The 144179-nt window shown below is 40.4% G+C and overlaps 3 protein-coding genes, 2 non-coding genes and 3 pseudogenes across 8 annotated transcripts in view; 4 read left to right on the top strand and 4 right to left on the bottom strand.

Annotated features, from left to right (window-relative positions):
* The window catches only part of ATAD2 (ATPase family AAA domain containing 2), a 69585-nt gene extending 10786 nt beyond the window's left edge, over positions 1–58799 (top strand). The window contains exons 2-28 of the mRNA XM_003933091.4: positions 1312–1460; positions 8383–8432; positions 9227–9395; positions 9713–9815; positions 10084–10171; positions 10987–11157; positions 11806–11923; positions 18306–18413; positions 20655–20763; positions 21013–21128; positions 22518–22692; positions 23696–23784; positions 29332–29491; positions 30513–30603; positions 31389–31703; positions 32033–32165; positions 32828–33014; positions 33692–33877; positions 40529–40664; positions 41770–41966; positions 43015–43174; positions 45339–45461; positions 45583–45726; positions 50976–51368; positions 53607–53740; positions 56709–56837; positions 58629–58799. Of these exons, the coding sequence (XP_003933140.1) occupies positions 1312–1460; positions 8383–8432; positions 9227–9395; positions 9713–9815; positions 10084–10171; positions 10987–11157; positions 11806–11923; positions 18306–18413; positions 20655–20763; positions 21013–21128; positions 22518–22692; positions 23696–23784; positions 29332–29491; positions 30513–30603; positions 31389–31703; positions 32033–32165; positions 32828–33014; positions 33692–33877; positions 40529–40664; positions 41770–41966; positions 43015–43174; positions 45339–45461; positions 45583–45726; positions 50976–51368; positions 53607–53740; positions 56709–56837; positions 58629–58673 (3978 nt within the window). The 3' untranslated portion in view covers positions 58674–58799. The remainder of the gene's footprint in view (positions 1–1311; positions 1461–8382; positions 8433–9226; positions 9396–9712; positions 9816–10083; positions 10172–10986; positions 11158–11805; positions 11924–18305; positions 18414–20654; positions 20764–21012; positions 21129–22517; positions 22693–23695; positions 23785–29331; positions 29492–30512; positions 30604–31388; positions 31704–32032; positions 32166–32827; positions 33015–33691; positions 33878–40528; positions 40665–41769; positions 41967–43014; positions 43175–45338; positions 45462–45582; positions 45727–50975; positions 51369–53606; positions 53741–56708; positions 56838–58628) is intronic.
* Positions 50358–50874, bottom strand: LOC120362160 (ubiquitin-ribosomal protein eS31 fusion protein-like; annotated as a pseudogene).
* A 4275-nt stretch (positions 58800–63074) lies between the features above and the next one.
* Positions 63075–66194, bottom strand: LOC101041755 (peroxisomal multifunctional enzyme type 2 pseudogene; annotated as a pseudogene).
* Positions 66195–81220: 15026 nt separating this feature from the next.
* On the top strand, positions 81221–112893 carry ZHX1 (zinc fingers and homeoboxes 1). Of its 3 annotated transcripts, none has more exons than XM_074387102.1 (4): positions 81221–81932; positions 90074–90187; positions 103911–106764; positions 111017–112893. In XM_074387102.1, the coding sequence occupies exon 3, from the start codon at positions 104136–104138 to the stop codon at positions 106755–106757; it is 2622 nt and encodes an 873-aa protein (XP_074243203.1). In that variant the 5' UTR covers positions 81221–81932; positions 90074–90187; positions 103911–104135; the 3' UTR covers positions 106758–106764; positions 111017–112893. The 3 variants fall into 3 exon arrangements, with proteins under 3 accessions (XP_074243203.1, XP_039320347.1, XP_039320346.1); XM_039464413.2 differs by having other exon boundaries at positions 81222–81837; positions 103911–106760; XM_039464412.2 differs by having other exon boundaries at positions 81222–81932; positions 103911–106760.
* Positions 90723–90826, top strand: LOC120362444 (small nucleolar RNA U13). Its single transcript, XR_005578351.1, has one exon. It is a non-coding gene; the product is annotated as a small nucleolar RNA U13 (small nucleolar RNA).
* LOC120362401 (U6 spliceosomal RNA) lies at positions 95793–95885 on the bottom strand (annotated as a pseudogene).
* Positions 112894–117632: 4739 nt separating the features above from the next.
* C15H8orf76 (chromosome 15 C8orf76 homolog) lies at positions 117633–140981 on the top strand. Of its 2 annotated transcripts, XM_003933093.4 has the most exons (6): positions 117633–117797; positions 121828–121923; positions 123051–123194; positions 129159–129616; positions 134001–134133; positions 140665–140981. In XM_003933093.4, exons 1-6 carry the CDS (start codon positions 117681–117683, stop codon positions 140857–140859), a joined length of 1143 nt encoding a protein of 380 aa, XP_003933142.1. In that variant the 5' UTR covers positions 117633–117680; the 3' UTR covers positions 140860–140981. The 2 variants fall into 2 exon arrangements, with proteins under 2 accessions (XP_003933142.1, XP_010341979.1); XM_010343677.2 differs by lacking the exon at positions 123051–123194.
* Positions 129703–129809, bottom strand: LOC120362382 (U6 spliceosomal RNA). The gene has a single exon (XR_005578299.1). It is a non-coding gene; the product is annotated as a U6 spliceosomal RNA (small nuclear RNA).
* Positions 140982–144179: the final 3198 nt, after the last annotated feature.

The raw sequence follows: 144179 nt of genomic DNA, 5'->3' as shown, positions 1-144179 counted from the left end.
GATTCTCCTGCCTCAGCCACCCCAGTAGCTGAGATTACAGGCATGTGCCACCACGCCCAGCTCATTTTTATATTTTATTAGAGGCAGGGTTTCACCATGTTGGCCATGGCTAGACTGGTATCAAAGTCCTGACCTCAAGTGATCCACCCACTTTGAACTCCAAAAGTGCTGGGATTACATGCATGAGCCACCATGCCTGGCCCTACCTTTGCTTTTTGTTTGTTTGCTTGTTTTCTTTTGTTTGTATTTTAGGTACCTTTGACTTCTAATGTGAAAATACACTGTATGATTTCAGAACAGTGTATAAACTTTGGAATACTTTTTGATAGAACTACTAGCTCATAAAGCAGCCCATTAACTTAGCCTCTAGTCTATTTATTTTACTAAAATTAAGTTACATAAAGCTGTATGGTTTTTACAACAGATTAACATACCTAAACAGTTTTGTTTTGGTTTGGTTTGTTTTGAGGCAGGGTCTCACTCTGTTGCCCCGGCTGTAGTGTAGTGGCATGATAACGGGTCACTGCAACGTCCACCTCCCAGGCTCAAATTATCCTCCCACCTCAGCCTCCCAAGTAGCTGGGACCACAGGTGTGCTCCACCATACCTGGCTAATTTTTTTGCAATTTTAGTAGATATGGGGGGATGGGGTTTTGCCGTGTTGCCCACGTTGGTCTTGAACTTGGTCTCAAACTTGTGAGCTCAAAGCGATCTGCCCGCCTAAGTCTCCCAAAGTGCTGGGATTAAGGCATGAGCCACCATGCCCTGCCCCTAAACAGTTTTTTAATTCAGCTATTGCATTATCTGGGTTAAATTGGGCAAAATATATAGTAATAACTCTTTTTCATTGTCCAAGCCAAAATTATAATTCTGATTGTTTAGTTATTTTGAGGTTGCTGCTGGTGATTAGATGACAGTATTTTGATGTGTCTGTATCTTTCTTAGGTCTTTCTAATTTCTATAGCCTTAAAATAAATGAATACTAGTCTATAATAAACTATTACAACTTTTTGTAGTTGATGGAAAACTTCACTGTCTAGACTACTTTTTACAAAGTGGTTATGAACTACTTGTTATGAACTTCAGTAAATCTTATATTAGCTGCTTCATAGACATTGCTGATACTTGTTTATCATGAAATGGTTATTCTAGATACTAACTTGTGGTTTCTTGGGGAGATGCAAAATGATTCTACACAAAAAGCAGTTGTTACTAACTTGTAATGAGAGAAAACTCTTTGAAAGAATTTAAATTGGGAGTTTTGTAAAGAAAAACTTAGAACTTAGATGACTTTCTTAATTTTTCTTAAAGGATGGGTCATCAGTTAAGGAAGTTGAAAACTACCACCGAACACGTGCTTTAAGATCTTTGAGAAAAGATGCACAGAATTCTTCAGATTCTAGTTTTGAGAAGAACGTGGACATAACGGAGAAACTTGCTAACGGCAGGCATTTTACAAGGTAATACAAGATGGTTGAACACTAATTCAAAATAGTTTTAAAGTAGTAATTTAGGATTTGCATTTAATTTTTAAAGTGTATTTTTGACTGGTTATCAAGATTCCAGGGCTATAAGATATAATTTATTTGAAAAGAAATGATCACAAGTGATATTAACAAATTAAAAATTAGTATATACAATTCAAGTTTTTATTCAAAGATGATATCTGTAATATGTATAAGTACAGCTGACAAGGTTGGCTGATGTAGGATCAGTTCTCAGGTATCTGAGAATCTCAAGAGACTTTTTGTGACTATAACTTGCCTGTGATGTGTGTGTGGCTCTGCTTCGTAGTCTATACAGAGCCTTCATTCATAATTGTAGTTCTGTTTCTGATTGCTTGCTATAAGATTTTCCATCAATTCTGAGTCATTTAGTATATGAATTTCTATGTGTTGGTGTTATTTCTAAAGCAGTCTGTACAAAGGAAGCAGAACATACGGTTTTTTGGTTTTGTTTTTAGTGTAATGGAGGTGGCATGAAACCCATTTTAAACTCAAGGAATCAATTTTAATGGATTAAGTAGTTTGGCTAAATTTATGGAACTGGAATATCTTTGGTTCAGGGCGAAAAGCCCCAATTAGAATAAAACTTGTTTGATGAAATAATTATCTTTGCCTGGCACCATGGCTCAGGCCTGAGCACTTTGGAAGGCCAAGGCAGAAGGATTACTTCAATCCACTATCTGAAGAAACGAAAAACATTTTAGGCCCCTAAATTGTTGCCTTATAGAGAATTGCCATAAAATTTGAGGCCATATATCGTGTTTACAGTTGAATTCGCATCAAGTAGTACTACTTCAGTTATCTTAGGTTAATGAGATAAGACCAGAATCAGACCTTAATACATAAATGATTCATCTGCTTCTGTAAGAAAGGCAATATGATGTGATATCATGACATACTATTTAAATGAATGTTTGGAACATTTCCAATAAAGAGAAGTAGATGAGTTGACTCTTCATGATACACAGCAGTAAATACCCCCATATGATACACAACATGCCAAACTCGAGAGAAACTGATAGCAGTCAATACCACATTCATACACCAAATGGTTATTTCATTTTAACAAAAGCCCTTATTATTTTAATATGTTTGGTTGATGGTTGGTTTTTAAATTTTATTTGTATAAAACTTATAAGTGAACTTGTATGTAGTTTGGTTTACATAGTCATACAAAAAAATTAATGTTAGAAGTTCTGTTTTTACCTTTAAAAGGATCTCTACAGTATTCAAGTTTATAAAACATTGTGTTTGGCTTTATGTTAGAAAGGTATTAAGGGGGCATAATAAAATAAATGCTTTTCTATCTGGATTTAAAGAGGAATGACTTGGTGTTTTTTGTTTTGTTTTGTTTTTGAGACAGAGTCTTGCTCTGTTGCCCAGGCTGGAATACAGTAGCTCGATCTCAGCTCACTTCAACCTCCACCCCCTGGGTTCAAGCAATTCTTCTGCCTCAGTCTCCTGAGTAGTTGGGGTTACAGGAGCGCACCACCACACCCTGCTAATTTTTGTGTTTTTAGTAGAGACAGGGTTTCACCATGTTGGTCAGGCTGGTCTTGAACTCCTGACCTTGTGATCTACCTGCCTCAGCCTCCGAAAGTGCTAGGATTATAGGTGTGAGACACCGTGCCCCGCCAACTTGGTATTTTTAATTAGATTACTTCTAAAATATATTGGATTTCTATCCTTTTTATTCATTCTTTTTTTTTCCTTTTGAGAAAATTGCCTTGCTTTGTTCCCCAGGCTGGAGTGCAGTGGCATGATCCTGGCTCACTGTGGCCTCAACCTGCCAAGCTCAAGTGATCCAGTGATCCACCTCAGCCTCCCAAGTAGTGAGGACTACAAGTTTGCACCACACCTGGCTCTTTTTTTTTTTTTTTTTTAATCGAGTCTCACTCTTTTTTCCCAGGCTGGAGTTCAGTGGTACAATCTCGGCTCACTGCAACTTCTGTCCTCCTTCAAACTATTCTCCTGCCTCAGCCTGTGAGTAGCTGGGATTACAGGCATGCACTACATGCCTGGCTAATTTTTGTGTTTTTTTTTTCTTTGGAGACGGAGTCTTGCTCTGTCACCCAGGCTAGAGTACAATGACGCAGTCTTGGCTCATTGCAACCTCTGCCTACTGGGCTCAAGTGACTCTCCTGCCTCAGCCTCACAAGTAGCTGGGATTATAGACACATGCCACTGTGCCCAGCTAATGTTTGTAGTTTTAGTAAAGACGGTTTCACCATGTTGCCCAGGCTGGTCTTGAACTCCTGACCTCATATAATTGACTCTTTTTCTGGGCCTCAGTCTCCCAGAGTTTGGGATTACAGGCGTGAGCCATCACGCCCAGCCTAATTTTTATATTTTTAGGAGAGACAGGGTTTCACCATGTTGGCCAGGCTGGTCTAGAACTCCTGACCTCAGGTGATCTGCCAGCCTTGGCCTCCCAAAGTGCTGGGATTACAGGTGTGAGCCACCAAGCCCTGCCTCATTTTTAAATTTTTTACAGACATGGAATCTCATCTTGTTAACCAGGCTTGTCTTGAACTTTTTTGGACTCAAGCAACACCCACCCCCCGCCCCCACGACCCTGCTGCTTCAGCCTACCAAAGCGCTGGGATTATAGGCGATAGCCACCGTGCCTGGCCATGTTATTTTTTAATAACAGCCTTATTGAGATATATTCATATACCATAAAATTCACAATTCTAAAATGTACAATTCCATGGGTTTTAGTATATATATTTATATGTGTATTCCTTTGAGACAGAGTCTTGCTGTGTTATGCAGACTGGGGTGCAGTGGTGCAATCTTGGCTCACTGTAACCTCTGCTTCCCAGGTTCAAGTGATTCTCCTGCCTCAGCCTCCTGAGTAGCTGGAATTATAGACATATGCCACCATGCCCAACTAATTTTTTTTTTTTTTTTTTTTTTTTGGTGAAATGGAGTTTTGCTTTTGTCACTCAGGCTGGGTTCAAGCAATTCTCCTGCCCCAGCCTTCCCATGCCCATCTAATTTTTGTATTTTTAGTAGAGACTGGGTTTCACTATGTTGGCTGGGCTGGTCTTGAACTCCTGATCTCGGGCAATTCACCCATCTCGGCCTCCCAAAGTGCTGGGATTACAGGCATGAGCCACCACTCCTTGCCCAGTACTTATTGCTGAGTAAGAGTCAATTGTATGGATATAACATTTTGTTTACTCATTCATTAGTTGGTGAGCATTTGGATTGTCTTCACTTTTTGGCTATTATGAATAATGATATGAATATAGGTATACACATTCGTGTGTGGAGGTAGGTATCAGTTCTTCTGGGTATACACCTGGGAGTAGAATTGCTGAGTCAAATAGTAACACTAACATTTTGAGGAAGTAGCAAACTTTTGCAAAGCAGTTGCGCCATTTTCTGTTCCCACCACCAATGTATGAGGGTCTCTATATCCTCACCAACACTTGTCATAGTCTGCCTTTTTGTTGTTAGCCATTTTAATGGATGTGAGGTATCTCATTGTGGTTCCAATTTACCTTTGCTTGATGGCTAATAATGTTGAGTATCATTTTATGTGCTTATTGGCCATTTGTATGTCTTCTGTGAAGATTTCCTATACAAAAATCCTCTCCCTGCATTCAGGTCATTATTACAAATAGTGATTATTATTTTATGTAATGGTAACATCAGGATCTGTTTGCATAAGGCTTATATAAAAGAGCCTACAGTATTTTTGAGTCCTTTTTTATATACTTTCTTGTTTCTTACCTTTGTCACTGTTGTCAGCATGCCTGACTATAGAAATCTCATTTCCTTCCTATTTACCCTTTGTTTTCAATCTATTTGAGGTTCAATGACCAGAAGATCAAGATTGTTAGAAAAAGGCAGGAAGATACGAGTAACTGTGTCATGAGGGCAGGATCTACATACTTACTTGATCCTGGGGTTCTTAACTAGGGTCCAGTGATTGTATATAGTCTTCACAGAGGGTACACAAAGCCTCTGAAATAATGTTGAAGTTTGTGTATACTCATAGCTTTCATCAGATTTGCAGCGGTTGACAAAGTCCAGCTGCCTATTTTTGTAGATAGTTTCTTTGAAACACTGCCATGCCCATTCATTTTGTGTGTAGCTCTTTTCACCCTGTAATGCTGGGTAACTGTGACAGAGGAGACTGTATGGCTCACAAGCTTAAAATATTTACTGCCTAGCAGTTGCCCTTGGAAGGTTGCTTTCCTCCTGCAGGCAAAAAGAAGGCAGTGGGGTGGGTGGTTGAGAAAAGTAATGCTTTAGTCATTCTGTTTCTAGCATCTGAAAGGGGACTGGTTTATAAAATGTATAGAACTACATAATGTGAAGGGAGGGTCTCCTTTATGAGAAAAGTCTATGAGCCTATGAAGAAACTAAGCCTTTCCCTATAGATTGACTACTCAAAAGTTTATTTTTGAGATGGAGCCATGTTCTGTTGCCCAGACTGGAATGTAGTGGTGCAGTCTTGGCTCACTGCAGCCTCTTCCTCCCAGGTTCAAGTGATTCTCCTGCCTCAGCCTCCTGAGTAGTTGGGACTACAGGCACCTGGCTAGCTAATCTGTCTATCTTCCCTTCCTTCCTTCCTTCCTTCCTTCCTTCCTTCCTTCCTTCCTTCCTTCCCTCCCTCCCTCCTTCCCTCCTTCCTTCCTTCCCTCCCTCCCTCCCTCCCTCCTTCCTTCCTTCCTTCCCTCCCTCCCTCCCTCCTTCCTTCCTTCCCTCCTTCCCTCCTTCCCTCCTTCCCTCCTTCCTTCCCTCCCTCCCTCCTTCCCTCCCTCCCTCCCTCCTTCCCTCCTTCCCTCATTCCCTCCCTCCCTCCTTCCCTCCCTCTTTCTTCTTTCTTTTTGGCTGGCTAATTTTTTTTTTTAATAACGAATGTGATCGCTAAATTGTTTTAATTTTTATTTTTAGCAGAGATGGTTTCACTGTGTTGGCCAGGATGGTGTTGAATTCCTGACTTTAGGTGATCCGCCTGTCTTTGCCTTCCAGAGTGCTGGGATTACAGGTGTGAGCTACTGTGCCCAGCCAAAAGTTTTATTTTCTTCTTAATTCTTACCTGTCTTCCAAGAGAGATGAAGAACTAATGATGATTTACTTTGTTACGAGAATATATGAGTTAATTCATCTGGGGAAGATGGTTTTATTTTACTTTAAATTGTAATATTTGAAATTCCACGTATAAGCGAGCCCACTTGCAAAAATAGCTTAATACATAGGTTGATTAACAGATGCAGCCTAAGTATGGAAAATTGAGTCACTAAAAATAAATTAATGGCACATACTGTTTTTCTCAGTGAATTTTTAGAAAAAAGATGAGGAAGATACTTTTTTGGGACTTGAAAGATGTTTCCAATTCACAAGATTATGTTTGCCAGTTTGTAGATGGAATAGATCATTCACAAATGGGGCTATTTCTACATGTGAATGAAAATCATGTCATGTAAAGATTGTAGCCAGCAGATGTTTTTAAAAGACATAAAAACAAATAAATAATGCTTGCAAAAATGCTGACAGGAGATTTAAAAAAACAAATTTTAAAAAATTGATGTATCACTAAGAGGCATTATTTCTGTTTATAGTAATACATTCCTCAAGGATATGGGACCACTATATCCTTGTGTCATAAAACATGTCTTGATTTTGCTCAGTTTAGTTTGATTATACTTAAATAGTTAAGCTAAGGTTTTCTTTTTTTTTTTTTTTTTTTTTTTTTTTTTTTTTTTTTTTTTTTTTTTTTTTTTTTTGAGACGGAGTTTCGCTCTTGTTACCCAGGCTGGAGTGCAATGGCGCAATCTTGGCTCACCGCAACCTCCGCCTCCTGGGTTCAGGCAATTCTCCTGCCTCAGCCTCCTGAGTAGCTAGGATTACAGGCACACGCCACCATGCCCAGCTAATTTTTTGTATTTTTGGTAGAGACGGGGTTTCACCATGTTGACCAGGATGGTCTCGATCTCTTGACCTCGTGCCTCGGCCTCCCAAAGTGCTGGGATTACAGGCTTGAGCCACCGAGCCCGGCCTAAGCTAAGGTTTTCATTTCTTGTTTCAAGATGCTTTTGATATATTCTCTTTAAGAGTTAATGCATATATCACTGAACTTCACATCAGAGTTCTTAGACTTTGTTTAACCATAACCCATAACTTATATATGTATTCCCAAGCTTTTTGTTTGTTCATTTTTGAAATAGTCTCTTTCTGTCGCTCAGGCTGGAGTGCAATAGCGTGATCTTGGCTCACTGCAACCTCTGCCTCCCAGGTTCAAGCAGTTCTACTTCAGTCTCCCGAGTAGCTGGAATTGCAGGCACTGGCCACCACCCCCAGCTAATTTTTGTTTTTTAGTAGAGACAGAGTTTCACCGTGTTGGCCATGGTGGTCTCAAGCTCTTGACCTCAGATGATCCACCTGCTTTGACCTCCCAAAGTGCTGGGATTACAGGCGTGAGCCACCATACCTGGCCTGATTTTTTTCAGTATATTTTAGCTTTTTTTAGGTATCTCAGTAGAATGTAAGAATTAAAGTTATATCAGTTATAGCCAGCTATGGTGGCTCATGCCTATAATCCCAGCAGTATGGGAGGCTAAGCTGGGAGAATTACTTGAGGCCAGGAGTTCAAGACCAACTTGGACCAAAAAACGAGACCTCCCATCTCTATAAAAAATGTTAAAAATTAGCTGATATAGTGAGACATGCCTATAGTCCTACCTACTAGGGAGGCTGAGGTGGGAGGATTGCTTGAGCCCAGCAGTTTGAGGCTGCAGTAAGTCATGATCATGCCACTGCAGTTCTGTTGGGCAACAGAGTAAGATCCCATCTAAATAAATTTTTTAAAAATACAGTTATGTCAATTGTTTTGAATTATCTAATTGTTTTTGAAATATAGGCAGTTGGCCAGACAGCAAGCTGATAAAAAAAAGGAAGAGCGCAAAGAAGGTAAGTAATGTTCAAGGCATTTCAGATTTTAAAATGTGTAATTAATATTCTGTTTACATGTTTCTTGAGGTACATACAATAAATTTTACATGTTTAAAGTGTATAATTTGTTAGGTTTTAACAGAAGTATATGCCATGAAGCCACCCTTACTAGATAGCGAAGGTATTTATTACCCCCTAAAAACTTCCCCAGACCCCTTTATAATTCCTCCCGGCTCTTCTAGCTTCTCTCCTTATTCTTTGATGTTGCCTACCTCCCAGATTCCTGAGCAAGTAGTTTCATTGAAACATAGCTGTGACCATTCATTTCGGAACCCATTCTCTGTTATTATAGCTTAGTTTGTATTATCTAGAGTTTTATATAAATGGAATCATACAGTATTTATTATTTGTTTGCCTTCTTTCACTCATCATAATTACTTTGAGAATCTATGTGGTCACTTTTTTGTTGCTCAGTAGTGTTCCGTTATATGGATATACAAAAATTTATCTCCTCATCTTTTGATGGACTCGGATTGTTTCTGGCTTGAGGCTATCACAAAACTGCTTTAAACATTCACATACGAGTCTTTGTGTTGCATATCTTTCCTCTTGGAATTAGAAGGGCTAGATTGTATGGTAGGTGTGTGTTTTAACTTTAATTTTGTTTTCTAACGTTTTTAAGAAAGATAAGTTTAAGATACTGTAATTTTTTACATGCAAGTGTAGCTTTTCAATTGTTCATATTTAGAATTGTCTTATAAATACTATTACTTCAAATGTTTCTGTTTATTTTTATATATGCATTTGTGAAGACAAAGTGATTCCAGTTACTCGGTCATTGAGGACTAGAAACATCGTTCAAAGTACAAAAGAACACTTACATGAAGAGAATGGCGATGTTGAAGTGCGTCGAAGTTGTAGGATTAGAAGTCGTTATAGTGGTGTAAACCAGTCCATGCTGTTTGACAAACTTATAACAAAGTAAGTAAAAATTCCTCCGATCAAAAGGAATTATCTGTCAGAAACCTTTTGTTGGGGAAGGATCATGGATTTCAACATTTAATCATTCCACTTATGTAAAGCATAGAGGAGAATGATTAGGTCTTTGTGACAATTCTATATATGTCTCTATTCTTGGAAATAAATTTTAAAATATTTTTATACAAGTAAATCAATGCTTCTTATAAAACATTAAAACCCTAGTAGTGCCAAAAGATTGCAATGGAAGAAAAATAAAGTTTTTAAAATTCTGCTACTCTTTTACAATTTTGGATTATATTTATATCTTTTTTTTTAAGCACTGCTGAAGCTGTACTTCAAAAAATGGATGACATGAAAAAGATGCGTAGACAGCGAATGAGAGAACTTGAAGACTTGGGAGTGTTTAATGAAACAGAACAAGTAAATATATTCTTCCATTAAGGAAATTATTTAATAATATCCAGTTTAATTTTTTTTTAATTTTTTTTTTTTTTTTTTTTGGTACCTAATCCATTTTTGGTTAAACATCACTTTTCCAGCATTTATTTGATCAGTCATTAGTTACTGCTGGAATTGTAAGAGTTTATGGCTGTAAATATCTTTATTTTAAACAAGATTGGAGGATCCAACTTGATTTTTTTAATAAATAGATTCCCCATGTTAACGACTTTTATTTAAACATTTTTAGAGCAATCTTAATATGTACACAAGAGGAAAACAGAAAGCTATTCAAAGAACTGATGAAGAAACAACTGATAATCAAGAAGGCAGTGTGGGTTAGTCTCTTCTCTTGTTCTGTCTCCTGGGATTTAATTTAAGAACTTTTTACTAAGTAGAAAATAGCCTTTTTATTTAGAAGGTGTGACAGTTTGTGAGAGAGCAGAGGATTAGTAACTTTAAAAAATGGGGACGGGAGAGCTTAAAAGGATAGTATATTTTGTTTGGAAAAGTAACCGAAATCAGCAATCTGAAGCTAATATTATTGGTTTGCCTATATAATACATCTGGTATAAAAAACACACTATATATCTCTTTTAGTTGAAAGATGACTCGAATTACATTTTGCTATTCCATTTAGGACTTATTACCATAGTCTGTTAGAACTTACCTTGAGTGAAAATCAGTTTTCTGAAATGCATTTTAAATGTTTGATGAGCATGTTTTACCATTATCATAAGTAGACTGAGTTTTGCAACATGTAACTCCATGACAGCCAGATAGGCTGGATGAAATGTCAAACTTAAGTTTAGAAAGCAAAAGCTTAGTGAGGAGATTTGAAAACTTGTCAAAAAGGTACGTTAACTTGGAAGCTTAAGTTTAGTCACCTATATCAATGAAATTCACAGAAAGACTAAAAACTTTAGTTTGTTACTTGCTTAACAGTAGTAACCTTCAAACTTTTTTTTTTTTCCATCCTCCTGTTTTTACAGTTTTTTAATGTTGGAAAATAATTACAAGTTCTTCCTATGAACAATCTAGGAGTGTAGATAAGTGTTTAAAGGGTGGGTCTTTCTCTTCCAACTCATCTATGTTAAAAATTGTTAACATTTTGCTGAGTATCCTTCTGGAAGTAAGTATCCCTTAATTGTAGAATCATCTGAAGAGGGTGAAGACCAAGAAGATGAAGATGATGGTGAAGATGAAGATGAAGATGATGATGATGATGATGATGATGATGAAGAAGATGGAGAAGAAGATAATCAGAAACGTTATTATCTTAGACAGAGAAAAGCTACTGTTTACTATCAGGCTCCATTGGAAAGTAAGTGCTATATATATTCTTTCCAGGAAATGTAATTATATTAGCTTTGTATTTGCTGTTTCTCCTCTGTTATTCTTGTATTTTTTTTGTATTTTTTTGTTTTTTTCATATTTTCATTTTGTTGTATACTCATGACTGTTGTCTTTACCTATCCTAAATTTGTAACAAATAATTTCTCTGAAAAAAGTTAAAGTTAGCCTTGACCAAAGCAAATAATAGTAAAATAAAGCAAAAAGTTGGGCTGTTTTTGAATTTTGTATCTGTCTTTATTTTAGATTGCACAGCTTTCTACTTAATTTGTCAGTTTGTATAGATAGGACTTCTTTTGATTTATGTTAATATTATGTACCTCAATACTTGTGTGAGCGTTAACATACAAGGCTGATAATCACCTGCTATACATCTCTACAGTCACAATGGTTGTTTATGACTAATGTGTGTTTTGGTTGGTTGGTATCTGTGCTGTACATGTTAGCAGCTGCAACCCTCTGGACATAAATGATTTAAAACATGAACAGCAAAATATTCCATAGTAGATATTTACTAGTACTTCATGGAAGGCAGTAAGCACCTTTGTAAATATTTAGATGAAGAGCAAAATTATTTTCATACATATTTATATGCCATATATTTATTTCTTTTTTTTAGAACCTCGTCACCAGAGAAAGCCCAACATATTTTATAGTGGCCCAGCTTCTCCTGCAAGACCAAGATACCGCTTATCTTCCGCAGGACCGAGAAGTCCTTACTGTAAACGAATGAACAGGTTTGGTTCTGAAATACTGATTAATTTATGACAACATAATTGTAGTTATGTTAGGGCTGGACTCTGGAATTTTAGGATTGGGTGTATTAGGATAAAATTCTAGAATTGTGTATTTGGGAGAGCTTAGTTTCTATGCCTTTAGTAATCTAATCCCAGTACCATTGACTAGTTTTTGTTTTTGCTTCCACTAATAGGAAGTGTTAGTAACTACCTTAGTAAAGTAGTTTATTCTATGGTTCCACACTTTAATAGTAGAGCTACTATTGACTCAGGGTTTACTGTAGTCCTGGCTCTGTGTTAAGCATTTTACATAGATTGTTTTATTTAATCTTCACATTAAGTTAGAGTATAGGTTTAGTCTTTGCATACCGTCACAGATGATTTTCCTACTATGTTAGATGTTCTAAGCTACATGGCCTCTAGACCTCTCATGACTCCTGGTTATCTTTTTCTGGATCTGTTTTATAATTTGTTCCTCTTCTGTTGTAGGAACCATTCATTTCCTTTGACTGTTCAGTATGTGTTGATTTCTTTTCCTTCTACATCCCAACAGTTGTTGTTGGTCAGATTTAAGTCCAAAGAGATAATTCTTTTATTTTATTTTATTTATTTTGGGATGGAATCTTGCTCTGTTGCCCAGGCTGCAGTGCCGTGGCACAGTCTTGGCTCACTGCAACCTCTGCCTCCTGGGTTCAAGTGATTTTCCTGCCTCAGCCTCCCAAAGTGCTGGGATTACTGGCATGAGCCACCAGACCTCTTCAAAGGGATAGTTTTGATACTTCCTCATCAATGCGTTAGGACAATCAGGGTAATAGTAGCATTTTGGTAGTTCATGAATGAGAGAGAAGACTAAAAAAGGAAAAAAATTATATTCATATGGGTAATGGTACTTTTTCCCCTTAATATTAGAATTTTCTCAGAAGTAAGACCAAAGCCTCAGGATATTTCAATTATTTGAACAGTTTTTGGAAAAGTTTTCTTCTAGAAACAAACCATTTAATCATGTTTTGGTCATGGAAGGCAGCACCTTTATAAGTGCTGAAGGTTAATTTCTTTTAGGAAAAATAAGAAATACTATATGTCTCTAGATCTTTTCATTTCATTGTAAGAATCACAAGTGTACATCTAGATTTCATGTTTCATCATCCTATTTCACATGACCAGGGTCCAGAAGGATCGAGAATCAGGAAGATAAATTCAACTTCTAAGGGCTTCTCAAGATTAACTGCACTTGAAAGGAAGCTGCATGTCCGTATTCTCATGGGCCCCTTAGTGTAAAGACCTCTATTTTGGTGGTGAAATGTAATGATCTTCAGGAAAGGAAAGGAAGATATAGTGTTCCCTAGAACAGAATCCCTGCCACCACCAGGCACAAGACCAAGGCACTGTTATGGTTACCTAACCCAAAGGGTAGATGTCTATTTGATCCAGCAGAACTAAGAGGTGATAGCTACCCTGGGATTTTATTTCTTTTCACATCCACCCTCACATCCCCCTGCCACCCCGACAAAGTCTCACTCTGCTGCCCAGGCTGGAGTGCAGTGGCACAATCTCAGCACACTGCAACGCCCACCTCCTGGGTTCAAGCGATTCTCCTGCCTCAGCCTCCTGAGTAGGTAGGATTACAAGTCCCTGACTAACTTTTTTGTGTTTTTAGTAGAAATGGGGTTTCACCACGTTGGCCAGACTGGTCACAAATTCCTGAGCTCAGTTAATCCATCTGCCTCGGCCTCCCAAGGTGCTGGGATTTCAGGCATGAGCCACTGCGCCTGGCCTCTTCTCACGTCTCTAATGAATGTATGCTTCTGGAAGTAACATACTTGTTGGTTGACTAACTTTACATTTAAACCTCCAGTGTATGTGTCTTGCAGAGGGTAGGTTTTTTTTTTTTAAATCCCTTTGATGTTCATGAGTTTCCATATTTGTTTCACAGTATCTAGTCTTCCCCTGTGGAAAATGCCTCACATCGTTGAGTAGCTCCCTGTTACAGGATTTTTTTTCTCCTCTAATGATTTGTGGGGTTTTTGTTTGTTTGGTTTTTGAGATGGAGTCTCACCCATCACCAGGCCAGAGTGCAGTGGCGCAGCCTCAGCTCACTGCAACCTCCATCTCCCGTGTTCAAGTGATTCTCCTGCCTCCCCTCCTGGGTAGCTGGGATTTATAGGCCCGTGCCATCATGCCTGGCTAATTTTTTTTTAAGGTAACGTTACCTTTGAATAAGGTAACATAATAGTACAATTGCGTCACCAGTATTTCAGTATATTCTTTATCTGTTGTGAAAGAACTAGAACTGGCAAGAAGTTGAAGTTGTTGGTTAGATTGAAATTGCTGATCCAGTGTTTATTGGTGTCAGATTTTTCATTGGCTTTCAGTAAAATGTGAGTTGGGGGATGAGCACATGTGAACAGATACGTGTGTTTAAAATGTTTTTTATTTTTATTTTTTCATTTTGTTTGAGACAGAATCTCACTCTGTCGCCTAGGCTGGAGTGCAGTGGCACACAGTCTCAGCTCACTGCAACCTCTGCCTCCTGGGTTCAAGCTCTTCTGCCTCAACCTTCCGAGTGACTGTCACTACAGGCACGTCCCACCATGCCCAGCTAATTGTTGTATTTTTAGTAGAGGCAGAGTGTCACCATATTGGCCAGGCTGGTCTTGAACTCCTGGCCTGTGATCTGTCCACCTCAGCCTCAGAGTGCTGGGATTACAGATGTGAGCCACCACGCCTGGCCTAAAATGTTTTTTATTTTTTATTTATTTTATTTTTGGTTTTTGCTTTTCAAATTAAGGAAACGTTTTCCTATGAAGATGGATTATACTGACTTGCCTCAGCCCCTCTTTCCCTTTTTAAAAAAATTTTTTTATTTCCATAGGTTTTGGGGGAACAGGTGGTATTTGGTTACATGAATAGTTCTCTTTTTTTTTCTGAGGTGGACTCTCGCTCTATCACCTAGGCTGGAGTGTAGTGGCATGATTTTGGCTCACTGCAACTTCTGCCTGCTGGGTTCAAGCGATTCTTATGCCTCAGCCTCCCAAGTAGCTAGGATTACAGGCATGTGCCACCACACCTGTCTAATTTTTGTATTTTTAATAAAGACAGGGTGTCACTGTGCCCTTTATTTCTTTCTCTTGTCTGATTGCTCTGGCTAGGACTTCCAGTACTAGGTTGAATAGAAGTGGTGAGAGCGGGCATCCTTGTCTATAGTTGCAGTTCTCAGAGGGAACAATATAGGCTTTTCTCCATTCAGCATTATGTTGGCTGTGGTTTTGTCATAAACGGCTTTTGTTATATTGAGGTATGTTTCTTGTATGCTGATTTTGCAGAGAGCTTTAATCATAAAGGGATACTTGATTTTGTTGAATGCTTCTTCTGCATCTATTGAGATGATCATACGATTTTTGTTTTTATTTTTATTTTTTTATTTTTATTTTTTTGAGACGGAGTTTCGCTCTCCTTACCCAGGCTGGAGTGCAATGGCGCGATCTCGGCTCACCGCAACCTCCACCTCCTGGGTTCAGGCAATTCTCCTGCCTCTGCCTCCTGAGTAGCTGGGATTACAGGCACGCACCACCATGCCCAGCTAATTTTTTGTATTTTTAGTAGAGACGGGGTTTCACCATATTGACCAGGATGGTCTCGATCTCTCGACCTTGTGATCCACCCGCCTCGGCCTCCCAAAGTGCTGGAATTACAGGCTTGAGCCACCGCGCCCGGCCTGATTTTTGTTTTTAATGTGGTGTATCACATTTATTGACTTGAGTATGTTAAATCATCCCTGCATCCCTAGTATGAAACCCACTTGGTCATAGTGGATTATCTTTTTGATATCTTGTTGGATTTGGTTAACTAGTATTTTGTTAAGGATGTTTGCATTTGTGTTCACAGGGATGTTGGTCTGTAGTTTTTGTTTTTGTTTTTGTTTTTGTTATGTCGTTTCCTGGTTTTGGTATTAGGGTGATACTGGCTTCATAGAATGATTTAGGGAGGATTCCCTCTTTCTCTACCTTGTGGAATAGTGTTGACAATGTTTTTAAACTGAATTAATGACCTTTCACAGTATAGAGTAACTGCTAAGAACCTGGAGCCATGACTAGGGCTGTCTAGGTTTGGAGCTCAGCTCTACCACTTATTAGTGGCCTTGGTCAAATTGCTTAACTCTCTTTGTTTCAGTTTTTTTTTTTATTATCTGTAAAGTGAGGATAGTAGCACTATCTCATAGTATTGTGAGCATTGCATGAGTTAATACATGCAGTTCTCACATGTATTTGAAATACTGTCTGCCATACATTAATTGCTATATGTATTTGCTATTATAACTGTACTTTGGTGTTTAAAAGTAATCTCCATCTTGCAAATCAGAAATTTTATGTTGGTCCACAGGTTGTGTTATTGTTTGCTTTTAACTTTACAGGTTTGTGAAATAAAAAACTGGAAATCATCAGTATAGTAGTGTATAAAAATGAAGATTTTTTTGAATAAACATATAGGTTTGAATTCTGACACCGTCAGTGAATAACAGTGATTTTTAGTAAATTATTTAACCTGGGAGCCTCACTGGTCCTAACTGTAAATTGAGCCTACTAATAATCTACTTTTCCAAAATTTTGATTCTTATTAAATAATAATACATCAAGCACCTGGTACAAAAAGCAGTCAGTTAATGTTAGTTTTTTTTTAATTAATTGGGAGGTTAGTCTGAATTCTGTGACTACATACTGAATTCACATAAAATTACATAATCATGTGAATTCATTAAAGTCTATAATATTAATGGTAATAATAAGTTAATCTTTCATATAAAATTGCAGACTTATGCTGGATATAATAATTTTAGTTTCAGGCTGATCACAAAAATGATCTTGTGTGTATTTGGGTAGGTGGATAGGTAAAATATTATTTTCTCATTTATTTCTGTGTTTCCACAGCCCCTTATCCAAAACCCTTGGAACCATTTTAGAATTCAGGCTTTTTGGCAGGATTTACAGATAACACGCAACATATGTAGTATGGCAACGTTAACATCTCCAGGATCTCCAAGCCAGCACTGTGTAGTCAAATATGTTAATAATTCTGTAGTAAAACATATGAATAACCATAGTAAGTGGGACAAAATAGAAACTCAAAATTGCCTTGTACTATTTTAGGTTATGTTTTGCTGCTAAGTGAATAATGGAAAAACTTCTTTTGAGAATTTTTTAGATACATATTTCTGGAACTACGTTATACAGATCATAGATTGCAAACCTTTTATATTTTTGGAAATACCTACTTATTATTGCATTCTGACTCAGAAAAGTTCTAGACCCTGAGCAAGTAGAATAATTACAGTTCTTCCCAGCCAGACTCTTTTTTTCTGAGTCTTTTGCAACATGCAAAGGTAGAAGTGATTTAAAATTTTCTTGTATAGTTGTAACACCTGGCATCTTATTTGATGTTACCAACCAGACTAAGTATTTGATAGTATTTTTTTTCTTTTTTGTGAGTAAGAAAACTTGTAGGTTGAGTAACTCATCCACATTTACACAGCTGTTAAGAGACAGTTGTGAATTTACGGTGGATGATATACTGTTGATAAAAAGCCATCTTATTCTTCACTGTTTCACAGCATTTAAAAAGTCTTTCTTGATACCCTTTTGTTTGCATAAAATCTCATGTCTTCCTTTTAAAGTTATTTGATATTTTAAAATAGGTGATTTCCTCCAAATTGTGAAATTATGTATAGTATAATATTGAAAATAGTTTCAAATTACATCCCAATTTCTTTTTTTAATAGAGGCAGGGGCTCACTTTGTTACCCAGCAGGCTGCAGTGCTTTGATGCAATCATGGTTCACTACAGCCTCATCCTCCCACGGTCAGGCAGATCTCCCACCTCAGCCTCTTGAGTATCTAGGACGACAGATGTGCACAACCATACCTGCCTAAGCTTTTTGATTTTTAGTAGAGACAAGGTCTCACCACCTTGTTCTTGAACCCCTGTCAAATTATTCCTCCCCTTTGGTCTCCCAAAGTGTTGGGATTACAGGTGTGAGCCACCATGTCCAGCCCCTAATATTCTAATACCCTCTTAACCTACTTTTCTCTTTGAGAATAACTGATTTATATCAAGACTAAGAAGTCTCTCTGCCTTCTTCTCGTGTCTCATGAACATTTGATGTTCAGCTCTGCCACAGCCTTTAGTCTTTCTTCCTTTCCTCTCAGTTGTTTAAGTCTTTTATTCCCTTTGAAAGATTCAACCAACAAAGTTTATGTCAGTGAGTCAGCAGATGTATTAATTTTGTTGTAAACCTTTTTGGATCTTTAGATATTTCTCATGCTTTTCTTATGCCTTTTCTTTTTCCTGTCCTCCCTTATCATGATTTCAATTTTCTTTTTTACTTTAGACGAAGGCATGCAATCCACAGTAGTGACTCGACTTCATCTTCCTCTTCTGAAGATGAACAGCACTTTGAGAGGCGGAGAAAAAGGAGTCGTAATAGGGCTATCAATAGGTAAGTGCCATATTGATGCCTTTTAAAACTAGCAGATACCTTTTTTAAAAACTGATAAGAAAACAATAATTTGGTGATAAGTATAGGCTGGTTGATTGAAAAGTTGCACAATATGTTAATGTGTAAACTAGAAGGCTGTCTTGTTAGAAATATCTATAGTTGAAATGGAATAACGGGTCAGAATATATGACTATGATTTCTTGCCAGATCTTTTTTTTTTTGAGACAGGGTCTGGTTCTGTTGCCCAGGTTGGAGTACAGTGGCATGAGCTGGGCTCACTGCAACCACCACCTCCTGGGTTCATATGGCTCTCCTGCTTCAGCCTTCAAAGTAGCTGGGACTGTAGGCATGCATCACCACAGCTGACTCATTTTAGTAGTTTTAGTAGAGACGGGGTTTCGCCATACTGGCCAGGCTGGTCTCAAACTACTGGCCTTAAGTTATCAACCCGCTTCATCCTCGCAAAGCTCTGGAATTAGAGGAATGAGCCACCATGCCCAGCCCGCTTGCCAAATCATGGTATACATCCCACAGTGGTTCTTGGCAAACAGTGACTTAAGGAAATAATCATTTGTTTTATCATTTCATGCATGTTTATTTGCTTATAATAATAAATTCTGAGGAGCTCTTTTTTTTTTTTAATTAAAGCAATTAATTCAGGAATTCTGAGGAACTCTAAAAGAAAAGGGAAGGCTTTACTCATTCATTTTATAACTCCTTGTAGTATAAGTCCACATATACTAACCAACTTATTTGATTTTCCAAGTAATTACATAAGGGAGATAGAGTGAGGATTATTCTCATTTTACAGATGTGGTTGAGTGAATGAAAATTCAGTGCTTAGGTACTTGGCTTGGTTTTTGTTTTTTTGTTGTTTCTTTTTTGTTTTTTATAGAGACAGGTTCTCTTTCTATCACTCAGACTAGAGTGGAGGTTAGGCCAGTCTCAAACTCCTGACCTCAAGTGACCTGCCCACCTCAGCCTCCCAAAGTGCTGACATTATAGGTGTGAGCCACCACGCCAGGCCATAACTATTTTTGAAAGTAGTTAGGGAACTTCCAGCCTGTCCAACATGGTGAAATCCCATCTCAACTAAAAATACAAAAATTAGCTGGGTGGGCTGGGCGCAGTGGCTCAAAGCCTGTAATCTCAGCACTTTGGGAGGCCGAGGCGGGTGGATCACGAGGTCAAGAGATCGAGGCCATCCTGGTCAACATGGTGAAACCCCATCTCTACTAAAAATACAAAAAATTAGCTGGGCATGGTGGCACATGCCTGTAATTCCAGCTACTCAGGAGGCTGAGGCAGGAGAATTGCCTGAACCCAGGAGGCGGAGGTTGCAGTGAGCCGAGATCGCGCCATTGCACTCCAGCCTGGGTAACAAGAGCGAAACTCCATCTCAAAAAGAAAGAAAGAAAAAAAAATTAGCTGGGTATTGGTACTGGGTACCTGTAATCCCAGCTACTCAGGAGGCTGAAGCAGGAGAATTGCTTGAACCCAGGAGGCGGAGGTTGCAGTGAGTTGAGATCACCCCGCTGCACTCCAGCCTGGGCGAAAGAGTGAGACTCCGTCTTAAAAAAAAAAAAAAAAAAAAGACAAAACCAAAAAAAGGAAGTAGTTAAGGAACTTGCTCAAGAGGATTGATGTTGGATCCAAATGCTGATAGACTACAGATATTTTTTCTGAGAGGTATTATAGCAGAGTTGTTACAGGTGTAGAGACAGACCACTTGCGTTTGATTCCTGTCCCTGCCATTTACTAGTTGGGTGATCTTGGACAAATTAGTTAATTTTGCTATGTCTTGGTTTTGTTTTAAAATAATAATACCTTCCTCATAAGACTGGAGACTGGTGAGGATTTATTGACTTAATTTGTAGAAAGCGCCTAAAACTAAAACAGTGTCTGACAAATGGTAAATACCATATGTTAGACATCTCCATTAAAATGATGGTTGATCCTGTCTGATTTCACCACCATGAATCACTTTATGGTACCTGTGGCACCTTGATATTTTTATTTGATCATATATCTTTAATTTCATAACAAAGCCTCAGATATAAATATTTCTAACACTTAAAGTTCTAGACCTATTAAAATGAGGAAATTAAAATACATTTCTTAAGATTGCTCTAGTTGAAATTTAGATTTTTTTAAAACTTAAATGTTTATATTCAAACATGGAATTTGGAAAGGCATATGAGTTAATGGGTTTGTGTGGTTTTAAAAAATCTTTTTAAATAGGTGTCTGCCACTAAATTTTCGGAAAGATGAATTAAAAGGCATTTATAAAGATCGAATGAAAATTGGAGCAAGCCTTGCCGATGTTGATCCAATGCAACTAGATTCTTCAGTGAGTACTCTGTTTTCAAACATATGCTTGAACTATAGTGTGCTTTGTTTTAGTTTTAAAGTTAAAAAAGGAACCAATGATTTTTCTTTTTAGTCAAAACTCTAACATTTACAGATGTTTTTTGTTAATCTTCAGGTCACAATTAAGATATTATTAGTTGACCATGTGTGGGTTAAGTAGTAAGGTGTGGGGTGACACTTTAATCTGGACTCCAAATCTAAGAATGTAAATGTTCACTTCCATTACCAGGTCCGATTTGATAGCATTGGTGGCCTGTCTAATCATATAGCAGCTTTAAAAGAGATGGTGGTGTTTCCATTACTTTATCCAGAAGTCTTTGAAAAATTTAAAATTCAACCCCCAAGGTAATTTAATTATATTTTTAATTTTAGCTGAAAATCTATGCTATTCTTTTTTTTCTCTCTTTTTCCTTTTGAATTTCTCCTCAGAAATCTGTGCAATTTTTACTTCTTTTAGTTCTTATACCTTATTAACCCATTTTTAAGCCGTAGTCCCTTTTTCCCTTTTCATTATACAACTTTTCGCTCTGCATCACGTTTATAGAAGCAGTAATTTAAATAAACTTTCAAAAATTGGTAAGCTTCCCCCATCATAAAAACAATATACCAGGCCGGGCACGATGGATCAAGCCTGTAATCTCAGCACGTTGGAAGGCTGAGGCAGGTGAATTGCCTGAGCTCAGGAGTTCAAGACCTGCCTGGGCAACATGGTGAAACCCCATCTCTACTAAAATACAAAAAATTAGCCCGGCATGGCGGCGTGCGTCTGTAGTCCCAGCTACTTGTAGGCTGAGGCAGGAGAATTGCTTGAACCCAGGAGGTGGAGGTTGCAGTGAGCCAATATCGAGCTATTGCACTTCAGCTTTGGCAACAGAGCAAGACTCCATCTCCAAAAAAAAACAAAAGTGATATACTGTATGTCAATCACAGATAAACATTGGTGGGTTTTAAATTAAATTTTTGAATTTAAAAAATTAGTGTCAGGCATGGTGGCTCACACCTGTGATTCCAGTGACTTGGGAGACTAAGGCAAGAAGGTTGCTTGAGCTCAGGAGTCTGAGGTTGCAGTGAGCTATGATTGTGCCACTGTACTCCACCCTAGGTGACTGCAAGGCCCCCATCTCTAAAAATAAGTCAGGAAGTTATTAAATAACATTTGCTTCTTTTTTTTTTTTCTTTTTTAATAGAGATGGGGTTTCACCATGTTGGCCAGGCTGGTCTTGAACTCCTGACCTCAGGTGATCCTCCCGACTCGGCCTCCCAAAGTTCTGGGATTATAGGTGTGAGCCACCACGCCCAGCCCACCATTTACTTCTTACAAGAAATGCTGGAATTGCCTAGTTAAAGTAATTTAATGAATCAAAAGAACAAATTTCTTGAATTTTCTTTCACATTTCTTATATCTTACAATGTATACTTTTTCCCCATAAAAATTGAATTATATGATTGTGATACATGATTACATATGCAGGGTAAGGTAGTATGATGAACATGATAAATGAATTTTTTATTTTGTCTCAGAGTTTTATTTACAGTTTCAATATTAATTTTACAGTGTCAGTATTAACTCCCAGGTTTTAAATTGTGCTTTGTGGCATGAAACTATACAGTAATTCAGTTGTCTTACACATTTTAATTTTCTAATTAAATGAATCATGAAAGTGGTTTCTAATTTTTATTTTAAAAGTCTGCTTTTTATATGTAATACTAAAATGTTAATGTATTATTTTACAGAGGTTGTTTGTTTTACGGGCCACCTGGAACTGGAAAGACTTTGGTTGCCAGAGCACTTGCCAATGAGTGCAGTCAAGGGGATAAAAGAGTAGCATTTTTCATGAGGAAAGGTGCTGATTGTCTAAGTAAATGGGTAGGAGAATCTGAAAGACAGCTACGATTGCTATTTGATCAGGTATGATATTAAGATTTTATGTATGTGGATAGTTCTATAATCTATGCAGATGTGTGAGAGGATTAATCTTATGTTTAATCCAGTGTTCTGAATAAACCCAGAAGAATTAGACTAAATAAATAATCTTTCTAAATTATTTTCTTTTATATGTCAAGACGACACTGACCTGCAGTGAACAGTTTTATAGTAAGAAGAGAAAGAAATAATTGGATCTTAGTTCTTTGGAGTCTTAGGCCTCATACCTAGGAAGAGACTAGTAATCTCATATTTGGAGAGAGAGTATTAGTGAATTATGTCTCAGTGTGGGAGTTGAAGACTAGTTCTACCCTAGAGAGGCTTTCATTTTCAAATTCCAGATTGCATTGACAGCCCATTGTGAGATAATACATTCTTATCTGCTGAGGCATATTGCTGCCAATGCTTTTAAATCTCTTTTTGGAACTCTCCTGAGGTTCTTTTTAATTTTATGTTTACAGAAATGGATAAAAACTGTGGCATCTTGATAACGTTTTACCATACTGACATGGAGGAAGACTATGTCACTATCTTCTATTCTTTGTCTTATTTCTATAGTCTTCAGCAGATGTTTTTGTGTGTATTCAGGAACAATGGCTATATGAAATCTAAGGTGTATAACCAGTGGAGTGTCTTTTGAATACTTCTAGTTAAAAATGAAAATGAAACCAGTTGTCATTATAATTTACTTTGAATTCTTAAAACATGGTTACTGGAACTTACATTCAAATTTATGAATTATAAATAAATTGAGGCTGAGGCAGGAGAATTGGGTTGCAGTGAGCCAAGATCATGCCAGAATTTATTTATTTATAAATATATGTATATTCTGGCAAGCAAGTTTGAGGAAAGTTGATTGAAATAGTATGTATTCAGATTTATAAATTCTGGTAAGCATGTTCGAATGAAAATTGATTAAAATGGTTTATATTAAGTCTGTGTTTGAAACTTTTTATGCTAATAAATAACCACACAACCTACTTTCTAGGCCTATCAGATGCGCCCATCAATTATTTTTTTTGATGAAATCGATGGTCTGGCTCCAGTACGGTCAAGCAGGCAGGATCAAATTCACAGGTAAAACTTGCTTGATGGCACTTCAACATTTCTTTCTATTTCTTGAGTGGTATTGACGTGTGAGAGATAGAATGTTAAGTGGTGAAAGAAACTTTATAAGCTGGTAGTTCTTTTTCTTGGTAGCAGAACCCTAGTATATAGTGCAAAAATTAAAAGTGTGGACGGGCGCAGTAACTCATGCCTGTAATCCCAGCACTTTGGGAGGCCAAAGTGGGTGGATCACTTGAGGTCAAGAATTGAGACCAGCCTGGCCAATATGGTGAAACTCTGTCTCTACTTAAAAAAAAAAAAAATTAGCTGAGTGTGGTGGTGCACACCTATAATCTCAGCTCCTTGGGAGGCTGAGGCAGGAGAATCACTTGAATCCAGGAGGCAAAGGTTGCAGCAAGCTGAGATCATTCCACTGTACTCAGCCTGGGCAACAGAGCAAGACTCCCTCTCAAAAAAAAAAAGGTGAACTTGTTCCAAGTGACAGAGTGTTGTAAAGCACAGTTTAAAAAGTGGTTACAGAAGATTTAACTCATGATACAAACAAAGGTCTGCTGGCTAGTGATGTTAAGCTAATAGCAAGAGTAGGGTCATGGTGGGGAATGTGACTGAATTTACTATCACAAGAGCATATCCAGTTGTCTTTATCTCTGAACTATTGCTGATGTGCAGAAGCTGACCCAGGCTTGAAAAATCTATTTTTTTTCCTCAGATTTTATATTCAAATTGTTAAGTATCAAATTTTGCCAGCTAATTTGGATGCTTTTAAGAAATTGCCTGGGCCAAACAAAATCTATCTTAGGGCATTACTACTATTTTAAGATTCTAATACTAGATCAATTTCCTCATTTTAAAGATGGGTGAATTGAACACCCAACCTCCATGATTAGTTGCATATCCAAGGGAACACTTTTACTAGTGCTGCTGTCTCAATTACTTTTAGTAATTGCTCAATTACTTTTAGTCCCAATTCATTTCAGTTTTTCAGTGTGTCTTTTTAAATGATCTCATTAATTATGTATAATTGCTTAATTAATTTGGAATATCCAAAAGGAAACATTTGCATGCCTTCATATATGCTAGTAGTATTGTTTTATATTGTAGATAACGTAGAAGATGTGTGACTGAGAGGTAGGTTTTGGCTTTTCTAACATCGAGCAAGATTTACTATATTCTAATAGCCTTTTAAACTTGATGATGAACAATGTTGTTACTGTAAATTAAAATAAATGTTAAGTACCATGGTAAAAGTAGTTTTGTCTCTGCATATCCTATTAGTAATCAAACTTTTTATTTGTGACATATTTCATTATTAGTCATACTATATTTATTGTGCTAACAAGGAGAACCTATTAACAAAAACTTCTATCACTTTGTAATCAAGTAAGTTGAGTACTTACTGTATTTTAGGACAGTAGCTTAATTTTAGTAGTAATACTGTAGAATACTGCAAATAAGTAGTTACGTGAATGTCATTAGGTAATATTTTCAGCCTAAGAGAAAGAAGATATAAATGTAAAATAAAGAAGTCAAATTAAAACCCTGAAAGTTTTTTGTTGTTTTTTTTTTTTTTTTTGAGACGATGTCTCACTCTGTCACCCAGGCTAGAGTGCATTGGCACAATCTCGGCTCACTGCAACCTCTGCCTCCTGAGTTCAAGCGATTCTCCTGCTTCAGCCTCCCTAGCATCTCGGATTATAGGTGTGCACCAACACACTCTGCTAAGTTTTTGTATTTTTAGTAGAGACAGGGTTTCACCATGTAGGCCAGGCTGATCTCAAACTCCTCACCTCAGGTGATCTGCCCGCCTTGGACTTCCAAAGTACTGGGATTACAGTTTTAGGCACTCAGCCTAAAACTCTGAAGGCCTTTACTTTGAATTGTAAATATCAATAGAAACTTAGGATGAAGTTTTTTGGTTTTGTTTTTTTAAGAAAAATTCTTAACTCTGGACAATATAAAAAGGCCTAAAAGCAGTCACAGTCCAGTAGCAATTAATATCCATCCCTGAGTGTGGTCTCTAAATATTAGGACTCAGAGAGATGGTGGATTGTAATATTGAAGTAGAAATGAGCAAGACAAGCCTGGAACACCTTGTAATGCCTGAAAGCAAAGAAGGAATAAAAAACTAGAATTGTACTTGATGACATAGGAGCCGGTTTTGACAGATCTCTCACTGACCAAAGATTAAACAATTTGAGCATCAAAAAATAATGACTACAATAGATAGAAATGTGTTAAATACCTAAGTTTGGTTTGTTGTTGCTGTTGTTGTTGGTTTTGTTTTTTTGAGACAGAGTCTCTGTCACCAGGCTGTAGCGCAGTGGCATGATCTCAGCTCACTACAACCTCCATCTCCCAGGTTCAAGTGACTGTCATGCCTCAGCCTCCCTAGTAGCTGGGATTACAGGTATGTGCCACCACTTCTGGCTAATTTTTGTACTTTTAGTAGGGATGAGGTTTTGCCATGTTGTCCAGGCTGGTCTTGAACTTCTGACCTCAAGAGATCCGCCTACCTTGGCCTCCCAAAGTGCTGGGATTACAGGTGTGACCCACTGCAAAAGGCCTTGTTTTTGTTTTTGAGACAGAATCTTACCCTGTTACCCAGGCTGGAGTGCAGTAGCCACGATCACAACTCACTGCAGCCTTGATCTCCTTAGCTCAAGCAGTCCTCCCACCTCAACCTCCCAGTAGCTGGAACTGCAGGCATGCACCACCACACCCAGCTGTTTCTGGTTTTTTTTGTTGTTGTTGTTGTTGTTGTTATTTGTTTATTTATTTTTATTTATTTATTTATTTATTTATTTATTTTAAGACAACCTTGCTTTGTTGCTAGGCACCAGGCTGGAGTGCAGTGGGGCGATCTCAGCTCACTGCAACCTCTGCCTCCCTGGTTCAAGCAATTCTCCTGCCTCAGCCTCCTAAGTAGCTGGGACTGCAGGAACACCTCACCACGCCCAGCTAATTTTTGTATTTTTAGCAGAGACAGGTTTTAACCATGTTGGCCAGGATGGTCTTGATCTCTTGACCTTGTGATCTGCCCGCCTAGGTTCTGGGGTGCATGTGCAGATCATGCAGGATTGTTGCATAGGTACAACAGGGCATGGGAGAGCAAGGAGCTCACGGGAGGAGATAGCCAGGGGAACCAGAAAGTACAGGATGAGCCTTCTCCCCATCACCACCACCCCCACCCCCCACCCCCACTGCTGTCAGAGAACACACCAAGATCTTAAAAATTATCAGTTTTTGGTTTTTTTGTTGTTGTTGTTTTTGTTTTGAGACGGAGTTTCGCTCTTGTTACCCAGGCTAGAGTGCAATGGCGCGATCTCGGCTCACCGCAACCTCCACCTCCTGGGTTCAGGCAATTCTCCTGCCTCAGCCTCCTGAGTAGCTGGGATTACAGGCACGCACCACCATGCCCAGTTGATTTTTTTGTATTTTTAATAGAGACGGGGTTTCACCATGTTGACCAGGATGGTCTCGATCTCTTGACCTCGTGATCCGCCTGCCTCGGGCTCCCAAAGTGCTGGGATTACAGGCTTGAGCCACCGCGCCTGGCCAAAAAAATTATCAGTTTTTAATAACGTTTTTTTTTTAAATTCAACTGATTACCCAAGGTTGCTGAGTTATGTCCTATTACTCTGAAAATTGCTAACAAAATCAAACATTGCTTTTTCATGCCTTATACAGGCCATGATTGAGGATATTTCAGCAGTTGATGAAGTAATACAGTTCTTTATGGGAAAATCACAGCTGGCAAATGCATAAGCAATGATTGAATTAGAAAGTCATCATTTTGCAGGCTCTTACGAAACAGTGGATCTAGACGTGTCATTTTTTAACCAGGGATGATCCCATCCCCCTCCCCCAGGGACAGATATCTAGAGACAGTTTTAGTTGTCACAACTGGTAGGGGACGCCACTTAGCATCTGGTAGATGAAGGCCAGACATGCTGTTAAATGTCCTACACATACAGGACAGCTCTCCACAACAAATAATTATCTGGCCCAAAATGTCAGTAATGCTAATTTGGGAAACCTTGATCTAAACAATAATTATCAGTGGCCACTCAAGCAATAAGATAAAAAAGAAGGTTGATGGGGATATTTATGATGGGCAGAACAAGTTGATGACACCTGACCTAAACTTAACCCGCTGATTGACCTTAAATGGGAAACTGGTATTAGGTACCTCCTGTGGGGATATAATCGGAAGTGCATGGTATCTTTCTTTGAAATATGCTACCCCAAATGGTTTAGCCAGCATCCATTAAGCTTCTAGATCTACCTACCAGTTTCCAGAAAACATGAAAGATAGAGGGGCAACTTAAATGACCCTATCAGGAAGCAGTCAGCCCAATCTGGGATGTGGGAAGGAACTTCTACAAGTCAAATGACTCAGTTTCTTCAATAAATAAATGGCATGGAGTGGGGAAAAAAAGTGAGAGGGACAATGGGAACTATCAAGAAATTGAGTAACAGATGATCAAGTGTAGTAGTGTGTGGATCCTGGAATGACTAAGTCAAATGTAAACAGATATTGTGAGACAATCAAGGAAAATTGAGTATTAGATGTTAACGAATTAGTCATTTACTTTAGGATGATGATACTGTTGGGTTTGTTGTAAGTCCTTATCTCTTAGAAATACATACATGAAGTACTTACGTGAAATATTTATGAATTAAAGTATTTTGTTTTTCTTTTTAAAAGTGGTCAGGTAAAGACATTTAAAAAGGCATGCTGATAACTGTTGAAGCTGAGTGATGGGAGATTTGGAGATCATTTTACTATTCTATCTTTATACTAAAAAGTCTGAAATGTAATTAAAATTCTGTTATGATTTATGTACATTCTGTTTTATTTTGGTGTCTTTTGGTAATGTATATACAATGGAAATTTTATTATTTTTAGATACTGTGTGTCCTACCCGGTACTACCAGCACTTTTTTTCTTTATATATTTATTTTTCTTTTCTTTTGTATTTTTTTAAGAGACAGGGTCTTACTCTGTCTGTTACCCAGGCTGTAGTGCAGTGGTGCAATCTTGCCTGACTACATATAACCTCAGCTTTCCCAATAGTAGGACTACAGGCAAATGTCATGTCACCATGCTGGCTAATTTTTTTTTTTTTTCTTCTTTTTTTAATAAAGACGGGGTTTCCCTATGTTTCCCAGGCTGGTCTCAAACTCCTGGCCTCAAGTACTCTTCCTTACCCCCAGGTTCTGGGGTTATAGGCATGAGTTACCATGCCTTGCCCTTTTTTTCTTTTTGATGTTGTATATTGTTTGGGAACTCTTAAGTTCCTTTGCGAAATTAGGCTTTATGAAATATCTTGTAGGATTCATTTGTGGCACTCTAATAACCATCTGTTTTCCATTGATTTCCATTTCTGTGTGCCATTTAGTATGTTACAGATTTTTAAAAATCCATTGGAAATAGGTGCCGTGAGAAACTTGATTCAAATGTGTAATGCATTAAATCTTACCAACAGAAGAAATATTAATGATATAGACTGTGTTCATAATATTAATCTCTTCTCTCTTATTTTTAAAATTTAGTTCTATCGTTTCCACCCTGCTAGCTCTTATGGATGGATTGGACAGCAGAGGGGAAATTGTGGTCATTGGTGCTACCAACAGACTAGATTCTATAGACCCTGCTTTACGAAGGCCTGGTCGCTTTGACAGAGAATTCCTTTTTAGCCTACCTGATAAAGAGGTAAGAATTTAATGTCACTCAAATATTGACACAGTATGTTGCTATTTATTAGTAATTAGTGTTGGTATAGTAAAAATTTGGAAATTCTTGGGTTTTGTATCATGGTTTTGTCAAATGATAGTTATTAGTGAACAACTCAAAATGGGGACAAATTTTTGCTCTTTTCTTTAAATACAATAATGCCTTCCCACAATTACTCTTAAAATGTTTTCAATTTGAGCATAGCCTTTGGATGTTGTAAATTTTGCTTCAGAACATGTGACTTAATGCATAATCAATCCTTAGCCAGTTGTTAGCCTTGGCTTTTTCATGAATACCATCATATAGTCCTCCTCCGTTTTTTTAAGTCTACTTAATCTTCTGGGAACCAAAGAGAAAAATATGTGTAGAGCTGTCTGTACTGTTAAAAGCAGTTCTAAATATGCGCTAGAATGAATAGCTACTTCAGTAGTTACTTAATTTCTCTTATGTCTATTTATGACAAATATAACTTCAGTGTTATAAATGCAAATATGTTTAATAATGAGACTTATTTCATTAAACTCTTAAAAGTACATCCTTTTTCTTATTTTCACTTTCATGTTTCTATTTATATTAAGTTGTTTTTTTGTTTTTTGTTTTGAGATGGAGTCTTGCTCTATCACCCAGGCTGGGGTGCAGTGGTGCAATCTCAGCTCACTGCAACTTCCGCCCCTGGTATTGAAGTGATTCTCATGCCTCAGACTCCTGAGTAGCCGGAATTACATGCACATGCCACCATACCCAGCTAATATTTGTATTTTTAGTAGAGAAGGGGTTTCACCATGTTGGCCAGGCTGGTCTCGAACCCCTGACCTCAAGTGATCCACCTTTCCTTGGCCTCCCAGAGTGCTGGGATTACAGGCATAGCCACCGCACCGGCCACTATTAAGTACTAGTCACTTCAAAATTTTAGATAATCAGAAGTATTTTTAATTGAAATTAATGTAATCTAAATAGCACTTATTAATAGTTGTAAAAAATAAATTGTCTTTATTCATAGGCTCGAAAAGAAATTCTAAAGATTCACACCAGGGATTGGAATCCCAAACCACTGGACACATTTTTAGAAGAGCTAGCAGAAAACTGTGTTGGTAAACATTGTTTTAAGCAATTAAAAGAAATATTACATTTATTTCAAATATGAAACAAGTTGTATTAGGTTGTTGCAAAAGTAATGGCAGTTTTTGCCTATAAAAGTAATGGCAAAAACTGCCATTACTTTTGCACCAAATTAATAAAGAAATACAAGGTTAAATGTGTGTTTCTTACCTTCTTGTTTATGGCATTTTCTTCTCACAAAGTCTTGTTATTAAATAGAGATATTTGACAAATTGGCCGTCAGGAGCAGAGTATTTAATTGTATAAAATACAATATATTTTTATGTCATCAGTATATTAATAGTATTACTATAATAGCTATTCTTTACTGACCATTTTCTAGTCATCCCGTTAAGCATTCTACATATATTATGTCATGTAATTCTCACATGGTTCCTGTGATGTACGTAGCAATGTCTCTACAGATGAAGAAATGGCTGGAGAGCATTATGTGGATTTTCTAAGGTCACACAGCTAGTAAATGACAAACTGGAATTTGAAACTAGTCTATGTGACTTTAAAACTCTTGCTCTTGACCTCTGTGCTATACTTAGTGCTTGTGTAGTGCACTCGTAAAAATTGATTGATTGTTGATGGCTATTACTACCCTATAAATTTACTGGGTAAAAGAGATTTTGGTCTTACTACTCTTAAATATTTGCTAACTATATTGATAGGCTGATTTTTAACTTTCTTTTAACCATGGTTATGCTAATAGAGTTTTGTGTTTCTTTGTTTGGTCGGCTGGTTCTTTTTTTCTCCCGGTTGCTTTGGATAGGATACTGTGGAGCAGATATTAAATCAATATGTGCTGAAGCTGCTCTATGTGCTCTACGACGACGCTACCCACAGATCTATACCACTAGTGAGAAACTGCAGTTGGATCTCTCTTCAATTAATATCTCAGCTAAGGATTTCGAAGTAGCTATGCAAAAGATGATACCAGCCTCCCAAAGAGCTGTGACGTCACCTGGGCAGGCACTGTCCACCATTGTGAAACCACTCCTGCAAAGCACAGTTGACAAGATCTTAGAAGCCCTACAGAGAGTCTTTCCACATGCAGAAATCAGAACAAATAAAACATTAGACTCAGGTATAAAACTTGGTTGACCATTTAGTTTTTATAATCAGTAAAGTGAAATGTTTTATACGTATCAGAAATATTTCTTTGTAAAAGAATCTCTGAAAAGAATTTGGTAATGCTTTACCTGGGATATTTGAAGGAAATTTACTCCATGGATTGCCTTTAACTTAATTTGTTGTAAGTTTGGGATGTATTTTTACATTTACTTAATTCATATCTACACAGATATTTTTGATTCTTTGAAAAAATTTCATTGAAGTACGCTGACTTGAACTGAAGCAGTAAAGGTTTGCTTTGCAATCCAAAAGTTACTAATGTGCAATGTTTTGGTTTTATAGATATTTCTTGCCCTCTGCTGGAAAGTGACTTAGCTTACAGTGATGACGATGTTCCATCAGTTCATGAAAATGGACTTTCTCAGAAATCTTCTAATAAGGCAAAAGACAATTTTAACTTTCTTCATTTGAATAGGTATATTTTTCTTGCAAATCAATTTTTTTGCATGTGTAATTTTCTAAAAATAAATGAGATTGTGGTTGAAAAAGTAAAAAATGCTAACCAATCTGTTTTTTATTTAAATTAAAGTACCAGAAATTTTTTGTTGTTATAGTTGTCACAATAGTAGAAATTACAGTCTATAAAAATATTCCTAAATATCGGCCGGGCGCGGTGGCTCAAGCCTGTAATCCCAGCACTTTGGGAGGCCGAGGCAGGTGGATCACGAGGTCAAGAAATCAAGACCATCCTGGTCAACATGGTGAAACCCTGTCTCTACTGAAAATACAAAAATTAGCTGGGCATGGTGGCACGTGCCTGTAATCCCAGCTACTCAGGAGGCTGAGGCAGGAGAATTGCCTGAACCCAGGAGGCGGAGGTTGCGGTGAGCCGAGATCGCGCCATTGCACTCCAGCCTGGGTAACGAGCGAAACTCCGTCTCAAAAAAAAAAAAAATTCCTAAATATCTATGGGGATCAGTTGTTTCCAGAAACTATGTGAACCATGTTGTTATAATTGGTTGGCCTTATTGGCAAGACTTTTTACTTATGAGAGTTTATAGGTGACAATTTAGGGATTGAATTTAAACTTTTTTTTTTTTTTCCTAAAATATAGCTTATAAATCATTTCTCTTTCAGAAATGCTTGTTACCAACCTATGTCTTTTCGACCAAGAATGTTGATAGTAGGAGAACCAGGATTTGGGCAGGGTTCTCACTTGGCACCAGCTGTCATTCATGCTTTGGAAAAATTTACTGTACATACATTAGACATTCCTGTTCTTTTTGGAGTTAGTGCTACATCCCCTGAAGAAACATGTGCCCAGGTAATTTCTTGGTGCCCAAACAAAATAGAACACAAAACAGCCTTCCAGGGACAAAAGCTAAAATTGCCTAATTTTTTTTTGTATTATGTTTTTTTGTCTTTCAGATTTGTAACTTCAGGTTTACAAAATAGAATTATGCATGATTGCTTAGTCATTAAAAAGAATGAGTTTAAATCCCACATTCACCCTTAATATCTTTGTGACCTTAGTAAAGTTGTTAGATCTCTCTTATTTCCCCATTTGGAAAATGGAGATGATAGTACTTGCCTCATATGGCTGTTGTGAGAATTAAATGAGTAAAGTACTTCAAATGGTGACTGCTCCTTAGTTAAGTACTCAGATACGCTGCAGTTTCTGTTTTGGTATTTTTATATTAACTTTTTTTAACATAAAAATATTTTATATTTGTAGTTTTGTTTACTTTTGATTACCACAACAGAAAAATCTTCTAGATTTCTCCAGCTGTTTTCTAGTTGCTTGCAGAAATTGTTTTCCAAAAAAAATGAAACTTTTAAACAACATTTAAAAATAAGATTGTGGGATTTTAGAGAAGCGTTTTAAAGACTTGAGGACTTTATGTGATACTTCTGGGAGGTTAAATGTTGTTTCAAACTAATAGAACTAGCATTATTAACATGCTGAGTCTAACTGAATTTGTTTTGTTCCCTACATACTAGGTGATTCGTGAAGCTAAGAGAACAGCACCAAGTATAGTATATGTTCCTCATATCCACTTGTGGTGGGAAATAGTTGGACCGACACTTAAAGCCACATTTACTACATTGTTACAGAATATTCCTTCATTTGCTCCAGTTTTACTACTTGCAACTTCTGACAAACCCCATTCTGCCTTGCCAGAAGAGGTAATTTATGTAGGGGGGAGTCGTTATACTTTAAAAAGAGAGCTGTTTGTACCAAAATAATAGTAACTTATTGTAAAAATTCAAATGCTGCGGAAGTGAATTAAAGGGTAAGTTTTCTTATCGCAGATACCATTGTTAACTATTTGCTATATGTGCTCTTTGGGTAATACGGTATATGTATATGTATATATTAAGGATACCTAAGTTTTTTCTCTTAAAAAATGGGGTTTTATGGGGTTGTATAATATATACTATTCTGCAATTTGCTTAATTCACTTAACAATAAATATATCTTGGGTATTTGCTAATGCTTAAGTCTCTTGAAGAGCTTCATGGCTATTCAAAGTCCTGTTTCAAGTTTTTTCCCTGCTGAACTGTTATAGTGAGTATATTTTATTTAGTATGAGCACTAGTATATGGATTTCTTTAGTATTGATTCCTAGAAGTGGAATAGTTGTAGCTGAATCAAAGAATATTTTACATTTACAAGTTTTAACAAACTAAATTACTCATTCAAGTTTGTACCAATTTAGACAACTGCCAATAGTGAACAAAAGGCCGTGCTGCTTCTGCCTGGAATACTCTTCTCTTAAATACTTCCCTGGCATCATTTTTTACTTTTATTTCTTTTTTTTTTTTTTTTTTAAATTTCATTTTTTACTTTTCTCAGATCTCTGCTCAGATAACACCTCAGAGAGGTCTTCTTTGATCAGCATTTCTCAGTAATAGCAATAGCTCTTTTGCCTATCACACTCCTTTCCCTTTTTCCTGCTTTATTTTTATTGCCCCCTGCCATTAAATATTGATTTGCTTGACTCTCTTTCTGCTACCAAAATGTAAAGTACATGAAATTAGGGACTTTTTTCACCTCTATGTCCATAGAGCACGTAACAAGTATATTATAGGCTTCTCTATATTTTCTTTTAATGAATGAATTTGTAGAATGGTTTGTAGTTTTTAGAACACTAATAGAAAGATCAGCCCAAATACTTTTTTTTTTTTTTTTGGGATGGAGTTTCTTTCACTCTTGTTACCCAGGCTGGAGTGCAATGGCGCAATCTTGGCTCACCACAACCTCCACCTCCTGGGTTCAGGCAATTCTCCTGCCTCAGCCTCCTGAGTAGCTCGGATTACAGGCATGCGCCACCATGCCCAGCTAATTTTTTGTATTTTTAGTAGAGACGGGGTTTCACCATGTTGACCAGGATGGTCTTGATCTCTTGACCTCGTGATCCACCCGCCTCGGCCTCCCAAAGTGTTGGGATTACAGGCGTAAGCCACTGCGCCCGGCCTTGCTCAAATACTTATTAAAAGAATATTTGTTGAGTGCTTATTTTCTACCAGGCATGGTTCTAGGCACTAGGGATATATCAGTGAATAAGATAGACAACAATGTATGTCCTTACACGTATAGGGCTAACATTTTAGTTGAGAGGGGGAGAGAAGTTTTTAAAGATATATAATATTATAGTGGAGAAAAGTTTAGCTAAGGGGTATCAAAAGAGTATGGGTAGGTCACAGTGTGAAATAGGCTAGATAAGGCCTCAGTAAGAAGATACTTGGCCAGGCACAGTGGCTCACAACTGTAATTCCAACACTTCAGGAGGCTGAGGTGGGTGAATCACCTGAGATCAGGAGATCAGGAGCAGCCTAGCCAACATGATGAAACCCCATCTATACAAAAATACAAAAATTTGCCAGGCTTGGTGGTGTGTACCTATTATCCCAGCTACTCAGAAGGCTGAGGCAGGAGAATCACTTGAACCCAAGAGGCAAAGATTACAGTGAGCCGAGATTGCACCACTGCACTCCAACCTGGGCGACAGAGTGAGACTCCGTCTCAAAAAAAAAAAAAGAGAGATGATATTTGAGGAAAAACGTGGAAAAGCTAAGGTAGTGAACTATTGGAGTAGGTGAGAGACAAAAGGTCCTAGCAGAGGAAAAAGCAACTGCAGAGGCTGTGAGGCAGATCTGTGTCGGTCATGTTGGAAAAATAGCAAGGCCAGGGTGACCTCAGAGCAGAGTGAGAGAGGGGCAATCTAGGAGGAAAGGAGGCCAGGGTTATCAAGGGATCAGATTGTGTCCCTGATGGCTCTGTATAATAATAATTGACTATGAAACCTGCATAAGGAAATGAATTCATAGAAAATGAATATTACATATATATTATAAACTCTTTGAGTGGGGAAGGTCCTTAAAGGTTTTCAGTTTATTTAACTATCTAATTTTATATTCTGCACTGTCTCCTTAATGTGGATATTGCACTGATGTTGAAACACTTTCTACACTCTTGTTAGCTCTGACTCTTAAAAGTCAACTTACTGGTGGAGGCTTTCATTTTTTATTTTAACTTAGAAACGGGTCATGCTAATCTTCTATATTATTCCAATTTTAGTATATGTGCTGCTGAAGCAAGCACAAACCTTCCACTTCTTAATCTCCATTTCCCAGATTGCATATAGAACTTGTCTAATACATGTTCATCATGACAAGTCTTTGTATATTTAAACCGTCTTTTATGTCTTGCTGACCTAGACCTTTTCACATTAAACAGGATATGGTATATTCATTAGGACTATTAATAAATTAGAACTTTATTTTTTACTCACTTTAACAATACTAGGCAGGTTGATTACATTGGCAGGTTTGTCTTCTGCTATGCAGTCATTCAGACACTCAGGCTGAAAGATACTGTCTTACTTTCTTTTTCTGGAGATAGAGTCTCACTCTGTTGCCCAGGCTGGCAGTTCAGGGATGCCATCTTGGCTTACTACAGCCTTAGCCTCCCGGGTTCAAGCAGTTCTCCTGCTTCAGTGTCCTAAGTAGCTAGGATTACAGGTGCCCGTCACCATGCCCAGCTAATTTTGTATTTTTAGTAGAGATGGGATTTTACCGTGTTGGCCAGGCTGGTCTTGAACTCCTGACCTCAGGTGATCCTCCTATCTTGTCTTCCTAAAGTGCTAGGATTACAGGTATGAGCCACCACACCTGTCTTCTTATTTTCATCATGTAGCCTTCCAGATCACTTTCATTCCAATCAACGGAAAGGACTGGCTCTTGCTTGTGCCTGATGTGGAAGTGGTGTAAATCATTTTCTCTCATATTCCATTGGCTAAAGCTCAGTCACGTAGCCATACTTCATTGGAAGAGGGGCTGGGAAATGTGAAGAGCCCTGTGCCCAAGAACAAGAATACAGATTGTGATAACAGCAGGCTTTGTTACACAGCACACCAGGTTGTAGTTTCTTCATAATTCTAGTCACTCTCCTGATCTCCTGAATGTCTTTTTTTTTTTTTTTTTTTTTTTTTCTAGTTCTTTTGGAAGGCCAGAGCCAGAATGAATGAAGTACTCTAGCAGTGTTCTGATTAATACAGTATAAAGAAGGATTGTTAGCCATAATATTACTGGTTTATTATTCTATCAACTAAAGCTATTAATCATTTTCAGATTTGAAATAAAGATAATGAATTTATGATCTGAGCAACAAGTAAGACAAACTAGGCGAACTTCCTTGATACGGATGTGGAGAGGTTGAAAAAATGTTAATCATTTTAATCCGGGGAAACTTTGTCAAGGACGTGGAAATTCTATACTAAAAGATCTTTTCTTAAAGGATAGCTTCTTTCTTTTTTCCAATGTTTCCTAAGCATATAATTGTAAACTGAATAAAATATTTTAATACCACATTCTATAAGTAGGGAAGAATGGGCCCGGGACTAGGAATTGCTGCCCATTTTTATGAAATGAATAGTCCATATGCATGCAAATAAGCAAGCCTTGTGTAGCTGTCAGTGATTTAGTGATACTGTTGATATAACATTAGACAATACTATATAAGAAATACTGTATAGTCCATTATTAGGCACATTAAAATTTGTCCATCTCAAAACTGCAGTCAGAAAATAGCTCTCTATATGCAAGAGCACAAGTGGACTCAGGCCAGTATGGAAAGATGAGAAAGAATGCTGTTAGCAGATTAGGAGTTTTAATGAATCCATGAAACACAAAGTAGTGAGGATTAGATTAATAAAGATGACCATAATTCACAGCATATGCATGAAAGGACTGTTTTGAAAGCCAAAAGTGGCTTCTAGCTGAGGAAAGAGCCTTTGGGCTGGGTGTGGTGGCTCACACCTGTAATCCCAGCACTTTGGGAGGCCAAGGCAGCAGATCACTTGAGGTCAGGAGTTTGAGACCTGCCTGGCCTACATGACAAACCCCTATCTCTACTAAAAATACAAAAATTAGCTGGACATGGTGGCACACACCTGTAGTCCCAGCTACTTAGGAGGCTGAGGTATGAGAAATGCTTGAACCCAGGAGGTGGAGGTTGCATTGAACAAAGATCATGCCACTGCACTCCAGCCTGGGTGACAGAGCAAGACCCTGTCTCAAAAAAAAAAGAGCCTTTGGACAACCCTGGAGTAATTGACTTTCTTCCACTTCCAGTCCCTGTACCAAGCAGTAGTCAGCAGGGTGGTTGTGCCCCAGGACTAGTATAACAGAGCTTATATATGACTGCTGATATCAGGAGAAATGGGGAGCGCTTGTGCCCACAAGACAAATTATAGGCACGTTTCTACTTCTAGTATAGACTAGCTTTCATAGTCACTGGAGATAGAAGCTAGAGAAATAGCACCTATGGACAATCAGAAATTTTAAAAGCAAAGATGTGGTTATAAATAAACATTTGAGGAAGGACAACCTCATGAATAATGTCTGTGTGTCACCAACAAACCGTGACAGATAACCAATTGGAGACAAATGAAATAACCCCTGTAAAAAGGAAATAAAGTTCTTTATAGGCTGAGAAGGGAGCAAACACAGATGAAGAGCAAATTAGCAAAGTGGAAGATCATGAGACCAGTAATTCTTACAGTATGTGATACAAAAGTACAAAGACTTGAAAAGCATGAAAAAATAAAAGAAATGGAGGAGATAGGTTAAGGTCTCATGGGATTTATGGGAGGTAAAAACAAGAAGTGTAGGAAAGTATTCACATGATAGAACAATTTGTTCAGTTAAAGAATACCATAAGTCTTCTTGATTTAGAAGTATTCTTAAGATGTAATGTGTTCCAAGTACTGAGTACTACTGTAAGATGACTATAGTTAACAAAATTATATAGTTCTAGGCTGCGCAGTGGCTCACGCCTGTAATCACAACACTTTGGGAGGCCGAGGCAGGCAGATCACCTGAGGTCCGGGAATTCAAGACCAGCCTGACCAACGTGGAGAAACTCTGTCTCTACTAAAAATACAAAATTAGCTGGTCATGGTGGCGCATGCCTATACTCCCAGCTACTCAGGAGGCTGAGACAGGAGAATTGATTGAACCCGGGAGGCAGAGGTTTTGGTGAGCCGAGATAGCACCATGCACTCCAGCCTGGGCAATAAGAGCAAAACTCCACCTCGAAAAGAAGAAAAAGATTGGGGCTGGGCGTGGTGGCTCACACCTGTAATCCCAGCACTTTGGGAGGCCGAGGCGGCTGGATCACGAGGTCAAGAGATCGAGACCATCCTGGTCAACATGGTGAAACCCCATCTATACTAAAAATACAAAAAATCAGCTGGGTATGGTGGCGCGTGCCTGTAATCCCAGCTACTCAGGAGGCTGAGGCAGGAGAATTGCCTGAACCCAGGAGGCAGAGGTTGTGGTGAGCCAAGATCGTGCCCTTGCACTCCAGCCTGGGTAACAAGAGCGAAACTCTGTCTCAAAAAAAAAAAAAAGGAAGAAAAAGATTATATAGTTCTGAGTAGCTAGAAGAGGGATGTTGAATGTTTCCAATACAAAGAAATGATCAGTGTTTAAGACAGATAATGCTAATTACCTTGATCTGATCACTATACGTTATATGTATTGCAACATCAGTATGTACCCCATGTACAGTTATTATGTCCTTTTTTAAAACTGATTTTCAGCTCATGAATTTGAGATCAGCCTGGGCAGGACAAGGAGACCCTGTCTCTACAAAAAGTTTAAAAATTAGCTAGGTGCGGTGGTGCGTGCCTGTAGTCCCAGCTACTCAGGAGGCTGAGGCCAGAGGATTGCTTGAGCCCAGTTTGAGGTTGCAATGAGCTATGATTGTGCCACTGCAATCCAGCCTGAGTGACAGAGGGAGACCCTGTCTCTTTAAAAAGAAGAAAAAAGTAAAAAGTAAAATATTATGAAGTCAGTTTCTTTATTAATTGTAGTGTGGATTCTTGAGTTCTCATGATTTTTAGTTCCTAATCTATTGTAAACATGGTTTATACATAAATCCAACATTCTTAAAAAACTTGTTTAAAAAATAACTTATTATACAATTTAGATTGTCATTTAAAATGTGTATAATAACCTACTGTATTAAATGACTAGCACATGCATTTCATAAGCATGTGTGTATATATACTGCATGTAGCATTTCATATGCATGTGTGTGTGTATATATACTGCATATATATATATATGTTTATATGTGTTTATATACTGTACAGAACTCCTGGACATATGATGGGTTTATCTGGGCATAACCCAATTGTGAGTGGAGGGTCATACTGAATACATATCACTTTCATGCTGTTGTGAAGTTTAAAAATCATAAATTGAAGCACTGTAAGTTGGGGATCATCTGTATATATGATATAAATTGCGTTTATTTTCCTTTTTAAGGTGCAAGAATTGTTTATCCGTGATTATGGAGAGATTTTTAATGTCCAGTTACCAGGTAAAGAAGAACGGACAAAATTTTTTGAAGATTTAATTCTAAAACAAGCTGCTAAGTCTCCTGTATCAAAAAAGAAAGCAGGTTAGTTTCTATATCAAAGTTAATAATTTTGAGAAAGTGGTAATGAAATAGTTAATGGCATTGACATGTGTCTGGTAACACAAGCTCAAAACCTCACTCATGAGGTTGATGTATTTACTGCTTAAAAATCTGTCCTTGACTTAAGCATCTCCCTAGAAAATAAAAAAAAATTTTTTTTTAATCTCTATGCTTCCCATTAAAATGGACTTAAAGTTTTAAGGTACACAAGGTCTTTGATAGCATAGCCCCAATCTGTCTTTCTAAGCTCATTTTGGGCACTTGTGTTCTGCTCAGCCCTCCACGCCCCACCTTTTTTCTTATAAAATACTATCTTATTTTTTGAGACAGGGTCTCACTCTGTCACCCAGGCTGGAGTGAAGTGGCATGATCACAGCTTGCTATAGCCTCAACCTCCTGGGCTCAAGCAATCCTCCCACCTCAGCCTCCCAAGTAGCTGGGACTGCAGTCTCATGCCACCATGCCTGACTAAATACTTATTTTCTTAGTATACCTCATTTATTCTTGATTATAAAGACTTTCCTTACTTATATGGGCAAAATGAATGGTTTCTGCCTTTATGACCCATCATACTTTTAAAATACTAATAATATGACATTACAGTGATATAATTATGTCTCTTACTCCCTTTGTAGTTTGTCAGCTCAAATGGCAGAACTCTAATACTCCTTTTTTTTATCCTGAGTACTCATTGTATATCTATTTAAACAAAATAACCTTTTGTTATATTTGAAATATATTATACATTTTTATTAGTTCAAAGCTAGTAAAGAAGGCATTTTATAGTTAGAATATTTTTGTCCTGGAAATAATGCATTTTCAAAGCTTAATAGCCTCTTAAATTATCTTAAAATGGAACAGAGGTGATGACTTTTAGGAATTAGCATTCCAAATTACAAGTTACTAATGATTTCTGGAGGGGATATAGGGTTAGAGATTATGCTAGTACTTTGGGATTCCAAATCTTTGGATTCCTGGAATATTTATAGAAGATAATCCCTCAAATCCTGGCTCTGTTTTCACTAAGTCACTTGTCACCCTCAATATTATGGAGGAATAGTAACTAAACTTTTCCATTCATGTGAAGTTTTGCAGGCTTTGGAGGTATTACCGGTAGCACCACCACCTGAGCCAAGATTACTGACAGCAGAAGAAGTGAAACGACTAGAAGAACAAGAAGAAGATACATTTAGAGAACTGAGGATTTTCTTAAGAAATGTCACACATAGGCTGGCTATTGACAAGCGATTCCGAGTGTTTACTAAACCTGTTGACCCTGATGAGGTATTAATTTAATCTTTGGATCAAATGTGTTCTAGACCATAATACATCACAATCAGAGGATATTTGAAGAGTGTATGTGGTTCTGCCCACACTCTGAACTAGTTTCCTCTGTTTGGAAGAATGTACCAGGTTAGTGTCCTAAGCACATGGAGACTTTAAGAGCAGGATGACACATTTTCCTTTCCTGCAGACAACTACCTCAGTTTGCCCAACCTAAACATTCTAGAAGTAATTGAGAATGTCTTATTTTATTTTATTTATTTTAGAGATGGAGTTTTGCTCTTGTTGCCCAGGCTAGAGTACAATGGCATAATTTCGTCTCACTGCCGCCTCCACCTCCTGGGTTCAAGTGATTCTCCTGCCTCAGCCTCCCAAGCAGCTGGGACTACAGGCATGTACCACCACGCCTAGCTGATTTTTGTATTTATAGTAGAAATGGGCTTTCTCCATGTTGGCCAGGCTGGTCTTGAACTCCTGACCTCAGGTGATCCACCCGCCTCAGCCTCCCAAAGTGCATGAGCCACCACACCCAGCCTTTTTTTTTTTTTTTAAGAGTTGGGGCTTCACTGTTACCCAGGCTGGAGTGCAGTGACACAATCTCATCTTTCACTGCAATCTTGTAGAGATAGAGTCTTTCTATGTTGTCCAGCCTAGTCTCAAAGTCTTGGCCTCAAGCAGTCTTCCTGCCTCAGCCTCCCAAAATGCTGGGGATTATAAGAATGAGCTGACCAAGAATGTCACTGCCACATGATATTATTATGACCTCCACAATTGGAAAAGATCTGGAGAGCCAGATCTTAAGTTGCCCTGAAGGACTGGTGGCAATTGGATGAGGAAAGAATATAGGATGCTACTGGAGAATACAGCCGCCCAAGAATAAGAAACAAATACAAAACACAAATAGTCTTAGATGAAGTCAAAGGTTTTATGTTAAATATAATCTCTTACATATTTATTCTCTATCCCCTATAGTGCCTGGCAGAGAAACTTGACTCACATGTTATATTTAGAGTTAATTTTGTGATCTGGTCATTTGCTTGAATTTTAGGTTCCTGATTATGTCACGGTAATAAAGCAACCAATGGACCTTTCATCTGTAATCAGTAAAATTGATCTACACAAGTATCTGACTGTGAAAGACTATTTGAGAGATATTGATTTAATCTGTAGTAATGCCTTAGAATACAATCCAGATCGAGATCCTGGAGGTGAGCATTAGTGAATTTTTTTTCAGGGGGATGGAGTTAGGGGGCAGCTAACACTTAGGGTTGATTTTTGTGTCGGGTGCCATATTATAAACATAACAAAAATACTGATTAATCCTCACAACAACATTATCCCCATTTTACAGATGGTAAAAATGAAGTTTAGAAAGGTTAAAAACATTGCTCAAGGTCACACTTCCAGGAAGGGGCAGAGTGAGAATTTGAATGCAGTTTTCTCTCGTTCCCAAATCCCCTATTTTTAACAGTTATAAGATATGTCCTCTAATGTCTCATATAGGATGAGATGGCTTGTTTTCTTTGTATTTCAGTGCTGTTCCTCAAATAATATAATAGATAATACAATAGGTTTAAAAGTATTTTATTAGTTAATCCAAAAGCAATATAATATAGTGCTTACTAATAGTAATATTTAAAAAATCTAGTCCCCCATTTCCTTTCTCCAAAGGTGGACGCTGTTAAGTTTGATGATATCTTTTCGGACTTTCTCTGTGCATATACCCCTTCTGCTCTCACCTGTCCCCTCTGTTCATATAAAATTTAATGGATATAATGTGTGTTATTTGGGTGGTGGATACCCCAAAAGCCCTGATTTCATGTGCAGTCTGTGCATATAACAAAATTACACTTGCACCTCATAAATTTGTACAAATTTTAAAAAATAATAAAATGTATAAAGTAAATCATTTTTAATGTTATGTTTGTTCTGTATCTTGTCCATTTCCAAGAAATGTTCTTTCTTAGGTGCTTATTTAATTTTCTGATAGCTTCCTGTTCTTATGGATGTAGTACTCTTTTTTTTTTTTTTTTTTTGAGACGGAGTTTCGCTCTTGTTACCCAGGCTGGAGTGCAATGGCGCGGTCTCGGCTCACCACAACCTCTGCCTCCTGGGTTCAGGCAATTCTCCTGCCTCAGCCTCCTGAGTAGCTGGGATTTCAGGCACCCGCCACCATGCCCAGCTAATGTTTTGTATTTTTAGTAGAGACGGGGTTTCACCATGTTGACCAGGATGGTCTGGATCTCTTGACCTCGTGATCCACCCGCCTCGGCCTCCCAAAGTGCTGGGATTACAGGCGTGAGCCACCAAGCCCGGCCTGGATGTAGTACTCTCTAACTCTTACCAATGGATAAAAAAATACATTTTAAAAATAATTCTGTTTTCTGTATTAATTTCTCCTCCAATACATTGGCTTTTTGTTTTTAAATTGGTAGTGCTTATAAGTTAGACTGATTAGCACAGGGATCTACTGAAACTTTCTTTAACAATTGAAAAGCTTACTTTTCCGCCCAGTCCTCTAGCTCACCTTCCCTAAGCATTTCCCTATAGTTCAGAGTTCTGGAGTTAAGCAGTGGGAAACAGAATAGGAAGCTGAGAACACTCCTTCATTGTATATAGGAAGACGGAACCAGGTATTCAGGAGGCAGAGGGCTTTCTCTGTCACATTGCAGTCATGCTGCTGCTGCTCCCTTTCTGCCTGTTGCAGCAATCTAAAATTATCTCAGGCTAGTGGTGTCAAATGTTAGCAGACATCAGAATCTCCTAAAGGATGTCATAAAATACAGATCACTGGACCCCATCTCTAGGGTTTCTGATTCTGTAGGTGTGGGCCCTGAGAATTTGCATTTCTAATGAGTTTCCCAGTGTCATTGATGCTGCTGGGTTCAGGAAGCACTACTTAGAGCTTGCCCTGACTTTCTTCAGGCCCGTATGCCATATTAGAAAGCCCACTTCAACATTCCTAATGTGATGTAGCTATTCCTATATAACCTGGGAGTGAATTTTGCAGTCTCTTGGCTTTTGAGGAGTATCGATCTGGCAGTTCAAGCAATCCTACATTTGCTTATTCCGTCTGCTGCCTCAAATCATATTTTCTGTTGATTCATTCTTTTTTTTTTTTTTTCCTAGTATTTCAAAGGGATCTGAACACGACAAGAGCAGTAAAATTGTTTGGGTTTAGTCTGCCATGTTGAATCAGATGTTCAGCACATTAAGATTAGCACCAGAAAAAGAATAGGACAATTCCAGTAACTTACTATTTGTGGTAAAAGTCAAAAGGAATTGTAAGAGCTACTATCTTAGCACAGTATGCTGCTTATTTTTGGTATATTAAAAGGGGGGAATTAATTATATTTTTTACTCATTTCATAGACCGTCTTATTAGGCATAGAGCCTGTGCTTTAAGAGATACTGCCTATGCCATAATTAAAGAAGAACTTGATGAAGACTTTGAGCAGCTCTGTGAAGAAATTCAGGAATCTAGAAAGAAAAGAGGTAGGAAAATGATTTGGTGTCAGAAAAGGATGCTTCAGATGTATTGAGTATTTTCAGTTAATCCTTCATGTAATTTTGAAATCCAGAAATCCTTTTGACATCCCACATGTCTATTTATAAGGTTGTAGCTCCTCCAAATATGCCCCATCTTACTACCATGTGATGCCAAAGCAAAATTCCACTCTTGCTGGTGATAAAAGATCAGATCCAGAGCAGAATGAAAAGCTAAAGACACTGAGTATTCCCATGGCTTGCAGCACTCCTGGTAAGTACTCGAGTAGTTTTCATTTATGAAATTGTGACCTTTGTTCTTTTGTAATGTTATTAACTTTGTTCCTCATTTTCCTCATTTGTGTTAATGCAGTGAATTACACTGATTTTGTTACTATTAAGACAATTTTACATTCTTTTTTTTTTTTTTTTTTTTTTGAGACGGAGTTTTGCTCTTGTTACCCAGGCTGGAGTGCAATGGCGCTACCTCGGCTCACCACAACCTCCGCCTCCTGGGTTCAGGCAATTCTCCTGCCTCAGCCTCCTGAGTAGTTCGGATTACAGGCATGTGCCACCGTGCCCAGCTACTTTTTTGTATTTTTTTTAGTAGAGACGGGGTTTCACCATGTTGACCAGGATGATCTCGATCTCTTGACCTCGTGATCCACCCGCCTCGGCCTCCCAAAGTGCTGGGATTACAGGCTTGAGCCACCGCGCCCGGCCAACTTTACATTCTTGAAATAAATCCAAGTTTATAATGTACCACTTGCAATCCAAAAGTTCACCGTCTAATTGTGAACTGGTATCTGTAAAAAGTTCACCATCTAATTTGAAACTGGTATCTGTAAATTCTGGTCTATTCCCTACTCCCCCTTATCCTTAGAATGTAACTCCACAGGTTAGCAATTCAAAGCCTGTAGGGTTTTCTAAGGCCCCCCTTCCTTGGCAGACTTTTAATTCCAATTTTTGTTCTTTAAGCCCCATCATTGTCAGACCTGCTCAGCTTCTCAGGCTCTGTTATTCATTTGTTTTCCCAGATTTTAGCACCATAATTCCTCACTACTTTATCAGATGTGTGTTAAGGTTAGGGTTAGCGTGTTTGCTGGGGTTAGAACCTTCACTTAATGTATTGCAAGTTTGTCTAGCCTCAGGTAATTGATTTGAGATAGATAAAGAATAAGCCCTTCTTTTGAAAAATTGGGAGGAGGCAGCTGGGAAAGGAAAGATACCAGAAGAAAATTAGCAAGAGGGCTTCACTACCAAAATGCTCACAGTCAAATCAACTTAAAGCAAGAATATATATGTATGGAAATTAGCTCCCTTAAAACAATCAATTATTTGATATATACCCAACAGGATTATATTTTATATCCACCAAAAGGCACATCCAGGAATATTCAAAGAAGCAATATTCATATTAGATTGGTACAAAAGTAGTTGTGGTTTTGCCATAAAAGGTCGTCGTAACACTGAGTAATTCAAATGCCCATCACCAATAGAATGGAAAGATATAAATGATTATACACTGAGAATCCTTAAATGTCAACTACATACAACAGCATAGATGAACCTCCCGAACAATGCTGAGTAAATCCTAGACACGTTCACATGTGACAAAATTTTAAAATATATATTTAAAATTTTTATGTATGTATGAAGTAAAAAATGGGCAAAACTAATCCATGGTGTTATAAATCAGGATATTGTTTACTTTTTAGGATATTATGACTAGAATTAGAATAAGGGTAACTTTGGAATGTTAGTATATGTTCTGTTTCTCAATCTGGGTGCCGATTATGTGAGTTTCTTCTGTTTGTGGATATTCATTTCATGTTTATGTTCTGAGTCCAATTGACCCTTGAATAATATGAATTTGAAGTATACAGGTCCACTTACATGTGGATTTTTCTCAAATATCTTGGAAAATATTTTGGAGATTTGCAACAGTTTGAAAAAACTTGCAGATGAATCGCATAGCCTAGATAGTGAAAAAATTAGGTATGTCATAGATGCATACAATATGAATAGACAGTAGTCTATTTTATCACTTACTACCATAAAATACACACAAATCTATTTTTTAAAGTTAAGATTTATCAAAATTTGACACACACACAGATCATACATAGCACCATTTGCAGTCAAGAGAAATGTAAACAGATATAAAGATTCAGTAGTAGATCACAACTGCACAAAATTCACTGTAGTACATGACTGTACTACTGTAATTTCGGAGCCACCTTCTGTTGCTGTTGTGGTGAGCTCAAGTTTCATAAGTATCTGTTTAAAATGATATGTGATGCTAATCATCTCCAAGTGAGCAGTTGGCCAAGTAAAAAGTGATCTTGTAGTTCTCAAGTATTTTTTATAGCGTTTAGTACAGTACCAGAAACCTTGAATAACACCATAGGACACACAGGAAGTACCACTAGTAATGATGGAAGTACTCCCAAGAAGCAGAGAAACCTTCTAAGATAAAGTTGAATTGTTTAATATGTACCATAATCGCTTCTCGGCCTTTTGGCTAAGATCAAGTGTAATATGTACCATAGATTGAGGTCTCCAGCTGTAGCATCTTGCCCTTTCAAGACAAATGAATTCAGTGTAAGGACCATTGTGAAAAATAACAATAATAAAAGGGGCCAGAAATGGTGATTGACGCCTGTAAACCCAGCACTTGGAGAAGCCAGGGTGGGTTGATCACTTGAGGTCAAGAGTTTGAGACAAGCCTGGCCAACATGGTGAAACCCCATCTCTACTAAAAATGCAAAAATTAGCTGGGTGTGGTGCCAGGTGCCTGTAATCGCAGCCACTGGGGAGGCTGAGGCACAAGAATCACTTGAACCCAGGAGGCGGAGGTTGCAGTGAGCCATACTGTGTCACTGTACTGCAGCCTGGCCAACAAGGCGAGACTCTCATCTCAAAAGAAAGAAAAGAAGGCCAGGCACAGTGGCTCATGCCTGTAATCCCAGCAGTTTGGGAAGCTGAGGTTGGCGGATTGCCTGAGGTCAGGAGCTCAAGAGCAGCCTGGCCAACATGATGAAACCCTGTCTCTACTAAAAATACAAAACTTAGCTGGGTGTGGTGGTGTGTGCCTGTAATTCCAGCTACTCGAGGGGCTGAAGCAGGAGAATTGCTTGAACCCGGGGTGCAGAGGGGTACAGAGTTTGCAGTGAGCTGAGATTGCACCACTGCCCACCAGCCTGGGCAACAGAGCAAGACTCTGTCTCAAAAAATAAAAGAAAAGAAGGAAATTTGTCACGCCATTGTTGCAGCTACACCAGCAGATGCAAAAACTTTGTACTTTCCGTGAAATACCTTTTGTCTCATACTGAAAATGCAGCTTTAATCTGGACGCAGGATTGCTAAGAAAGGTGTACCTGTAGACTCTAACACAATTCAAGAAAAAATGAAGTCATCATATGACAAAGCAGAAGGAATTTAATGGCAGTAAAACATGGTTTGATAATTTTAGAAAGAGGTTTGGCTTAAAAATATAAAGACAAGATAAGCAGCTTCTGACAACCAAGAGGCAGCAGACAAGTTCCCAGACACCATTAATAAAATCACTGGACAGAGGCCAGGCACTGTGGCTCATGTCTGTAATCCCAGCACTTTGGGAGAAGCCAAGGTTGTAGGATTGCTTGAGGCCAGAAGTTTAAGACCAGCCTGGGCAACAGAGCAAGACCCTATCTCTTAAAAAAAAAAAAAAAAACAAGTAACTAGCCAGGCATTTATAGCCCTAGCTTCTTGAGATACTGAGGCAGGAGGATCACTTGAGCCTGGGAGTTCAAGGCCGCAGTAAGCTATGATTGTGCCACAGCACTCTAGCCTGGGTGACAGAGCAAAACCCTGTTTCAAAAAAAAAAAAAAAGAAAGAAAAGAAAAAAAAATAACTGGAGGAGAAAGGTAATCTTTCATTCTCCTTTGTCATTTCTGCTACTTAAAAGTTTTACCACTTCTTTCCAGGACTACTGCTGTGTGGTTATGCTACATCTAGTCTAGAATATTTGACCTCTCTCTGTACCTTAGTTTCTTCTGTAAAATGGCAATGATAATGGTAGCAAAATTCACTGGGTTAAAGAGAAATTTTAATGAATAAGCATGCATAAGGGGCTTAGAAGAATTCCTAGTATATGCTTCATGCAGTGGCATGTGCCTATAGTTGTAGCTATTCAGAAGGCTGAGGTAGGAGGATTTCTTGAATCCAGGAGTTTGGGGTTGTAGTGCGCCATGACTATGCTTGTGTATAGCAATTGCACTCCAGCATAGGCAACATAGTAAGAGAGTTTCTAGTATATGATAAATGCTCAATAAGTGTAGCCTATTTCCATTTTTGCCCTTCTTCCAGTCCATTTCTCATACTGCTGCCAAAGTGATCTTTGCAAAATGCGCATCAGACATTATATCAGTACCCTCCTTAAAAGTATTCAAGATAGGCCGGGCGTGGTGGCTCCAGCCTGTAATCCCAGCACTTTGGGAGGCCGAGGCGGGTGGATCACAACGTCAAGAAATCGAGACCATCCTGGTCAACATGGTGAAACCCCGTCTCTACTAAAAATATAAAAAATTAGCTGGGCATGGTGGCGTGTGCCTGTAATCCCAGCTACTCAGGAGGCTGAGGCAGGAGAATTGCCTGAACCCAGGAGGCGGAGGTTGCGGTGAGCCGAGATCGCACCATTGCACTCCAGCCTGGGTAACAAGAGTGAAACTCCGCCTCAAAAAAAAAAAAGTATTCAAGACAAAGTCAATATATTTTTATTTTTACCATTTTATCATCTGGGCCTTACCCACTTCTGCGTCTCACAGTATATTCTATTCTGGTTTCTATATTTTAACCATACAAAATTAGTGTGGTTTCTCACTATTTTTTTTTCTTTTAGTTCATGTCTTTTATTAACTCAGTTACTTGTCTTATGGTTTGTTGAAGCAGTAAGTCAGACAACATTTGCCACAATAATGTCCGTCGAAGTGGCTTGCCATAAACACTCCAGCACTACATTCATCAGAAGGGCACTCTCGATGAAGGCGACTAATTTTGCCATTCTCATCCACCTTAATAATATTTCAGGACAGCCAGCTTAACCTTCTTTCTCTTGTGCTTATTCTTCTTGGGAGTGGTATAAGACTTCTTCCTTTTCTTAGCACCACCATGGAGTCTCAACACAAGATGAAGAGTAGACTCCTTCTGAATGTTGTAGTCAGACAAAGTACATCCATCTTCCAGTTGCTTGCCAGCAAAGATCAGTCTTTGCTGATCAGGAGGAATGCCTTCCTTATCCTGAATCTTGGCCTTTACATTTTCTGTAGTATCCGAGGGTTCAGCCTCGAGGGTGATGGTCTTCCCTGTAAGGGTTTTCACAAAAATCTGCTTTTCAGTGGCAGCCCCACCTGAGGCACAGATGGCGGATCGAAAAGCAGTTTCTCACAATTTATCCTTTCATATATCAGGGTTTTTTTTCACTCTGAATTTTAGAAAATTGTTGAATGTTCTTTCATCATTTTTCTTTAAATTTCTTGAAGCTCAGTTGAAGAGAAAAATTCGCAAAAAGTCAAGATGGTACTTAGGCACCATAAAAAAGCGAAGGAAGATTTCACAGGCAAAGGATAATAGCCAGAATACCACAGATCACAAAATTGAGAGTGATACAGAAGAAACTCAAGATACAAGTGTAGACCATAATGAGACGGGAAACACAGGAGAGTCTTCAGTGGAAGAAAACGAGAAGCAGCAAAATGCCTCTGAAAGCAAACTGGAATTGAGAAATAATTCAAATACTTGTAATATCGAGAATGAGCTTGAAGACTCTAGGAAGACTACAGCATGTACAGAATTAAGGAGAGATAAGATTGCTTGCAATGGAGATGCTTCTAGCTCTCAGATAATACACATTTCTTATGAAAATGAAGGAAAAGGTAAGTCTTTTCAAATTAAAGTAATTTACTAATTTTAAAAGGTAGGCCGGGCGCAGTGGCTCAAGCCTGTAATCCCAGCACTTTGGGAGGCCGAGGCGGGTGGATCACGAGGTCAAGAGATTGAGACCATCCTAGTCAACATGGTGAAACCCCGTCTCTACTGAAAATACAAAAAAATTAGCTGGGCATGGTGGTGTGTGCCTGTAATCCCAGCTACTCAGGAGGCTGAGGCAGGAGAATTGCCTCAACCCAGGAGGCGGAGGTTGCGGTGAGCCGAGATTGCGCCTTTGCACTCCAGCCTGGGTAACAAGAGCGAAACTCCGTCTCAAAAAAAAAAAAGATACTGCAAAGTTTCTAAAGAACTAATTGCATCTCAGCTTATTGCTTTTTGCTTGCCTTTCAGAGCACAGGTGTGTGTTAATTAGAAAACAGTAGCATTCTAAAACCTAAAATGCAATAAAATATATATATTAAAAAAAGAAAGAAAACAATAACATTATCTTTACTATTGATCGAGTAAGGATGTTACCAGCTGTGGCATCAAACAGACCTAAATTTGAGCCTCCAATTCTTTTTTTGTTTTTGTTTTTGTTTTTTGAGCCTCCCATTCTACTTAGTAGCTTGTAACCTTGGGCAAGATACTTAACTTGTTAGCCCATTTGCTTATCTACAAAATTGGGGTGGATAGATAATTGCTTGGTAATGAGATATTTTGAAGATTAAATGTAACAAACTAAAGCATAAGATACCGTTTCATTTTTAAGCAAGGTAAGAGTGCTTTGATTTTTGCTGAGTGGTATGAACAACTCTTATCCACCCCTTTCATTTTTATATCCTTTATTGTAGGTTAAGTCCAAGATTATTTATATTTACTCCACTGATCCTGCTCCCCAAATTTTCTATTTAGAATTGTCCTCATTTGAATCTTCTGGAGCCCTTGACAGTAAATTTGTTTGGATTTTAGAAATGCCAAATATTATTTTAGTCATACAAAGCAAAATCGTGGATAATGGGGCCAAAAATTTATTATGGTCAATAATAAGTATTGGCTTTTTTTTTTTCCCAGTGGGTAATACACTGAATGCAAGCCTTTTGCCAGGACTTCTTTGACATGAGTTCTGAGTATATTTGAGTAATTAACAATAATAGACTAGGAAATACTTTCTAGTGTGAATATATAAGTGTTAATCTTCTGGCTTTATAATATGTTTTGGTTTGAATCAAAGTTTTATTTTTCTTTTATCATAATCTTTTTTAAAAAGAACACTATTTAGTGGGACAGGTTCTTGCTTAGATACCAAGAAATCTGGGTTCTTGTCCTGTCTCTCACAACAATTAGGTATATATCCTTAGAAAAATCTCTTCAACTCTCTTGGCCTTATTTTTCTCATTTTTCAGTGAGTACATTGTTCTAAATCAAGGATCAGCAGACTTCTTTAAAGGACAAATACCACATAGTTAAATACTTCAGCCTACACAGGGGCTTATACAATCTTGGTCTCTGTGGCAACTACTCAACCCTGCTGGGAAAACTGTAGGTAATATTGATGTAGCTGGGTTTGTTTATTTTTTTATTTGTTTGTTTGTTTGTTTTGAGACAGAGTCTTGCACTGTCTCCCAGGCTGGAGTGCAGTGGCGTGATCTCTGCTCACTGCAACTTCTGCCTCCTGGGCTTAAATGATCTAATCTCCGCCTCCCAAGTAGCTGAGACTATAGGTATGCACAACCACACACAGCTAATTTTTTTTTTTTTTTTTTAAGAGATGGGGTTTTGCCATGTTGCCAAGGCTAATCTCCAGCTTCTGGACTCAAGGGATCCGCTTGCCTCGGCCTCCAAAAGCGCTGGGATTACAGGCAGGCTGTGTTCTAATAAAACTCAATTTACAGTGGTAGGCCACATTTTGACCATGTGTGGCATTTTACAACCTTGTTCTAGATTATCGAGTTCCCTTCTAGCTTTTCAGTTCTGTGTGTCTTGTGCCAGAGTAAAAGACATTCTAACCTGTTGAGAATCCCCTTGAAACACTCAGTATGCGACATACTTCTGAAACTGTCCTTAGTTTTCAAGTGTGTGTGAGTGGTGGTATCTCAGTCTTACAACAGAACAAGTTAATAAGCCAAAATTGCTGTTTATGTTCTTAGTAAACATGCTCTATTTAATCTGCCTGATGTTATTTATTTTAGGCATCATAATATTTATGGTGGACCAAATAAGAGTTATTTAATTTTTCATTCTAGAAATATGTGTTCTGCGAATGACTCGAGCTAGACGTTCCCAGGTAGAACAGCAGCAGCTCATCAGTGTTGAAAAGGCTTTGGAAATTCTTTCTCAGCCTACACCCTCACTTGTTGTGGATCACGAGCGATTAAAAGTATGTATATTGAAATCATAATGCTTTTACTCTGCAGATGAGTAATCCCTAAACACTGGCCTCTGACTAGTATCATTCTGGCTAAATGGGATTTACATGAAAAAGTAAAACTTTTTCTTCCTCCAAGCTTCCCTTTATTGTTCTTCTCCTTCCCCTGTTCCAAATTAAGAATTAGGTCAGGCACAGTGTCTCACACTGGTAATCCTAGCACTTTGGGAGGCCCAGGTGGGTGGATCACCTGAGGCCAGGAGTTTGAGACCAGCCTGGCCAACAGTGTGAAATCCCATCTCTACTAAAAATACAAAATTAGTTGGGCATGGTAGTAGGCACCTGTAATCCCAGCTACTTGGGAGGCTGAGACAGGCGAATCTCTTAAACCCCAGGGTGGAGGTTACAGTGAGCCAAGGTCACACCACTGCCCTGGGCGACAGAGCAAGACTCCATCTCAAGGGGAAGAAAAAAAAAAAAGAATTATTACTATTATTTTTTTAATATAAAATAGATTTTTAATTCTTAAAAAATAGGTAAGTCTCACTATGTTGCCCAGTCTGGTCTCGAACACCTGAGCTTAAGTCATCCTCCTGCCTCAGCCTCTAAAATTCTAAGATTATAGGCATGAGCCACCATGCCTGGCCCCAAATTAAGAATTATATCTAAGGATCTGCAGTAGGAATCAGAGGGAAAATAGCTAAGTGATTCTGATAGCTGCTAGGTTATCTGTTGCTCATCATTCTTTTCCCCTGCCTGTTCCCCTAAATTCAGCTTTCATCTGAACCACTGTAATAAAGTGACATCCTAATAGCTAATAATACTTGATTTTGCTAAACTGAATTCTTCCTGCTGTATCTGTAACACTTGACACTGTGGATGACTCTTCTCCTTGACTGTTGTGTCCTTAAATCATCCTTGCCTTCAACTACTTTTGTAAGCTCCTCAGGTATTTTCTGACCATTTGCTCTATGTTTCTGTACTTTTGGAATAGCCATCACCTTTGTAAGCATGATCCTACATCTGGAACAGCACACCCTGGCACACCTAAACAGTCTTATCTCCTCAGCCAACAACTTGGATGCGTTACGGTCACCTTAACATATATTTGAAATAAGATTGATTTCTTGCCCTTTTCCTTCAAAACTAAAACACTTCGCATCCCAATTCCAATTTACCTATTTTATTTTGGCCACATTTTAAGGCTGAGAACATTATACGTTTATCAAAGATACATTATTTGTAATATAGATAAGCGTTTTGGCATTTTAGAGGGAAATCTTCCTTAAGTACAAAGTGAACCTATTAGTACTAATGAACTTAGGAAAGCCTGTCTCTTGAATGTAGCAGAGCTAATAAGAACTTGATGTCTACACTTATTAGAGAAGGAAGCAGCAGTATTCCTGGAGCAGTTTCTCTGAAAAAACTAGTTTTTCTGAAAAAAATCTATTAAAAAATATGTGTGGAACTAAAAGCCCATATAAATCTCATGACAGTGAAATGGCATTCCTAGTGCTGAAATAAGAAGTTGTTGGCCGGGCGCGGTGGCTCACGCCTGTAATCCCAGCACTTTGGGAGGCCGAGGCGGGTGGATCACAAGGTCGAGAGATCGAGACCATCCTGGTCAACATGGTGAAACCCCGTCTCTACTAAAAATGCAAAAAATTAGCTGGGCATGGTGGCACGTGCCTGTAATCCCAGCTACTCAGGAGGCTGAGGCAGGAGAATTGCCTGAACCCAGGAGGCGGAGGTTGCGGTGAGCCGAGATCGTGCCATTGCACTCCAGCCAGGGTAACAAGAGCGAAACTCCGTCTCAAAAAAAAAAGAAGTTGTGTATAAGTTCACTATGTTATGTTGTTTAGGGTTAAGAGTAGCAATTATTATTCTTAATTTTCATAAATCTTACAGCTTTGTTCTGTTCAATGTACATATATATCATTCAGAGTAAATTAAAGAAATTCATTACTGAGACTTTCAATTTTTACTTTTTCTGATAATATGACCCATCAAAATGGACTATGTACAGTATATCCATTAGGAATGCAATAAATAATGGCCTTTTATGAGAGCATATACTTGCTATAGAATGATATGCATAAAGGCTGTAGTTAGAAGTGACTGTATTAAATTGCAGGGGTTTTTCTTTTTTCTTTTTTTCTTTTTTTTTTTTTTTAGGATGGGGTTTCACCATGTTGGCCAGGCTGGTCTTGAACTCCTGACCTCAGGTGATCCACCCACCTCGGCCTCCCAAAGTGCTAGGATTACAGTTGTGAGCCACCACGCCCGGCTAAATTGCATTTTTTAACATGCTGATCTAAATTATTGGACCCGTACATTGTTTTGATGACCATTAATGGCCATTTTAGTTGGTTTTTACTTAACTATAATCATGTGTTTTTGTTAATTATGAGATAATGATCCTACTACAAAGCCACTGGGGAAAAAAAAGAAAAAAAAATTAGGAGGCAATGGCAGCATATCCTGGTATGGCCAGACTTGAAGAATTAGAAATCCAGTAAGTCCGCCATTTGAGTCATGAGAAAAAAAACACTTAGCAGATGGAAAATCCTTTTTATATAAGAACCCTGAAGTGGTGAGGTAGTTCACCATTTATATAGTATCTTTTTTGGTTTCAATTAAGAAAATTAGTTAAAATACTATCATAAAATATGCAAAAAAACTTTGCTTTGCTCTTATTAATCTAAATTGAGGTTACTTTAAATTTGTTTAGAGATGCTTATGGCTAGAGTTAAAATTGGCAATCCCCTCAGCTGTAGTTTTTAGAATAGGGTTACTCAAGGTCAAAGCCAGGATTATAGATAGAGTTAACTACATTGAAATGTCAGAGGCTGCCCTGTGTCATCAGATGGCTTGGTCTACCCTCCATCAGGCTTATAACAATTCCCAAAACCTTTAAATTAAATATCTTGTCTGAGGAAGTTTCTCTCTCACACATATTGACACTTATATTTTCTTCTAGAATCTTTTGAAGACTGTTGTTAAAAAAAGTCAAAACTACAACATATTTCAGTTGGAAAATTTGTATGCAGTAATCAGCCAGTGTATTTATCAACATCGCAAGGACTATGATAAAACAACACTTATTCAGGTAAACTATTGAGTGGAAACTTTTTACAAATGCTCTTATGGTCACATTAATGAATCACTTATATAGGATTGTTGAGGCTTTATCTATATAAGAAACTATTATAAGAACCTAAAGACCATTTTTCTATTTCCAAAACTGATGTCCCATTCCATAAAGACCATTTTAATACATGGATTATGAATTATTTCTAAGTACAAGTGAGCTTAGTATTTTTTCCAATATAGAACTTCGTTTGTATCTGTCTGTCTGCCTGTCTGTATTTATTTATTTTGAGACAAGTCTCTGTCACCCAGGCTGGAGTGCAATGGTGTGATCTCAGCTCACTGCAACCTCCGCCTCCCAGGTGCAAGCGATCCTCCTGCCTCAGCATCCCGAGTAGCTGGGACCACAGACGCATGCCACCATACCCAGCTAATTTTTGTATTTTTTGTAAAGATGAGGTTTCGCTATGTTGCCTAGACTGATCTTGAGCTTCTAGGCTCAAGCCATTCATCCATCTCAGCCTCCCAAAGTACTGGAATTACAAACATGAGCCACTGTACCCGGCCAGTAGTTTGTATCTTTAATAAATAGTGGAACATAAACTATGAATACTTTTTTTGTCTCTGTGTATTAATGAAGAATAATAGCTGCTTTTAAGACTTGTTAGCCAGGTACAGTGGCTCATGCCTGTAATCCCAACATTTTGGGAGGCCAAGGTTGGTGGATTGCTTGAGCCCAGGAGTTCAAGACTAGACTGGCCAACATGATGAAACCTGTCTCTACTAAAACTACAAAAACTAGCCAGATGTGACATGCACCTGTAGTCCCAGTTACTTGAGTGGCTGAGGCATGAGAATCACTTGAATCTGGGAGGCAGAGGTTGTGGTAAGCTGAGATCAAGCCACTGTACTCCAGCCTGGGCAACAGAGTGAGACTCTTGTCTCAAAAAAAAAAAAAAAAAAAAAGATTTGTCTACTTAATCTTTATAGTAGGTATTTGGGTGTTAGAGCATTAATATTTATTTTTGAGACAGGATCTTGCTCTGTCACCCAGGCTGCAGTGCAGTGGCAAGAACATAGCTCACTGTAACCTGGAACTCCTGAGCTCAGGCAATCCTGCCTTAATTTTCCAAGTAGCCGAGATTACAGGCAAGCGCTACCACACTGGGCTAATTTTTAAATTTTTTGTAGAGATGGAGGTCTTGCTATGTTGCCTAGGATGGTCCCAAACTCCCAGCCTCAAGCAGTCCTCCCACCTCAGCCTCCCAAGTGCTGGTATTATCAGGCAGGAGCCAACATGCCTAGCCTTATTATTATTTTTAATGACAGATCATTTGACTAGATAGAGTGCTAAATTTAAAAAAATAGATATTACTTACATACACGTATTATTTGTAACTACAAAATACAAAAATGATACCCATTAGTTTATATATATACATAATAGTATTTAGTTTACCTACTAAGGTATGCTATGTAGTAATAATATATATAATATTGATGCCTACAAAGGGTAAAACTCTTTAAATACATCAGTACCTTGATTAATACTATTTGAATGTAATATAAGAGGAATGTACCCCATACTCACTTCAGAGTTATTTAAATAATGAAGTCCTCTAGGGAAAATCAGGTTATGTTTATGTGGCAGTTTTAAATATTGAACTAAATGTTTATTTTCACTATCAAATATATACATGAATATTAATATTCTTAAGGTTGTTTACTGAAAAACAAAACAGTAATGAAACGTTTCTTTAGCTTATTCCATATTGAAACATACTGTTTTCTCTTCCTCCCCCTTATCTAGAATATGGAGCAAGAAGTAGAAAAATTCAGTTGTTCCAGATCATGATGTCATGGTATCAAATATTCTTTATATTCAATTCCTATTTAATTCATTTTTGTTATGTCCGCCTAATCGATGTAGTATGAAACCCTGCATCTTTAAGGAAAAGATTAAAATAGTAAAATAAAAGTATTTAAAGTCTCCTGATATTTATGTACATATTAATATTAATTTCATATGTAAGATAACTGATAAATATTGGAACTTTGCTAGAACAAGGCCCTGTAGTAATAGTTGGAGTTTTGCCAACTCTTAATAAAGTTATTTTGGTAACTAATGTTTTACGGCACTTAAGAGTAATTAGCAGCATTAAATTTTTTTGTATTAAGCACTTTTAATTTTATCCTTCCTAAAAATAGTTTATTGTATCCAACAAGAAACTTACCTAACCATTGTGTCCTTCCAATCTTTTTTGTCATCTTTGTTTTCTTTAATGCCCGCCTCCCATCTGCCTTTAGATTCCCTTGTCTTCACTTAAAAGCCAGAATGCAAGTCATGATTTGTGGGAGGGCTCTTGAATAACTTCTGGCTGCACCACAATTCTGTACTTAAGTATCACAATTATTGTTTTTGAGATAAACATTTTTATAATTCTAATTTGGGTTAATAAAGATTTAAAATATTTCTTGGTTTACTTTTGTAATTATATACACAACAAATGTATTAATAACTACCTTGTTGAACATCTTTGAATAGCACAAAGTTATATTTGCAAACTGTTTATATCTTTCTAAAATTGTGTTTAGGTTATATTCTATTGATACTTTTTATATACAATTTTATAAATATAAATATTATAAATTTTATATTAATGATACCAAAAATACATTTCTTAAGGTTAAAAGCATGCACTTCCATGCATACTTACTTTTGGGGAGAGTGGGGAGAAGACATATTATAAGTTTGTAAAATAGCTTCTGTTGGAAATCTTTTGAGAAGAATAAGGAATGGTCATCTGACATGAGAGATTCTGGATTCTAATGCAGTTCAAATTTGAGCTGTATTTTTGTTGTTGATTTTTCTGGATATTGTTTTTAAAGCCGTCTAAAACCCAGTAAATTCGATACCTTAATTAGTAGATACTGTCTTATGTAATGCATAAAGCAGTGGCAGTCACTGAGAACATTTAAATATGTCTATATTCCTGGAGATATACATACATATTCTCATTTTTGTTGGTTTATTATAAATTATTCTTCTAGATGCATCTTTTATTCCTAGTATTTCATTTTGTGTTTATAGCTTACCTAATAAATTTTAAAGGTGAAAACTGTCTCTTAAATTTGTTTCTATTTCTTAAGTATTTTAAAACACACCAAAGATAATTCAGTGCAAAAGAAGTGTAAAGTCCGTTCTGTGCATAAAGTGCTGTTGACATTGGCATGTTTATATAGTACATATACTTTAGTTACAAAGACTAAAGTGCTTCCTGAAATGTCATCTACAGATTTTAGAAGTGTTATGTCTACATTTCTAAGTAGAGTTTGAAAATCATGCTGAAATTGCAATATTAAATGCCATCTCTCATTTGTTTTTCAAAAGTGCAGTTTAGGCAAAAAAAAAAAAAAAAAAAAAAAAAGGCACCCAGAATAGAAAGGAAGAAGTGAAACTCTCTTTATTTACAAATGACATGATTTTATATGTAGGAAATCCTTTTTTTTTTTTTGAGACGGACTCTTGCTCTGTCACCCAGGCTGGAGTGCAGTGGCACAATCTGAGCTCACTGCAACCTCTGTGTCCCAGACTCAAGCAATTCTCCTGCCTCAGCCTCCTGAGTAGTTGAGATCACAGGCACACACCACCACCACGCCTGGTTAATTGTTGTATTATGTAGGAAATCCTAAAGAATCCACCAAAAATCTGCTAGAGCTAATAAAAGAATTCAGCAGGCTGGGTGTGGTGGCACATGCCTGTAATCCCAGAACTTTGTGAGGCCAACACAGGTAGATCACTTGAGCCCAGGAGTTCAAGACGAGCCTGGACAACATGGTGAAACTCTGTCTCTACAAAAAAAAAAAAAAATACAATAATTAGCTGGGTGTGGTGGCACATACCTATAGTCCCAGCTACTTTCTGGGAGGCTGAGGCAGGAGGATTGCTTGAGCCTAGGAGGTCAAAGCTTTAGTGAGCCAAGATTGCAATATTATACTTCAGCCTGGGCAACAGAGTGAGACTCTGTCTTTAAAAAAAAAAAAAAAAAAAAAATTGGCCTGGCGCAGTGGCTCACCCCTGTAATCCCAGCACTTTGGGAGGCCGAGGCGGGTGGATCACGAGGTCGAGAGATCGAGACCATCCTGGTCAACATGGTGAAACCCCGTCTCTACTAAAAATACAAAAATTAGCTGGGCATGGTGGCGTGTGCCTGTAGTCCCAGATACTAGGGAGGCTGAGGCAGGAGAATTGCCTGAACCCAGGAGGCGGAGGTTGTGGTGAGCCGAGATCACGCCATTGCACTCCAGGCTGGGTAACAAAAGCGAAATTCCATCTCCAAAAAAAAAAAAAAAAAAAAAAAAAATCAGAGTTACAAAATAGAAAAAATACAAAAATCAGTTATATTTCTATACACTAGCAATGAACAGTCCAAAAGGAGAATTATGAAAGCAGTTTTATTTACAATAACATCTAAAACCGTAAAACACCTAGGAATAAATTTAACCAAGGATATCAAAGAACTTACACACTGATAACTACAAACTGTTACCAACAGAAATTAAATAAGACCTAAATAAACAGCCTGTATTAATAGTTTGGAAGACAGTATTGGTAAGATGGCAGTAATTCCCAAAGCAGTCTACAGATTCAATACAATTTCTATCAAAATCCCAGTGACCTTTTTTTGAAAAATAGGAAAGTCAGTCCTAAAAATCATGATATTGCAGGGTACCCTGAATAGCAAAAAAATCTTGGAAAAGGAGAAAACTCACTTCCTGGCTTTGAAACTTACTATAAAGCAGTGTAATACAGGCTAGACATAAAGGCTATAACACTACATAAAGCAGTGTAATAAGGTTAGACATATAGGTCAATGGAATAGAATTCAAAGTCCAGAAATAAACCAGTATATCTGTGGTCACTTGATTTTCAACAGGAGTGCCCACATCTCCAATGGGGAAAGAGCTATTTCTTCAACAGATGGTACTGGGACAACTGGATATCCACATGCAAAAGAATGAAGTTAGATCCCTACCTTAGAATAGCTAATGCATGCTGAGCTTAGTATGTAGGTAAAGAATGGGTTGATCTGCGTGGGAAACCACCATGGCATACAATTACCAGTATAATAAACCTGCATACCTTGCATGTTTACCCTGAAACTTCAAAGTTGATTTTTGTTTTTGAGACAAGAGTTTTCCTCTTGTTGCCCAGGCTGGAGTGCGATGGCACTATCTTGGCTCACTGCAACCTCTGCCTCCCGGGTTCAAGTGATTCTCCTGCCTCAGCCTACCAAGTAGCCGGTATTACAGGCATGCACCCCCACACCCAGCTAATTTTGTATTTTTAATGGATACAGGATTTCTGTATGTTGGTCAGGCTGGTCTTGAACTCCTGACCTCAGGTGATCTGCCCACCTTGGCCTCCCAAAATGCTGGAATTAAAGGAGTGAGCCACCATGCTAGGCCAAAAGTTGATATTTAAAAAACAACAAAACGGATTAAAGAGCTATATTGAATAACTAAAAGTAAAATTTTTAGAAGAAAACAAGGACATTTTCACGACCTTGAATTTGGCAGTTAGATAAATTAGACCATCAAAATTTTAAAACTTTGTGCTTCAACAAATAATATATATAGCTCCTAAAACTCACCAACAAAAAGACAACCCAGTGGATGTGGATATTTTTAATGACATTAATATTTAGGATGCCAGGCAAATACTTTAGAAGATACTTATTTTGGGCCGGGCGCGGTGGCTCAAGCCTGTAATCCCAGCACTTTGGGAGGCCGAGGTGGGTGGATCACGAGGTCGAGAGATCGAGACCATCCTGGTCAACATGGTGAAACCCCGTCTCTACTAAAAATATAAAAAATTAGCTGGGCATGGTGGCTCGTGCCTGTAATCCCAGCTACTCAGGAGGCTGAGGCAGGGGAATTGCCTGAACCCAGGAGGCGGAGGTTGCGGTGAGCCTAGATCGCGCCATTGCACTCCAGCCTGGGTAACAAGAGCGAAACTCCGTCTCAAAAAAAAAAAAAAGTCACACAATGGACAGCCCACTCAGGAGTGGGGAGTTACATTCTGCTTTGCCATTTGTTTTTAGGCCAGTTCTATCAGTGATCCCTAAAGCTATGCATTGTAGAATTCATTGAGCTTATTTTAGACCTCAGGTGATCCACCCACCTCAGCCTCCCAAGGTGCTGGGATTACAAGCATGAGCCACGGCACCTAGCCACATTTATTTTTTTTACCATCTCACACCGACATCCTTAAGGCAGTGACCCGTTTCCTCAAATACAAAGGTATCCTGAAGTTCCTCACATTCAGAGGCTGTCTTAGCTGAAATATCAGATGTTGGTATAAGATTCACATATGCATTTGAAATGACAGTGTCTCTAGTTCCTTGGACTTTGGTTTGAAAGTGAATTCTGTTTCCTTCCTTCCACATAGTTTGTAGAGTTTGCCCTGGATACACTGGTTTTGCAAAACAAGACTTGATTGATCACCTTGAATCTTGACACATTATCTGCAAACTGCTATAAAACATGCCTGGGAAAAAATCCAAATGTACTTAATCTGTGTACACATAATCTATGTACACATGTCAAAACGTGCTAGGCTAGCAAAATTAGGATCAAAGTGTAACAGATTCCAGTCTCTGCCGAGGCAGTACAAAGAAGCAGCCTGATTAATTAAGAGAGGTGGTACTGGTTGGGTGCGGTGGCTCACCCCTGTAATCCCAGTACTTTGGGAGGCCGAGGCAGGCAGATCACAAGGTCAAGAGATCAAGACCATCCTGGCCAACATGGTGAAACCCCATCCCTTCTAAAAATACAAAAATTAGCCAGGTGTGGTGGTGTGCACCTGCAGCCCCAGCTTCTTGGGAGGCTGAGGCAGGAGAAACGCTCAAACCAGAGAGACAGAGGTTGCACTGAACCAAGATTGCGCCACTACACTCCAGCCTGGTGACACAGTGAGACTGTCTCAAAAAAAAAAAAAAAAAAAGGCCTGGCGCGGTGGCTCAAGCCTGTAATCCCAGCACTTTGGGAGGCTGAGGCGGGTGGATCACGAGGTCAAGAGATCAAGACCATCCTGGTCAACATGGTGAAACCCCGTCTCTACTAAAAATACAAAAAATTGGCTGGGCATGGTGGCGCGTGCCTGTAATCCCAGCTACTCAGGAGGCTGAGACAGGAGAATTGCCTGAACCCAGGAGGCAGAGGTTGCGGTGAGCCGAGACCGTGCCATTGCACTCCAGCCTGGGTAACAAGAGCGAAACTCCGTCTCAAAAAAAAAAAAAAAAAAAAAGGTGATATCTGTAAGTATAGCCTCAGGTGGTCTATTTTCCACCAAAGCCTCCAGAGCCAACAAGAGAAAGAGAGAAAACTGATTATAGCACATAAGTTTCTTCTCAGAATAAGAATAGACATCCATAAGAATTACTATACCGGATCCTTTATCTAGGACATCAGCAACAACTGTTTCACATTTTCATTTTTCTGCTCTGGGAAGTGGTTTATATAACTCCAAGTATTGCTCCCCATAAACAGCCTTTGCAAAGTTCATTGAAAGCCCAGGAACTTCTGCTCATTCTCCATCCATTATAGATCTCTGACTTATGATAACTCCAAAGGTAGGCAAACAGGAGAAATCAGAGCTTTCTTCATGAACAAATTTTTTTTCTTTTTTTTTTCCTTTTTTTTCTTTTTTCTTTTTTTTTTTTTTTGAGATGGAGTCTAGCTCTGCCACCAGGCTGAGTGTGGTGTTCGATCTGCACTCACTGCAATCTCTGCTTCCTGGGTTTGAGTGATTCCCCTGCCTCAGCCCCCAAGTAGCTGGGACTACAGGCGCATACCATCACGCCTGGATAATTTTTTGTATTTTAATAGAGCCTGGATTTCACCATGTTGGCCAGGATGGTCTCGATCTCCTGACCTCGTGATCTGCCCACCTTGGCCTCCCAAAGTGCTGGGATTACAGGCGTGAGCCACCGCGCCTAGCCATGAACAAATTTCAAATCTTTTATTTTTTTCCTCTGAAGTGAGTGAATTGAAACAAATTGCAAATCTTTTGGATCCTTGATTGATTCTACCACTCCAAAGGCATACATATAATAGCTTCCAGTTCTGTATAAGCAGAAGAAAATGGAGGGAGTTTATGGCCAGTAGCTCCAGCACATCCTCATGTTGCCTGATAGGATTTGTTAAAACTCCTCCTTCTGTCAAGAGATCGAGACCATCCTGATCAACATGGTGAAACCCCGTCTCTACTAAAAATACAAAAATTAGCTGGGCATGGTGGTGAGTGCCTGTAATCTCAGCTACTGGGGAGGCTGAGGCAGGAGAATTGCTTGAACCCAGGAGGCGGAGGTTGCGGTGAGCTGAGATCGCGCCATTGCACTCCAGCCTGGGTAACAAGAGTGAAAACTCCATCTCAACAAAAACAAAACAAAACAAAACAAAACAAAAACCTCCTCCTTCTGAATCTATTTTACTTAGAACTACAATTATACTGCCAGTTGATTTTTGGATACGCTGAGGCTTACTGGCATTCTCGAAGTCACATGTCTTCTTCCAGTTAGCCTTCACTGCTTCAGGAGTTATTGGCTGATTTTGTCTTACAACCACTCCAAGAGGCTGTTCCCAGAATAATTTTCCAATCCATCCTGCTCCAACTTCAAACAAGCCACCATTCTCTGCACAACTCCCATGGCAAAGCCAAAGGACCAGCGATGCGACGTAATCTGGCTTTAGAGCTTCCACGAGATCTTCAGGCATAACCGAGTCATCCCTGATTCAACATTAGGAGAAACTGTTACAATGAGTAGGTTGCTTTCCCTGCCTTCAACTGCAATACAGACTTCACAGCACTACAATTTGCCTGGCCAAAGCTGCCATATATTCCTGAAGCTGATGAAGTCATAATGATCCTAACATATTTCTGCTTCTTCATGTGATCACATGCTTTCCAGGGTCACTTGGAATGAGCCCCACAAGTGAACTCTGTAGATGATATCTTAGTCTTCATCACTTATCCTAGCAAAAGAATGGTCCCTCAGAGTTCCAGAATTGTTGGCCACATCTATTCTAAGAGTATTTACAACCTTCTCCCGTTTCCACTGAATCATAGTTGGCCACTTCTCCACCTTTGTTTTTCATTTCTTCAACAACCTTATCAGCAATTAAGGAGCCTTCACCAACTCCCTTGAAGTCCTCCCTTAAATAATTCACAGCAATTAATGCTCCTTTTTCTGCAAAAGCCAGTGGATAGACTGGGCGCAGTCCTTCCCTACACCAGTCACCAGTATCACCAGGTGTTGAAACTCAGTGGTGACACCATGAGTCCAGCTGCAGTGACACATACCTTGACTAGGTATTTTTTAATGCTTATTTATTTGTTTGTCTCACTATGAGATCAGAGGTTCTTTAAGGAACTTTTTGTTTTGTTTTATGATTATAGATCTAGCTCCTACCACAATCAGTTCACAGTTGGCACTAAATAAGTATCAGTTGATTTAGTTGCTGGATAAATAGATAAGAAGAGGATTAAGGGCCAGGCTCGGTGACTCATGCCTGTAATCCCAACACACTGAAAGGCTGAGGTGGGTGGATAATGAGGTCAAGAGTTCAAGACCAGCCTGGCCAATGTGGTGAAAACCCGTCTCTACTAAAAATACAAAAATTAGCCGGACGTGGTGGTGGGCAGCTGTAATCCCAGCTACTCAGGAGGCAGAGGCAAAGAATTGCTTGAACATGGAAGGCAAAGGTTGCAGTGAGCTGAGATTGCACCACTGCACTCCAGCCTGGGCAACAGGGCAAGACTCCATCGCGGGAAAAAAAAAAAAAAAGAGGATTAAGAAAGCAGAATAGAAAGATACGAGTTTAATAAGACATGGAGGCACATACGGCTATAGTGAAGGGAAGCCCATACTTCAGAAGAGGAGAGAAGTATCTTGCTATTAGTGACTTATTTTTAAAAAGATACAAGATCATACTGATTATATTTTTAGAAGCTGCTTCTGTTAGATTTATCTCGTTCCAAGGCCATGAAAGAAGAAATTTTCAGTTTGATTTGCTTACAGTTAATTGTTTACATATTGGGCACCTTCATGATATTGAAATCCATTTAGTCATGATTTTCTATTCTAAGCTTTATATAGTCAGTCAGCAAAATAACTGCGGAAAGGACTGAAAGGCTGTGGGAGTTTTATTTTGTTTCTTTTACTAGTTCTGGGAACAAGTATAAAATACCAAGAAATACTATATTTATATATAACTATTGATAAAAGAAGAGTGCGGCCGGGTGCGGTAGCTCAAGCCTGTAATCCCAGCACTTTGGGAGGCCGAGGCGGGTGAATCACTAGGTCAAGAGATCGAGACCATGGTGAAACCCCATCTCTACTAAAAAAAAAAAAAAAAAAAAAAAATACAAAAATTAGCTGGGAGTGGTGGCGCGCACCTGTGGTCCCAGCTACTTGGGAGGCTGAGGCAGGAGAATTGCTTGAACCTGGGAAGTGGTGGCTGCAGTGAGCCGAGATTGCGCCACTGCACTCCAGCCTGGTGCCTGGCAGAAGAGCAAGACTCTGCCAAAAAAAAAAAAAAAAAAGAAGAAGAAGAATGCATCCAGCAGTTAGATTATTAGGTTAAAAACAGATGAGGACGGACCTAGTGGCTTCCACTTATAATCCCAGCAGTTTGGGAGGTCAAGGCAGGCCAATTCCCTGAGGTCAGGAGTTTGACCAGCCTGGTCAACATGGTGAAATCCTATCTCTACTAAAAATACAAAAATTAGCTAGGGTTGGTGGTGCATGCCTGTAATTCCAGTTACTCAGGAGTTTCAACCTGGAAGGTGAAGTTTCAATGAGCCGACATCATACCACTGCACTCCAGCCTGCGTGACAGAGTGAGATTCTGTCTCAAAAGAAAAAAGAAAAAAAAAAAAAGATGGGTTTTTGCTGGACACAGTGGTTCATGCCTGTAATCTTAGTGGCTGAGACAGGAGAATCGCTTGAGGCCATGATTTTGAGACCAGCCTGGGCAATATAGCAAGACCCTGTCTCTACAAAAATAATAATAAAAATAATAATTCACCAGGTGTAATGGCATATGCCTGTAGTCCCAGCGACTCCAGAGGCTGAGGTAGAAGGATCACTTGAGCCCAGGAGTTTGAGACTTCAGTGAGTCATGATAACCTACCATGCTTCAGCCTAAAATATAGCTCTAAAAAATAATAAAAATAAAAAACAGATGAGTTTTATTGGTTAAGATTCTTTGGTTATAAGTAACAGAAATCCTCTCTTTCTAACTTTAGCAAAAAGGTACATTTGTGAAAGGATGGAAATTACCTCATGGATATTTAAAACCACCAAAGGTCAATGAGAGGGAACTAGGCCTGCTCCAAGCCCTTGGCTGAAGTTCCTAAAATAGCTGCCATTAATGTGACTCGACAAAGACAAAGCCACCCAGAGGCTCAGCGATTCTGTGTTCTAGACTTTATAGTACTCTCCTAGCACCAAAGAATTGGATTGGTCCTGATGTCCCCCCTACTTCCTGCCAGAGACCAATGTCACATAATTTAGACATTATTAGGGGAATCCCATATTATAAGAAAGTGTGAGCCTGGCAGGCAACCCAGGAGTTGTGTGCACAAAAGTTTAACAGCCAAAATTTTCTGTCTTACTCTCTCATGTCCATTTGAGCCAATTATTTGATACATACTGTGAACACTCACCTTGTGCACAGTTTAGACATAGTATCTCATTTATACCATCAATGGCCATAAAGGGTCTAGTAGGTAGGTTCTAGTATTATTATAATTTTTTTTTTTTTTTTTTTTTTGAGACGGAGTTTCGCTCTTGTTACCCAAGCTGGAGTGCAATGGCGCGATCTTGGCTCACCGCAACCTCTGCCTCCAGGGTTCAAGCAATTCTCCTGCCTCAGCCTCCCAAGTAGCTGGGACTACAGGCACACACCACCACACCCAGCTAATTTTTGTATTTTTAGTAGAGACAGGTTTTCACCATGTTGGCCAGGATGGTCTCAATCTCTTGACCTCATGATCCGCCTGCCTCGACCTCCCAAAGTACTGGGATTACAGGCGTAAGCCACCATGCCCGGCCGGTTCTAGTATTATTTTTATTTTATAAACAAAGAAACGGAGGCTTAGACTGATTAAGTCATTTACTCACTGTCACACATAAGTGGCAGAAACAGGACTTAAATGAGGTCTCTGTGACTCAAAAACCAATGTTCTTGGTTGGGCGCGGTGGCTCACGCCTAGTAATGCCAGCACTTTGGGAGGCCAAGGCAGTCAGATCACCTGAGGTCAGGAGTTCAAGACCAGCCTGACCAACATGGAGAAACCCTGTCTCTACTAAAAATACAAAATTAACCAGGCATGGTGGTGCTACCTGTAATCCCAGCTACTCCGGAGGCTGAAGCAGGAGAACTGCCTGAACCCGGGAGGCGGAGGTTGTGGTAAGCCAAGATTGCGCCATTGCACTCCAGCCCAGGCTACTAGAGTGAAACTCCATCTCAAAACAGGAAAAAATGAAACCATTGTTCTTAATCACCTTCCTTGAACAGACACTGTAGGTGCCCCACTCATATGGCTTTGGCACTCAGCATTCCAGTATGTGCCAATGCAACTCCTGCAAATGTCTGTAACCCTCCACCTGAGGGTTTTCTTATCACTCATGCTGGAGGTGGTCTGGAAGTGGCAAATAATTAGCACCCCTAATTCTTTGCCCCTGGCAATAGTTATAGTTTCTGGCTAGACACAGATGGGACTTGGTGAATAATATCCCTGTTCCCTTGCCCCTTTGGTGGGGTATCTCTGAGGTGTGTTCTACCCTTTATCTCTAGGTTCTCCATTAGAGTTGAGCCCTAGGTCCCAGAGCAGCAACCTATTGTATTGATATTGTATTATTGTTAGCTTCCTTCCCTTTCCCTTCTTATATCCCCACACCCCTCCTCATTCTTTTTGGCATCACCTCCCAAACGAACCACTTGCTCTCATCTCCTTTACTCAGGGTCTGTTTCCCGGGCAGCTAACCTAAGATACCCACTCTCTTTTAAAAATAAAAGTAGGGCCGGGCGCGATGGCTCAAGCCTGTAATCCCAGCACTTTGGGAGGCCGAGGCGGGGGGATCACGAAGTCAAGAGATCGAGACCATCCTGGTCAACATGGTGAAACCCCGTCTCTACTAAAAAAATACAAAAAAATTAGCTGGGCATGGTGGCACGTGCCTGTAATCCCAGCTACTCAGGAGGCTGAGGCAGGAGAATTGCCTGAACCCAGGAGGTGGAGGTTGCGATGAGCGGAGATCGCGCCATTGCACTCCAGCCTGGGTAACAAGAGCGAAACCCCGTCTCTAAATAAATAATAAATAAATAAAAAAAAATAAAAATAAAAGTAGAAAAAATGAAATGCTCCAACAATAACCCTTTTTAAAGGTTTCTCAGCTACCGAACCTCACAAACCAGCATCAATATCCCCAATATTTTACTGTGACCGTATTACAATTTTATTTTCAAATTTCATCCCATTTTCAAGATTGTTTTATTTGTGGAAATGTTAAGTTGTGCTTCCAAGAGGAAAAATCTGGAAGTTTTGTGTTCAGGCTATGTAATTTTAGTGTGCAAAGGTTGGAAATGAAATCACTACATTTGAGCAATCAACCCTGCCAATATCCAAGCTCTGGCTGGGTGTCAGAGAACAGCACTTAACATGCAGCGAGAGGGCTCCTGAAATACTTCTACCTTCAGAGCACATGCTGAATCAAAATGATTTAAATGCCCGAAGATATGGAACTAAAGCATTTAATAGATCAAAGGGAGCCAGACATGAGTATCCTGGACATACACATTGTGAGCTACAAGTATGGATTTAAAGGATCATTATGAAACTGCAACTGGTTTGAAGATTGACTTGTGAGGAAAAAGGGGGGCTCCATGCAAGAGATAATGTATTCATGAAATAATTTGGAAACTGATTACGTGTGATGAATCCTAATTATAGCTATTTACTGTGGTGAACATTTAGGAAAATCAGGATCTTAAAAAAAGACACAAGCTTTTGCTTTAATTATTTAGGAAGAAAAATAAGTTGCCCTCAATCTTATGTTCTGTAATTTTTTTTTTCATTCAGTTTACATGTTTTATATTTAGGACCACTACATATGTCTCTTTTCTGTTTCTTCCTTAAATTATTCTTAATTCTTTCTTTCCCACCCCACTAGGGAGAAAATGTAAATTACCATCAACCAAGTGAATTCCCTGTTTTTTTCTGAACCTTCACCTCACAGCTGTTGCATGAAATATAATCACTAAAATACTAGCTAAATGAAAATGTCTATCCAAAAAGACATTTAAAAAGTACTCTTATACCAAATAACCTTGCAGGAGAAGAAGCAGAGACAACTACACATTTTCTTTCATCTAAAAATAGCCAATTTGGAAATACACTGAAATGCTAATAGTGGCTAGGAAGGGAGAAACATGGATGAATTCTCATCTCTATTTGTTAATGTTTTTGTAGTAAATATATTCCTTTGGTAATACAAATGTTTTATAAAAATTTAAAAATTACTTTTAAGCCAAAATTCTTATTTTGTTATAAAACCTGAAATATCTTAAAGGTGGGCCAAAAAAGATCTGGAAAAAAAAATCCTTGCATTTATAAACCAAAAAATTTTTAAATATAAAATAAATTTAAATATAAAATACAAATATGTGTAAATAATACATAAAATTTAAATATAAAAAATTCTTATATTTTTATATTGTCCCTCAACTGTCTCTGGGCAAGTATTTTTCAAGAAAGTTGTTAAATCCCTGGCCGGGCGCGGTGGCTCAAGCCTGTAATCCCAGCACTTTGGGAGGCCGAGGCGGGTGGATCACGAGGTCAAGAGATCGAGACCATCCTGGTCAACACGGTGAAACCCCGTCTCTACTAAAAATACAAAAAATTAGCTGGGCATGGTGGCGCGTGCCTGTAATCCCAGCTACTCAGGAGGCTGAGGCAGGAGAATTGCTTGAACCCAGGAGGCGGAGGTTGCGGTGAGCCGAGATCGTGCCATTGCACTCCAGCCTGGGTAACAAGAGTGAAACTCCGTCTCAAAAAAAAAAAAAAAAAAAAAAAAGAAAGTTGTTAAATCTCTGCAAATCTATCTGTATGATGAGAAAGGTGTTTAACCTTTAGGTATATGTGTAACATAAGCACAGCAATATATTATCTCGTTGGCTGTAAATTGCATACTTGCAGTCTCATAGCTGGAAACATAAGCTATGAAACAGGAGGGAAATAAATGTGTCAGCAGACTACAAACAGAGAAATTAACTTAATGAGAAGTCCAAGCTAATCAGTCTATATATTTTTTTAATTTTTTAATATTCCAAAAGCATATGTAGTAACACCTAGGTCTATATTTTCAGTTTTTAACATTCATAACTAAAATGAGGTCAAGGTAGCTAAAACATATTACAAATGACAAGATCCAACATTAATTAAAGTTACGTTTAGGTTTTTTTTTTTTTTTTGAGACAGGGTCTTGGTCTGTCAACAAGGCTGTATCGAGTGCAGTGGTGAGATCACTGCTCACTGCAGCCTTGATCTCCCAGACTCAAGTGTTCCTCCCACCTCAGCCTCTCTGGGATTACAGGCATGTGCCATGGGGCCTGGCTAGATTTTTTTTATTTTTAGTGGAGATGAGGTCTCACTTCAAGACCCAGGTTGGTCTTGAACTCCTGAACTCAAGCAACCCTCTAGCCTCAGCCTCCCAAAGTGTTGGCATTACAGGCATGAGCCACCAAGTCCAGCTGGGGTATTTTAATTATAGTCATGAGGGCAGAGACTGTATCTGTTTGTTCCATAAATATGTGCTAAATTTATGTATATATAAACTTATGAGCTCTATTAAAGATCTACTGTGTGCAAGGCATTAGGAAAGATACAAATATGAATACAGTATGGTCCCTGCCCCCAAGGAGTTTATAATACAATCAAATACATCAAGTTGCATCTGAAATTAAATGTAAACATACCTGTAAACATCCAAACTGCATCATACCTCAACAAAGAGTTTAGGTTTGCCTTGACTTTTACTTTTTTTTTTTTTTCGCTACAGAGTCTCACTCTGTCTCCCAGGCTGGAGTGCTGCAGTGCGATCTTGGCTCACTGCAACCTCCACCTCCTGGGTTCCAGAAATTCTCCTGCCTCAGCTTCCCAAATAGCTGGGATTACAGGCGAATGTCACCGTGCCCAGCTCATTTTTTGTATTTTTTGTAGAGACTGGGTTTTGCCATGTTGGCCAGGCTGATCTCGAACTCCTGACCTCAGGTGATCCAACCCACCTTGGGCTCCCAAAGTGCTGGGATTACAGACATGAGCCACCATGCACGGCCTGCCTTGACTTTTTAAATCATCCAAGGCACAGAAGGATGGACTGTAGACTTTACTGTGTGGTGGAAAAGGAGAGCCTGTGAAGTCAAACATGCATTTCAATCTTCTTGAATATGTTCTCCAAAAAAGATGCTTTTTGGTAAGGTAACATGGAAGAAACATTTACTGCTCACCAAAATGCCTATTTGCTCTACCACATTTCCTGTGACTAGCCACATTTCTTGTATATGGCCAAAAAGAGGAAGCAGCCTGGATCCCTGAGTTACCACTTGAAAGCGAATTGCCCTAGAGAATCACTGAGGGCCCAAAGAAGCCTCAGTGACCAAAAAGTGATATTAAGACTGGGTATCTGGAGTTTGTTTCAGCAGCGTAGGCTGGTCTGTTCTGACAAATAGAGATAATGTGTTCACAATATGGTTGTTGACCTTCTGATGGAAAAATCTCCAGCCCTACCATGGTCCTGCAACCCAATATTTGAACCTCTTCCTCCACAGCTTGTAGAACTTGAGCAAATAAATCTTATGCTCCAATTTTCTTATCTACAAATGGGGGATGTAGTATTAATACTCACAGGATTGTTCTGAACATTACATTAGATTATACAGCAAAGTACTGACCTCAGAGCCAGGCAGGTAGAGGTTCTTGAAAGGAATTGGTTACCTCCCTTCCCCTTGCCTGATGCCATTAGTTCTCAAAACTGACTGCATTTTAGAATCATTTGGGAAGCTTTTTTAAAACAAAAAACGGTGCCTGTATGTCATCGTAAACCAAATAAATCAGAAACTTCAGGGGGTAGAGCTGGGGCATAGATTTTTTTTCTTTCTTTGAATAAACCCATAAAAAATAGATGTTTTTAGAAAACACCAGGTGATTCTATTGTCTAGCTGAAAACCATTGCCTTCAGCAGTGTGTAAACAAAGCTCTACTTGATTAAACATAAGATAAACTCACCATAATATAAAAAGCCTTCAAAAAGTATCCAGTATGACCACCCTTTTCATAGACTTGGAACTTTAAACAATTACAGACCATAGTCAATAAGTAGTTACAGAATATTCTTAGGTACTGAAAGACATTCCCATATGGAGAACTATAGATAAGCCCAGGAAAGAACAGGGTAAGATACTACTTGCATTTTGTAGTTTATAGTGATGACTGTTTTCCTCTTGCTGTGGGCTGTATTATGACTCCCTCAAAATTCCTATGCTAAAGTTCTAACCCCCAGTACCTTAGAACATGACTAAGGTTGGAGATATAAGGTCTTTGCAGAGGTAATTTAAAATGAGGTGATGGTAGATCCTAATCCTTATAAGGTGTGCTTATAAGAAGAGCAAATCGGCCGGGCGCAGTTGCTCACACCTGTAATCCCAGCACTTTGGGAGGCCGAGGTGGGTGGATCACCTAAGTCAGGAGTTCAAGACCAGCCTGACCAACATGGAGAAACCGTGTCTCTACTAAAAATACAAAATTAGCCAGGTGTGGTAGCGGGCATCTGTAATCCCAGCTACTCAGGAGGCTGAGGCAGGAGAATCGCTTGAACCCAGGAGGTGGAGGTTGTGGTGAGCCGAGATTATGCCATTGCACTTTAGCCTGGGCCACAAGAGCGAAAACTCTGTCTTAACAACCAAAAATAAGAGCAAATTTGAACACCAACATATACAGAGGGAAGATGATGTGGAGACACAGGGAGAAGATGGCCATCTGCAAGTCAAGGAGAGAGGCATGAAAAAGATCCTTCCCTCGCAGCCCTCAGAAGGAACCCCAGCTGTGGCTGGGCACAGTGGCTCCTGCCTGTATTCTCAGAATTTTGGGAGGCCAAGCAGGAGGACTGCTTGAGACCAGAAGCTGGAGACCAACCTGGGCAACAGAGCGAGACCTCTGTAACTACAAAAACTAAACAAAACAAAACAAAACAAAAGGAACCAACCCTGCCAACACATTAATTTCAGATATTTAGTGTCCAGAACTGCAAGAAAAATACATTTCTGTTGTTTAAGCCACCCAGTCTGTGGTGCTTTTTGACAGCACAGTCCTAGCATAACATGCCAATGTTAGAGCTAAAGCGTGACGTAGGTATTTGGTGAGTGGGTGGGAGAAATAGGCCTCTGCATCCACTTTATTAAGAAATGTGGCCGGGCGCGGTGGCTCAAGCCTGTAATCCCAGCACTTTGGGAGGCCGAGGCGGGTGGATCACGAGGTCGAGAGATCGAGACCATCCTGGTCAACATGGTGAAACCCCGTCTCTACTGAAAAATACAAAAAATTAGCTGGGCGTGGTGGCTACTCAGGAGGCTGAGGCAGGAGAATTGCCTGAACCCAGGAGGCGGAGGTTGCGGTGAGCTGAGATCGTGCCATTGCACTCCAGCCTGGGTAACAAGAGCGAAACTCCGTCTCAAAAAAAGAAAAAGAAAAAGAAATGTACAGGAGGAGATGGATTTCCTTTTCTTTCTTTTTTTTTTTTTTTGAGATGAAGTTTTGCTCTTGTTGCCCAGGCCGGAGTGCAATGGCACGATCTCGGCTCACCACGACCTCTACCTCTCTGGATCAAGTGATTCTCCTGCCTCAGCCTTCCGAGTAGCTGGGATTATAGGCATGCACCACCATGCCCAGCTAATGTATTTTTAGTAGAGATGGGGTTTTTCCATATTAGTCAGGCTGGTCTCGAACTCCCCACCTCAGATGATCTGGCGGCCTTGGCCTCCCAAAGTGCTGGGATTACACTCAAGAGCCACTGCACCCTTTCAAGTCTTCACTCCTTTCAAGTCTCCAGGAGAAAATGACCTGGCCAAGTAGCCTCAGCTAAAGAGTCCAATAAGACTGTTGAGTTCTGTTCATTAGAGCCAATGATCCAATTCCAAAATCTAAAGAGAACCTAACTGGTCCAGCACATTTTTTCTTAAAAGGTCAGCTACTCTACTGGAAGATGCAACATGTTGCCCATTCCCCTTGTGATCAACAGCCATCCATCCACAGAAGGTGTGGCTGAGGCTGTCCTGCATAAGCCAGCCCCAGGACATATGAATGCAGCTGTCCTAGACCAGACAGCCCACCTGTTGACCACAGATCAGCCAAACCTGCTGACCACTGAGATCAGCCAAACCTGCTCCAGTTCAGAACCATCTAGATGAGCAGACCCACCCAGCTGACCCACGGACCTCCGAAGTAAAGAACTGCTTCACTTTTTAAGCCACTAAATTTTGCTGGGTTTGTACTTCTTGATACAGTTAGCAAGTGGCAGAGAATCTGTGATTTGACAGTGACCATCTGACTTCAACGACAGTGAATGCTCTCAAATCCAGCGCACACTGTAGCTTAGCTAACGCAATGCCTTCTTCCTTAGAAGGCGTGTATGTAACATCTTTATTAGGATTTGGGACTGGTCAGGATGGATTCAAAACCCAGCTTACTTATTCTGGGTAGGTTAATCTCTCCAAACCTTAGCTTCCTCTTATGTTAACTGCAAACAATACCCACTACCTCACAGAGAGACCAGGAGGGTATAATGGGATAACATATCTAATGGTCAGAGTTTAATGAGCTGTGACCTTTCCTAGACTATGGAAAGTCTGCAATGGGTCTGAGAGTTCTTAAGGAGTGAAGGCATTTCCTTCCCAGTGTTGACGTCCATGTAACTGACAGCTTTAGGAATGGTATCTCTCCTCATAGAGACGTTGAGTTTTTGTAGGTTGTAACCCTTAATTCTACATGAAATTTTTGTTTAATTATAAGCATTTGTTTAGACCAGTATTTCTCAGTCTGCAGCTGAACGTCAAATGCAGATTCATGGCCTCATCCCAGACCCACTGAATTAGACTGTCCCAGGAGTGGGGAAGAATCCTTTTTTTTTTTTTTTTTTTTTTTTAAATAGAGACGGGATTTATCCATGTTGGTCAGGCTCGTCTCGAACTCCCGACCTCAAATGATCCACCCACCTCTGTCTCCCAAAGTGTTAGGGTTACAGACATGAGCCATCACGCCCGGCCAAAGAGCTAAGGATGAATGCAGTTCATGTAGATCTGGCAAATTATGCTACCCTGGGAATCTATTTTTAAAGAAAGTTCTCCATAATTTTCAGGAACATTAAAGTTTAAGGACTGCTACTTAGACTTCTCTGCTGAGACCGAAACACAGTGAATCACTGCATTTTCGTATTCTAGCATTGTTTCCTAGTTGGGTGTTCCCTAGGGTGATTTGTATCCTCAGGTTTTTTCTTTTTTCTTTTTTTTTGAGACAGAGTTTCGCTATTATTGCCCAGGCTGGAGTGCAATGGTGCGATTTTGGCTCACTGCAACCTTTGCCTCCCAGGTTCAAGCCATTCTCCTGCCTCAGCCAAGTAGCTGGGATTACAGGCATGCACCACCATGCCTGGCTAATTTTGTATTTTTAGTAGAGACAGGGTTTCTCCATGTTGGTCAGGCTGGTCTCCAACTCCCGTCCTCAGGTGATCTGCCTGCCTCAGCCTCCCAAAGTGCTAGGATTACAGGTGTGAGCCACCACGCCCAGCCATAGTATCCTAAGGTTTTAAGTCAAAAAATACATACTGCCACTTTTTCCTCAGAAGTCGCGCTGATACAACCACTATGTTTGCTTGAAATAGAGTTACACACCAATGAATGAATCTGGTTGAATGAATCAACCCAGATGATACTATGATTAAAATATAAAGTGTATCAATGTGTTACTCTTTGAATGAATACCAGAAAATCAGTTTCCTTCTCTGTTTTCCTTGTTTTGTATCTATAGTCCTGTAGTGATACTATGATTAAAATATAAAGTGTATCAATGTGTTACTCTTTGAATGAATACCGTAAAATCAGTTTCCTTCTCTGTTTTCCTTGTTTTGTATCTATAGTCCTGTAGTCCTATACTAGAAGTAGGAAGAGGGAAAGAGTGAAATGGGAAGGAATTTTACAAGTACCAAGAAATATTGACTTGTTTTTTACTGTTGTTATTATCAATAACATTATTTTCACAGAGTAAGCGCTAAGAGAAGCGGGCAATGCCTTGACCCCAAACTGACTCTAAAAGTTTGTTCAGCTTGAACTAGTTTTAGTAGGAACATTTTTGTTCACCTTCTGAAGTAGCCATTAGAGAAAACTGTGGGAACACTTCACTAGGGCTAAATTCTTAAGTTCACCTAACTATAGTCAAAAGTTTAAAGTGTCTTAGTTTGATGTCTTTTTGGCTGGTCTGTTTCATGGTATCATGTTTTTAGAAAGACTTTTTCACAAAAAAGTAGAAAAAGGAAAAATAATAACAGAAGGGAACTACTACAAAAGTGCTGTTGGAAGCCTATTCCTCTTCAGATGCCACCAGCACTTAGAACTTTTTATCCAAAGCTCTTCATTTCCTACCAATATATATTTTTTTACTGTTCCAAAGGTAGAGAGGCTCTGAATAGCAAAAGTGCTGTGCTTTTTAAAACCTGCTGAACAACTTCTATCTCTAAGAGTACTGAAGTTTTGCCATACCAGTTTGAGTATGACAAACTGCAAAACATATGCATAAAAAAAATCTAGACTCTTCTAATTGTGCCAATCCATGATTTAAAAAAAAAAAAAAAAAAAACACTTACTTCTGGAGCCACGCAGCTGTTAAAATCCATCATATTTACAATTTTTATAAATGAATTTATTTTAATAAAAACAAGTTACTCTGTGAGCTTGATCTCCAAGCAGATTTATGTGGGCTGGCACAATCTGCTCTGCTAAACATATATTCATATTGCTTAAGTCTGCAACCAGGTTTTTTTTTTTTTTTTTTTTTTTTGAGTGGTGATGATAACAGTCTTACTTTGTACAAGGATACCAAGTAATTCGAAGCAATTCAGCAAAGGACATTGTTATCAGCATTGTGTTTTCTTGGACAGAATTGCCCTGTGGGCATGGCTCTAAACTGGGAGAATTCTGGGCTGCTGGCATTGGGCAGTGAACCAGGGAGACAGCTCATAGAGAGGAGGAGGTGACTCTATAAACTAGTGCTAAAGAAGAGGAGGAGGAAGAGGAAGAAAGCAAGGGAGGAAGTGGGGGTAGAATGTGGAGTTACAGTCAACAGCTCCATGTCCCTAAAGGGGTCTCTTCTCACCTTTCACTTTGAGACTTTTTTAATTTTTATTTTTTTGAGACAGAGTCTCACTCTGTCACCTGGGCTGGAGTCCAGTGATGCGATCTCAGCTCACTGCAACCTCTGCCTCCGGGTTTAAGCAATTTTCCTGCCTCAGCCTTCCCGAGCAGCTGGGACTACAGGTGCACACGGATATTTTAATTTTTATTTTATTATATATTTTTTTGCATTTTGGTAGAGATGGGGTTTCACTGTGTTGCCCAGGCTGGTCTCGAACTCCTGAGTTCAGGCAATTCGCCCGCCTCAACCTCCCAAAATGCTAGGATTGCAGGTGTGAGCCACCACACCCTGCCCACTTTGAGACATTTTTATGATCCTGTTTTTTTGCTTGGCTAGTAGACTATAAGTTCCTGGAAGACAGGAATGTTGCCTAACTCAGCTGTACATCCCCCACAGTGCCTGGTATATACCGGCACACACAAAAACTAGTCATTAAATGTGTAGACAAAAGAATGAATTACTTGAAGCATTTCCAGACCTCTTCCTCCATCTGAAGAGGTTCCCGGTGAGAGCAGTACCGCCCCTTGGGGGCGAATTGAAATTTTGCAGGGGCAGTTTTTGTTCTGCAATTCTGTTGTTGTCAGAGTATTTGCACTGTGAAAATTTATTTTAAAACTTTTCTTGATATTAGTGCATGCAGTATTTTATTATAAACGACTTTCTCTTTTTTCACCTTTATTAGAACATCACATTAGTTTCTTGAAATTATTTGTAGAGCTATTTGCATTAGGAATTTAACTCCAGAAGAGTAAAGCAGTGTTACATTTTTTCTTGTCAGTTCAGGGCATTGAATGTGGCAGGGTTGAACACCTTTACCTATAAGATCATTAAGCCTCATCGTACATACGTTTAAGGATTCTAAGATGAAACCTACAAATAAAAAGAACATATAGAACACTGATTTGAACAATTGGATTCCATGGCCGGGCGTGGTGGCTCTCGCCTGTAATCCCAGCACTTTGGGAGGCCGAGGCCGGCAGATCACTTGAGATCAGGAGTTCGAGACCAGCCTGGCAAAAATACAGAAATAGCCCCGCGTGGTGGCGGGCGCCTATAATCCCAGCTACTTGGGAGGCTGAGGCAGGAGAATGGCTTGAACCCGAAAGGCAGAGGTTGCAGTGAGCCGAGATCGCGCCTCCATTGCACTCTGGCCTGGCGACAGCGAGAGACTCCGTCTCAAAAAAAAAAAAAAAAAAAAAAATCAGACTTCCACTTGAAGCAACTCCATCTTTTAGGATTAATGTGTTTCAGTGGAGCTCTGCTGTCAAAGCACAAAGGGTCCCCGACTGGGATGGGGGCGGGGAGTGAAGTCAAGGGGCCCAGGAGCGCCCGAGCGTCCAGGGACCGGCGTGTGGAGCCGCCGGAGGGTGGGTCGCTGCTCCGCTTTGGTTCTGTTCCTCCGCGTTCTGACGGCGGCGTGCGCCGAAAGGAAAGGGAGGTGGGGAGGAGCGGCGACGCAGGGCGCTGTTCCCGAAAGCTCGGGTCTCGCTGGCCCCGCTGCGGGGCCGCTTCCCTGGAAGCCGTCGGGATGTGAAGCCCTTGACTCGGAAAGAAGCCTCTGGAAAAGGGAGTAGCTGGAGGAGGGCGTCCGAGGGGCAGAGTGGCTCCGCCTCGCCCGGCGGTTCCGAGTGCAGTTGAACTGAACTTTTGGTGTCTGCGGGTGGAGCTGCGGCCCGCGGAGGAAAGGGGTACGAAGCGAGAAGAGGTGGAGCTGCCGCTGACACGGGGCGCGGCGACTTCTGACGAGGCGCGCGGCTCAGGGCTGGACTCGCGGCTGCCGCCTAAGGGCGGGGCTTCCACCCAAAGGGGCGGGGCCTCGGTCGTGTAGCCCCAGGGGATGGGCGTGTGATGACAAGGGGCGTTTCAGTGGAAGGCAGCATGCTTACCTCTCACAACCCAGCAGCGACATTAGGAAGGCGGAGCGCAAGGAAGGCGGGCTGCCTTCTGTGCAGACCGGAGGGAAGACCAGGGCTTCCGTCGACAGCGGGCGGAGCGGTAGTCGGCAAGGGGCGGGGCCACTTAGAGCCTGGGAAGGCGGAGCTTCTCCTGACAGGGGGCGGAGCTTCCGCAGCCCGGGGCGGGGCTTCGTTGACAGAGGGGCGGGGCGGCTCCTACCTCCCGCGGTGCGCCAATCCCCGGGGTAGGGGTCGGGGTCGGACCCCAGTGGAACAGCAGGGTCTGGGATTGGGGAGGCCGGCGCCACACGGGGTGGGGGCGCGCGGAGGACGCGCGCGCGGGAGGGCCCTGCCTCGGCCGGTTCTCTTCCCTCCCCCTCCGCCCCCGGACGGCCGCTGGGGCGCGCGCCTCTCCTCGCACCCCCACCCTGGGTCCCCACGCTCCGCGGGCCACGGAGCTGCGGAGGCCCCTTTGTGGGCCCGCCGAGCGGTTCCGGGTTTAGGGTTCACAGGTCAGAGTTGACTCCCTGAAAAGTGCAGCCGGTTTGAAATGCAAGATGGCGGCGGCGTGGCGCTGAGAGGCGCGGCGGCCCCTGCAGGTAGTGGCGCGAGCCGGCTCCGCGACCAACGGGCCCGTAGACTCCTGGCTGCGGGTGGGAACCGGAGTTCAGAGTCCGCGGCCGGCACGGGAAAGGCGAGTGGCGCGGGGCCCGGCGCGGGGAGGGCGGCCTCAAAGCAGAGACCCCCTCGGGGCTGATCCCGCTCGCGGCGGCGGGTGGCGGGGGGACCGGGCGCGGGGCGTCTTGGGGGAGGGACGGGGCCTGCCTCGCGGCTGGGCAGTCGCCGCCGAGGGACTGACCCGCAGCCTCCCTCACTCTGAATGTCTCCGCCGCCGAAAGAGCTTGGGGGCGGGGGTTTCTCTGGAGGGAAAATTTTAGTCCTCTGCCTTGGTGGGGACTGAGTAACTTAGGATTGTTGAGGGGAGTGAAGACTGCGCATTCCCAGCGGAGGGCGCCGCCGGAGGGAGCACCCCAGTGCTGTTGGAAGTCCTAGGGGAGGTCAGGAGCGCTGTCCTCCTGGGGCTTGTGGCGGCATCGTGGGGACTCAGTCTCCCTGAGAGTCAGGAGAGATTCTCTTGCTGGAGCTGAGCGCACTGACTAAGGTTGGAGCCCCAGCAAACCCTTCGGGAGAAGTCTGTACCTCCAGTTCAAGGAAGACTGTGCGCACCCGTTTCGGGGCCAGGCCGTGCCCCAACTTTGGGAAAGGCTGGGAGTTGAGCCCTTAAGAACCCAATTACGATTGTGAGGAAGCCCTGGGATTTAGGCAGAAGTTAATTAAAGAGGATGGTAGGGGCGCGGGGGTGTGGGGAGGATGACCCAGGGGAATCCTCTAAGCCTTAGGGCTCACAGTGAAAGATCTACTAATTCCTCAAGGGAAATAAAGGGCTGGGAAGGAGGTGTGAGAGGAACGAGGTCTAAGGGCAGGAAAGGAGAGCGCTGGCAGATGCCTTTTCCTTTTATTTTTACACCAAAGTTGGAAGTAAAGGGACTTGGCAATTCTTTGTTTTAGTACCTTTCCTGTCCTTCTTTCCCCTCTGTGGGTAACTGTAAGGAAAGAGCATAGCCCCTGAGAAGGACAATATTCCATTTGATATCCTCAACTTAGGTTAGTGAAGGATCCAGCAGCTGAGAAGGCGTCAATAAGAGACAGCAGGCAGGGAAATTAGTACAGGGACTAGGGATAAGAAAAGAGGATACAGGGAAGATACCGGACAGAGCAGGAATTCCACAGCTCTTTTCTGTCAACTCAGCCCAGCTATTAAAAAAAAAAAAAAAAAATGCGAAGAGCTAATTTTTTAGAGAAAAATGTAAGAAAAGGCTGAGGGAATTGTGATGTGATTAGGTTGGGATTCCATGTAACTTAAAAGAAGCAATTCTCTTGGAGGTTAATATGATAGCAGAGAAAGGAAAAATCACAAAATTGGAAAATATACAGCGGTTCACGGTTAGGGAAGAAGGAGTTTCCCCCCAGGGAAGCGAATATTTGGTTTGGGGTGTGTGTGTATTCATAGATAAGAGCACTTTAGATTTGTTAGTATTGGTCATTGTGTCTCAATCTTTGTCTGAAAGCTTTAATTTGTGTTATATGGTGCTACATTAATTATCTTTGTTTCTGAAAAATTATTCTGAAAAAGTCATTTGTTTTTCTGTCGGGAGTAAAGATGAGCAGGAGTTGGTTTTAACAGGAAAACTGGCCCTAGGATACCCATCAATTATTTTAATTTCTAAAGTAGCAATTCTGACCCCTGATTTTAAGCGAAAGAAATGTGAGTACTGACAATGACAATAATGCAGTAACAGGACATAAAAGAAAAAAGGCTTTCATGAAATTTTTTTTGGCTTTTAGTTTTTCCTTCCTTTCCCAAAGTAGTTTAGGGCTAAGCAGACTATTATACAAAGTAACATGTATAATCATGGCCCTTTTCGATATAAAAGGATAGTATTTCTGTTATCAGTGAATCTTTTTTATTGAAGTACCTCTTCAGATGCCTTATTTAGCTGTCAGGATTAAAATGAGAATTAAAGAGTAATACTTGGGTAACTGATGACAGTGCTGATTCATAGAGATTTCTTGAACCATTCTTATATTTTCAAAAGACCTTTAACGTCTTCAATGGAAATGTTTTAAAGACACAGTTCAAGTATGAACTAGTTTAGAACTTCACATTTGGAACATTTTATGCATGTGTGCTGTTCTTTGGTTTCCTCAGTGTGCATGTAGCTCTAGTTTTATATTCAATTCTGAACAGATTAGGCTGGGCGAACCAGAGAGGCATTAATGCCAGATGGTTTGAAAATATGCTAAAGCCGAAAACATAAATGTGCCTGTGCTAGTGAACACTCATTAGTAGATTTCTTTCCTTTATAGCTAAGCTTATTATTTCACTGGATTTGGGGGGTAGTTCATGCATGATGTAGCAATTATTTCACCTTTAATGATAACTGTATTGTAAGTTCTTTTTCTTTTCAATACATGGGGACAAAGTTTTGCAGTTATTTTATTAATGAAATTAATAGTATAGGAGAGGTAGTTCATTTTGAAGATTTTTCTCCCTTTTGTATTATATTTTAGATTAAGATGGAAAAGTTATATTTTGATGTATTACATTTCTTTCTCATGCTAATTAAGCATAAAATGTGATATTTGAGACATAGTTTGCTGTCAAATTATGACAATACTTAAATGAAAATACTTTTAAAATCACAAATGTAGCTGAGGAAATAACCCTTTTATTTGTTTTGCAGCATTGTGGATTTGGGCTCAAAAGACTCTACTTAAATTAACAATGTTGAAAGTTCAGTACCTAGTTTTTAATCTAATATCATAGTCAATGCAATTATTCAGGGAGATTTTTTGAATGATCTATTGTACTGGCCAGTAATACACATTTTTAAGCCATTGTAAATATTTATTTATGTTGTGATAAGCACATTTACTGTTAAGGCTACATTTTTTGAATTAAAAACCCTTTTAAATAATCCTACCTGGTCGGGCGCGGTGGCTCAAGCCTGTAATCCCAGCACTTTGGGAGGCCGAGGCGGGTGGATCACGAGGTCAAGAGATCAAGACCATCCTGGTCAACATGGTGAAACCCCGTCTCTACTAAAAATACAAAAAATTAGCTGGGTATGGTGGCACGTGCCTGTAATCCCAGCTGCTCAGGAAGCTGAGGCAGGAGAATTGCCTGAACCCAGGAGGCGGAGGTTGCGGTGAGCCGAGATCGCGGCCATTGCACTCCAGCCTGGATAACAAGAGCGAAACTCCGTCTCAAAAAAAAAATTAATAATAATAATCCTACCTAATTTCAAAAGTAAATTATATTTCTGTTTTTAAAGCTATGATACTGTCTTCAGAATAAGAGCCAATGTTTCTATACAACTACTCATAAATTTTATTGTATCCTTGTTGCTTTGATACATTTGTAGTGATGAATAACTAGATTTGCATGACTGAAGTTGCTGACTTAGATTATTAATCAGAATATACATTTGAGTTTACATTTTGGAGATCCGCATTTTATACAGGGTCTTCTTAAATATTAATATTTAAGTTTTTATGTAGTTGCCAGGTTTCGATCTTAAAAGTTACTTAATCTTGGCATATTATGCTGTCAGTTTCCAATTTAAAAGGTAAAACTGTATACCTTTGGTCTAAACAAATGTGATAACATACTTTGGAAAAGAAGTATATATGAGCAGTTTAAGAATTATGTTTATTCTACGGTTATATTTCTAGTTTAAAAAAAAAGAATGAGCCGGGCGCGGTGGCTCAAGCCTGTAATCCCAGCACTTTGGGAGGCTGAGGCGGGTGGATCACGAGGTCGAGAGATCGAGACCATCCTGGTCAACATGGTGAAACCCCGTCTCTACTAAAGATACAAAAAATTAGCTGGGCATGGTGGCACGTGCCTGTAATCCCAGCTACTCAGGAGGCTGAGGCAGGAGAATTGCCTGAGCCCAGGAGGCGGAGGTTGCGGTGAGCCGAGATCGCGCCATTGCACTCCAGCCTGGGTAACAAGAGCGAAACTCCATCTCAAAAAAAAAAAAAAAAAAAGAATGATGTTTATTCAATTGAATAAATCCTTTTTTTTTTTTTTAAGACAAGGTCTCATTCTGTTGCCAAGGCTGGGGTGCAGTGGCATGATCATGGCTCACTGTACCCTTAAACTCCTAGGCTCAAGCCGTCCTCTCTCCTCAGCCTCTTGAGTAACTAGGACTACAGTCATGTATCACCCACGCCTGGCTAATTTTTAAATTTTTTTGTAGAGATGGGGTCTTGCTATGTTGGCCTACCTGGTCTCAAACTCCTGGCCTCAAGCAGTCCTCCTACCTTGTCCTCCCAAAATGCTGGGATTACAGGCGTGAGCCACTGCACTCAGCCAAATAAATCATTTTTAATGCAGGATTTTAATTTTCAGTTCTTAGTTTTAGATTAAAAAAAGATAATATTATCAGAATTTATCTTAACAAAATTAAAATATTAAAGTCAGAGCCATATCATTAATTATTATAAATAAAATAACTCTTTGATCACATGTTGGTGATTTCCTATTTCTCAAGATTTCTAACTTCATTTTTCCCCTTCCTAAAAGTCTTTCTTTTCCTTTTTTTTTTTTTTAGTGAGAAATGAAAGAAGATAGGAGGTTCTGATATTTCTAAGCACTTAACTCATAATTGTGTTTTTCTTCTACATTTATTCTCTTTTACCATCCAATATTGTTAAAAAGAAGTTTATTTAAACTTTGCTAGACCTGGCTATACTGGGGAGGAGGGGAAGGGGGATCATGAGAAGAGAGCAATTTCTCTTCGTTACTATGATAAAATTATGTATATCATAATTTTGCTAGTTCTGTGAAATAACCCTTAAATATGTCATACAGTACTGATTCATTTTGGAGCTAAGGTCAGAAAAAGTGTGTGGGGGAGAGGTTAAATTTGATTGATTAATATCTGCCTGTTGAAGCCAGCTTGTTCCAGCATGATTTAATATGCTCAAAGGTATAAAATGGCAAATAAATTTTATTGGTTGGTTGTTACCCAGCTTCTTAAAGTGTTTTATCATTTGTCAACAGTTAGCAAATTTTAAACAAAGATTTCTTTGCTAACATTCATTGTGTTCTAAGTACCAAGAAATAGTCCAAAAACTTTACATGTGTTACCTGTTTCAGCCCTCGCAACCCTGTTAAGTAAGTAGTATCCTATTTTTTTTTTTTTTTTTTTTTTTTTTTGAGACGGAGTTTTGCTCTTGTTACCCAGGCTGGAGTGCAATGGCGCGATCTCGGCTCACCGCAACCTCCTCCTCCTGGGTTCAGGCAATTCTCCTGCCTCAGCCTCCTGAGTAGCTCGGATTACAGGCACGCGCCACCATGCCCAGCTAATTTTTTTGTATTTTTAGTAGAGATGGGGTTTCACCATGTTGACCAGGATGGTCTCGATCTCTCGACCTCGTGATCCACCCGCCTCGGCCTCCCAAAGTGCTGGGATTACAGGCTTGAGCCACCGCGCCCGGCAGTAGTATCCTATTAATATTACTAGCACCATTTATAGATGACAGGGCTGAAGCACAGATAGACTAAACCATTTGTCTAAAGCCACACAGCTAGTAAGTGGCAGTGCTGGATTTGAACGAGTCTATTTCAAAGCCCAAACTCTTGGTCTTTTTTTATAATCCATCTACTACCAGAACAGCTTGTTCTGTTTTATTATATAATGTTCATAGCTGAGATGAGCTCTTTAATTTTTGAAATTCACTCATACTAAATTAAGAAAAATACTTTGAATTAGATAGAAATGTTCTAAAGTAATCCCAGTATCAGAACTTAAATAACATCAGGCAACTAGGATTTTCATTCAAAGGCACTGATGAGCTCATTTTTGCTTCTCTGGTATCCTTGTGCCTTTACATGTCTTGGCAGCTCTTCTCAAGAGACTCATTCGGTAAAACATCTTGCAATTACTGTGTGATTTTAAGAATGGATTGAAATAGGTTACCAGTTTCCTACGGTATTAATAATTCATTTTGGAAAATAACTTTCCCTCTTCGGCACCTGTTTCCTATCTTCTCTTCTAGTCCACATGCTGTAGATTGATGACTAATGGGTGGCCGAACAACGAGATACCAGGAAATGAAATTGTAGAGGCCCAGGCTACCGAGATAACAAGATGCTCCACTGGGCCTACCAGGAAAATGCTCTTTTGCTTTTCATGAAAATAATGTACTTATTCAGCCTAAGTTTTAACTTAACCTAGAGGTATTTTACCAGAGGTCTGGTGTATTTATTTCTTGATGTGAGAAGTTTCTTCATAAACTTGTATGTAATAATAGCAGGAATCAAAAAATAAGGTATTTGGGAAAATAATCTTCTTTAATATTCATTCATTATGGTTTACAGAGTATATTGCTCAAAGAATACAACAAAAGGCCGGGCACGGTGGCTCATGCCTATAATCCCAGCACTTTGGGAGGTCAAGGTGGGCAGATCACCTGAGGTCAGGAGATCGAGACCATCTTGGCCGACATGGTGAAACCCCGTCTCTTCTAAAAATACATAACTTAGCTGGGCATGGTGGCACATGCCTGTAATTCCAGCTACTTGGGAGGTTGAGGCTGGAATCACTTGAACCAGGGAGTGGAGGTTCCAGTGAGCTGAGATTGCACCACTGCACTCCAGCCTGGTGACAGAGCAAGATTCCATCTCAATAATAATAATAATAATAATAATAGTAATGATGCAATAAAAATGCTTTAACCCTGGCCAGGTGCGGTGGCTCACACCTGTAATCCCAGCACTTTGGGAGGCCGAGGCAGGTGGATCACAAGGTCAAGAGATCGAGACCATCCTGGTCAACATGGTGAAACCCCGTCTCTACTAAAAATACAAAAAAATCAGCTGGGCATGGTGGTGCGTGCCTGTTATCCCAGCTACTTAGGAGGCTGAGGCAGGAGAATTGCCTGAACCCAAGAGGCGGAGGTTGCGGTGAGCCGAGATCGCGCCATTGCACTCCAGCCTGGGTAACAAGAGTGAAACTGTTTCAAAAAAAAAAAAAATGCTTTAACCCTTCAAAAGTATTATTTATGTATATGCTGGTAAGAGAAGCAATTGTAGCTTTATTAAAGTTTTCTGATTTGTTTAATTGCTCTAGGTTATATACTACAGCATACTTGGACAATAATTGAATTTTCAGAGAATTATTTTCTATTTATTTGATTGCACAGTATCAATGCTTCACAGTGCACTGACTGTAAAGCCATTTGGTAGTTCAGGCAAAACAACATAGGTAAACACCAGTCATTCTGTTAGATAACCCTAAGTTTAGGGATTGAGTGCTACTAGTTTATTTTTAACTTGTTATTGGCTTGTGTTGTCAGCATGAATAATCCTCTCCATTCCAATTAATTAACATAATAAATTAGGATACAAATATCACTAGGTTTATGTACAAACACATAAACATATACAACTACTCCTATTTTGTAGTTTAACTAAATTGTCTTCATAACCTTTGTGCACTCATTTAAAAGAACTCCCAATTTCTACATCTCAATTTTTACATTACAGACTGCATATATTCACATTTTGAAATCTTATTGAAAATGGTCTAACAGTTATTTGGTTGTTCTGTATAATATAAATATTTATTTATTTATTTTAGAGTTGGGGTTTCACCATAATGGCCAGACTGGTCTTGAGCTCCTGACCTCAGGTCATCTCCACTGGCCTCCCAAAGTGCTGGGATTACAGGCGTGAGCCACCGTGCCTGGCCAAATATAATTTTTTAATGTATAGTTTTTGTGTTTCCTACCAATATTAGGATTGGCATTTAGATGGTTCTTTTAAAGTTTTAATAAAGGAATAAACTTTTTTTTTCAAAATTACATTTATTTTATTTATTTATTTTTTTTGAGACGGAGTTTCGCTCTTGTTACCCAGGCTGGAGTGCAATGGCACAATCTCGGCTCACCACAACCTCCGCTTCCTGGATTCAAGCAATTCTCCTGCCTCAGCCTCCTGAGTAGCTGGGATTACAGGCATGTGCCACCATGCCCAGCTAATTTTTTGTATTTTTAGTAGAGACGGGGTTTCACCGTGTTGACCAGGTTGGTCTCGATCTCTCGACCTCGTGATCCACCCGCCTCAGCCTCCCAAAGTGCTGGGATTACAGGCTTGAGCCACCGCGCCCGGCTACCTTTATTTATTTAAAGCTAAGGCATAAATTTTAAAAATTTCCTAAGGCTAAATTATATCTAGAATAATAAAATCTTACTTTTTTGTAGGAGAAGACAGACAGCTGCTTTGGACCTATTGGTAATGATGGCCTGAGCTAAACATCTAACTAGAAGGGATACCCTTCCATTTCAAAGAACAGAATGCTAAGGAAGCTGTGGCAAGTATGTGTTTCATTGTTTTGGTATGGTAAAACTCAGATACGGAATGTACTCACTTTAGATCCCATGATACTATATTTGGCTAAAGTTTTTAAAAGCTTTCCTTAAAAAGCAGCAATCATATGCTTAACACTTTTTTTAAATGTACTTTCAAATTTTAAGAGCTCTAACTATAGGACTGCTTTAATTTCAAAGGAGACAGTATCACACTTCGTAATAACTCTTATATGGTATATTTATAATTGATTTTAAAATTAGTATTTGATGAAACCTGCTGTGTGTCAGGCACTATACCCGGTGCTATGATACCAGAGGTAAACAAGACTAATGCACCTATGGGAAAATTGATTTAGAAATTTTGCTATGTTTTTGCCTGTATCCAGAAAAATGCTTCAAAACATACAAGAACAAATCCTGAAACTATGTTTTCAATATGCAGGCTACTAATAATAGTTAATTATAAGAGTTAGGATATTAATTAACAATTAAATACTCTTACTTATATTAACCATACCAAAACTTAAATATTTGAATATAGATCCTTTTGTAGTTCATAAATGTGATGATTAGGTTTTCATGCTCATGTGTGAAATGTGCCTTTCTCAAACCTTGTTATGACACTGGCACATTACCTATCTGATGTAAAAAAATGTAATAAATATTTGAATATATTTGTCTATAATTGCTTTTATATTTTATCTGATTAATTAATTGGCTTTTGTAAGAAGCGTTTATCCAATTGTTACTTTAGATGATTCCAGAAAATACTAGGAAAGATTTAATAAACATTAATGTGCTGGTTCACTTTCATTTTTAAAAAATTGATAAGAGTTCTTGTAAGTTGATATTACCAATGCTGATTGCTATTATCTTTCAAAGTATTTTGGAAAATCAAATCATTATATCCTCAGTGAAGTAGGTAACAGTTACCTTACGTTTATAAATAGGGAAGATAATGACCAGATGAACAGTTTTTCAGTCTTCAAAGATAATCTCACTTGGAACTGAGAATTGCATTCTTGTGTTAGACTGGCTGTAAAAGACTTAACACACCTTCTTGAGAAAAGTAGGGAAAAACTATTTTCAGCAGAAAATTGCTTTTGTATCACATTTACAAACTATTCACAAGAGATTTCATGATAGTGCTAGTTTATTTTATTTATTTGTTTATTTATTTATTTACTTATTTATTTTTTGAGACAGAGTCTCGCTCTGTCACCCAAGCTGGAGTACAGTGGCACAATCTCGGCTCACTGCAACTTCTGCCTCCAGGGTTCAAGCAATTCTCCTGCCTCAGCCTCCCGAGTAGCTGGGACAGTATGCACATACAACTACACCCGGCTAATATTTGTATTTTGAGTAGAGACGGGGTTTCCCCATATTGGCCAGGCTGGTCTTGAACTCCTGACTTCGTGATCCACCTCCCTCCGACTCCCAAAGTGTTGGAATTATAGGTGTGAGCCACTGTACCCGGCTCATAGTGCTAGTTTACATATCAGTTTCAAAGTATTATGTACCTACCTACCTAGCTGCCAGCTGCAGGGAGAAATCTAGGATGTTAGTGTCTTGGGGAGAGACCTATCTAAAAGAAACTTCACAAGGCCGGGCGCGGTGGCTGAAGCCTGTAATCCCAGCACTTTGGGAGGCCGAGGCGGGTGGATCACGAGGTCAAGAGATCGAGACCATCCTGGTCAACATGGTGAAACCCCGTCTCTACTAAAAATACAAAAAATTAGCTGGGCATGGTGGCGCGTGCCTGTAATCCGAGCTACTCAGGAGGCTGAGGCAGGAGAATTGCCTGAACCCAGGAGGCGGAGGTTGTGGTGAGCCGAGATCGCGCCATTGCACTCCAGCCTGGGTAACAAGAACGAAACTCCATCTCAAAAAAAAAAAAAAAAAGAAAAAAAAAAAAAACTTCACTCCTCAAATCTGCGGTCAGAGCTTGCCAGAAGAAATCTGTCTAGCTTGGATTCTTCTTTAATCTTTAGTGTCATTAAGGTCTGCTTTCTCAGATGGAAAAAAACAGGTAGAGAGGATAGGGTTTCTTATCTTTCAGCCTTAATTAGCATTAGCAAAGGTATCCTCTGAAATTTGATTATCTTTGACCACAGTGTCTTAGATGCTTTCACTTTTATCCTTTTCATTCCTGTCTGTATATTCACTTTAATATCTGATTTTCAATTGTCTTGAGACTATTTTTCAGACAGTTTGCTTGAGATTTCTCTCTCAGGTAATGATTCTTAAGTTACCAGCAATCTTTAATAACATTTGCTGTGGACATAAATTTGTGTTGTCCAATTCCTAATTTAATTTTTTAAGAACTTGATGTTTCTAAATATTTTAACATTTAATTTTTATTTTTAGATTTTTTTTTTTTTTTTTTTTTGAGGCTGAGTTTCACTCTTGTTACCCAGGCTGGAGTGCAATGGCACGATCTCGGCTCACCGCAACCTCCGCCTCCTGGGTTCAGGCAACTCTCCTGCCTCAGCCTCCTGAGTAGCTGGGATTACAGGCACACGCCACCATGCTCAGCTAATTTTTTGTATTTTTAGTAGAGACGGGGTTTCACCATGTTGACCAGGATGGTCTCGATCTTGTGATCCACCCACCTCGGCCTCCCAAAGTGCTGGGATTACAGGCTTGAGCCACCGCGCCCGGCCTATTTTTAGATTTTAACTTTGAAAATATCTTAATTGTGTAAGTCACCTTCTCCTCGCTCTGTTGCCCAGGCTGGAGTGCAGTGGGGCACTCTCGGCTCTCCACAACCTCTGCCTCTCAGGTTCAGGCAATTTTCCTGCCTCAGCCTCTCAAGTAGCTGGGATTACAGGTGTACACCACCACACCTGGCTAATTTTTGTATTTTTAGTAGCGATAGGGTTTTACCATGTTGGTCAGGCTGGTCTTGAACCCCTGACCTCGTGATCCACCCTCCTCAGCCTCCCAAAGTGCTGGAATTACAGGCATGAGCCACCGCACCTGGCTGTAGATACCTCTTGTTTTAATCTGACCTCATTGTTTGTACTGCTTAGGCATTCGGTGATTTTTGTGGGTTTGTAACTTTCAGTTTAATATAAACATGTAAATTTAAGTGTTTTCAGCTGGCTAAACAGAACTCTTGACTCAGAGAGAGAGAAGTGAAACTAAATAGAATACAGAATCCTAAACTTTCTCAGTATATATATATATATATATATATATATATATATGCAGATTCTAAGGGATTCTCTGTGTGTATATTTTTGCTACCTAAGAACAGTTTTATTTAGTTGATGCTACATCAAAATTAACATGATCCCTAAAAACTATAGTATCTTCTAAATTTTTTTTTTTTTGAGACGGAGTTTTGCTCTTGTCGCCCTGGCTGGAGTGCAATGGCACCATCTTGGCTCACTGCAACCTCTTCCTTCAGTGTTTAAGTGATTCTCCTGCCTCAACCTCCTGATTAGCTGAGATTATAGGCGCCCACCACCACACTTAGCTAAGTTTTGTATTTTTAGTAGAGACAGGGTTTCACCATGTTGGCCAGGCTGATCTCGAACTCCTGACCTCAGGTGATCAACCCTCCTCAGCCTCCCGAAGTGCTGGGATTACAAGTGTGAGCCAACACACTTGGCTCTGAATGTTGTTATTTGATCCAGAATTGGTGTAAAAAACAAAGTTTGTGGCTCGGCACAAACACTTTGGGAGGCTGAGGCAGGTGGATGATGAGGTCAGGAGTTCAAGACCAGCCTGGCCAAGATGGTGAAACCCTGTCTCTACTAAAAAACCACAAAAATTAGCTGGACATGGTGGTGCGCACCTGTAATCCCAACTACTCGGAAGGCTGAGGCAGAGAATTGCTTGAACCCAGGAGGCAGAGGTAGAGAATTGCTTGAACCTGGGAGGCGGAGGTTGCAATGAGCCAAGGTTGCGCCACTGCACTCCAGCCTGGATGACAGAGTGAGACTCCATCTTAAAAAAAAAACAACAAAAACCCAAAGTTTGTTTTTCTTCACATAAAATCTTACCAAATAACATACTTTTGTGGCTAACTAGGCCAACATACTGTTATCTGTTAATCATTTAATTTGAAGTCCAAGACAGCCAAAAAAAAAAAAAAAACAAAAAAAACCAGAAGCTTGCAAATTCCTAGCAGTTATGACTCTGCTAAATTATAAAATATTTTTTTGACTTTTTTAAAGTAGTAGTAAGCATAGAATTTGAAACAATCCGTTAACTTCTTATAGTGCATTACATTGAGGACTTATTTTTAGTCTTTTTAAAAATGTAGTAGATGGCCGGGCGCAGTGGCTCAAGCCTGTAACCACAGCACTTTGGGAGGCCGAGGTGGGTGGATCACGAGGTCAAGAGATCGAGACCATCCTGGTCAACATGGTGAAACCCCGTCTCTACTAAAAATACAAAAAATTAGCTGGGCATGGTGGTGCGTGCTTGTAATCCCAGCTACCCAGGAGGCTGAGGCGGGAGAATTGCCTGAACCCAGGAGGCGGAGGTTGCGGTGAGCCGAGATCGTGCCATTGCACTCTAGCCTGGGTAACAAGAGCGAAACTCCGTCTCAAAAAAAAAAAAAAAATGTAGTAGAACATTATAGTTTTCTTATAAAACAAAGAAGTAATGATTCTAAGTGCAAATTTGCATTTGCTGTATTTATAATAACTATATCCTTTTCTCCTGAATTTCCCTGCTCAAATCATTCTTTGCTTTATCTCCCTTGTTTGACTTTTTTTTTTTTTTTTTTTTTTAAGACAGAGTCTTGCTCTGTTGCCCAGACTGGAGTGCGGTGGTGCCATCTTGACTTACTGCAGCCTCTGCCTCCTGGGTTCAAGCGATTCTCCTGCCTCAGCCTCCTAGCTGGGACTACAGGTGTGCACCACCATGCCCAGCTAATTTTTGTATTTTTAGTAGAGATGGGGTTTCGTCATGTTGGCCAGGTGGTTTCAATTGATCTGCCCACCTCAGCCTTCCAAAGTGTTGGGATTACAGGTGTGAGTCGCCACGTCCAGCCTAAAGATATTTTTTTAGCAAACATTATTGGGGTCCTAATAAGTATTTTGTTGTACCCTGAGAATATAGTGGATACTAAATAGATGTTTTTTCTGATCATAAAAGAAGAACTTGCATAAGAACTCTCAAACTTTTTAGATTGTGATAAAACATGCTTTGCTTTCATTAAATGCTTTTCTGTAGAGAAGTTTCAATTATAAAATTGTAAAAATTGTAATTGTTTTGATGAGTTCAGAATCATAAGTTGACTGAATAGTATCCTACCCTCAGGAGAAGATCCAGTATACAGATAGATCCAAGGAAACTGGCTAGTCTAGATCTACACCCTGGAGATTGTGTGTGGGTGGTCTTAAGGGCCCTTAGGACCAGCCTGACTTCTCAGAGCTCCAAAAACTATACCTGAATGCTACATGCTAAGGGATTCCTGCAGCCCTGGAAAGTCCTTTTTTTTTTTTTTTTTTTTTTTTTTTTTACTTTGTTATTTCTTTCCTCCCTCCCTTTCTCCCTCCTTGCTCCCCTTCTTGTCTTCTCTCTCTTTCTTCCTTCTTCCCTATTTTCCTCTCTTCCTTCCTCCCTCCCTCCCTTCCTTCCTTTTCTTTTTTTTAAAAACAAATTTGCATGTCATCCTTGCCCAGGGGCCATGCTAATCTTCTCTACATGGTTCCAATTTTGGCATATGTGCTCTGGAAGCCAGCACTGGAAAGTCCTTTATGTAGCCATGTTTTTTTTGCCTTAATAGTAGAAAAGAAATTTTGTTTCCAGCTTGACCATAGAAATACTGGTCATAAATTGACCATAGAAATATTTCAGTCTATTTGCAATTTTAAGGTCTTGAAACTATTGTTTGTTGTACCTTATAATAAAACAGTATAATAACAATATTAAAGAAAATTTATAGGCTGGGTGGGGTGGCTCATCCCTGTAAAACACTTAAGGAGGCAGAGGTAGGAGGATTGCTTGAGCCCACAAATTTAAGACCAGCCTGGGCAATGTAATGGGACTCTGTTCGCCACAAAAAGGAAAGAAGAAAGCAAAATAAAAAGAAAACTTGTGACTATCACACATAAAAATGTCACCCATAATCTTATGTGACATTTTCACTTTTTACATATTTAATCTTTGTTCATATGCATACATATTTCCTCAGTTATTATAATTAATATGCAAATTTTCTGAGTTTTAAAAAATTTAATAGTAGATGGGTAGTTTTTCCATATGCTTTAATTACTCTTAAGATTATCACTTTTAATGGCAGTATTTTCAAAAAACGCTTCTCTACTGAAAAGTTAACTGAAAGCAGTTTTGAAAAATATATTTACAGTGCTGGATGCATTTACAGAATATTTTTTCTTTTATTGGCAGACTTAATTTTAATTGTTTTAATTGCAGAGTCACCTAGCTACTGAGTTGTGCAACTGACCTATAACCTCTTTTTATAGGTAAATAGTACAAGCTTCCCCAAATTGATTTTAAGCCCTGTTTTTAGTTGACCTTCAAATAGAGGATGTGATGCCTTCAGCTAATAGTGATTTCTATACAGCAATTTTCCTGTCCCAGTCCCATTGCACTTTAATGACAAAGGGAGATGAATAGGAACAACATCCTAGAAATTCTTGTTCTGTATTTTTACTCCTACTTTTTCATCCAATTTTCATGCCTTTTCAGCTGATTAATTGCTTTTTTTAAAAAAGTGAGCTTTTAATATTAAATGGTATTTCTTTTTTTCCGGAAAGAAATTTTCAGGGACTGAAAATAGCATAATTAGGCACCTACTTTGTATCAAAGTAAGTGAAGGAGGCATTTTTACTTCCTCTGATGTGGATATTACTATTTCTATTTCCCCCAGGGAAGCCTTCTCTGCTTCTTTTCTAGAAGCCTCCTGCAGTGTACTCATATGCTTCCTAATACTTCCTCTTTGATCATAGTTATTCTGAGTAATTGTTTACTGTTTGTTTTCCTTGCTTCACTGCTAGTACCTGAAACACCAGAGACTGTCTGTCTTGGTCACCATTGCATCATTATCGCCCAACACAGTGCCTTTCACGTGGTTGACATTCAGCAAATAGTTGTTGAATGAATTTGTTGAATTGAAGAATCTTGGTTTTATAGGTGTGAAAATTGACGTTGAATTGAGTAGCTTTTCCAGGAACCTATTAATTGACAAAGGTGACTGCAAAACCTGTGGTTTTACCCTATCCACAATGCCTTTATGAATTAATTACTCTGGGCCTGGGCCTACTCTTCCATAAAAATGGGGCAGTTGTACTAAGATCCTTGTTTCCTTCAAACTTATGACTTTATAATAAGAACTCCGAGGATACCTTTGTTTGCTCTTTGGTCTATTTTTAGATTATATACATTATGCAGAATTGAGCTTTTGGACCAAATCTTGAAACTCTTTTGGGACTTCTCAGTCTCTTTTTAGAAACATGTTAAATAATACACTGACCTTACTTTGTTAGCAAAACCATGGAGGACCTGATGGTAGATTGTAGTGAGCAAATCATCTTTTCCTTTCTTTCTTTCTTTCTTTCTTTTTTTTTTTTTTTTTTGAGGTAGAGTCTCTTTGTCGCCCAGGCTGAGTGCAGTGGCTCAATCTTAGCTCACTGCAACCTCCACCTCCTGAGTTCAAGTGATTCTCCTGCCTCAACCTCCTGAGTAGCTGGGATTACAGACTCTTGCCACCATGCTCGACTACTTTTTATATTTTTAGTAGAGGTGGGGTTTCACCATGTTGTCCAGGCTGGTCTTGAACTCTTGACCTCAAGTGATCTGCCCTTCTCAGCCTCCCACAGTGCTGAGATTACAGGCATGAGCCACTGTACCAAGACAGTATGTTTAAGTTTTAAGGCAAAGGCTTTTACATACATCTGAGAACTCTTCAAAGATGGAAGTGGGGATTATAAGCATAGAGTTTGGAATTCCAGTACAATGGAATTTGGTCAGAGAGTAGTTTAGCCTCTGCCTCCTCCAACCAGATAGCTCTTCTTTTATCTGTTTTGCACTGGGATCTCACAGCATTTTGTTTGAAGAAAGGGCTCCCTTGCTTAAAACAAAAAGTTTGAAAACTACCACTTTAAGGAAAAAAGAGTTTCAGAAGAAAACCCTCTTGCCTTCCAACTATTAGTATACCCCAATTAAATATAGTCTCTCTCAGATTCCAGGAAAGTAAGTCACAAAATAGCGTACTCCTCTGCCTTTTAACAATTCCCTTTACTGTCCAAATATACGAGTACTGCTCATTTATTACTTTTCCACTTATTACTATGTTTTTAGAAATAGTATCATGTGCTGGGCATGGTGGCTCACGCCTGTAATCCCAGCACTTTGGGAGGCCGAGGCGGGCGGATCACGAGGTCAAGAGATCGAGAGACCATCCTGGTCAACATGGTGAAACCCCATCTCTACTAAAAATACAAAAATTAGCTGGGTGTGGTGGCGCCTACCTGTAATCCCAGCTACTCGGGAGGCTGAGGTAGGAGAATTGCTTGAACCCAGGAGGCGGAAGTTGCGGTGAGCCGAGATCGCGCCATTGCACTCCAGGCTGGGTAACAAGAGCAAAACTCTGTCTCAAAAAAAAAAAAAAAAAAAAAGAAAAAAGAAATAGTATCATGGCCAGGCGCAGTGGCTCAAGCCTGTAATCCCAGCACTTTGGGAGGCCGAGGCGGGTGGATCACAAGGTCAAGAGATCGGGACCATCCTGGTCAACATGGTGAAACCCCGTCTCTCCTAAAAATACAAAATATTAACTGGGCATGGTGGCGTGTGCCTGTAATCCCAGCTACTCAGGAGGTTGAGGCAGAAGAATTGCCTGAACCCAGGAGGCAGAGGTTGTGGTGAGCCGAGATTGTGCCATTGCACCTCAGCCTGGGTAACAAGAGTGAAACTCCATCTCAAATAAATAAATAAATAAAATAAATAGTATCATACCATGTTGCCCAGTCTTGAACTCGTAGACTCCAGGAATCTTCCTTAGTTTCCTGAATAGCTGAATTACAGATGTGTACCACCATGTCTGGACCACTTATTTAGAGCTATTTAGGGAATTCCCTGTTTCTAATGACAAAAATGATCAAACATCTGTGTTGATACTTGAAAAAAATAATGGTTACCCCTATTCGATTAAAAGATATTAGCTTAGTTTATAACATTTAGTTAAGAAAAGTTTTAAATTTCAGTGATTTCTTTATAATGGAAATCAACAGTGTTTTATTTATTTATTTATTTATTTATTTTTCAACAGTGTTTTAAAGAAAAAAAATCATACTTTTGAGAGTAGGATTTGGATTATTAATACCACTATTATTATTTTTTGTTGTTGTTTTGTTTTGAGATAGAGTCTCACTCTGTCATCCAGGCTGGAGTGTGGTGGCATGATCTCTGCTCACTGCAACCTCTGCCTCCTGGGTTCAAGCGATTCTTCTGCTTCAGCCTCCCAAGAAGCTGAGATTACAGGCTCGAGCCACCACGACCAGCTAATTTTTCGTATTTTTAGTAGAGATGGGATTTCACAATGGTGGCCAAGCTGGTTTTGAACTACTGACCTCAAGTGGTCCATTGGCCTTGGCCTCCCAAAGTACTAGGATTACAGACGTGAGTCATCATGCCCGGCTATCGCTGTTATTCTTAAACTGATGCTCTTTATTTGGTAATATGAGAAATTAGGGAACAAAGGACATTAAGTCCAACTTTCCATCTGATACTTGGATGTGTATTTGAATAATTTCAGTGAGGAAGATCTCACCATCCTTCAGAGTCAGGGTAGTTTCTCTTGGCACTGCTCCCTTTCCTAAAAATGTCTCTGCATTTACTGACTAGATGTATTGTCTCATAGGGACCTGGTTTTTTTTTTTTTTTTGAGACAGAGTTTCGCTCATTACCCAGGCTGGAGTGCAATGGCGCGGTCTCGGCTCACTGCAACCTCTGACCTGGTTTTACTTTATAACTTTTGAAGCAAATTCTCTTCTCCTCCATTCAGCTAGGATGCTAGTAAATTTAAAATAGCTCTAATTTGTTGTGGAGAATACATTAAATCACTTACCCATTTTATTCATTTTCATTTGGATTAGACTTCAGAAACATACACTTTAGCATAAAACTTTAGACTGGGCTCAGTGGCTCACACCTAATAATCCCAGAACTTTGGGATGCTGAGGTGGGTGGATCACGAGATCAGGAGTTTGAGATCAGCCTGGCCAACATGGTGAAACCCCGTCTCTACTAAAAATACAAATATTAGCCAGGCATGGTGGCAGGTGCATGTAATTCTAGCTACTCAGGAGGCTGAGACAGGGGAATCCCTTGAATCCAGGAGGCGGAGGTTGCAGTGAGCCAAGATTATGTCACTGCACGCTAGCCTGGGTGACAGAGCAAGACTCCATCTAAAAAAAAGCCTTTATTTTATAAATATTAGGTATAAAATTTATTTAAATATATTTGTATGATCCTAATTCATGTTTTCTTGATGATTCAAAGTTATTATTGTGAATTTCAGCTACTTTTCTCTATGGTGATGCCTGCAGGCCCCATTGAGTTTTGTAGGACTATTTTCCTGTTCATTCTTGTCAACTTAATAAACATTTAGTGATTACCTTCCTGAATTCAGGCTTCTTATATGCAGTTGGGAATGCAGACATTAATGAGTTGTCAGCCAAAATAGCTCAGCTGGGAGAGTTTTAGGCTGAAGATACAAAGGTCCTTGGCTCAATCCAGAGTTTCGGGGACTTGACTTTATCTCAAAAAAAGCTGTGTCGGCCGGGTGCGGTGGCTCAAGCCTGTAATCCCAGCACTTTGGGAGGCCGAGGCGGGTGGATCACAAGGTCAAGAGATCGAGACCATCCTGGTCAACATGGTGAAACCCTGTCTCTACTAAAAATGCAAAAAATTAGCTGGGCATGGTGGTGTGTACCTGTAATCCCAGCTACTCAGGAAGCTGAGGAAGGAGAATTGCCTGAACCCAGGAGGCTGAGGTTGCGGTGAGCTGAGATTGCACCATTGCACTCCAGCCTGGGTAACAAGAGCGAAACTCCATCTCAAAAAAAAAAAAAAAAAAGCTGTGTCCCAGTCTCTTTGTGTCCCTATAAAGGAATACCCAGAGCTAGGTAATTTAGAAAGATAAAGGGTTTATTTGGTTCACAGTTCTGTAGACTGTACAAGAAGCATGGCACCAGCCTCTGCTTCTGGAGACGGCCTCAGGCTGCTTCCACTCGTGACAGAAGATGATGGGGAATGCATGTGTGCAGAGATCACATGGCAAGAGAGGAAGCAAGAGAAGTATGGAGGTGCCAGACTCTTCCTAACAAGCAGCTTTTGCAGGAACTGATAGAGCGAGAATGCACTCATTTCTACGTGGACACCACCAAAGTGTTGTAAGGGATCCGACCACATGACCCAGACACCTCCCATTAGGCTCTACCTCCAACATTGGGGATCAGATTTCAACATGAGATTTAGAGGGATCAAACATCCAAATTATAGCAAGCTGTTATTTAAAAAAAAAAAAAAAGAGCCGGGCGTGGTGGCTCAAGCCTGTAATCCCAGCACTTTGGGAGGCCGAGGCGGGTGGATCACAAGGTCAAGAGATCGAGACCATCCTGGTCAACATGGTGAAACCCCGTCTCTACTAAAAATACAAAAAATTAGCTGGGCATGGTGGCGTGTACCTGTAATCCCAGCTACTCAGGAGGCTGAGGCAGGAGAATTGCCTGAACCCAGGAGGTGGAGGTTGCGGTGAGCCGAGATCGCGCCATTGCACTCCAGCCTGGGTAACAAGAGTGAAACTCTGCCTAAAAAAAATTAAAAAAATAAAAAAATAAAAAGAGACATAATATCTATAGTAAGGTGTCCACAGGTATGGATGGTGGTGCAGGGACAGAAATGTAACACTGTGGTAAGTACTAGACTAGAAAATAAACAGGGGAGGAAATGGAACCAAATTAAAAGGAGAAGGTGATGTCCAGTAGGGGGTCTCCAACCCCAGCACCATGGACTAATACTAATCTATGACCTGTTAGGAACTGGGTGGCACAGCAGGAAGTGAGAGGTGGGCAAGCAAGCATTACCGCCTGAGCTCTGCCTTCTGTCAGATCAGCAGCAGCATTAGATTCTCATAGGAGCACAACCCTGTTGTGACTGCACATATGAGGGCTCTAGGTTGCACAGTCCCTGTGAGAATCTAATGCCTGATGATCTGAGGTGGAACAGTTTCAGCCCAAAACCATCTTATCCCCCCATACCTCAGTACATGGAAAAATTGTCTTCCATGAAACCAGTCCCTGGTACCAAAAAGGTTGGGGACTGCTGACCTAGAGGGTAGACAGATCAACACATCGAATGTCCTAACCCAAGGAAGGGCCTGAGCAAGGGTCTGAAAGTGCACTGAATGTCTGTGGAATGGCAGTCATTTCTGGTGTACCTAAAGCATAAGGAAATAGGAGGAAGGAGAAGGCTGGCAAGAAAGGAGGCAGGAAAGTGAGGTTAGACCAGGTTGTAAAAGGAATTACATGTCCTGCAAGGAGTTTGAACTTTATTTAGTTTTTATTTTTTTAAGGCTAGTCAAGTGAAGCAGTGGGAGTGGGAGTTTGAACTTTATTCTTTCAGCATTGGCAACCTATATCAGGAGACTGATGTGATTAGATGTGCTTTATAACTTCTGGTAGTATTGTGGCAAGTGCTAAGAATAATGTTTCTGATAGGCTGGGCTTGGTGACTCATGCCTGTAATCCCAGCCTTTTTGGAGGCTGAAGCGGGCAGATCATCTGAGGTCAGGAGTTTGAGACCAGCATGGCCAATGTAGTGAAACTTCATCTCTACTAAAAATTCAAAAAGTATCCCGGTATGGTGGTGTGTGCCTGTAATCCCAGCTACTCGGGAGCCTGAGGTAAGAGAATCGCTTGAACCCGGGAGGTAGAAGTTGCAGTGATCGTGCCACTGCTCTCCAACCTGGGTTGCAAAGCGAGACTCTGTCTCAAAAAAGAAGTATTTCTGAAACTTTGATCATTCATCCTCCATCTTTGCTATTTTTGCTATACTTGAAGCATGCTTTTCGCTGATGAGATAGATCAGTAGGAAGAAGAGGATGTAACTAATGGATTAAATTTCTCTCTCTCTTTATTTCTTTTCTTTTTTTTTTTTTTGAGATGGAGTCTCACTCTGTTGCCCAAGCTGGAATGTAGTGGCACAATCTTGGCTCATTGTAATCTCTGCCTCCCAGGTTCAAGTGATTCTCCTACCTCAGCCTCCCAAGAAGCTGGGACTACAGGCACCTGCCACCACACCTGGCTAATTTTTGTATTTTTAGTAGAGATGGAGTTTCACCATGTTGACCAGGCTAAATTTCTTATACGCTTATTGGCCATAATAGTATCTGTGAATGTTTTATATAGTATTAAAGTGCCTCCCTTGTTAATGTTGCCACTTCACATTAATAATAGTGTGCTTGCCAAAGCAGGCCCTTTCTCCCTTGTTTTTTAATATATAGGTGGCAAAAAAATTCAAATAAATAATCTTGTGTCTGACTCAAGGTAAAATACTTAACCTTCAGTGAGTTGGCTTGAAAACAGCTATTTTGATCCTTAGAGGACATTTTTCCTGATTCTTACCTTATTCTAGATCTTCATAACTGAGCTATTCAGCAACTTCATGTAAGTGAACTGTAACTATAATTTGTTTAAAAGATCATAGTTACTCATTTTAAAACATTTTTAAATTTATTTTAATGTAGGTGATTGGAGTTGTGCTTCAAAAATTTCAGCAATTCAGCAGTATTTTATCTGCCAACAATAAGCTCTTTACTTGATTGCACCATGAGAAAGCTGCTAACGAGACTCGTTGAGCACAAAAATGGACTTGAAGAACCAAAAGCCATTGTTTTCAAATGAAGAACACTGAACAGTTTTAAGCCTCAATGCGTTTTAATCACCACTGAGCTTCTCCTCATAACATCAGAATGGCAAGCAGACGAAAATCAACAACACCTTGCATGGTTCTTGCCAGTGAACAAGATCCAGACCTTGAGTTGATATCAGATTTGGATGAAGGTCCTCCTGTACTTACACCTGTAGAAAACACCAGAGCAGAGAGTATTTCAAGTGATGAAGAAGTTCATGAATCTGTGGATTCTGACAATCAGCAAAATAAAAAAGTTGAAGGCGGATATGAATGTAAATATTGTACTTTTCAAACTCCAGATCTAAATATGTTTACTTTTCATGTGGATTCAGAACATCCCAATGTAGTGCTAAATTCATCCTATGTTTGTGTCGAATGCAATTTTCTTACCAAAAGGTATGATGCACTTTCTGAGCATAATCTGAAGTACCACCCAGGAGAAGATAATTTTAAGTTGACTATGGTCAAACGTAATAACCAGACAATCTTTGAACAAACAATAAATGATCTGACTTTTGATGGTAGTTTTGTTAAAGAGGAGAATGCAGAGCAAGTGGAATCTACAGAAGTTTCTTCTTCAGGAATATCTATCAGTAAAACTCCTATCATGAAAATGATGAAAAATAAAGTGGAAAACAAACGGATTGCAGTTCATCATAACTCAGTTGAGGACGTTCCTGAAGAGAAAGAAAATGAAATCAAACCAGACCGTGAAGAAATTGTAGAAAATCCAAGTTCTTCATCTTCTGAATCTAATACAAGTACTTCCATTGTAAACAGAATACATCCAAATACTGCCAGCACAGTAGTGACACCAGCAGCAGTTCTTCCTGGATTAGCACAGGTGATAACTGCTGTATCTGCCCAGCAGAATTCTAATTTGATTCCCAAAGTCTTAATCCCTGTTAATAGCATTCCCACCTACAATGCTGCATTGGACAACAACCCCCTTTTACTTAACACCTACAACAAATTCCCTTATCCAACAATGTCAGAAATTACGGTTCTTTCTGCTCAAGCGAAATATACAGAGGAACAGATCAAGATATGGTTTTCAGCCCAACGTTTAAAACATGGTGTTAGTTGGACTCCTGAGGAAGTAGAAGAGGCAAGAAGGAAACAATTCAATGGAACAGTGCATACTGTACCTCAGACTATAACTGTTATTCCTACACAAATTTCTACAGGGAGTAATGGTTTACCATCTATTTTACAGACATGCCAAATAGTTGGTCAGCCTGGTCTGGTCCTTACTCAAGTGGCTGGAACAAACACCTTACCAGTTACAGCACCTATAGCCTTGACAGTGGCAGGGGTTCCAAGTCAAACTAATGTACAGAAAAGTCAGGCACCTGCTGCTCAGCCTACTGCAGAAACAAAGCCAGCAACAGCAGCAGTTCCAACTTCGCAAAGTATCAAACATGAAACTGCATTGATAAACCCTGATTCTTTTGGCATTCGGGCAAAAAAGACAAAAGAGCAACTGGCAGAATTAAAAGTTAGCTACCTTAAAAATCAGTTTCCCCATGATTCAGAAATTATTAGACTTATGAAAATAACAGGCCTGACGAAAGGAGAGATTAAAAAATGGTTTAGTGACACAAGGTACAACCAGAGAAATTCAAAGAGTAATCAGTGCTTACATCTCAACAATGATTCCTCTGCCACCATTATTATAGACTCCAGTGATGAAACCACGGAATCCCCTAGTGTTGTTACTGCACAGCCTAAGCAATCCTGGAATCCGTTTCCTGACTTTACTCCCCAAAAGTTTAAAGAAAAAACTGCAGAGCAGCTTCGTGTCCTTCAGGCAAGTTTTCTCAACAGCTCTGTACTTACAGATGAAGAATTAAATAGGTTAAGGGCACAAACCAAACTTACCAGAAGAGAAATTGATGCTTGGTTTACAGAGAAGAAGAAATCAAAAGCTTTAAAGGAAGATAAAATGGAAATAGATGAAAGTAATGCAGGTAGTTCCAAAGAAGAACCTGGAGAAACTTCTCCTGGAGATGAATCTGGTACACCTAAATCAGGGAGTACAGGCAAGATATGTAAAAAAACACCTGAGCAGCTGCACATGCTTAAGAGTGCGTTTGTCCGGACACAGTGGCCATCACCAGAAGAATATGACAAGTTGGCCAAAGAAAGTGGGCTTGCTAGAACAGACATAGTTAGTTGGTTTGGGGACACACGTTATGCTTGGAAGAATGGAAACTTGAAATGGTATTACTACTATCAGAGCGCCAATTCAAGTGGTATGAATGGTCTGTCTTCCCTTCGGAAAAGAGGGAGAGGGAGACCCAAAGGACGGGGAAGAGGAAGACCGCGTGGGCGGCCTAGAGGAAGCAAAAGAATTAACAACTGGGACAGGGGACCATCACTCATAAAATTTAAAACTGGAACTGCAATCCTTAAGGATTATTACCTGAAGCACAAGTTTCTTAATGAGCAAGATCTTGATGAACTTGTTAACAAATCACATATGGGATATGAGCAGGTCAGAGAGTGGTTTGCAGAAAGACAGAGAAGATCAGAATTAGGTATAGAATTATTTGAGGAAAATGAGGAGGAAGATGAAGTTATTGATGACCAGGAAGAGGATGAAGAAGAGACAGATGATAGTGACACTTGGGAACCCCCTCGACATGTGAAACGGAAGCTTTCTAAATCAGATGACTGAAATGTAAGTTATGCAAATTTTTAATCTGCATATATGTTCATCAACCACATGCATTTTGAACAGTCACCTTGTTGTAACAGTCATCTTCACTTTTGATAGTTTTTTCTGAAGTAGTTTTTCTTTTTTTTTTTTTGAGACGGAGTTTCGCTCTCGTTACCCAGGCTGGAGTGCAATGGCGCGATCTCGGCTCACCGCAACCTCCGCCTCCTGGGTCCAGGCAATTCTCCTACCTCAGCCTCCTGAGTAGCTGGGATTACAGGCACGTGCCACCATGCCCAGCTTTTTTTTTTTTGTATTTTTAGTAGAGACGGGGTTTCACCATGTTGACCAGGATGGTCTCGATCTCTTGATCTCGTGATCCACCCGCCTCGGCCTCCCAAAGTGCTGGGATTACAGGCTTGAGCCACCGCGCCCGGCCCTGAAGTAGTTTTTCTTTTCCCTAATAAGAAGACTAGGTACCACTAGTGTAGCCAGGACATAAATTATTATCATGTGTAGTTTTATTAGTAGTAGTATATTATGTAGAGTTTAATGTTGTCTTAATTGTTGTTTTTCATATGAATTGGACTTTTTTTTTTTTTTTTTTTTTTTTTTTACTTTGTTTTGAAAGAAAGTTACCCAATCTCTATGAAGGGAGACTGGTGGGCAGGGGGGAATTCCCAAAGAAATACTAAAGATAACTAAAATGAATTTATTGCAATGCCCCCTTCACTAAAGTCATTTGTTGCCTATTTAAGGAAAGAATTAAAAAATGAAAATTGAAAAGAAGGGGAAAACTACACCAAAGGAAAGACTTACCACAGGGTTGAGGATTGCGCAGTTTTAGGAAACTAGGTGAAAATGGGTATCTTTATTTCTTCATTGTGTTACTCCCAAAACTTTAGATTTTTAACTAGAGTTTAAAATGCTTTATGTTTTTATGAAATTACTCAGTATCCTTTCAGTAATTTATAAAATTACTCAATATCTTTTTCCATTAAAAGTCAAAGATCTGTTCTAGGCCATATATAAATTAATGTTTGGTTAGGTGGCATCTGTCTTTGAAAATTGTGATATAAATTATTTCTGTCTTAGCGATCAAAAGATAAATAACAGATTTGATATGAACCCAGTTGCTTAAAATACCTTTTCATTCTTTGGTATAAAACAAACCTACCAGCACTAACATTGTATTTGTTTTAAAGTATATCTCTGTAGTCTTAAAAATGCAAATAAATATGGCTTAAATTTGAAAGGTGTTGGCATGTTCCTTAAATCTTAGTTCTTTTATAAATTGGATTAATTACAAATCAGATACCTGCTTTGGAGTTAGGAGTTGAATTCTTAATACTTCTGGAATTTAATAACATAGTTTTATTCTTCTCTAGTCTCTGTTTTGGAGTATTCCAGGATAAAAGTACATTGTTTTGAAAACAATGCAGTTGTCATGAAATGTTTATGTATGTCTGTCAGTAGTCCAAATAACATCTTGCTATCAGAAATGACTGCAGTGTTCTCAAACAGTAAGGAAGGAAATGAGATGTAAATCCTCATTATTGTGTTATATGGGAGCATGCTTACTTATTTCCTTGGCTTTTTGCATCAGCATCCCATCCCCTACTTCTGTGCTCTCTGATTCTGTGCAGTTTTTCCTTAATTCCCTCATGTCTTCTCTCTGGTTTTATTTATTTTAACAATTATTTATAGAGAGCTTAATATGTACCAAGCACTATTCTTACTGCTTGGCAATCCTTTTTCAGGTTTTCTCCTTGTTAATATTTTTAAAGGGATAACAGATGAAACTAAAATTTTACTTATTTTAATAAGCAGTATAAATATCATTCCAGCTTATATGGTTTAATGTAATCATTTTAAGTTATAAGAAGCTAAACAAGTTTTGTACAGCTTTATCCTGAAGTGCAGCTCTCCATTGCTTAATGTCAGAAATCTTCAGAGCAGGCTTTCTTCTGACCCAGATACATAAAATATTTTTAACAGGCATTTTTTTATTGCTAAACACAAGAATGTGCACTCAGCCAAGATTAAATCAACAAATTTGTTGCTGCAGTGAATGTTGTTGTTGTAACCTCTGCAATGATTTTTTTGGGATTTGCAGTCTTCTAAAAATAATGTGAATTTTTTGATACAGTTTAGTTTGACCTTTAAGTTTGTGTAGATAATTCTTACGTTTTTTGTTTTTGTTTTTGTTTTTGTTTTTGTTTTTTTGAGACAGAGTTTCGCTCTTGTTGCCCAGTCTGGAGTGCAATGGCGCGATCTCGGCTCACTGCAACCTCCGCCTCCTGGGTTCAGGCAATTCTCCTGCCTCAGCCTCCTGAGTAGCTGGGATTACAGGCACATGCCACTATGCCCAACTAATTTTTAGTATTTTTAGTAGAGACGGGGTTTCACCATGTTGACCAGGATGGTCTCGATCTCTTGACCTCGTGATCCACCCGCCTCAGCCTCCCAAAGTGCTGGGATTACAGGCTTGGGCCACCGCGCCCGGCTAATTCTTATGTTATATATTAACTGAAATGGATACTAATTCTGGTCAGAAAATTCATCTAAAGCTACAGTTTTCCAAAAAATTGTATGATGTATGCTATCCATGCACTGTATTAGTCCGTTTTCACACTGCTAGAAAGAACTACCTGAGACTGGGTAATTTATGAAGAAAAGAGGTTTAGTTGACTCTTCTGCTAGCTTCACAGTAAGCTTGACTGGGAAGCCTCAGGAAACTTACAGTTAATGGCAGAAGGCCAAGGGGAAGAAGGGGAAGCAAGCACATTTCACCATGACGGAACAGGAGAGAGAAAGCAATAGGGGGTGTTCCACACAATTTTCAAACAACCAGATCCTGTGAGAACCCACTCAATATAATGAGAACAGCCAGGGGAACATCCACCCCCATAATTCAGTCACCTCCCACCAGGCTCCCTCCCCTGACACTCCCTGATTAAAAGTTATGCGGCCAGACGTAGTGGCTCACACAAGTAATCCCAGCACTTTGGGAGGCCAAGGCAGGTGGATCACGGGGTCAGGAGATCGAGACCGTCCTGTGGCCAACATGGTGAAACCCTGTCTCTACTAAAATACAAAAAACTAGCCGGGCACGGTGGTATGCACCCCTAGTCCCACCTGCTCAGGAGGCTGAGGCAGAGGAATTGCTTAAACCTGGGAGGTGGAGGTTGCTTTTAGTGAGCCGAGATCATGCCACCACATTCCAGCCTGGTGTCAGAGACTCTGTCTCAAAAAGAAAAAATGTTATGTATGGGCTTATACAATTTCAAATGTAAAAACAGCCTACTTACATATGTTGAAACAATAAGATTTTGTGGTATCACTGTCCCTTAATAATTATTATTCAAGATAAGATTTGGGTGGGGACACAGCCAAACCATATCATATACTTTTGTGGTAGTATAGAAGCATGCCTTGCTTTATAAATATCCAAAAGACTAAATTTATAAAACATCAAGTTATCGACTTAGTAAAATAAATTTTCACTCATAAGAGGATTCACCATAGGCTTCTCTAAATAGTTATTTCTTTATTTAAATATTGTTCAATTTACCAAAAAAGTTACCAAAACCTTCCCAAAGTAGTTATTGTAGAAAGTGAAACACATATATACCGTTTTTTTTTTTTGAGATGGGAGTTTCGCTCTTGTTACCCAGGCTGGAGTGCAATGGTGCGATCTCGGCTCACCGCAACCTCCACCTCCTGGGTTCAGGCAATTCTCCTGCCTCAGCCTCCTGAATAGCTGGGATTACAGGCACGTGCCACCTTGCCCAGCTAATTTTTTTTGTATTTTTAGTAGAGACGGGGTTTCACCATGTTGATCAGGATGGTCTCGATCTCTTGACCTCATGATCCACCCTTGGCCTCCCAAAGTGCTGGGATTACAGGCTTGAGCCACTGCGCCCGGCAACACATATATATCTTTTGCACCTTGTATAGAAATAGAAAAACATGCAAGTCTTTAGATTTCATAGTCTGCTTATTACAGATACTGACAAATATATTCTCCCTGCTGATAAAATTTTAAATAAATTATTACATAAATGTGATAAATGTTTATAAGCAAGCCTAGCATATGAAGAAATATATATATAAATGAGTTGCACACAAAGTCTAGTGTATTATATAAGACGTATGGCAGGTGATCTCAATATTAAGATGTATTTTTGTGTATAATTGATATTTTTGTTTCTAAAAGTAAAAATTAAAATACGATTTTCTTTAAATTTTCAGTTTTTTATGATGTTTTTCCTTTATAGCTGCCTAAAACGTTGAAGGAGAATCAATTCTTCAACTCAAGATGTCTGATTTACTGTGAATTGGCCTAATCTTTGATGACATTGAAAACGTTTTGGGGCATACACACTCAAAAAGCAGGATCCAATACCCAAAAGAAATGGAACTTAACGTTGTGCCAAAGTTAAACTACTGCAGTTGGTGGAAGTTCTGCAATGTAAATAGAACACTAATTAAAAACAACTTGTAAAAATTCAATTTAAATTTTAATACAGTACATTTTTATTCTAATATGATGGAGACATTCTTAATCTTAGACTTTCAGAGGGGGTTTAATGACCACTAGAGCTTGTCCTCATATTTCGTCCAGCTTAATAATGTGTGTCTAGTAAGATGGGCTATATGGCCTCTGTTCTTTGAGATGTGATTAAGCTTAGAACTTTGAGTGACCAAACATTTTACAGAGCAAAAATTGTTAGGAATGGGTTAAAAAAAAATCAACCCTGATTTATTATGATGTCTTATATATCAGACCCAGCACTAAGGTTAAAAATTGTGCATGGGTTTATAAAGTTTCAAATGTAAAAACAGCCTATTTGTATATGTTGAAACAATAAGATTTTGTGGTATCACTGGCCCTTAATAATTGGATCTGTCTTTAAACACATTCATGGATACCACTGTTTCTACTGTTACTTATTCCATTAGAAGCTGATTTGCTTTTTATTAAACTGAAGGTAATTAATTCTGAAGAAGGAAAATAAACTGCCATGATAATTTGGATAGGGTGAAACTTTGAAATAAATACTGCACCAAAAATGTGGAAAAGAATCATATAGTAAATATATACTTAGTGTTTTCTTACAATCACATGGAAATCAGAAATGTTTGTACAGGTGTCAGATCAGAATTTTTAAGAGTTATCTTTCAGTGAAATTCTACTTTTATAATAATTTCAGTGAATAGAGAAAAAATTCTGAACTGATCATAATGAGTTAAAAGTTAGCTTTTCACTTACGAATCATGGGAGTGTTAACTGTTAACTCTTGCTGTATCAGGAGACTGAAGGTTCATACTGACTTACAAACTTTGTAAAGACTGGTGCTGTTCATTCATGTTGGGAAGAACCCTTTCTTTTGTGACCATAGGACCATTTTTAAAAATGCGTTTTCTTCGTAGAAGAAATGTTCAGTTTAATTAGCTTTGGATTTTAACGTTTTTCTGAATGACCGGATGTAGTAGGCTTGGCCAGTTTATTTTCTCTAATTTAATGAATAATAAATATTAAGCTTTTGGTTAAATGTTTTTCAGCCATTGAAAATGTTATGAAAAAGCCTTGAATATGCATGCTGCTTTCATTTTTATAAACTTTTTATTTTTTAACTATAGCTTTATTAGTAATTCCAAAATGCTGCAATGTAGCTGATTTCCTCACTCAGACAGCTGGCTTTGTGGGTGGCTTTTTTCATACTACTGTTAACTTTTTAAAAAAAGAAGCAATGTAAAGACTGTAATGCACTAAGCTTTTTTTTTTCTTTTACACGTTTAAAAACTTCTTAAAGCACTCTGTAATATAATGATTAAATTGCTCCCTTTTTTAAACCATTGCTAATGTGGTCTGAGTTTTGTTTGACAATAATTTTAATGTTCTCAAAATTTGAAATGTCAAGTATTAGAAATGAAGCCTTTGAATATATTCATGTTTCCCTTGCAATATGTTAACTCTGTGTAGCTGTAAATAACTATTAATAAATTTCCCTCATCTCTTTTATAGGCTTGATAAAACTCTTCTCTGACATTTGCTAGCTTTTAAATATATTTATTTGACAGAGCAAAAGAACCCTCTTCTTCTGGTTGATTGTGTCCTTGAATACAAAATAAAAGTTAGTAGTGATTAGTAGTTTACAGTGACTTTTTTTCATTTTATTAACAAAGTCAATTTTTAAAAATTGTAAAATATATGTCACATACTATTTACCATTATATCAGCTTTTAAGAGTAAATTCAATGGCATTAATTATGTTCATAATGCTGCACAACCTTCACCACTGTTTCTAAAAGTTTTTCATCAACCCAAACAGAAACTTGCAACCATTAAGCAATAACTCCCCATTGCCCCAGCCCCGGTAACCTCTAGTCTACTTTTTGTCTCTATGAATTTGTGTATTCTTGATCTTTCTTTCTTTCATTCTTTCTTTTCTCTCTCTCTGTTGCTCAGGCTGGAGTGCAGTGGTGTGATCTCAGCTCACTCCAATCTCAGCCTCCCGAGTAGCTGGGATTACAGGCATACACCACCATACCCAGCTAGTTTTTGTATTTTTAATACAGATGAGGTTTCACCTTGTTGGCCAGGCTGGTCTTGAACTCCTGATCTCAGGCGATCCACCCACCTTGGCCTCCCAAAGTGCTGGGATTATAGACATGAGCCACTATGCCCAGCCTATTCTTGATATTTCAAAGAGGTAGAATCCTACAGTATATTTTGGGTCTGACTTATTTCATTTACAGTGTTTTCAAGGTTCAGCCATGTTGTCGCATGTATCAGGACTTTGTTTCTTTTCATGGGTGAATTATGTTTTATTATATGTCTGCGTGTATACACATGCACTTCCTCCACACATTTTGTTTATCCATTTATCTGTTGATGGAAACTTTTTTCCCCCACCTTTTGGCAACTGTAAATAACGCTGCAGTGAACATTGGCATACAACTATCTGAGTACCCATTTTCAGTTCTTTCGAGTATATCTAGGAGTAGTATTCCTGAATCATGTGGTATTCTGTGTTTAATTTGTTGAGGAACCACCAAACTCTTCCATAGTGCCAAAATGTTTTCTGAAGCGTCTATACCATTTTACATTCCATTAGCGATATATGGGCATTCCGGTTTCTCCACGTTTTTGCCAACACCCTTCATTTTCAGCTTTAAAAAGTCATTACAAACCCAGGGCAATGGTCTGTGTCTGTGATCCCAGCTACCAGGGAGGCTGAGGTGGGAGGATCATTTGAGCCTAGGTGTTTGAGGCCAGCAAGAGCAATATAGTGAGACCCCCATCTCTAAAAATAAAAAAAAATTATAGCCATCCTAGTAAGTATGAAGTGCTGTCTCATTGTGGTTTGATTTGCATTTCACTAATGATGAGTGATATTGCCATAGGAAAATTGGATTGCCTTTTTCTTGTTGCATTTCAGTTCTTTATTCTTTTTTTTTTTTTTTTTTTTTTTTTTTTTTGAGACAGAGTTTCGCTTTTTGTTACCCAGGCTGGAGTGCAATGGCGCGATCTCGGCTCACCGCAACCTCCGCCTCCTGGGTTCAGGCAATTCTCCTGCCTCAGCTTCCTGAGTAGCTGGGATTACAGGCACGCGCCACCACGCCCAGCTAATTTTTTGTATTTTTAGTAGAGACGGGGTTTCACCATGTTGACCAGGATGGTCTCGATCTCTCGACCTCGTGATCCACCCGCCTCGGCCTCCCAAAGTGCTGGGATTACAGGCTTGAGCCACCGCGCCCGGCAGTTCTTTATTCTTGATATTACAGCTTTATCAGATACAGATGCTTCTTGACTTACAGTGGGGTTTGTCCTGATAAAACCATTGTAATTTAAAATTTTTGTAAGTTGAAAATGCATTTAATACCCTGATAAACTCATAAATTTGAACAATCATAAATTATTATTATTATTTTTTGAGACGGAGTCTCACTCTGTCATCCAGGCTGGAGTGCAGTGGCACCATCTCAACTCACTGCAACCTCGCCTCCTGGGTTCAAGCGATTATACTGCCTCACTCTCCCAAGTAGCTGGGATTACAGGTGCTCACCACCACGCCCAGCTAATTTTTTTATTTTTAGTAGAAACAGGGTTTCACCATGTTGGCCAGGCTGATTTCAAACTCTTGATCAGTCCACCTCAGCTTCCCAAAGTGCTGGTGTCACAGGCATGAGCCACTGTACCTGGCCACAATCATAAATTACAATTACCCTAGCGCCTCTCTATCAAATGAGGCAGTGGTGTATAACTCTGGGTTCCAGACCGCTGATCCTTAGTAGTGATAGGAGTCTTGGAACTGTTTCCATTATTGCCAGAGGTCCAATGCTATTCATGTTTTACCTTTCCTCAGGCTTCCCAAGGTCGTAACAGCTGCTGCTTTGCTTTAAAGTGGAATTCTAATGTACAATGAAGCAATGCCGGTAGACTTGGGCTGGGTAAAAATTTGGATTGGCTGTTACATAGGATCTGGCTTTTTTTTTTTTTTTTTTTTTTTTTGAGACGAGGTTTCACTCTTCTTTACCAGGCTGCAGTGCAATGGCACAATCTCGGCTTACCGCAGTCTCCACCTCTACAGGCATGCGCCACCAAGCCCGGCTAATTTTTTTTTTTTTTTTTTTTTTTTTAGTAGAGATGGGGTTTTTCCATGTTTATCAGGCTGATCTCGAACTCCCGACCATAGGTGATCCGCCTGCCTCGGCCTCCCAAAGTGCTGGGATTATGCGTGAGCCACTGCGCCTGACCTGGATTCTAGTTTTTAAAGGAAAATGAAACAATTATTAGTTAATAAATGCAGTTTTATTTTATACACAAATCGTCCACAACTTTCAGGGAGAAACTGAAAGGTTCATTAGTGGTAAAAAGGCTGGAAACACCCGAGCCCAGGAATCCTAAGTCTAAAGGGCAAAAAACTACCTTTTATCCATAAGCACCCAAACACTTCCTGACCCTTTCAGCAGAAAAATGTTTTTAAATGGATCTTGATGAATTAATTCATCAGTAACTAATGCCGGGAGGCTGTTCAGGTGGAGTCTCCCACCCCAGGCTGCTGGATAAAAGAGATGGTTCTAGATTTGGACAATAATTAGCAGAGAGGTGGATTCTGAAATCTGGGGGACTTGATTTGAAATCTGGGTGGGTTTATGGAGGAAAATGTTGGGTTGGAGAAAGAACACTGAACCTGGTCAACATGAGAGAATTCCTGTCTACAGAAAATACAAAAATTAGCCTGGGTGTGGTGGCCCGTGGGAGGCTGAAGTGAGAGGATCACTTGAGCCCAGGAGGTTGAGGATGCATCAGGACTCTGCACTCCGGCCTGGGAGACAGAGCGAGACCCTGTGTCAGAAATAAACAAATAAAATAGTATTTTTTTGTTTGTTTGTTTGTTTGTTTGTTTGTTTTTTTAAAGAACCTTTCTTCAGCACTGCCTGGGAATAAGGAAAGAAAGAAAGAAAGAAAGAACCCTGGCAGACAAATAAATGTTGGAAGAGGAATTGGTGAGAGTGAAGAGGAATAGGAAAAAAATAGGGGAAAACCTTTATTACCTACTGAGTAATATGACACAATATTGTACCGTACGATATTAGCCAGTATTTTGTCAACAATCTCTACTTTCTAGAGTCAAGAAGTATCTTAAAAGTATAAGAATTGTAGTAAATGTTAGTCTTAGAATTTTGAGATTTGCTGTTCTCCAGGTCCAATGAATGCTCCCTGATCAAGGCTCCCCTGGTATAGTTCCATGTCTTCTCCTTCATAAATGCGTGAATGACTCTGGTCTTTGATTACTGGTGGTAGTGTTTCTTCTCCAGAAACACGGAGAGTACGAACTCATTTCTGAATTTCCCAACTTTCAGCCACGTAATGACTGAAACTGAACAAGTTACTTAACCTCTCCAAGCTCCAGTATCTTCAAAATGGGATTTGCAAAATGGGAATCACTGTGCCTTTCATTAGGTGGTTGTTAGCTGAAAGGAGAAAATGTGCTTAACACAGTGCCAGGAATGCACAGTGGTTAAAACTTGGTACGTGCACCGGGCGCAGTGGCTCATGCCTGTAATTTCAGCACTTTGGGAGAACGAGGTGGGCAGATGGCTTGAGACCAGGAGTTTGAGACCAGCCTGGGCAACATAGTGAAACCCTGTCTCTACAAAAAATACAAAAATTAGCTAGGCGTGGTGGCACGTGCCTGTAGCTCCAGCTACTCAGGGGGCTGAGGTGGGAGGATGGCTTGAGCCCGGGAGTTCGAAGCTGCAGTAAACCATGATGGCGCCACTGTGCTCCAGCCTGGGCGACAGAGTGAGACTCTGTCTCAAAAAATTTTTTAATTTTTTTTTTTGAGACGGAGTTTCACTCTTGTTTTCCAGGTTGGAGTGCAATGGTGTCATCTCACCGCAACCTCCGCCTCCCAGGTTCAAGCGATTCTCCTGCCTCAGCCTACCGAGGAGCTGTTATGACAGGCTTGCACCACCATGCCCAGCTAATTTTGTATTTTTAGTAGAGTCGGGGTTTCACCATGTTGGTCAGGCTGGTCTCGAACTTCGGACCTCAGGTGATCCGCCCGCCTCGGCCTCGCAAGGTGCTGGGATTACGGACGTGAGCCACCGCGCCCGGCCTTTTAATTTTTAAAAAGGTACCTGCGAGTTTTAAACAGCTCCTCTGGGGCCAGCGTGCTTTTTGATGCGTCCCGGTAAGGACCATTCTGTCCATCTCCTGACACGGAGAAGTCAAATCCTCAGTCCTGGGGTTCGGTCAGCTAGTGGGCCAGGTAATCATCTCACTCAGCTCAACCACTACTCCCAGACAGCGGCCACGTCCCGTGTCGCCCTCAAAGACTACAAGTTCCAGCATGCCTCGCTCTGGGCCATAAATACCCGCTCCTTCCGGCGGGCCCGCCTCCTCTTTGCCCTAACAGCGGGCGCGCGATGGATCCCGGTACGTGGTTGTTCGGCGGCGAGTTCGAGGACTCGGTGTTCGAGGAGAGGCCGGAGCGGCGGGCAGGACCGCCGGCGTTCTACTGCGCCAAGCGCTGCGAGCCGCAGGTGAGAAGCCGGGGCCTCTTCTTCTCATCCGGGAGCCCAGGCCTCGCTCTCCGTGGGGCCCCTGCCTCGGCCCCTGCGCCCGCGCGAACGCAAACCCTGGCGGGTTCCAACGCCCGCTGCCTCCCCCGTCGACTCTCCCACTTCACAGAGGAAGCGGCCTTCCCAGGCCCCATCCCGGCTCCACGCGCTAGAATCCCCGCGTTGTCAGCGGCTTGACTCCCACCTGGCATTTGGCAGGCCTGGCCACGGCCGGCTGGCCTCACGCCCCTGCCCGGAAATCTCCCGGTACCTCCGGTTTTTCTTCACTGCTCCTGCTGCCTGGCAGTTAGGCCCCCTAAAACAGTGACGTCCGGCAAACCTGCTTGCCCCTCCGTGTTCAGCTGGCTCCTCCTGCCCGTACCAACCCCGCGCTGATGGTCAAAGACCTCCAGTTACATCCGTTTTTCAAGGCACATCTTAAATGTCACCTCCTCCAGGAAGTCTTTTCTGATTTCCTCTTCCAGCCAAATATTTTCGTCTTTGGCTCCCTTCCCTTCATTTAGCTTCTATTTAAAGCACTTGTCAGTATTCGCATAAAGTCTAAAGACCCGGAGTGCTAAACCTAACAGTTTTTATTCATAATAGGGGCTCCGCGAATATTCCTGAATTCGCAGAGTATTGCTTCCTGTTTTGTGGGTGTAAATAGCTCATCAGTCAAAAGGGATATTTATGGAAAACGGAAGTGTTCCGGGCACTGTGATGGGCTCCTTTGCATGTGTTGTCTCATTTAGTTCCTCACAATTATTCTGACAAGATGCTAGACACTCAATAATTACTGAATTGTGTTTTTGTTTATTTCGGTTACATTTTCTCCTTATCACATGTCATCTTTCAAAGTTACCTCAGCCCTTGATCACGTAGACTCAAAACAGGCGAGGGGGGTTTGGAAATCACGTGGCAGAGCATTAAAAAACTCTGGTTATGTGATAGGACTCTTGAATTCCAGTATTGGCTTTAGAAGGTGTCAGCTCCTTATTTGTCCCTTCAGAAAAATACTACATACTGACCCAGAGTTATCGTGAGAGTGAAATGAGATAATGTATATGAAAATGCTTTGTCAGATCTGATCTGTACAGGTGCATAGAATTCTAAAGTCAAGTGAGTGTGAGAGTGTGTCTGTGTGTCTGTGTGTGTGTGTGAGAGAGAGAGAGAGAGAGAGAGAAAGGGAGAGAGAGAGGGAGAGATGGAGTTTGGCTCTTGTTGCCCAAGCTGGAGTGCAATGGCGCGATCTCGGCTCACTGCAACCTCTGCCTCTTGGTTCTTGCGATTCTCCTGCCTCTGCCTCCCAACTAGCTGGGATTGTAGATGTGTGCCACCATGCCTGGCTAATTTTGTATTTTTAGTAGAGACAGGGTTTCTGTACTGTTTTTGTTGGCCAGGCTGGTCTTGATCTCCTGACCTCAAGTGATCTGCGTGTCTCAGCCTCCCAAAGTTCTGGGATTGTAGGCGTGAGCCACCATGCCTGACCTTATTGTACATTATTTATTCAATAGTCAAACAGTCTCAGTCTCACTTTCCTTTTTATTCATAGCATTTAAATCAGTAGAAATGCAAAGTATCCCAGATGGACAATTCCTCAGACTTCTCTCCTGCAGGTTTTTGGTATTTGGTTGCATTGGAGCCTCCTTTTAGCCTTAATTTCTGTCTCCTTTGCTGAAATTCTAATTTTTTGCCATTATGACATTTTCATAATAGCACCATATCTATAATTCTTTTTTCCTATGTCCTTTTTCTACAGGAAAGCATATCTCATTTTAAAGAACCAGTGTGGGCTGGGTACGGTGGTTCACACCTGTAATCCCAGCACTTTGGGAGGCTCAGGTGGGTGGATCACCAGGTCAGGAGTTCAAGACCAGCTGGCCAACATGGCAAAACCTGTCTCTACTAGAAATGCAAATTAGCTGGATGTGGTGGCACATGCCCATAACCCTAGCTACTCAGGAGGCTGAGGCAGGAAAATTGCTTCAACCTGGGAGGCAGAGGTTGCAGTGAGCTGAGATTGTGCCATTGTACTGCAGCCTGGGCGACAAGAGCAAGACTCTATCTCAAAAAAAAAAAAAAAAGAAAGAAAAAGAAAGCATTTTAAAGAACCAATGTGGGCTGGGTGCAGTGGCTCAGCACTTTGTGAATCCAAAGTGGGCTGAGGCTGGAGGATCGCTTGAGCACAGGAGTTTGAGACCAACCTGGCCAATGTGGTGAAACCTTGTCTCTATAAAAATTACAAAAATTAGCCGGGTATGATGACATGCACCTATAATACCAGCTACTTGGGAGGCTGAGGCACGAGAATTGCTTGAACCCAGGAGGTGGAGGTTGAGTGAGCCGAGATCACACCACTGCCCTCCAACCGGGGCAACAGGGTGAGACTGTCTCAAAAACATAAATACCAAAATAAAGAACTAGTATGAACTATGCTAGGTAAATGTAGGTTCCCAGACACTATAGCCCTATGTATTGAAAACGCTGTAGATAAAACCATACGCTTGTGTGCTGCTTTTCTAGAGAGGTATCATATTATTGGTGTGCTTATTACCTGTGATAATGTTTTCTTTGAATTATTATTAAATTTAGTTTTAATTGAGACAGTTTTAATCACTCTGCTGCTCTGGCTGGAGTGCCGTGACCTGAACACGGCTCACTGTAGTCTCCATCTCGCAGACTCAAGCAGTTCTCCCACCTTAGCCCCCCCAAGTACCAAGTACACCACATCCCACATCCGGCTCCTTTTGTTTTTCTTTCTTTCTTTCTTTTTTTTTTTTTTGTAGAAATGAGGTCTCCCTCTGTTGCTTAGGCTGGTCTCAAACTCCTGGACTCAAGCAATCCTCTTGCCTCTGCCTCCCAAAGTGCTGGGATTACAGGTGTGAGCCACCACATCTGGGTTTTTTGGTTTTTTTTCTTAAACACAGGGTCTTGCTCTGTCTCCCGGCCTGGAGTGCAGTGGCATGATGGTGGCTCACTGCACCCTCAGTCTTCTGGGCTCAAGCAATCCTCCCAGCTCAGCTGCCTGAACAGCTGGGACTAAAGGGCATGTCACCACGCCCAGCTAATTATTTTTTTTATTTTTATTTTTATTTTTTTGAGGAGGAGTTTCACTCTTGTTACCCAGGCTGGAGTGCAATGGCGCGATCTCGGCTCACCGCAACCTCCGCCTCCTGGGTTCAGGCAATTCTCCTGCCTCAGCCTCCTTAGTAGCTGGGATTACAGGCACGTGCCACCATGCCCAGCTAATTTTTTTGTATTTTTAGTAGAGACGGGGTTTCACCATGTTGACCAGGATGGTCTCGATCTCTTGACCTCGTGATCCACCCGCCTCGGCCTCCCAAAGTGCTGGGATTACAGGCTTGAGCCACCGCGCCCGGCCGATTATTTTTTATTTTGAGACAGTCTTGCTCTGTTACCCATGCTGGGGTGCAGTGAGGTGATCTCTGCTCACTGCCACCTCCACCTCCTGGGTTCAAGCAATTCTCTTGCCTCAGCCTCCCAAGTAGCTGGCATTACAGGCATGTACCATCATACCTGGCTACTTTTGTATTTTTAGTAGAGATGGGGTTTTGCCATGTTGCCCAGGCTGGTCTTAAACTCCTAGGGTTAAGTGATCCACTGGCCTGGGCCTCCTAAAGCTATGGGATTACAGGCTTGAGACACTGTAGCTGGCCTGCCCAGCTAATTTTTTAATATTGTATGGAAGTAGGGTCTCTCGCTATGTTGCCTAGACTGGTCTCAGACTCCTGGCATCAAGCAGTCTTCCCACCTGGGCCTCCCAAAGTGCTAGGATTACAAGTGTAAGCCCCTGCACCTGACCAGCTTATGATCATTTTAATAAAAATGGAGCCAAAATTAAAATGTTCATTATTTGTCAGTGTGTTTCTCCCGCGTCTCATTTTGAAGAAGTCTTTTTGTGAGGTTTAATCAGTTATATTGGAAACTGCTTCTGAATATGAGGGGGAAAGCATAGCTTCACTCTGTAATAGACTGTTTTCGTGATTTCAAGTGGTTTTATGAAGAAACGGAAAGCAGTGATGATGTTGAAGTGCTGACTCTCAAGAAATTCAAAGGAGACCTGGCCTACAGACGGCGAGAGTATCAGGTAGAATTCAACATACAGAAGATGGTGGGGCTTGAAGGGGGCTCTTGTTTTGTCAATGACAGCACATATAAATAACAGTGTGCCAAGTGAGTGTGGTGTTTGTGAAGGTGAATTGAATCTCTTGTGATGTGTATTTATGATCTGAGGCTCCCACATTTCTGTTCTTTCCTGCCTGGCTCTGTATGATGTGTTTGGTTTCCTGTAACTCCAACAAAAGGATCTCTCTGGGGTCCTCATAGGTTTATTCCCCAAGGCTCTGTATCTCCTCATAGGATCCTCCAGCACAGATACCTCACAGTGACACAGGAGCAAACCACCCAAAGATGTGTAAGAAAAAGGAAGAACTAACAGCTAGATGCTAGGTTGCATTACATGTGTATCTCATTTCCTCTTCATGAGAATCCTGCTTTTATTTTGCTGATGAAAAGATTATAAAGCAAGTTAGTGGCAAAACCTGAATTCAAGGTATATTTGGTCCAAAAATGTTCTTTCTACTATACCATGATGCTTTCCATGGTAGTGGTGGTTACATTCTCTCGCTATTCCTTGTCTGCCTTTTAGGGAAATAGGATTGACTAGATGTATTAGTCCATTTTCATACTGCTGTGAAGAAATGCCCAAGACTAGATAATTTATTTGAAAAAAAAAAAAAAAAAAAAAAAAAGAGGTTTAATGGACTCATAGTTCCACATGGCTATGGAAGCCTCACAGTCATGGCAGAAGGTAAAGGAGGAGCAAAGTCACATGGCGGCAGGCAAAGCAAGCCTGTCCAGGTTTTATAGAAGCCTGCCTTCTATAAAACCATCAGATCTCGTGAGACTTACTCATTGCCGTGAGAACAGCATGGGAAAAACCCGCCCCCTTGATTCAGTTACCTCCCACCAGGTTCCTCCCATGACGCATATAGGTTATGGGAGCTGCAATTCAAGATGAGATTTGGGTGGGGACACAGCCAAACCATATCACTAGAATATTGAAATCTTCTTTAATTCATTTAAATATTCATTTAATTCATTGATCAGTTATAACATTACTTTCCACCTATGAAAAAAATCATCCCTATTCTGAATCCTTTTTGCTGTTATATTTTCCACCTTTCTTTTCTTTATTTAACAAATAATTTCCAGAAAGCACTGTGCGAGTATTCCAGTATCTCTGAAAAATTGTCATCAACCAATTTTGCCATGAAAAGGGATGTCCAGGAAGGCCAGGCTCGGTGTCTGGCTCACCTGGGTAGGCATATGGAAGCGCTGGAGATTGCTACAAATTTGGTGAGTGGTTTTATTGCTTATTTTCACACATTCCTATACCAAGCATGGTCGAATGGTTTATTTTCTGAAAACAAAACAAACTTCTTGCTAGTAGCAAAATCTTGGGTTTGGATAAGCTGAAGAAAATTGTCAGGGATGTGAGAGCTTTATTATGATGAACAGCTTGGAGTCTATACATAATTATTTTTTTGTAATATTTTTCTTTCTTTCTTTTTTTTTTTTTGAGATGGAGGCTTGCTCTGTTGCCCAGGCTGGAGTGCAGTGGTGTGATCTCGGCTCACTGCAACCTCCACCTCCCAGATTCAAGCAATTCTCCTGCCTCAGCCTCCCAGGTAGCTGAGGCTGAGACTACAGGCACGTGCCACCACACCCAGCTAATTTTTGTATTTTTAATAGAGATGGGGTTTTGCCATGTTGGCCAGGCTGATCTCGAACTCCTGACCCTATGATTTACCTGCCTTCGCCTCCCAAAATGCTGGGATTACAGGCGTGAGCCACTGTGCCCAGCCTCTTGTAATATTTTTCTTACGTCATGCTCAAAATTCTTTATTGCCTGAAAATCCCCTTTGCAGAGGTTTTTCTCTTATTAGGAGTAACATTCAGTGTGGAAGGATTACAAGTGATCTGTTTTCTCTGTTAGATTGTTTTTAGACTTTATTCTCCAAAATTTCTACAACAAACATACATTAGAAAGCACAAAAAAGGTCCCCCCCCAAAATGACTAAATACTCATACCAAGCCACACTTAATAGTCCTTTTTAAGTGGAATTTGCAGAATTTTTTTTTCTTTTTTCTTTTTTCTTTTCCGCAGTCAACAGAAGTTACACTTTATTGAGGCCCCAGAGCCATGGCGCCTGGAAAGGAGGCTGCCCTTCAGGGAAGGAAGAGCCTTCTCTGACTTGGAGTGCAGGTTGTTGGTGTGGCTGTGCTTCGTCTCGTGGTAGCCAACAGCACAGGCGAGCACAGCACTTGCGGCAGATCATCTTGTCGCAGCTGTATTTCTGGGCAAGCTGACAGAGGGAAGGTTCAGTAATGCCACCTCGCACTGGGTGCAGGGTGGACTCTTTCTGGATGTTGTCTGAGAGAGTGCAGCCATCCTCCAGCTGTTTACGCAAATAACAGACACTGCTGGTCAGGTGGGGTGCCCTCCTTGTCTTGAATTTTGGCATTGACATTCTCAGCGGGGTCTCTGGGCTCAACCTCAGCGGTGATGGTCTTGCCTGTGCAGTCTTCACAGAGATCTGCATCTCTGTGTCTGCAGCTTGGCTGCCTTGCTGGAGAAAAAGGGAATTTTTTTTTCTTTAAAAAATTTATTGCCTTTTTCCACACATCCTGAAGCATACATTTTTTTTAAGGGATAAAGAAAGGCAGTTATTTCCAATTCTAGTTTCTATTTGCTTTTGTTTCTAGGTTAAGGCATTGTTTTTTTTGTATTGATTTTTGTGTAAATTTTATACGGGAATGAGTCTAAATGGCCCAGTTTTTTTCCTCGGAGGGAATGAATGAGACACTGTGGCACTGATCTTGAGCTCTGTGGATGTACAGCCCAGCGGTCAGCCTCAAGTACGTACGCAATTGAGCTGTCATCCGCCATCTCATTAACTAACAGAAATCCCTAACCTTTGCCTGCCCAGGGCTTCACTGCATGGCACCTCAGCCTCTTGCCATTCGAGGAAACTTTGGCAGTAATTGTCCTAAGGACATGGAAAACAGCTGTGTTTTGTTCTTTCTTTTCTGTTCTCTACTAATTAGGGGTTAATGCTTAAGCTGAAAGATACATTGACTTGTTAAGGGTTTGCACGAGCAGTTAACTAGATTGGATTTAATTGTGTTCATTTCTAGTCTCCCCCGTCTGCAAATTAACAGTGCTCGCGGCCCTTCCGCTGCCTTTCTCCAGCCTTCAGGACTGTTCTCTCTCAGCAGCGTCTCTTGCACCTCACTTGTCTTGTGCTTTGTCTTTGCCTTGATTGTTGAAGGGAGTGGCAGCTGGATTCCTGGCAGAATCTGGGTCATCTCTAGTTCCTTCTAGCTTAGGGAATCTGTTTCTGTGGCTCCGAGAAGGATCTGTTGCCAGTCAGCCAATGCCAGGTCTCCGGGACTGGGGATGGTTACTAGGCAGGAGAAACACCAGTCAGAAAACCCTACACTGTCAGAACTCAGGCGTCCTGGCAACCTGGTGGGCAGGACTATCAGGTGGAAAGTGTGCTCACGGGGCTCGCCCCTCTCTGTGGGCCTCCCGCATGGTCTCAGAGGACCCTGCCGTCTGTCCGGCATTCTCATCTCCTGGTAAGCTGTGCTTTGTTTTGGTTTTTAAATGTCTTCTGTACTTGAGGACCCTCGCCTTTGTTATCAGCTCTGGCCCATATCTGTTTTTTTTGGTGACAGTGGTTACTGTCCTTTCACATTCTGCAGGGGGACTGGTCGTAGTATGTAACATTGAACAAAATAGATGGCAAGTCCCAGGGTGCCCATCAAGATACAAACATTTTCTGTTCACAACTTCTGCTGAAATTCATTCATCTCTTTTCTTCATGATTTTTTGATAAAATGTATAGTAGTACTTATTTCATCTTTTTTTTTGTATGAATTAAACCAAATATTTCTTAAATAATTAGAATGTTTTCTTATAGTGGTTGGTATGCTTATGTGATAACTGTGGTAGGAAAATGGCTTTCTGGTAGTAAATGACTCTTTTTCATTTATCCACGCAGCACTCAACAGACACTTCAGTCCTATTTTTCTGGTTCTGGGCTCACGGCTAGGGAGACAAATAAACAAAATATCAAGTATGCAATGCTCACCTAGGGTCTGGTGGGTTTAGCCAGCGCACATACATATATCAGCTCTTTTTTTTTTTTTTTTTTTTGAGATTTTTAGATGGAGTCTGACTCTGTTGCCCAGGCTGGAATGCAGTTGTGTGATTTTGGATTACAGGCACCTACCACCATGCCCAGCTAATTTTTTTTTCTTTTTTTGAGGGAGTCTTGTGCTGTCGCCTAGGCTGGAGTGCAGTGATGCCATGGGTTCAAGCGATTCTTCTGTCTCAGCCTCCTGAGTAGCTGGGACTACAAGCACCTGCCACCACTCCCAGCTAAGATGGGATTTTACCGTATTGCCCAGGCTAGTCTCAACCTCCTGAGCTCAGGCAATCCACCCACCTCAGCTTCCCAAAGTACTGGGGTTATAGGCGTGAGCCACTGTACCTGGCTTTTTTTGTGTTTTTAATAGAGATGGAGTTTCACCATGTTGGCCAGACTGGTCTCAAACTCCTGACCTCAAGTGATCCACTCACCTTGGCCTCCCAAAGTGCTGGGATTACAGGCATGAGCCACCTTGCCCGGCCATATCAGCTCTTCTTAAGTACCTTTGATTCCTTGAGTTTTAGTAGAACTGACTGTAGCTCTCCTTCTTACCAGCTGTATGATGCCTGGCAAGTTGTCTAACCTGTCTTAACCCAGTTGCCTTATCTATAACATGGGGAAAATTATTGAATCTATTTTAAAGAATTCTCAGGAGGATTAAATGAGAAAAACACTTAGAATAGTGCCTGGCACTGGGTAAGCACTCAGCAAATGTTAACTGTCATCATCATGTTATTGTTACAGAAGGAGTTGAAGTATTCTGGAAAAGTCACTCAAACTCATCTAAATAGAATTTAACTTCCAGAAAGGAGTGTAACTAATCAGCTCTCAAAACCCTACCATCAGCCAGGTGCGGTAGCTCACACCTGTATTCCCAGCACTTTGGGAAGCTGAGGTGGGCGGAGATCAGGAGTTCGAGACCAATCTGACCAACATGGTGAAACCCCATCTGTATTAAAATTTTTTTAAATTCGCTGGGTGTGGTGGTGGGCGCCTATAGTCCCAGCTACTTGGGAGGCTGAGGTGGGAGGATTGCTTGAACCTGGGAGACGGAGGTAACAGTGAGTCGAGATCATGCCACTGTACTCTAGCCTGGGTGACAGAGTGAGACCTCATCTCAAAAACAACAACAAAAAACCCTACCATCAGAATCATAGTTTGTGAGTAACAGCCTCCACCCTAACACACACTTGCTTTCTCAATGTGAAAATGTTTTTGAGGCTGGTGCCTCAGGTGCATGCCTGTAATCCCAGCACTCCGAGGTGGGTAGATCACCCGAGGTCAGGAGTTTGAGACCAGCCTGGCCAACATGGCAAAACCCCATCTCTACTAAAGATGCAAAAATTAGCCAAGTGTGGTGGCGGGTGCCTGTCATCCCAGCTACTCTGGAGGCTGAGGCAAGAGGATCGCTTGAACCTGGAAGGCAGAGGTTGCAGTGAGCCGATAGCAAGCCATGTCACTCTAGCCTGCCAGCCTGGGTGAGTTTTTGAAACTCCGTCTCAAAAAAAAGAAAGAAAATGTATTTGAACAATATGAAGCCCTATAGACTGGTTACAGAAGAAGTGTAGCATTTGTTACAGATGTTAACAGTAACATGTATAACATGTATAGACCACATGTTGCTTTTTCTTATAAGTAAAAGACATGATTTGACTTTAGAAAAGTCAGTACTCAGCCATGATTTCACATCTGTGATGATGGAGGAGCTGTGCTCTGCACTAGGAATTTGCATTGAACAAAAACTCTTTTGGAGCTTAGTGGTCTGTTGGGAAAGACATGGTAAACAGTAGTAACAATAAAACAAGATGTGTTCTGTCTTTGGGAAGGTACAGTGTCACCAAGTCAGTTGCATGGGACTTTATCTCCTGTCTTTTCACTCAGTATGGGAATATTTAGAGCTGCCCACGGGCCTTCACTGGCTGGTCTGCAGTTTCCCAGGTCGTACACTGGGTTTTGCTCCTGTTTCATGCTCAGTGTGGTTCTCTGAGGGAGCCTGATCTGGACTCTCGCATGCCAGGCTTTCCTTGGACCTCACATCAGCTTGAAGGTAATTTGAGTCTGCTATCTGCTCTCCCCAACCTTTGACTTAGAAAAAGCGGGCCTGTTTTTACTAACCCAGAGGACATTTGCCATATGGCAGGTTAGGCAAGAGATGGTGACTCGGGTTAAGGAGACTCGAAAAGGATTTTCTGATCAGAAGGAAACTAAGCAACCCCTTTTGGCCAGAAATAATTGACCTTGGTAATGGTTACCAGGGAAGGCATTTGGATTCCATTAGAATGTGTCATGAAGCATGGAGAGCTTCAGGGCTATCCTGTTTAAAATGTCGAAGCCAAATACAATTTGAAGTGGAGTTTCTTCAAATCCTCAAGGAAATTACCATTTGGATTTTTAGAAAGCCTCAAATATTACAATGGAATCATTAGGCCAGGATCTAAGAAAATTGGCCTGGGTCTTTCAGATATCTGGCTGAAGATGGTAAAGAGTATAATAAAGATTGGAAAAAAACGGATATTTATGTTTTTGATGCTGAACGTTTGGCAGGCCACTATCATATGAATTGTTAAGTTATGACAGAAGGATGTTTGGGAATGTGGTAACTTTCGCTAAATAGCATGTATTTCTCTAGGTTTATGGTTTCAAACGTGAGATCTGTTGAAATATATTTCGGTCACTCATATACCTACTGAAAGATACTTCTAATTCATAACATATACAACTTGGGTTTTTTTTTTTTTTTTTTTGAGACGGAGTTTCGCCCTTGTTACCCAGGCTGGAGTGCAATGGCGCGATCTCGGCTCACTGCAACCTCCGCCTCCTGGGTTCAGGCAATTCTCCTGCCTCAGCCTCCTGAGTAGCTGGGATTACAGGCACGTGCCACCATGCCCAGCTAATTTTTTGCACTTTTTAGTAGAGACGGGGTTTCACCATGTTGACCAGGATGGTCTCGATCTCTCGACCTCGTGATCCACCCGCCTCGGCCTCCCAAAGTACTGGGATTACAGGCTTGAGCCACCGCGCCCGGCCACAACTTGGGTTTTTAGGCATTCTCATTTTATATGGAAAATGCTTTGAAGTTTAAACTTTTTTTTTTTCTCCTTAGGAAAATAAAGCAGCCAATACAGACCATTTAACCACAGTACTCTACCTCCAGTTTGCTATTTGCTCAAGTTTGCAGAACTTGGAGAAAACGATTTTCTGCCTGCAAAAACTGATTTCTTTGCATCCTTTTAATCCTTGGAACTGGGGCAAGTTGGCAGAAGCTTACCTGAATCTGGGGCCAGCTCTGTCAGCAGCACCTGCGTCATCTCCGAAACAGCACAGTTTCACCTCAAGTGACAAAACGATCAAATCCTCCATTCCACACTCGGGAAAAGACTGTCTTTTGTGTTTTCCTGAAACCTTGCCTGAGAGCTCTTTATTTTCTATGGAAGCAAGTAGCAATAATAGACAGAAAAATGAGAACGCTCTTACAAATATCCAAAACTTTACGGCAGAAAAGAAAGAAGCAGTGCTGCTAGAGACTCAGCTGAAAGCGTGTGCCTCTTTCATACGAACCAGGTAAGCGAAGGAACGCTTAAGCAACACGTGGTGATCAGCTCAGAGGAAAGGCTTTCTTTTCTTTTCTTTTTTTGTTATTTATTTTTTTATATATAGAACGCTTCACGAATTTGCGTGTCGTCCTTGTGCAGGGGCCATGCTAATCTTCTCTGTATCATTCCAGTTTTAGTATATGTGCTGCCAAAGCAAGCACAGGAAAGGCTTTATTTTCTAATTTTAAGCTTCTAAAAGTTCTAGGCTAGACATTTGGTATATAGTTTTGAATTTTTCCTATGGTTCTGTTGAACGTTTGTCATTCTAGTATGTAATACTCGGAAACAGAACTACATTTGTTTAAGTATACCACCCATGTTGGCTGGGGGTGGTAGCATATGCCCGCAATCCCAGCTTTGGGAGGTTGAGGCAGGTGGATCGCTTGAACTCAGGAATTCGAGACTAGCCTGAGCAACATAGCGAAACCCCATTTCTACAATTTTTTTTTTTTGAGACAGAGTTTCACTCTTGTTACCCAGGCTGGAGTGCAATGGCGCGATCTCAGCTCACTACACCCTCTGCCTCCCAGTTCAAGCAATTCTCCTGCCTCAGCCTCCTGAGTAGCTGGGATTATAGGCATGTACCACCATGCCCAGATAATTTTGTATTTTTAGGAGATGGGGTTTCTCTATGTTGGTCAGGCTGGTCCCGAGCTCCCGACCACAGGTGACCCACCCGCCTCGGGCTCCCAAAGTGCTGGGATTACAGGCATGAGCCACCATACCCAGCCGGTAACAAGTACTTTATATCCTTAAAGTATAAGACTTTGAGGGAAGGGTAGGGAGAATACACTTGACCACTTCTATAAATGTGAGAAGCAGTAGACTCTCTCATGTTTCAAATGGTACCAAAGAATGTACAGATCTTTTTTTTTTTTTTAACTCAGGAGAATTCAAGGAATATTAACAGTGAGGCCTACTGAGAAGTGGTATCTATTTGGCAAATTTTATTTTATAAATTTTTTTTTTGAGATGGAGTTTTGCTCTTGTTGCCCAGGCTGGAATGCAGTGGCACGATCTCAGCTCACTGCAACTTCTGTCTCCAGGTTCAAGTGATTCTCCTGCCTCAGCCTCCCAAGTAGCTGGCATTATAGGTGTGCACTACCATACTCAGCTAATTTTTGTGTTTTTAGTAGAGACGGGGTTTTACCATGTTAGCCAGGCTGGTCTCAAACTCCTGACCTCAGGTGATCCACCCCCATCAGCCTCCCAACGTGCTGGGATTACAGGGGTGAGCCACCGTGCCCAGCCCTATTTGGCAAACTGTAAAATGTATTCAGTGGATGCTTATTTAGCATTTACCATGTCACTGTAATTCAGAGGCACATTGAATGACAACTCTGTGCCAGACATGTGCTTGGTGCTAAGATCACAATGATCGTTTAAAAAGCAGTCCCTTTCCTTACGCCGCTCACTGACTTAGGGAAATGGTGTGTCTAGCCAGTAACTGGCAGCATAGGTGCTGAATAGTCTATCAGTGCTGTGAACAGAATTCTAGGTGGACCGATGTCAGGGAGCTGTTGGCATGACCAAAAGCAGGAAGCCTTTACAGAAGGGATGATACCTCTGGGAACCCTTGTCAGTTGACTGCTGAGTGCTGGATGCTTTGTATATATTATTTCATTTTAATCCTCACAACTTGGGAATACCTATTGGGATCCCACTTTATGGACCAGGAAGCTATTAAAATCATCTCCAGAGTGGTGTAGCTGTGAAGCGCAGGGCCAGGATTTGGAACTGGTTTCTGATTCCAGACCCTGCGTTCTTCCAGGTTATCTTGCTCACGCCACGTTACTATTCCCCATGTGGGAAGAGGCATGCTAGGTAAAGAGAAAGAAAGCACTGCCCAAAGGGGCAGCGGATCCATTCTACAACAGTGCTGTCACATTGTCTGGTGGTAAGAGCAGCACTGGTGGTCAGGGCTCGAGGGAGGCTGCGGCCACAGTGCCAGAGTGGCGGAGGAAGTAGGAAGCAGGACGTTAGCATCAGAAGTGGTTTTGAAGAGTTTAGTAAATTGCTGATACTAAGGGAATGAGCCTGGACTCTTCCACTTACCAGCTGTCTGACCTTCACACATTCCTTCAACTCTAGTTTCTAGTTGCTTAATCTTGATAGACGGACAAATGGGGAAAATGCCTGCTTCCTGGGGTTGTATTTAAAGTACTTACTGTCCTACATGGTATGTAGTAGGCACTTGATAAATGTTAGCTCTTAGTACTTTTCTTTTTGTTGTTTTTTTGCGGGTTTTTTTGAGACGAAGTTTCGCTTGTCGGCCAGGCTGGAATGCAGTGGTGTGATCTCAGCTCATTGCAACCTCTGCCTCCTGGGTTCAAGCAATTCAATTCTCCCACCTCAGCCTCCCAAGTAGCTGGGATTACAGGCATCCACCATCACTCCCAGCTAATTTTTGTATTTTTAGTAGAGATGGGGTTTTGCTATGTTGGCCAGGCTGGTCTCGAACTGCTGACCTCCAGTGATCCACCCTCCTCAGCCTCCCAAAGCACTAGGATTACAGGCGTGAACCACTGCGCCCGACCCTGTTTTTCTTGTTTTTCTTGTTAGCACAAGATGTTTAATGTCACAAGGGTTTGGTCCTTGTGCTGAAGGCCTGAAGAGTATTCGCAAGTTTTAAATACAGGAGCATGTGATAAGACCTGTGATTGAGAGAGAGAGAGCTCTGATGGCTGCGATGCTGGATTAGAAGGAGGCGCTAGGGACACCAGTGAAGAGGTTGTGGACTAATTAGTGGAAGGGGATGAGGGCCTGACCTAGGCTGGTGCAGTGATAATAAAAAAAAAAGAAATGGATGTCACTGCAGGATAGAATAGACAGGACATGGTGACCAGTGGAGTGTGTGGGAATGATGAGGGTGGAGAGAACGGAAGAGTCTGCAGTCTCTCGGGGGTACCCAGGTGGATAGCAGTGCCTTTGCTGAGATAGGACACATGAGAGGATGAGCAGAGCTGATTTGGGTAAAAGGCAACAATTTTAGGATCGAAATACCAAGACTCAGGTGCCTGTGGGTTATCCAGAGGATAGAAAGCAAGTTACATCAAAGGGGTCACAAAGGCGAATGCTTCCCGAGGCTGGGTAGGTGATGTCAGCAGGTCAGACTGAAGCAGATACATGGTCGTTTTACCCGTGAGTCAGGTCAGGCTCCTTTCTGAAACTCCCCACTGGCTTCCCATTGCACTTACATCAATACCTTTCTTTCCACGGCCTATAAGGTCTGATTTGAATTGGCTCTGCCTTTTCTCCCCCACCTCATTTACTACACATTTTTCCCTCTGGCTGTGTTCCAGCCACAATGATCTTGATGATTTTCAAGCATACCCAGCTCGTTCCTCTGTCAGAGCCCCATTCTCCCTGGCCAAGCCCTTGCCCCCAGATGTTCTCCCACTGGCTGCTTGTCAGGTAGCTCGTAGCTTGCCTGGTATCTCCGGAAAGCCTTCCTGCCTACACTGCCCCATCTGAAGAGGACACTGTGTCCACCCTGTCTTGGATTTTTTTCATAGCACTTGTCACTACCTGAAATACTTAGTGTGGTCTCCCTCCTCCCATTCCACGGGGCTGCCAATGTGTTTTGCTCTCCAGTATCTCTCAATGCCTAGCATAGTATCAGGCACATTCCACAGTATGGAGAGCCGAGTGCTTCTGGGCGTTGCAGTAGGTACAAGTGAGAAAAACGGGGAAAATCTGCATCTTCAGTATTTATTAAAAACAGAAGGAGCCAAAGGAGCAGGACAGGAGGAAAGTAAGTGAGAGCGGAGACCAGCTGTGATCATGACGGGGATGTCAGTGGTAAGTTATTGCAAAGTAGTTGTCAGAGGGTCATCAAAGCTTTGGCCCTGCTTGGGGTAATTGAAGTGTGCTAGCGAATCTAATTAGTCCTTGCGGTCAAGTTGCTGTGGGGTCAGCGAGATGGAAGGGTCACGGAACACTGACTTCAAAGGAGCAAGTCCGGCCCTCCTGTGCGAGAGGAGTCTCTGATTGGGAGGCTCATTCATTTCACTCCGAATTACTTACCTTTCAATCCCTTGACTTCCACAGGAAGCCCTTTTGAGGCGGGAAGCTCTTTTCAGGTGTTGCTCTCTAAAGATTTCTTTGAGCAGTTTTTCATCTTTATATTTTAGAAAAGATGAATCTCCAATGTAACGTTGGGCAATTTATTCGGAGTCGGAAGCTTTAGGGATTCAAATGATAGTTCTAGTGGGGGTGGGTACCTGCTTTTTAACCTCGTGGGACTCGAAGCCGACTGAATACTTGGGCTCTCTGAACGTTTCCTTGCTGCTTTCCTTTATCTGGAAGCGTTGGGACTTTTCCTCACACATTGGGACTTTTCGGTTTTTCAGGCTTCTGCTTCAGTTTACCCAACCTCAGCAAACATCATTTGCTTTGGAGAGGAACTTAAGGACTCAGCAGGAAATTGAAGATAAAATGAAAGGGTTCAGCTTCACAGAAGACACTTTGCTATTGATAGCCAAGGTGAGTGTCTCCCTTGGGTTTATGTGAAACAAGACATCATAGCTATTTTCCCTGGCTCTGATAGCATTTTTGAGAAAGCAGGGCCAAATCTCATCTACTGAAGGACTTGTCTCCCTCCTTTGTGTGCCTTTTGATCACTCAGCAGTCACCAAGGCGGCCTCTTGATCAGCATCCCCCTGCAGTGCGGGACGCAGGGGCTATTTCATGTACTTGTCAGTGCTTGTTAGCATCTGCCCGCCTGAACATCATCAATGCCCAATAATTGTTTGTTTCAGGGCTGAATAAACGAATGAATGAATGCTCACATTTATGCAGCAGGTCTATGTTTTTTCCCCCTCCATTCATCGTAACAGCTTGTGAAGAAGAGTAGAGCTAGAGTTGAGGCTTAGAGAGCTTGTGACTTGCCTGCGGTCAGATTTTCAGTGGCAGAGCTGGTCTGGAGCTCATGTTTGCCAGCTGCAAGTTCATTTTCTTTCTGTTCTACCCTGTTACTGCTTTGATGGTTGTGTAGAAATTGAGAGGTCAATTTTTTGAAAACCAACATTTAAACCTTCATTGGCTTTTTTTTTTTTTTTGAGGCAGAGTCTTGCTCTGTTTCCCGGGTTGGAGTTCAGTGGCACAATCTCAGCTCACTGCAACCTCTACCTCCAGGGTTGAAGTGATTCTCGTGTCTCAGCCTCCCGAGTACCTGGGATCACAGGTGTGCACCACCATGCCCAGCTAATTTTTGTATTTTTGGTAGAGACAGGGTTTGCCATGTTGGCCAGCCTGGTCTTGAACTCCTGGCCTCAAGCAATCTACCCACCTCGGCCTCCCAAAGTGCTGGGATTACAGGAGTGGGCCACCATGCTCAGTGTCTTCCCTTTACTTCTGAGAGGCTATACTAGTCTGTTTTTCTCCTGTGTTTCTTAACATTCCTCTGCCTCTTGGGACTCAGCAGGCTTCGTGTGTAGCATAAATGATGGCACTCTCTAAGGATTCCCTTGGGCTCTCTGTGTTCTACTTTTCTCCCACAGAAAGCATCACTACACCCCTAGGGGCCATTGTCACCTCTGGGTTGATTACTCTCGTCTCTAGTCTCATCTCTGGAACATGTCTCACATCAGATGAATTGCCTACTGGGTGGTTAACCTGGGATAATTATTGATTACTCTTCTGTCACTTCAAATACAAAATGTCTAAAATGGAAATACTCATCAAAACACTTCCTGTAATCCCAGCACTTTGCAAGGCTGAGGTGGGCAGATCACCTGAGGTCAGGAGTTCGAGACCAGCCTGGCTAATATACTGAAACCCCATCTCTACTAAAAATACAAAAAGTTAGCTGGGCGTGGTGGTACATACCTGTAATCCCAGCTACCCAGGAAGCTGATGCAGGAGAATTGCTTGAACCAGGGAGGCAGAGATTGCAGTGAGCCAAGATCATGTCATTGTACTCCAGCCTGGACAACAGAGGGAGACTCTGTCTCAAAAACAAAACCAAAAAACTAAAAAACACTTCCAGTCAGTCTTTTAGTTACCCCGAGTTCCAAATCCTCCGGAAAGCTTTCCCAGAATGCCCTGCTCTGTGGTAATTTCTCTTCTGAGCTCAGATAGTGATTGCTTGAATAGATAGCTCTTTGGGCCCTAAAAAGACATAAGAATGTGTCTTATCTTTTCAACCAGATTTTAGGTTTCTTGTAAGTGATAGTATGTTTTGAGCATCTCTGTATTCTTCATCACGCTCGATAAATCTGTTGGTTAGGTGAAAGAGTAGTTCTCTTATTTTTTTTGAGACGAGCCTCGCTCTGTCGCCCAGGCTGGAGCGCAGAGGTGCTATCTCAGCTCACTACAGCCACCTCCCGGGTTCAAGTGAAGAGTAGTTTTCTATCTTGGCAATGCATGTGGTATACCTGTGGAGCTTTCTAAAAACATGGAAAATGTCTGGGTCCTTCCTTGTTAGGGTTGTAGTTAGGATTATAACGTACATTTTGTTTTGTACTTTTTTTTATTTTTTGAAAGATAAGGTCTCTTTCTGTCACCCAGGCTGGGGTGCAGTGGCATCACCTTAGCCCACTGCAGTCTGAAATTCCCAGGCTCAGGTAGTCCTTTCACCTCAGCCTCCCAAGTTGATAGGATTACAGGCACCCACCACCATGTCCAGCTAATTTTTAAAATTTTTGTAGAGGCAGGTTCTCACTATGTTGCCCAGGCTGGTCTCAAACTCCTGGCCTCAAATGATCATCCCACCTTGACCTCCCTAAGTGCTAGGATTACAGGTGTGAGCCACCATGCCCGGCCTTTATTTTGTGCTCTTAATTTTAGTTAACTTGTGATAACATAACCTCATATTCTTAAATATTCTTTGATCACCTGCTTTTTTTTTTCCTGTTTATAATTATTTGAATTAGGATCCAAATAAGGCATAGACACTATATATACTGTAGATATATATACTATATATACTATAGATACTTTTATCGCATGTCTTTTTTATTCTGTAAAAACTGCTCTTCTCCTGCTTTCTCTTTTACTCTAATAAAATATATAACTTAAATTTGCCATCTCAATCATTGTTAAATGTACCATTCAGTGGCATTAAGTACTTATACAGTGTCGTGCCACCGTGACCACTATTTCCAAAGTTTTTCATCACCCCAAACAGAAACTCTACCCGTTAAGCAATAGCTCCCTATTCCCTTTGCCCTCTACCCACTCATAACTTCTAATCTACTATTTTTCTGTATGAATTTGTCTATTCTAGAAAGTGGAATCATGTAATATGTGCCCTTTTGTGTCTGCCTTATTTCACTTAGTGTAATGTTTTGAAGGTTTATCCATATTTTTGCATTTATCAAAACTTCATACCTTCTTACAGCTAAATAATAATAATATATGTGTACATATCTCATTTTATGTTTATCTACTCATCTGTTGATGGAGACTTGAGTTGTTTCTACCTTTTGGATATTTTGGATATTGTGAATAATGGTGCTGTGAACATTAGCATATAAGTATGTTCAAGTCTCTGTTTTGTTTTGTTTTTTTGAGACAGAGTCTTGTTCTGTCACCCAGACTGGAGTGCAGTGGCATGATCTCGGCTCACTGCAGTCTCCACCTGTTAGGTTCAAGCAATTCTCTTGTCTCAGCCTCCCAAGTAGCTGGGACCACAGGCATGTGCCACCACGCCCAGCTAATTTTTATATTTTTAGTAGAGACAAAGTTTTGCCATATTGGCCAGGTTGGTCTCAAGCTCCTGGCCTCAAGTGATCTGCTTGCCTGGGCCTCCCAAAGTACTAGAATTACAGGCATGAGCCACCACACCTGGCTGTCTCTGCTTTTAATTCTTTTGGGCAGGCGTCCCCAAACTTTTTACACCGGGGGCCAGTTCACTGTCCCTCAGACTGTTGGAAGCCCGCCACATAACTGTGCTCCTCTCACTGACCACCAATGAAAGAGGTGCCCCTTCCTGAAGTGCGTTGGGGGCTGGATAAATGGCCTCAGGGGGCCGCATGCGGCCCAGGGGCCGTAGTTTGGGGACGCCTGCTTTTGGGTCTACACCTAGGAGTGGAATTGCTAGGCCATATATTATTAACCCTGTTTAATTTTTTTAGGAGCCGCCAAACTGCACATTTTATTTTCTATTTTGTGTTATTTACCTAACACTATGACATAGGCATGACCTTATATCCTATATATTATTTGAATACATAATTTTTAATGACTAGATAGTAGTCAATTTTTGGACGAACTATAATTTATGTAGTTCCCTGTGTTGAACATTTAACAAATAGTACCTATTTTAATAAATCCTGGCAAGAAAATTAATGTGTGCATTTGTACCTTTTGGAATAGATGATTAGAAATAGAATCACTGGATTTAAATATATAAGCATTTTAAAGACTTAAAGCCATTTCCGAATTGTCATTTAGAAAGGTTGTTTCAATGTATATATCCTCCAGCAATATGAGGAAGCATCGTTTTTCTACCCTGATCCTGAATATTAGATTGAACCACGTGTAATCAGTCATTTTGACCTGTCAAACCAGCAATTTTATATAATTTAACTTAATATATATTTTTTTAACTTTACAAATTGGTAGCTTGGTAGGTTAAAATGTCATATTTTTAGCATTAATGTTTATTTGATTACTGTTAAGATGAACAATTTTTTCATGTGTTTATTGGCCATTGGTATCATGTTAAATGCCTAGTCATGATTTTGCATCATTGTGTTTTTCTTGCCAATTTTAAGAGCTCTCTCTATGTTAGACTTAAGTATCCTTCTTTTTTTTTTTTTTTTTTTTTTTTTTTTTTTTTTGAGATGGAGTCTTACTCTGTAGTCAGGCTAGAGAGCAGTGGCACGATTTTGGCTTATTGCAACCTCCGCCTCCCGAGTTCAAGTGATTCTCCTGGCTCAGCCTCCTGACTAGCTGGGACCACAGGCATGTGCTACCATGCCCAGCTAATTTTTTATTTTTCCTAGAAATGGGGTTTCACCATGTTGAGCAGGATGGTCTCCATCTCTTGACCTTGTGATCTCTGCCCACCTCCGCCTCCCAAAGTGCTGGGATTATAGGCATGAGCCACTGCACCTGGCCAACACTTAAGTATTCTTCTATATGTTACCATATTTTATGAAGTTTCTGGGGTTTTTTTTTGGTTTCTTTTTGTTTTTTTTTGGCATATGGAAGTTTAAAATGTTTATGTGGCTGAATGTTTGGCAGATTTTTTGACACCTGTAACTATTGTGCCTGCCTCTTCCTTTTTGGGGAATAGTATGTTGTTTGGATATTACTATTTATTTACTTACCTTTTTTTATTTTTAAGAAAGGTGTTTTTGGTATTTTATACCAGATTTAAAAATACTACATTTCGTTGAATTCGGGAAACCATCCATTGTAAGCATATTATTTGATATATTACTTAAAGAAAAATAAGATACCATTTACACTATCACACAGAACCTCACTCAAAAGATTATCAGATACATCTTTTTTTTTTTTTTTTTTAAGACAGGGTCTCACTCTATCTCCCAGGCTGAAGTACAGTGGCATAATCATAGCTCACTGCAACCTCCAACTCCTGAGCTCAAGTCATCTTCCCACCTCAGCCTCCAAGTAGCTGGGACTGCAGTTGAATGCTGCCATGCCCAGCTAATTTTTAAAAGCTTTTTGGCCAGGTGCAGTGCTTCATACCTATAATCCCAGCACTTTGGGAGGCCAAGGTTGGTGGATCACTTGAGGTTGGGAGTTTGAGACCAGCCTAGCCAACATGGTAAAACCCCATCTCTACTAAAAATACCAAAATTAGCCGGGCATGGTGGCACTTGCCTCTAGCCCCAGCTACTCTGGAGGCTGAGGTAGGATGATTGCTTGAATCCAGGAGGCAGAGGTCACAGTGAGCCAAGATTGTGCCACTGTACTCCAGCCTGGGTGACAGAGCGAGACTTTGACTCAAAAAAACCAGTTGTTTGTAGGGGCGGGGCTCTTGCTCTGTTGCCCTGGCTTCTCTCTAACTCCTGGCCTTAAGCAATCATACTGCTTCGACCTTCCAAAGTGTTGAGATGATAGGTGTGAGCCACCACACCTGGCTCAGATACATCTTGATTTCTGAGATATTAAAATACAAAAACAAAAAATATCTTAGAACTGATGACATACCTTATAGACGTTAGTAAATGCTGACTGTTGCCTAGTGAAGTTTGGTTCTCATTGGCAGTTTCCTCAAACAATGTGTAATCTTTGAAGACTTAAACCCAGTCCTCAAAACCATTCTTTGAGCTTGCCTCTAATTCATTATAATTTGAGTTTTCATGAACATATTCCATATCCAGATTTGCAGGAACTTCAGAGATGATCTAATACAAATCTGTGTAGATTAAATTCCCTCTATGACATCCGTGCCCCATGGCTACATAACCTTTTATGCCAGATGTTAGGAAATGTTTTGGAACTTAATTTTAGTTCATTGTCATTACCCAAGGTCAGTTTGCTTATTTAATGGGTTCAGATACAAGCTTTTCTACAACCTAGCTTTGTGATGTCTTCTCAAAGAAACCCACAGTCTGGGGACGTGACCCTCTGTTCCGCTGGGCCTAATTCTTAACCAGTAGGGGGCAGTATTGGACCTTCGTTGGTAACCAGCTCCTTAAATCCCCAAGATTGCTTTGGTTATACAGGGATTAGAGTCCTTTGGTGTCAGGAGAGGGTGGGCCCAGCTACTTGCTACAATTGCATTCTCACCAACAGAATATGCTCTTTAATACAAAAAGGGTGACTCAGTACTCCTGGTAAACCAAATAGTACTGCTGCCAGAACAGCACCTAAGTGATTCACTCCGGGAGAATGACAATAGAAATATGGAATATTTTACTTGTCCTTGGATAACTACTTCTGAACAAATCTCTTTTCAATTTGTTGGAAATCTCCCCGGCTGCTGAAGTATTTTCTGCCTTAGTATAAAAGCCTCTACAACTGATGGCTAGCATTCCATGTCTACTGCCTCTTTTGTTGGGACAGTTTTTTTTTTTTTTTTTTCTCCTGCTACAGGTTATGGGAGAAGATATCCCAGAAAAAATAAAAGAGGAAGTTCACCCAGAGGTGAGGTGTGTTGGCTCCGTAGCCCTGAGTGCCTTGGTGACCGCATCCCCGGAGGAATTTGAAGACAAATGGTTCAGAAAGATCAAAGACCATTTCTGTCCATTTGAAAATCAGTTCCATACAAAGATACAAATCTTGGCTTAATGGGTTATAAAAAACAAAACCGCAAACATCTTGTGCTGTATTAATTGTCCTTGTTTACCTCATGCAGGATCCACTGTAAATCATGGAGTATAACGAATTAAAAGTGATTATGTTTTATAAAACTGGCTTCTGTCTCAAATGATTTCTACTACATTCAGTTTATGTTTTGTTTTCTTTTTGGAGGTTTTCTATCCTGTTATAAGTGCTGTATCTTAGGCCTGCTACCCCTTCGGAAGATACCTGTTGGGAAGTGTATCAAGGAGGCCTTTCGATTTGTGGTCTTTTAAAAACAGTTACTATATTATAGCCAGCAGCATGAGAATCCACATTGTTTAGGTAAATTCATTGGGAATGAGCAAGAAGGTTGAGATGTGAGACTAAGCTATTTCTAAGAAGGGTGTGCCAAGCCCTGTGAAGGGTCTGAGATCTTACCCTACTTGTAAGCTAACAGGTTAGCCACTCAGTGGATGCTGGCAGAAGACAGCGGCTCCTGGCTCAGAGACAAAGGATGTTATGACCCATGGCCCAGCAAGCAGTATGAACTTCGGTGTATTTGCATCAGTTTCTCTTGCCTCCAAGTACCAAGGGCACATAATGGGCACATAAGGAATGCCTACATTCACACAGTGACGTGCATTACCACATCTTGTGATACACACAAAACTGGTTGCCTTGCAGGAGAGGAGTGCTGAGTTTAGGAAACTCAAATCTTTTATAATGGGCAGTCAGCATGCTTGCCCTTTGCTCCAGAGGTAGACACTGTCTACTTGTTGTTGTTGTTGTTGTTGTTGGTTGAGAGAGTTTCGCTCTTGTTGCCCAGGCTGGAGTACAGTGGTGCAATCTCAGCTCACTGCAGCCTCTGCCTCCCAGGTTCAAGCTATTCTTCTGCCTCAGCTATCTGAGTAGCTGGGATTACAGGCATACGCCACCACGCTTGGCTAATTTTGTATTTTTAATAGAGCTGGGGTTTCTCTATGTTGCTCGGGCTAGTCTCGAACTCCTAACCTCAGGTGATCGGCTCACCTCGGCCTCCCAAAATGCTGAGATTACAGGCATGAGCCACCGCGCCTGGCCGCTATCTACTTTTTCAGGCTGTTTGCTGTGCAAACATCCCAGGGAAGATAGACAGAAACAAAGAGCACTGAGTGCCTCTCTCACAAGATGCACAGAAACACCAGAGCGCCATGGAGCTTTAGGGCGATCATCCTGGTCCTTTCAGCCACACGAATTTTAATCACGGCCTGTAACCTGTAACATCATCTTCAAATGCAAAGGGCCATTACCTTACTCAGTGAATTACCTGGGATGGAAGAGCTCCCTGATTCACAATAACCCAAAAATTTCAGCAAATGTTGTCCTACACAACTTTTTTTTTTTTTTTTGAGACCGAGTCTCACTCTTGCCCAGTCTGGAGTGCAGTGTCATGATCTCGGCTTGCTGCAACCTCCACCTCCTGGGTTTAAGAAATCCTCCTGCCTCAGCCTCCCAAGAAGCTGGAATTAGGTGTACCTCACTACTAGTGCCCGCTAATTTTTGCATTTTTATACTGCACAGCTTTTATTTGATCTTCCTTAGCAGAGGAAGAGAATTCCAGCCATGGGCTAAAAGGTGTAGTCATCAGGGTTTCCCTCCCCACTCTTCTGCCTCATTCACTCTTTCTAGTACCCTCCCCCAAACAGGCAAGGAACTACCCTTATATTTTGAACAATCTGTTTTTTTTTTTCTTTTTTCTTTTTTTTTTTTAGATGGAGTCTTGCTCTGTTGCCCAGGTTGGAGTGCAATGGTGTGATCTTGGCTTACTGCAACTCTGGCATCCTGGGTTCAAGCAATTCTGCCTCAGTCTCCTGAGTAACTGGGACTACAGGCATGCACCACCATGCCTATTTTTTTAATATTTTTAGTAGATATGGAGGTTATTTTTTGTGTTTTTAGCAGAGATGGGGTTTTACCATGTTAGCCAGGTTGGTCTCGAACTCCTGACCTTGTGATCTGCTTGCCTTGACCTCCCAAAGTGCTGGGACTACAGGTGTGAGCCACTGAGCCAGGCCGAACAACTCTTAGTGACTTCAATAGCATGACCAACAAGTACACATTGAGTCTTTAATGTGAAACCAAAGACCTTGTATAATTCATAGACATTTCAATTTTAGGAATTAAAAATGGTGAAAATCCTTCAGCTCTGAATTGCTGTCCTGCCATTCATTCAGCCATTACCTGTCACGTATTGAGCTATGATGTGTCAAGCATTGTGCGGTTGGTGAGGAGACACTGGTTATCGTGGAGTTTGTGGTCTAGTTGTGGATTGCCCTCAGGATGGGGCAAAGACTCCAGCATGGCTTGCCAAGCCTTTCATGGTATAGCTCTGGCTACCTAGAGCCCCATCCTTCACTAGTCCTCGCCTTTAAATGGACCATGACCTTCACCTGAATCCCCCCTACACCGCCATCCAATAGCTAACTCACATTCATTTTTTCAGGTCTGGTTTAGATGTAGCATCCCAGAAGTCTTCCTGCCCTGCCAGTGGTGGGAGGTTTCCCACTGTTGTGCTCCCTTACTGCCCATTCATTCCTATACTGACCCTTATTCCTGTGTTTTATATTCCATGTCTGCCTGATGGTTTGCCACAATAGACTAAATTTTGTAAAGTCAGGGACTATGACTGTTTTGTGTATATTTGTATCCCCAAGGCAGAATAACCTGGTGTCTCACTCAATATTTGTTGGAAGAATTGCTGAATGAATTAGCCAGCATCTTAATTTGTGCAAAAAGTTCATACCCTGCAGCTCTGATACTGTGCTGAGGCAGTCCTAGCACCCTGCCTGTTTCTGTCTGTAGCAAGCCTCTTCCTTCTGTCCATCTGATCCCCCTAGAAATGCCTCATTTTTCCCCCTAACCCTCCTCGGCTTCCGATCTCTATCCTAGCCCACTTGCCAACTTAGCCCGTGCTCTGAGCATTTCATCTTCTGGTTTTCCTCCCAGACCTGCTGTCTGCACCCTCCTGAATGCTCAGATCCTGCTCACACCTCACTTCCGCCCCACCTTGCCTTCCTGGCAGCAGTGTGCTGATGTGAGTGAGAACCTGGCCTCCTGAACTCCGATACCTCTGCTGTAATAAAGGGTGGGAAAGGACACCCAAGAACACTGGGCACCTCTGCGTTTCATCACGAAAAAGTCATCACGGTCATATCCAGCACAGATGGTGAAGGTAATTGAGCAATGATTATGCTAAAGAAAAATCTTCAGGCCTGCCAATTCAGACATCACTACCCTTGGCAGTGAGTGAATCACTCAGAAGGTGAGCAAATGTGCGCCACACATGT

The sequence above is a fragment of the Saimiri boliviensis genome, chromosome 15, assembly GCF_048565385.1.
Source record: "Saimiri boliviensis isolate mSaiBol1 chromosome 15, mSaiBol1.pri, whole genome shotgun sequence".
Classification (NCBI taxonomy): domain Eukaryota; kingdom Metazoa; phylum Chordata; class Mammalia; order Primates; family Cebidae; genus Saimiri; species Saimiri boliviensis.
The sequence above is the reverse complement of the archived record's forward strand: the minus strand, read 5'-3'. Positions and strand labels throughout refer to the sequence as shown.

Coding starts and splice junctions, on each gene's coding strand:
- ZHX1 (XM_074387102.1), top strand. CDS start 104,136: ATGGCAAGCAGACGAAAATCAACAACACCTTGCATGGTTCTTGCCAGT.
- C15H8orf76 (XM_003933093.4), top strand. CDS start 117,681: ATGGATCCCGGTACGTGGTTGTTCGGCGGCGAGTTCGAGGACTCGGTG. Junction 117,798..121,827: donor CCAAGCGCTGCGAGCCGCAG/GTGAGAAGCCGG, acceptor CGTGATTTCAAG/TGGTTTTATGAAGAAACGGA. Junction 134,134..140,664: donor CTTTGCTATTGATAGCCAAG/GTGAGTGTCTCC, acceptor CTCCTGCTACAG/GTTATGGGAGAAGATATCCC.